We start from the raw sequence: 144179 nt of genomic DNA, 5'->3' as shown, positions 1-144179 counted from the left end.
TTGTGGCAGTTATAGGGCCGAAATCGTTTTTTATGACTTTTACTATGTTGTCCCGTTTCCGCTGCAAGATAGGACTAGGTCTTCTTCTAAGGCTATAGACCCAAGCCATTGTCAATGGTAAAGGTCTATTCCTTGGATTTTTCTTGTTTAGAGACTCTGATTTTTATTAGACCTAGAGACCTGTCAAGGATCCCATCCCGATCTTGGTATTGGCGGGTTGGGGACCTTACAAGTGGTATCAGAGCCTGGGTTAGTTTGAAAAAATTTCGTACTGTCTGAAAATGTAAAAAGAAATATATATATATATATATATAAATTTTAAAAAAAAATTGGTTAGCTAACCAAAGGCTTATGCGTTGATAATTCAGGAAGATCCTGTGATTGAATATCGCAAATTCCAAGTCTTTGAGCTTATTTATGAGAGTGCTTGTCGTTCTCCAAACTATTTTTTCCGACGGAGCGTGATGGAGCTACTGATGAAGGCTCACACTCCTCATTCGACTCGGATAGATAAAGATTGGGAGCTTGAATGGAGCAATGAAGGTGGGACTTATTACATCAATACTTGGAAGCTGGGATGTCTTACCACGGATTTAAAGAAACTACGTTGGGCTGAGGAATTGAGAAGTTCAGTTGTACTACTTCTTGGGTACAAACTCGAGTATCATTGTTCCCACCTACCCAGGAGGCACGGGAAAACCCGTGAACGAATGGGTATGGGATAGAGTGGTGGAGATAATTCCATATCGAAGATTCAGAACTTTTTCTTAGAATACCCCTAAGAATTTGGACCTTATAATTTACTTTCCAATTTCCAATGAGTATAAGAACTATTATACCAATCAATTAGAAGATTGTAGAAATCTGACTACAAACACCCATCGTTTGTATCACCATATTCCAAATCAACCAGCTATGCGGATCCTTTAGAGGCCGCAAAAATTTACAACAAGTTAGGATGAGATACCTAAGGCTCTTTTGTAAGGCAATCCTTGTAAATATTCACCTTATAAATAAAGAACCAAGTCTTTTGAATTAAATATCTTGATCTTCTGTCTATTCTGAAGTTAAATCCTAGCCGTGTCATAAGTCTTTAAATTGTTAGTCCATCGATCTTATGAAACTATGTAGATACCTACTTCTGTTCTTTATACCGTGCTTGTTTCTTCTCAAACAAGCGCAACCCCCCAACTTCAAAGGTAAAGGGGTCAACGTGGAACGAGATGCAGAGGTATGGATCAAAGCCATGAGGCATACATCAATACAGGATGCCTTCTCAGGGCTAAGCCTCTTGCAGCTGAAGGAACCAACTCTACAAAGAACTATAATGGATTTATTAACTTTAGGGAAAGAGCCAGTAAAAATTCCAACCATGGATATCAACAATGTGGAGTAGCTGCAGCAGTGAACTGAGAACAGACCTTCCCACACGTTAGGTGCTATGGATGCAATCAAATGGGGCACTATAGAAATAATTGTCCAGAAAAACAAAACCCTCGAATTACTGCTAGAGCCATTCCTCAAAATCAAGGAGATAATCTAAGAGGAGGTAGAAATGGAGGACGAGGTAAAGGAAGAGTAAGAGGAGAGAGATTTTATGCAATCATAGGAGAACCAACCCTATGAATAAAAAATAAATAAAAGAGCCACTCGCTTGGCCATAGTTAGCAATCTTAAAGCTTATAAACTACTATAAATTAATAATGTAAAAAACTTGAGTTACTTATATATTATAATGGAATACATGATTTTCTTCTCTAAAATTACTTAATGAATATAAATTTAAGTTGGTATTTAATCAAGAAATTAAGGGTTGATATAGCAAATGAGACAGAAGTTCTTGATAGTATGAAAAGAAATTGAATCTTGAGATTGAGATAGTTATTAAGCAACCAACTCACATTCTTTGTGTGTAATGTCCCCAACCCCGACTACACCAAGATCGGGATGGGATCCTTGACAGGTCTCTAGGCCTTATAAAAATCGGAGTCTCTAAACAAGAAAAATCCAAGGAATAGGCCTTCACCATTGACAATGGCTTGGGTCTATAGCCTTAGAAGCAGACCTAGTCCTGTCTCGCAGCGGAAACGGGACAATGTATTCAAACGGCCTACAAAAAAACGGCCCCTATAACTTTATCATTTAGATTACGGTTTCCTTAGCCAACTGTTTTTTCCCCCTAACATATGTGAGGGCACAGCCGTTGGTGGATTCCTCTTCCAAGTGAGAAGTTTCTAAAACGTTTTAGTGCGCGGGAATGGATAGTTACCTAACTAATCAGGTCCACCCGTCCATGATTAACAACCTTAGTCAATCCCCACTTACCACCCCGCACTCACACAAGATTCATTTATCTTATTATACATTGTTTTAATATTTAAAATAATGGTCTCTTTTAACGTTCCATCACAGTAATTTCTTGAAGGCAGCATTGAAAGCATTATTTTAGAAAACAGACATCTTTAAACTTAAGACAGGGTACTGTCAATCAAAACATTGTCCATAATAACCATGACCAGTACTCTTCTTGTCTCAAGACCACCTAAGGGTGAAAAACGACACCCATTCCTTATTCAAATCCGGAGTGGATAAACCCCCACCCAAGGTTCCGTGTGCCCATACACCAAACCAGTTGTCCATACAACCGGGCGGCTCCCCTAGGATTAAAAAAACAGTATCCTAACTTATGTAGAAACGTCAAGATATGACACAAAGTAGAAACTCATCGTTCATGGGGGTAACCGACTTAACCGTGGCTAGAAAGCCAATCATTATCATCAATTTATATCAAGGAGTCGGAGGTGTCTTGAGACAAGCTGTCTTAAGGATGATCAAACATATCTTTCCTAATTCAACCAGTTTTAACCCAAACAATTCTTTCTTACATTATAAACAAATGCACGTTGGAAGTTACCTTCCGTTTTCACTCAGTTTATCCTTCTTACGTATGCAATTCTAACTTATAAAATAACTTAACTAATTAAAGACTTAATTGAACAATGGGACACCCACCTGGGATTGATTGACTATCTGCTGCTACGCTGGCGCCTGAAGACTCTCCTCCGTAGGCCTACTACTAGGCCCGGCTTCGTCGTCGTGCGACGCTCTAGTTCGTTTTGGAGCTACGTCCTCATCATCAGATGTAGGATTTGCTCGAGTCCTTTTTTTTTGTATCATAACTTATTATCCTTATAAAAGGATGTCTAATCATTAGGTAAATACTTCAAAATCTAAACTTAACCTTTGTATTCAACCGTAACCCGTCCAAGGTTAAATTTATAGTCTTAATTGGTAAATTCTTGACCTAGTAATTTCTTATTTGTCTATATAGGTATGATAACTTTTTCCACCGCTTCTCTAAGGGTTTTCTAAGCTCTCCTATCTTTCTTATAATTTTCTATATCTTTTTCCTAATTTTTCCATCGACTTTTAAGCTAATAATCTACTTATTTCAGACTTAATATTAATTGTATTTAATTTCTCTTAAAGATTTCATTTCCTCAACTTGATATCATAGGTTTACACTTACTATAATTTTCTTAAAAACTTTTGACCACAAAGTCTATTTATTTTAATTAATCATTTGCTAAAAATAGGACTTTTGGTCAATTATAATTTTCTAACTTCACCAATTAACTATGGTATAATTACCACAAGTAGATAAGGTAATTTTTGACCTCTGGTAATTATTATTTTATTTTCTAACTTAATTATATAATTTTCATCTTCAATTTTCAGCTAAAAATAGTATAATTTGACTTAGATAAATATCTATACTACTTTTCTTACCTTGACATAATTATCACGGCCTCTTTACCCTATAATATAGCTATGATAAATAGCGTGTAATCATATAGCATGATTTACTTATTTTCCTCCTTAACTTTTAGCTAAAAATAGTGTAATTTAACTTAGATAAATATCTATACTATGTTTCTAACCTTGGCATCATTATCAAGGCCTCTTTACCCGATAATATAGCTCTGATAAATAGCATGCAATCATATAGCACGATTTACTAATTTCCCTCTTTAATTTTTTGCTAAAAAAGGTGTAATTTGACCTAGATAAATATCTTTACTACTTTTTTAACCTTGGCATAATTATCACGGCCTCTTTACCCTATCATAGAGCTCTGATAAATAGCATGTAATCATATAGCATGATTTACTAATTTTCCTCTTTAGTTTTTAGCTAAAAATAGAGTAATTTGACTTAGATAAATCTCTATACTACTTTTCTAACCTTGACATAATTATCACGGCCTCTTTACCCTATAATATAGCTCTGATAAATCCGATGTAATCATATAGCATGATTTACTAATTTTACTCTTTAGTTTTTAGCTAAAAATAGGGTAATTTGACTTAGATAAATATCTGTACTACTTTTCTAACCTTTACATAATTATCACGGTCTCTTTACCGTATAATATAGCTCTGATAAATAGCATGTAATCATATAGCATGATTTATAAATTTCCCTCTTTAGTTTTTAGCTAAAAATAGAGTAATTTGACTTAGATAAATATCTACACTACTTTTCTAACCTTAGCATAATTATCACAGACGCTTTACCCTATAATACATCTCTAATAAATAGCATGTAATTATAATGTATGATTTACTAATTTCCCTCTTTAATTTACCCCTAAAATAAGCGTAATTTCACTAAGATAATTAGTTAAACTAATTATGTGAGCTTCTCCTAATTATCACGGATTCCTTAATACCTAATTCACCCTTGATAAATGTATCATAGCATTTGAATTCAATTTACTAATTTTCCCTATTTAAATTATTCAAACACTAAGTAATTCTGCTAACTTAATTATCTAGATTATCTTTCTGAGCTTCTCCTAATTATCACGGTTTCTTGAACAGCTAATTAACCACTAATAAATATATCTAAACATTTGAATTCCATTTACTAATTTCCCCTATTTAAATTACTCACAAAACAGAGTATTTCTACTAACTTAATTATCTAGATTAATTTTATGAGCTTCTCCTAATTTTCATGGATTATTGAACACTTATTTAACCCCTGATAAATATATCACAACATTTGAAATCCATTTACTAATTTCCCCTATTTAAATTACTCAAAAAACAGACTATTTCTGCTAACTTAATTAGCTACATTAATTTTATGAGCTTCTCCTAATTATCACGGGTTCTTGAACACCTAGTTAACCACTGATAAATATATCATAACATTTGAAATCCATTTACTATTTTCTCCTATTTAAATTACTCAAAAAACAGAGTATTTCTTCTAACTTAATTATCTAGATTAATTTTCTGAGCTTATCCTAATTATCACGGGTTCTTGAACACCTAAGTAACCACCGATAAATATATCACATCATTTGAAATTCAGTTACTAATTTTCCCTATTAACATTGCTCAAAAAACAGAGTAATTATGCCTAATTAATTAGGAAAACTTCTCAAAAAATTATAGGATAATTTTTCTAGATTAATAACTGTCTAATGCATCTTTGATAATTACTTCAACGTAATCTAATCTTAATTAATATATTTACCATTAATTCATGGTTAATCTAGCTAATTTCAGTCCTATTATAAAATGATAATTAATTAGCTTAGTATTACTAAGCTTAATTCTAATAATCAGCAAAGATTAGTTAATTAAAAGAGGTTTGAAGAGCATACTTAAGCCTAATCTTTGATTTATTAACAAATATCTTAATCTAACCTTGCTAATTAAGAAGGATTAGGCTAATTATCGTTAGGGTTAATCAATTAGAGATTGATTTCTACATAGTGTCCTCTCTAGATGAGAGAGGGAGTATCAAGGCTCCGAGTCTGTGTAAAATGTGAAGCTAGGGGTCCTATTTATAGTTTTCTGGCACTCTTAAGCTCTCACAGGCTTAAAAAAGCAGTTGCTTGCAGTTCAAGCAGCCCCTTACAAGTCAAAAAACGACCCCTACTACTAAATGAGTCCCTGTCAGGTCAGTGATGACCCTCCCATTACCTGCTAGCTTTTAAAATATCAATTATGCTATATTTTGACCTATTTTTGCTTAATTGGTAAATATCTTGTAAATATCTAAGAGGACTTTAATAAAGTCTATGCTTAAATGATTACTGCAACCCTTCAATTTTACCTATTTTACTCAATTCATAGCGTAAACTTCCAGGGGTCATAACTATGCCGGTTTTTATCGGAATTCAATTCTGAAAATTTCTAGCCCGGGGTTTGCTGTGCTTAAGATTCCAAAAAAACCAATATTTGCCATGGTCGGACAATTCTACATTGCTATTTCAATAATCATATCAGTTTGATTAAGCTTTATACAACCTTTAAGGTTTCAGAAACTGGAAACCTTACATTGTGCACACGATAACCTTCCTTGGAAAATGACCTAGATATAAAAGTATTAAGGTAACGAGACTAATAGGAAGACGAAAAGAACTCTTGGTATGATACTTTTTAAAACCCTTTACATATTGTTGGTCAACCAGGTTAGAGCACAGAGGGGGTACCTCTGGTGCAATGGTGGGAGCTTGTGCCGAACGCCGATTGCTCAGAATGGCAAGAACACGCCGAGCACGTTCAGATTGGCAAAGCTAAAATACATGATACTTGTCGAACGCTGATTGCTCTGAATGGTCAGTTAGACCGAGCGCGTTCATGTTGCCACTTGGGGGGGATGAATTTCTCTTCTCAAAGATTTTCCCAATTTCGGTTGAGATGAGGACATCTAAAATTCTTAAGTTGGGGTGATTGTAAGATTTCCAGTTTCTGAAACCTTAAAGGTTGTATAAAGCTTAATCAAACTGATATGATTATTGAAAAAGCAATGTAGAATTGTCCGACCATGGCAAATATATTTTTGGAATCTTAAGCACAGCAAACCCCGGGCTAGAAATTTTCAGAATTGAATTCCGATAAAAACTGGCATAGTTATGACCCCTGGAAGTTTACACTGTGAATTGAGTAAAATAGGTAAAATTGAAGGGTTGCAATAATCATTTAAGCATAGACTTTATTAAAGGTCTCCCAGATATTTACCAATTAAGCAAAAATAGGTCAAATTATAGCAAAATTGACATTTTAAAAGCTGGCAGGTAATGGGAGGGTCATCACTGACCTGCTAGGGACTCATTTAGCAGCAGGGGGTGTTTTTTGACCTTTAGGGGACTGCTTGAACTGCAAGCAACTTTCTTTTTCAGCCGGTGAGAGCTTATGAGTGCCAGAAAACTATAAATAGGACCCTTAGCTTCACATTTTACACAAACTGGGAGCCTTGATACTCTCTCTCTCATCTAGAGAGAACACTACGCAGAAATCATTAGAGATTAATCTCTAATTGATTAACCTAAACGGATAAAAAGTTATGATACCAAAAAGGACCTGAGCAAATTCTACATCTGATGATGAGGACGTAGCTCCAAAACGAACTAAAGCATCGCACGACGACGAAGTCGGGCCTAGTAGTAGGCCTACGAAGGAGAGTCTTCAGGCGCCAGCGCATCAGCAGATGGCCAATCAATCCCAGGTGGGTGTCCCATTATTCAATTAAGTCTTTAATTAGTTTAAGTTCTTTTATAAGTTAGCATTGCATACGTAAGAAGGATAAACTGGCTGAAAACGGAAGGTAACTTCCAACGTGCATTTGTTTATAATGTAGGAAAGAATTGTTTGGGTTAAAACTGGTTGAAATAGGAAAGAAATGTTTGACCATCCTTAAGACAGCTTGTCTCAAGACACCTCCGACTCCTTAATATAAATTGATGATAATGATTGGCTTTCTAGCCATGGATAAGTCGGTTACCCCCATGCACGTTGAGGTTCTACTCCGTGCCATGTCTTGATGTTTCTACATAAATTAGGATACCGTTTTTTATCATAGGGGAGCCGCTCGGTTGTATGGGCAATTGGTTTGGTGTATGGGCACCTGGAACCTTGGGTGGGGGTTTATCCACTCCGGATTTGAATAAGGAATGGGTGCCGTTTTTCACCCTTAGGTCGTCTTGAGACAAGAAGAGTATTGGTCATGGTTATTATGGATCCATCATTTGCAATGGAACCACCCTCTTTCTTCTTAGTCTCTTTGGCCTTCAACTTAGAACACTGCTTGATCAAGTGATCATTAGCTTTACAATATTGGCGACGCATCTTCTTTTTGTCCTTATCACCAAAATTTCCAGACGAATTGTTGCCAGCAGAAGCATTAGAAACACGTGATTTTTCACTCGTAGAAGAACCATTAGAAGTGGTTGCATTGTTGTTATCACCCTTTCTTTGAGCAGCAATAAAATCTTGTTCAACTGCACGCTGTTTAGTCCTATTTTTTTTTGGAAAGTGACTCTTGCAACAGCAATGTGCACAATGCATCAAACTTGACAACTTCAGGATTTCCTTGGATCATAAGTCTCTAAGTACTAGCAAAAGTCTAGTAAGAGTCTTGCAAGGCATCAAGAACAGTCTACACAAGGGAACTATCTGAAATGACTTCACCTGCAGAAATAAGTTGCTCTTTGATATCCTTGACACCAGCAAGGAAAGTGTCCATGTCATCTTCCTCATGCATAATGTTCGATTCTAGCTTTTTACGCAGTAGTGCAATTTTAGCCTCATTGCGACTTGCATAAAGACCAGCCAGAATATCCCAAGCCTGTTTTGCAGATTTCACTGAACGAATGTGAGGAGTAATAGTGAGCTTTACAGAAAATGCCAAATCAATGCATGAGCATGTGCATCTTTTACATCCCAACAAGCTTGTTCTGTCGTAGGCAAAACAACTCTAACAACAACAATTCTTGCAGCAAGACCTGCAACATCCTCAACATCGCTTGTGTATCCTCAAAACCAAGACGTACATCAATTCCCCAGACAATATATTCCTGACACCCTTTAACACAACAACATGTTGCATCATGTAAGCCCACATAGGGTAATTGTCCCCTTCCAATCTGTCCTCATCAGCAAACATCTTGAACAAATTTGTGTTGTTGTTGGCCATGACAAATGCCTGCATCTGATGTGAAAACTGCTCAAAAAGAGGAGAAACAAAGCGGGAAGAACACATGCTATATGGAACAAACCGTAGAAGATTGCAAGGGACCCGTTATACAGAAAACAACACTTACCAAATTTCTGCGCAAAATGACGAAATAGGCTATGTAGTACAATGCATGTGTAGTGCAAACGGAGGTCGAAATGATCCCAAATCAGAAATCTAGGTAGACTGAACTTTCGAGTGCTCCCAAAATTTTTGTCGATCTACAATCGCTCTCCAAATCTCACAGAAAATGGAGAAAGTGAGCAGGCATGTGGTGGAGTTGTTGGCAACTAAGTGCGGAAGGATGTAACCTACTCTTGTACCAATAGTTGGAATTAGGGTTGCAGGAAAACATACACAACTTGAAGAAGACGAAGGAAGCTCAAGGCACACAATAGAGAGTGTATTACTTAGTGTGTAATGGAAAAGATAGATAACCTTAGAATGATGGGCGTATATTCAATGCACGGGAGAAAAAACCTCCTAAAGAGGGGAAAAATGTCTCGACGGTCCTAAGTGTGTTCACACACATCACTACCACATGTATATGGTAACTCCACAAATCTCTACCTCATCCACAAGATGCAATATAAGATGGAGTTGGCTCACTAATATGGACTTGGGAAAGCTCTCTTCAATGAGAACAATTGCTTCTTTCGCTAGCAATCTTGCACCTGGTATGGATACGACTTCAATCTCCTTAGAGATCACCCACCTGAAAATCTCTCCCATCTTATATATAGCATCACCTACTTTCTTGCTTCCGCATCCATTGATGCTCAATGGTAAGATGAACTGCATAGTTTTTTCAAAAGTAATAACATTAGAGTACAACAAGTAAGAAGAAATGTAAACGTTGGATAATCACCCAGAGCATCTTGTGCCAATCATGGGATTTTAATCCATGTAATAGGGGTCCATCACCTTTCTTTGTCTTTGAGAATGCTCCCTTTAAAGACTGCCTATGATCTGTAGGTGTTCTGATGGAAACAATACCTTCTTTCACTTTGCTTTGGTCAGTGTTTGATAGGATCCATGGTGCCTTTGGAATACAATACTTCCCATTTGAAGGTGCCGCGGGAAGCGTGTGCGAGTGCAAGTGCAAGAGCAGAGAGAGAGAGAGAGCCTTCTTTGGGTGGAGCGCACAACAATGTTATCCTGTTGCCGCTCCTTATTCTGTTGTATTAAAGAATAAGTGTATATTGGTTAAATTAGTAGATGGGTTAGTAGTAAGAGAGATGTCCGGCTAGTTGGCCTGAATCCCAACAAACTCCCACTTGAAGGCCAACGCAGCCCACGTGACCTGGTATGTACAATCGTGAAGCAATATAGTGGCTTCAACCTATACCCATCAACTCTGCAATGTCTAAACCGCTCCAAAGCTAAGCCTTTCGTCAAAGCATCTGCTGCTGGGTTGTTGTCAGTGTGTACCTTGACCAAATCAATGAGCTTTTTGGCCAAGAAATCTCTCACGAGATGATACCTGACTTCAATGTGTTTTGATTTGGAGTGAAACACGGGATTCCTTGCCAATGCAAGAGCACTCTGACTATCACAATATATCACTGAACTCTCATCAATGCCAAGTTTTGTGACCAAGCGAGATAACCATACAGCCTCTTTACTTGCATCCGACAATGCAACGTACTCTGCTTCCATAGTGGAAGACGACGTACAATCTTGAAGACATGACCTCCAAGATATTGTTGCTACAGCAAATATGAAGACATAGCCAAATGTCGACACAACCCGCATAGTCTGCATCCGCATAACCCACGATGGATGCATCATTGTTTCCAAAGCGTAAACACCTGCCGATCGTACCTTTGAGGTACCTAAGAATGTGCTTCACTGCTTCCCAATACTTGCTGTCAGGATTTGCCATATATCGGCTCACTACTCCCACTACAAAAGCAATGTCTGATCTTGTGGCCACCATAGAATACATGAGACTGCCCACTACCGAAGAATATGGTACCTTAGCCATTTCAGCTCGCTCAGCATCATATTTGGGTTTCAAGAATGCCTGCATTGGGGTACTCAATGCTTTCCCCCCCTGCATATTGAAATGCTGCAAAACTTTCTCAATGTATATTTCTTGAGATAACTAAAGAATACGACGTTTGCAATCTCTTTTGATTCGCATGCCAAGAAAGTGTGTAGCATCCCCCAAATCTGACATTGCAAAATTATTGCTAAGTGTTTTCTTCAAGTTGGTAATTTCCGGAATGGATTTCCCAGCTATAAGCATGTCATCAACATACAAAACTAGAATGATCATCCAGCCATCATCTAGCTTTCTTGATCATCCAGCCATCATCTAGCTTTCTTGTGTACAACCAGTGATACTCTTCGCTCCTTTTATATCCTTGACACCTCATACATGCATCAAATTTATGATACAACTGCCTTGAACCCTGCTTTAAGCCATAAAGTGCCTTTTTGAGCTTACATACTAGCTTCCCACGAGATGCATTCTCCTAAACAAACCCTTCAGGCTGCTGCATGTAAACATCCTCATCGAGATCACCGTGAAGAAATGTTGTCTTCACATCCATTTAGACAAGTTCCATGTCCTCAATCGCTACAAGACCAAGTACAGTTCTATGTGTTGTCATCTTGACCACAAGCGAGAAGATTTCATCAAAATCGACTCCTTTTCGTTGTTTGAACCCTTTGGCTACAAGTCTAGCCTTGTACTTTGGATTTGGATCACCTAAGGTAAATTTCTTCTTGTAAACCCATTTGCAAGGTAAAGCTTTCGCATCATTTGGCAGTTCTACCAAGTCCCAAGTATCATTAGCCAGAAATAAGTTATACACAGATTGCATAGTTGCTCCCACTTCACCACATCATCCGCCATCATGGCTTCTTGGTGGCAGCTTGGCTCACCGCAATCGGTCAACATGATGTAATCAAGACCTGGCTCGAAACGCGTAGGTGGACGAGAGACTCTAGTAGACCGTCTCACTCCTTGATTATTGTTGCTATCCGCTCCCTCTGGAGCATTGCTAGTGGAAGGTACATCACTAGCCCGCTGAGTTGATTTCACTGTCTCTGAGGCAACATCCTCAAAAGTGACTCTCCGAATTTCTATTTCCTTGATAGGTTGTTTATGCATCTTCAACTTATTGAAGATCACATCTGAACTACGGATGACTCGACGAGATTCCGAGTGCTAGAGACAATATCCTATCTATCCATCTGCACCATATCCAATGAAAATACATTGTGTGACTTTGGCTCTAACTTCTGTCGAAGTTGTTTAGGCAAATGAGCATAAGCTTCACAACCAAAAACACGTAGATGCTCATAGTGGGACCTACGTTTAGACCATAACTCTTCTCGAATCTCATAATTCAATGGCGTACTAGGCAAACGATTTATAATGTGCACTACAGCCAAGACGGCTTCTGCCCAAAATCCTTGTATGAGATTTGCCCTAGAAAGCATGGTTGTGACTCTTTCCTAACTCGTACGATTCATGCTTTCAGGAACTCCATTTTGAGCTGGTGTGTATGGTGCAGTAAACTCCCTTCTAATCCCCCTTTTAGCACAGAAGTTGTCAAACTCCTTGGAGACATACTCTCCACCGTTGTCAGTCCGCAACCTCTTGAGTTTCTTGCCAGACTGATTCTCAACGAGTGCTAAAAATTTCTGGAGCACAGAAAGAACTTAATCCTTATGTTTCAAAGGATATGCCCACAGCTTTTGAGTAGAGTCATCTATGAATGTCACAAAATAGCTGGCCCCCTTAGAGATTTGGTTGGCATAGGACCACAAACATCACTATGCACTAAATCCCAGAGGTTCAGCTTGCTTTTGACCCAATGGTAAGTGCACGGACCTAGTCTGTTTGCCATAGATACAATGCTTACAAACAAGAAAGTCAATATAAGACAAGACAGGTAAGTAGCCAAAACGAGTCAGAGTTCTCATTCCTTTTTGGCTAATATGACCTAGCCGGCAATGCCACAACTCAGTAGACGGAAGCTCGGCTATAGATATGTAATCATGATCAATATCTGACACATGCATGGAATACAAGGTACCATGCTTCTGACCTCTGAGTACAACAAGATTACCTTTGCCTACTATACATAAACCATTGTCAAATGTGGTGTTGTAGCCCAAATCATCAAGCTGACCAACAAAAATCAAGCTTTTAGTCAACTTGGGCACATGTCTGACATTACATAAAGTAAAATGCGTGCAATTCCTTAGATGCAATTTGACGTTTTCGACACCCTCAATGTCTAGTTCATAAGCATTAGCAACTCTCACTTTGCCACAAAAGTGAGAATAAGTAGAGAACCACTCGCTATGTGGTGTCACATGGAAACTCGCACCAGGATCTACTATTCAATTCTGTGCATACTGCGAATCTTCTGTAACAAGATCCTAGACAGGTAGGTCTGCTGTGAAGACCAATACGTCAGAGGTAAGTGGCATAACAACTGCTGGAAGAGTCTCTACAATAGGAGCATTTGAAGACTCTAGCATATTGATCTCCTCTAACTTTGCTTTGCCCTTGTTTGAATCATCAGACTTAGAAGTTTGACCGGATTGTTTATCCTTCTTGCTTTGCTGCTATTTTCTGCAATCCTTCTTCACATGCCCTTTTTTATGGTAGTGATAGCACTCGACATTACGCATAGAACCCCGAGACTTACTGCGTGAGCCCCCACATTCCTTGCTTTTGGCACGACTTTGAGTGCGACCCCTCTGTCTATCACTAGCAACATATGCATCACCATCCTTCTTGCCTTCGAGAGATTTCCTGCAATATCCTCGGTAAACAGACTCCCAAGGACGTCATTGTACACTAGACTCGTACCAGGTGTTGAGTTGCTAATCGCAGTACAGAACGTATCCCAAGACGAGGGTAAACTGCATAGCAAGAAGCTACATTTGATTTCCTCATCGAAGACCAAACCCTGAGTGGTCAACTGAGTGAAAATGATATTGAACTCATTAACGTGAGTAGAAATAGTGCCCTCTTCCTTCATACGAAGGTCAAACAGCTTCTTCATCAAGAAAAACTTATTAGTGGCACTTTTGTTCTCATAACTAGAACATAACTTATCCCATACATATCTAGCAGTCCTTTCTCCAACTATAGTAAAGTACACAGATTCGGCCAAATGCAAACGGAGGGTAGATTTGGCCTTAGTATCAAGTTTCTCCCACTCAACGTCTGTATACTCGCCCTCTGGGCGCTCCATGATAGAATCCAGCTCGCCTTTTTGTATAAGACCATATTGAATTTTCTCTTTCGATATAGCAAAATTCGTCCCCCCAAATTTTCAGATATTGTAAATATCCTTTTCACCACTAGATGACATAGCTGCAAGCTAAAGATAATATGGCGATAAACTGGTAATTCTAAGAAAAATTCGGCAAAGTTTCCCCAAAAAAATTGACAGAACCTCAATCCAAAACTGTCACAAGAGATCACTAACGCATCAAAAGTAATGCTCTCAAAGCATAAGACAGACGGATCAACCACTAACTGTGCATAAAAAGTCAAAAATCTGACCCAAGACTGTCAACACGGCGTCAAATGCACCTAGCCCTCTCTATACATTTCCTATGGCGAGGCCACGAAAAAGGGGTACTCCAGCAACCTGTATCACCGAAAGGTTCTCAACATTCAAGAATCTAGGTTATGCAGACAAGAAATGAGCCCAGTCTCAAAAAAGGCCTCCGAACTGAGCCTCAAAAACGATCGGGACTGCCAGAAACAACCAAATCGGCTCCACAAAAGGTACATATGGCAGTTTTCGCAACTCAATATACATCCAATGTCAACAATACTGCAAGGTGCAGTATACGCGCTCAAAAAGGCGCCAAACAAAATATGCAAGCAATAAACAAATCCCTGCAGGGAGTAAAACTGCTCTCAAAAGAGCTCAACGACTATTAAAAGTTCAAAAAAAATGCATATGTGCATCAAATACTCCCACTGAAATCTGTGTTGATGCTAAACACTGCAACCTGTAAGAAACCTGGATGTCATGTATGTATGCAAGAACCTGTGAGGAGATGGCTGCCTGAAAAACCCGAGACAATGTTGATGCCAAAAAGTGCTCCTAATCAGCCCATAAACACCATCTCAATAGCACATAATAGCCATAAAACGGCTATATACCATCCCAAAATAGTCTCTGAACAGCCTGCACCTATGTTATGTACCTGTACTTGTAGCTATAGCAAAAGTGGAGTTGAAAAATACAACTCCTAAAGCGTAGCTCTCGAATGAAGCTTTCGCCTGCACGAAAACCTTCGAAAGGGGGATAAAACCACAAGACACCTACTGGAAAAGCTCTCGGAACACTGAGTTACACGATGCCGAAATCGGAAAACTGTTTGCACTTTTGAAAGTGCACGTGCGTGGACGCGAAAACGGCAAGCACAAACCCTGCTCTGATACCAGTTGAAGGTGCCACGGAAAGCATGTGTGAGTGGAAGTGTGAGAGCAGAGAGAGAGAGACCTACTTTGGGTGGAGCGCACAACAACATTATCCTATTGCCGCTCCTTATTTTGTTGTATTAAAGAATAAGTGTATATTGGTTAAATTAGTAGATGGATTAGTAGTAAGTGGGATGTCTGGCCAATTGGCATGAATCCCAATACCATTCTCTTCCATCACCGACATTGTTGATGATGCCAATCTGCGTTGAAGTTTCATGTCCTCCCTAAACATTGTCACTCTTGCCTATGATGTGGTCCAGATCATCTAGCCTACATTTTTGAATATGTGCATTGGGTCTAGCAAATGTTGTACCTTCAAATCGGTCCAGTAAGACAACTTAAATAACACAGAACATTGTCGCATACCCTTGGGTGGCTGTTGGGAGGGGGGTCCATTGAGCAATGCCTATCCCATGCTCTTTTCCAATCTCTCATTGTCCATCTATATGGGACCTTTCCATTCAAAGGTTCTTTGTATTTTTCATGTGTTGGTGGTAGGAAATGATGACTATTAAGATAAATGACCTTTTTTAAGTGTGATGGACGCTCTGTGACGAGAGAGGGGCCACAAATAGGGCACATTGCATGTTCGGATGTAGACAAAACTGTTGGTAGTACATTATATTCATAAATAATAGTAACCCTTAGTTAACAATAACGTACTATTGAGGGCTACATGTATGGTTACCTGAGACCTCTCCAAGACCCAGAAAGTCATGCATAGTCCACATAAGTATGCGTCGAGTATGGGTTTGACACTCCGTTGGTGGTAGAGACACATTGTGGATAGGGATACGGGTCCATAGCTCCTTTAACTCATCAATAAGAGGGGCTAGATACACATCCAAGTTCTTGAATTTGTACTTTCTAGGGATCAATAAAGATAGCATGATGCAGCCTTTCTTGGTGCTCTTCCAAGGGGGGATATTGTAATTGATCAGGACAACTGGCCATGTGCTCCATGACGTACTGTTGGTTCCAAAAGGGTTGACACCATCACTTGCAAGGCCCAAACGAAGATATCGTGGGTCTCCTTTGAACGCGGGCCGTTTTTCCTCAATGTGTTTCCATGCTTGTGAATCTATTGGGACACGCATCATACCATCCATAAAGTGACTACCGACATGCCATGTAAAGAGTTTATTGAATGTCGTGGTCTTGAACATGTATTGGATACGAGGGATGAGGAAAAAATGTCGTAAAACTTTTCTTGGTACCAAGTGATTCTTCTTTCTTTCCTCTGGATCAATGGGAAGGTCTTTGTATCTCTCTTCACCACACTTTGCACATTTCCCCAACCGATCATACTTGTTGCGAAAGAGAATGCAATCATTAATGCACGCACGTATCTTTTTGTAGTCCATACCTAGCACGTTAACAAATTTATGAGTAGTGCATCTATCTTGTGGCATCCTATGACCCTTTGGAAGTAGCTTTGATAATACGCTGAAAAAATCAAACTTTATTTAACCATTAGTTGCAAAGTTTATTTATCCATTAGCTTTGAAAACAAGCTACAAAAATCTAAGTTTACTTAACCTTGAAAGACAATCAATGTTTGCATTGCTCATTGCATACATGACCTGTAGATTCAAAATGTCTAGCGAAGCACAAAGAATAGAGAACGAAGCTCGGGGATATATAGGTGTCTTGCTTGCAGCCAAAAGAGTATCCTCCTCCTTTTGTGCAGTCTCTTCGCATCCACAACCGTAGTCGTCACACGGACCCTCCTCGCGAGCGAGAAGCTCAGCAACCAAATTATCCATAATTGTATCCTCCTCCATCTGGTGCGGTAGATTTGTCATCTCCTCCTCCCCATAACCACCTGCACTGGATCTCGAACTCTTGTCCATTTTTGGTGACAGGACAAACATGTTTTCTTTCAATTGTCTCTCCGACTTTCTTGTCAAAAGCCTCCTCCCATGACACTCCAATGAGGAGTGGTATCCATGTTTGAAAGTTTGCGAAGATCGGTTATTCATGTTTGTGGATCATCCCACATTCCATAGTCCTTGACATGCTTCAAGAAGACTCATCGGAGCCTATAAAATGGCCGTTTTGCAACTATATTCCTGTCAATGTAGGAGCAAAGTCGACTACCACAAGAGAGAATCATCATCTCAATCCAATGAGTGCAAATGCATCAAAAGGAGTACGATAATCAAGCCAAACTATGGCAAGAAATCTAGGGAAAATTGGACAGAGTCTTTCATGCAAAATGAGCAAAATCTCAATGAAAACTCTCAAACCATAAATCGCATCCAAGATTCCAAAGTGGGAGATGATCTTGACCACTATAAACTAACCAAAATATGTCAACAAAAGATATGGCAAAGTGGGATCACTATAGTCTCCAAAAGAGGACTCATAACCATAAACTATAACACTACTCGATGCCAAAACGGCTCCACAATGTGAATGCAATGGCAATCCTCATTCAAAGTACATAAACAGAGTGACTGCGCATATACAAGCACCAAAAAGTTGCAACACCAAAAAATTGATCAATGTGAAAACAATGCTCTCAATAGACCTCACCAACACTCAAAAGTGCTCTCCAAAATGCATGTACAATGGGCATCAACCATGTGCCATAACCATATGAAAATCCGTCCACAAAGCTCATAAATTGAAGCACAAAATCGCTACCAAAGTGTCCTATGAAAACCTATAAAAGAAGCTCCACGTATGAGCACAAAAAATTGCATCTCAAGAGACTGTTTGGACGGTGTGTAAACGCCTTTGTGATTCTTTACCCAAATCTACCAAAAAACCTCAAACCTCAAGCTCTGCACAAGCTAAATTTGCATCTTCAACCTCAAAATTTATGCACCTAACTTCGAGCACCTACTTTGTTTCCAAAAGTGCATCAAACACGCATATTGCGCGACTATAGAAAACTTGAATTTTTTTTCATATAATCAGTCTGAGATGAATAAAGACTGAATATCAGCAAATCGATAAGGAATTTGCAAAATATTTCTTTTGCAAAGTTGTAGACCACATCAAAATGGAGGGATGAAGAGGTAGAATTTTCAAATATGAAATCTACAAGGAAAAAAACAAATTCGAAAATAGTGTAGTTGTGCACACAATTTTAGGGTAGCACATTCACCTACACACTATCTTCCACACTCTCTTCTCAGCTTCCACAAGAGCATACATCACTCTCAACTAAGCTCACAAGCTCCATTGCATTCTCACAAAGCTTCCAAGATTTCTTGCTCTCTCCACCATCGAGAGCGACCAAGATACGCCTCAAAGCTCTTGACCTCGCCATGCTCCCCACCATCACCAAGCCATAGCTCTGGTACCAATTGTGAGTGCGCAAATGCGATGCGCAGAGAGAGAGAGAGAGAGAGAGAGAGAGAGAGAGAGAGAGAGAGAGAGAGAGAGAGAGAGAGCATAGGATGTGGGTTGAGCAATTCACCACAATATGTGTGAGAGAGAGCCCCTTATTCTTCTATCTAGTAAAGAGTAAGTTGTGTACAAGTGATGGGCATCGGACGCCTTTGGCTCGTCCGACCAAGATAAGTAGTACACCACCTTTACCCCAACACCAAACTTGACTTGATAGTGGCAAATAAACACAAGGATTGTGCTTAAGAAATCTAAATTCTAAACTATTTAAGTTGAAAGCCATAATAAGCATAGTAAACTCTACATGGATAATCCAACACTGAGCATGCCTAATAGCAGCATTGCCTCTAAATTATGAGCAACAATGCTAGCAATAAGTGTGGCATATACACTTCCTAAATATATAGCTTCAAATATTAAGACAAGTTTCAAATATATGAAAGGAAGTTTCTATATTCCTAACCACGCCTTTGAAGTCTGAGACTAAGTTTGAAGATAGCATAATGGGGAATCTAAAGTGTACCCGGTATAAAATTTTAGAGAGAGTGTGAGATGAAGCTCAAACACAATTTTGAGAGACACAATTTACATAAAAAATTATCGAAGTTAACATAAATGATGTAAAGATAAAGGATTACCACTATAGAGTAGGGTTTGTGTCATAGAGTAGGATTTTTGTCAGAGAATTTAATACTACTTTAGATTTGGCGAATTTTACAACAACCTTTCGTTCAACCATCGATCACGTTCCACTGCATTGTCTAGTCGATCTTTGTCCCACGTTGATGCTTGCATTTTTGAAATGCGAGAGGGGGGAGGGAAGGGGAACAAGAGCTTAAAGTAAAAAATGATAATGATTAAAATCACCTATGAGATTCTTCTTAAAAGAAGTGGAGGGAGCAGGTCAAAAAAAGAAAGGGGAAGTGATCTAAAAAAATGCGCCCAGGATATTCAGGCGGCAATCAACGTGGCAAGCAGCCCGGCTATTTATATTTAAAAATATTATAAATATAGCATCAAACAAGACGAGGCTATTTTTACCCTAACCCTCTGCACATCTTCTTTGCTTCATCTGTGCTTTTTTCTTCTTCTCCATCTCCATAAAACATTAGTACTCTCTCTCTCTCTCTCTCTCTCTCTCTCTCTCTCTCTCTCTCTCTCTCTCTCTCTCTCTCTCTCTCTCACACACACACACACACACACACGGAGGAGGAGGAGGCCATTTTGATAGTCAAACGTTGGTGGCAAGCATATTTTGGTGGCAAGAGTGTGGCAAAGGAGCGTTGGCGGCAAGTAGACACAAAAAATCAAACATGTGCGACACATTTCTTATGAAAGTGCACTTATATTCTTTTTAATTTTGAGTTTTGTTTTAAAATTAGTGTTATTTGCTCTTATTGTTGAGGTAAAGGATCATGTGAGCCCATGGGTTTTCTCCCATGCTCATGATTTTTGGATTCTATTTCGCCCCCGCAAATTAGAGCGGTTTTGCATGCAATGGACTGTTCAAAATGAGCCATTAGGAAATTTCGGAGGTCATTTGGAGGGCCATATGAAGAGAGAGAAAAATAGAGTGCGTCCAATGAGCATGAGGGCTACGCTACGTAGAAGAGTACGCGGAAAGACTCAAAAAATAAAAAAATAGCCTAAAAACTTGGATTGTGGCATCGTAATTTCCTTGCTTTTACCGAGCAGTTAGGTGCTTGCTAGTGGTCCCACTGCTAATATTCTCTTATGGTCATTAACGTACTGGAGGGTGACCATTAAGCCCACACAAGATATTGGAATTTTAAAACACTTTCCCTCCATTAGAATGCTTTCAAAGTGAATCTCCCTCCACTAAAGCTTTTCTCTGAGAGCTATGGCTTCCACGTCTTCTCGCCCAAGAAGCTCTAGCTGTTTACTGTCTCTCACACCAACAACCAACAGCTGCACTTTGCCTAGAAGGCCAAGTAGTAGCATATCCTCAATTACAATATCAACTTCAATAAGTGCAGAGAACCAATGGGTTGGACAAAGGATAAACAAAGGTTCATGGGTCCTCATGCAACCAAGAAGACCCAAGAAGTCTAGTGGTATCAATGTTTACCGCTCAGCATGGAAGGCCAGAGTGTTGGATTTCAAAGTTGAAATCGGCAAAAGATCTGTAAAGGAAGTTCTTGTTCAGCATGTGTTTACCCATCCAGACGTGATAGCAAATGGTGGAAATATATCAGATATACATCAACCACGTTGCAATTGTAAGTACTCTTGACATCTGAACTTCGTTTGATTTGTCATTTCACTTATTGATACTCTCATTATAACTTTTCTTATATATTTTGCAACGTTTATCCCTCTTCTTATGAGCAATGTCTCCATTCTTCACAGTTCCATTAGATTTGTCATTTTTACTTATTGATACTCTTAGTTTAACTCTTCTTATATATATTGCAGATGTTTATCCCTCTTCTTATGAGCAATGGGAGCCTGTGGAGTGCATAATAGGCCTCTTCCTTGTTGTTCATGCCCACATTGGTTCTCTACAGTATTCAGGGAGGAGCAGCAAAAGCCTGGCTGATGAAGAAATATTTTTTTATGACCACTTCTACCAACTCAGCTCAGGGAATAAGAATGGCATGTTGGTGAAACTGCCTCTACCAACCGATTGGAACACTGTGGACTGGCCTGTTCCCGAAGAAACAATGGTGGAGGCAATGCGAAGTAAGCTCTACAAGGATATACACAGGTCTCTACGTAGCTCTATTCCCACAAAACTGGTTAGAACTGCAAAATTTTGTCCTGCTGCACTCTTCATAGAGTTGTTTCATAGCTACAATATCCGTGTTACGAAAACTATGTTCATGTGCAAGTCATTTCAGCAGTCATCCTGTGACAAACTTCTTGACAGAGGATGGTATGTAAAGGAAGAGATTGGCTTACGGTGCGAGGTCGCGCTTGATACTCTAGTTTTCAAGTACATGATTGCAAGCCAATCACTGTTACTCTCCTTTTGGTATATGCGATCACAAATGCTCAATGGTAAGTACATTCCTATGGACCAGGTTTCTGCAGGTCTGGAAGATAATCCTGCTGTGGATGTGAAAGTGATTGATAAAGAGCATGGCCTAATGTTGGTGGTTACAATAAGGGAGCTATGCAGTCTTCTGCAGTTGCGGCATGACATAATTGAAGAGTCAATGAACAGGGACCTATCAGATTTTTTCTTTTTCCTAGCTGGCCGTAAGGTGATGCGGCGAAGGGAAAAAGATATTTTGTGCAAAGAGTTGGATGGTCGGGTTGAAATAGTGTCAATGTAACAAAGATTCTTGTGAACCCAAGTGTATACGAATGACTTTCAATACATGAAGTTTTTTGAGCTCATTTGTCAATTGTGCCCTTTGAATATAAGTGTGCTTGAAATACATTTCTTTAATGTTGGAGCTATATATGGCTCGCTCTACTGAACTTGGTCTCACCTATATATTTGTATCTTGTCCTCAATATGAATCAGTCTTTGGGAGCGTATATGGTGTGTCTCTTGTCTCGTCTCTCTCTCTTTCTCTCTACATCTCAACATGGTATCAGAGCGGTAACGATCACGCGCAGATTCAATTCATGGTGACAACAGTATGTGTATGCGATTCGCATGTAAGATTCAAAATTGTTACAAATTTTATTTTTGAGCGTTGATTCTTGTTAACTGTGGTTGTTTTGTGTTAAGAAGAATATGATTAGTGTTTTATGTGGCGTTTATTTATAATCAATCTAATCGTTGATTACGTTTTCTTGTTAATGACACCCTGAACTTCATCTCAATTTTTCTTGCTGTTCTGCTCAAAATTTGGAGAAACAGGAAAAGCGCAATGGAGTGTAGCGCAATGGCACTTTTCATCCAAAACTTGTTCGTCTCCTCGAGCTCTTCGATTTGAGTTCTAGGTTTGCGTCAATCGGAGTTCGCAGCAGAAAGTTATGCTATTTTTACTGCAATAGAGCTTGACGCAGCTTTCTTCGTCCTACTTCTTCGTGAAGCGTCCGCGATCGTTTTTCTTATTTTGGCGTTAACTTTTTCGAGAAGATTTAGCTTTTTGCTATTCGTATTGTGGCCGTCATCTTGCGTCTCACGCCACTCTATTTTGAGGACTCGTTTATTATTAACGTCTCCTTTACCCTGTCTTTTTTGGGTGACGTCTCTCACATCTTTGGACGTTCCTTGAGCATCCTTCTTACGTTTATCGTTGACAAAACGCAGTACTCATATCTCTCTCATTCTCAATTGCGGCCTTCACCATATATGGTGTGCAGATTCTGCGATCTTATCTTATACGTCTTCTCGCAACAAGATATGGCTATGAATATTCTCGTCAACGGCTTTCCTTCTGGCCAACGTTCTGTTCCTCCTTTCCAAGGTCAAGGATTTCCACGCTGGAAAGCAAAGATGTTGTTAATTCTTGAAGGCGATGAACTCTCCGATGTTGTTCTTGGAAATCGTGTTTGTCCGCCTCAGCCTGTTGATACGGATAATGATAACGTGCTTATCACTGAAGGACCTATATTTGAAGATTGGAATGTTGCCTATACGGATTGGCAATGACGTGATAAAGCAGCTCGTCGGTATATTCTTTCTGCTCTTACTGATTCCCTTTTGCTTGATATGTATGAACTGCCTACTTCCCATGACATATGGAAGTACCTTACTGCAAACTTTCAGAAGAAATCTGTTACAGAAATACTTTATTTGAGAGGGTTGCTTAACAAGTTACAATATGAAGTTGGTACTGCCATGACGGGACATATTGAGTTTTTCAAATCTATTATTAATCAATTTGCTGCTGCCGGTGATCCTGTTCCACAAAAGCAACTGATTACACTTCTCCTTGATACAGTGAAGGACTCTTCTTATGATAACATTGTTACTATTCTCTCTAATAAAGATGGTCTTGATTTCGACCAAGCTTGCATGTCTTTAATTGAATACTCTCAACGTCAAGAACGTCGGAATGCTGGTCACGATACAGCTATGATTTCACAAGAGGAGACTGAGTCACAACAGATGGAACGTGCTTTTTATGCTCGAAGGCGTCCATTTCAACGAGGAAACCGCAGAGGTGGCCGTCGCGGTAATATTTTCTCTCGTCTCAAATTTCCTAATAAGCAATGTTCTTACTACAACAGAAATGGCCATACTGACGATGATTGTTGGGCACGTCAATATGATGAAGAACACAATATTACCACAAAACAACCACGTTTATCTAGAGACTCTTCTTCTTCTTCTTGTGAATATTGTGGACGATCTGATCATCCCACTCATATGTGCTATAAGCGTCGATTCAACACAGATCGGAATAGAGCATATGCTACTGAACATCGAAACAACATTGTACCAGAAACAAGCTGCGTCCTATGTTCAGTTGCTCCAGACAGAATACTTCATGTACGTGATGGATCACTTTTTATTGTCGATTCTGGTGCTACAGGAAATATGACATATCAGTCTAAGTGGCTCCATAACTATCATCCACTGCCAGTTCAACGTGTTGTTTATCTTGCTGATGATACTACTTGTCAAGTAAAGGGTATTGGAGACTTATATCTTGGTACCTTATCTTCTTCCACTCGAATTTTGCGAGGAGTATTACATGTACCAGATCTTCAACGTAATCTTCTTTCAGTTGCTAGACTTGTTGATCTTGGTCTGTTTGTTGGATTTGATTATACCAAATGCCGAATTGAGAAAGATGGACAGACTATAGCCACTGCTCCTCGAAACGGTAATTTATTTGAACTCTCTCTCAACGATGCTGTAGCAAATATTGTCACTGCTCCAGGTGATCATGATTGCAAAGTATGGCATCACCGTTTTGTTCATGCTGATTTCTCAAAACTCCTTGATCTTCAACGTCGTGATCTTGTTCATGGCATGGATCTTAAAGCCCATCCCCATATGGGAATTTGTGAATTTTGTGCTCTTGGGAAACACAATCGTAAACCCTTTCCTCTTTCAAATACAACTCATTCTCATGACATCTTGGATCTTGTTCATACTGATATATGTGGACCTCTACCTTCTTCGAGATCACAATATCGCTACTTCATTACTTTCATTGATGATTTCTCAAGGTATACGACTATATTTCTACTTAGACAAAAATCTGAAGCCTTATCTGTTTTCAAACAATTCCACAAGGCTGGGGAACTTCAAACTGGTCGTCACCTTAAGAAGCTTCGTAGTGACAATGGAGGCGAATATGTTTCTCGAGAGTTTGTGAGTTACTGTGCTGACACAGGAATTCATCATGAACACACTATTCCATATTCGCCTCAACAGAATGGTGTTGCTGAACGAAAGAATCGCACTATTCTCAATGCTGTAAGATGTATGTTGATTCATTCTGGCTTATCTCGTGTTTTCTGGGCTGAAGCTACTTTGACAGCAACATTTATTCAGAATCATCTTCCTACTACTGCACCCTCTGGTAAGATACCCATCACAGCATGGACAGGTGACATTCCTTCTGTATCTCATTTTCGAACCTTTGGATGTATTGCTTATATTCATGTTCCCAAAGAAACACGAACAAAGCTTGATGCTCCTGGTCTTAAAGTTATTTTTATTGGATATTCTGACACTTCCAAAGGCTACAAATTCTATGACCCTTCCTCCAAGAAAGCAATTGTGAATCGTGATGCTACTTTTAACGAACAGCTTATGGGAGGCTCATGGTCCATGGATGATTCTGATGATACTAAATCATTGCTTCAGGCTTTTCCATTTCTTTCAGAAGATGAAACTCTTCCTATAGAGCAACTTTCCTCCTCACAACCATCCATTCCAAATGTTGCCAATGATGATATTGATATTTTTGTTGATCTGCCTATTGATTTTGAACATGGCTCATGTCATGTTTATGATGACGATATTCCTGATAATGCTTTTTCTACTTCTGAAGATCCCGTTACTTATGATGAAGCTATCTCTTCACCACAAAAGGATCAATGGCAAGAGGCTATGGAAGCAGAGTACGATTCTCTTATCTCTAAAGGTACATGGATACTAACTGAATTACCTCCTGGTCGTACAGCTATTAAATGTAAGTGGGTGTATAAAACAAAAGTAAAAGCAGATGGATCTTTTGACAAGTTCAAGGCGCGTTTAGTTGCAAAAGGTTACTCCCAAGTAGCTGGTGTTGATTATCAAGAGACTTTTTCACCAGTTGTTCGCATTACAAGTGTTCGAGTTTTATTGGCATTTGCTGTTCAATTTGATTTAGAAGCTCATCAAATGGATGTGCGAACTGCTTTTCTTAATGGTGACTTGGAAGAGGAAATTTATATGGAACAACCAGAAGGGTTTGTTATTCCAGGTAAAGAAGACCTTGTTGCTCAACTCCATAAGGCACTATATGGTCTCAAACAAGCTTCGCGAGCCTGGTATACAAAATTTGATCTTTTTCTCACCTCTAAAGGATTCATCTCTTGCTCGTCAGACCCCAACTTATACATAAAACGCCAAGGTAGCAGTTTTGTGATTCTTGCTCTTTATGTGGATGATACCATCCTTGTTTCCAATGATTTGGGATTTCTTCAGCAAGTGAAAAATTTATTGTCTTCTGCATTCGATATGGTGGATCTTGGAGAGATTCACTCTTGTCTTGGCATTCAAATCCAACGGAACCGTACAAAAGGTATTTTATTCCTTCGACAGTCAAAGTTTATTGCAGATACTATTCAAAAATTCGGTATGGAATCTACACATTCAGCCAACACACCTTGTCTTGCGAGCTCTACGAAGAATACTTCTGACAATGGCGGTCAACTTGTCACAAATCAACCTTATGCTAACTTGATTGGATGTCTTCAGTTTGTTGGCATAAACACTCATCCTGATATTTTGTTTGCTGCTAACTATCTTGGACAACATCTTGCATGTCCTTCTCTTAAGCATTGGTCTGCTGCAAAGCGTGTATTGAAATACTTGAAAGGCACTACAGATTTTGGTTTAGTCTATCGACGACAACTCACATCGGATTCTATGCAATCTCTTTCTCTTTTGGGTTACACAGATGCAGACTGGGCAAGCTCACATTTATCTATGCGATCTACTAGTGGAAATTGCTTCTTTATAAATGGTTGTCTTGTTTCTTGGACCAGCAAGAAACAACGTTGTGTTGCAGTTTCTACGACTGAGTCAGAATATGTTGCGGCATCACTTGCAGCTCGTGAGTTGATTTGGCTTCGACAAATGCTGGTTGATATTGGTCACTCTCCTCTTTCTAGCACACCCTTGCGGTGTGACAACCAAAGTGCTATTAGTCTTGCAAAAGACTATGTTCAACATAATAAGTCAAAGCACATTGCTGTCCGTTATCATTATGTCAGGTATGAAGTACGCAAGGGAACCATTATGGTTGAACACTGTCCAAGTGACCAGATGATTGCAGACATTTTGACCAAAGGCCTCAATGAGTCACGTTTCATCCTCTTGCGCTCGGAGCTTGGAGTTGCTTCGGCCTCACTCTTTCTAGATTAGCTTCTTTTCTATTGTAATAGCTTTGTACATATGACATTGTAATCTTTTAGGTACCATGCACTATGCACACTCCACATTTGCACCTTGTGATATCTAAGTCACTTGAATATTTGTACATAGATGCCCAATTCACTTTCACATCATCACCATTGGTTCATATTTCACATTGTATAGGGGCTTGGGTTTTTCCCTTGAACTCCCCAACGGTTTTTTCATCCAAAGCTAGAGACCTTTGTTTGAGTGGGGGTGTTGGAGCTATATATGGCTCACTCTACTGAACTTGGTCTCACCTATATATTTGTATCTTGTCCTCAATATGAATCAGTCTTTGGGAGCGTATATGGTGTGTCTCTTGTCTCGTCTCTCTCTCTTTCTCTCTACATCTCAACATTTAACATGTCAAATCTCTCTCTCTCTCTCTCTCTCTCTCTCTCTCTCTCTCTCTCTCAATGTTAGACAAGACAAAGACATGATAGAAGAGTCATCTTAATTCATTAGAAAGTACAAACTCGTCTGTGAACAATGGACTGAGATACAATTTCTGTAAGTATGGAATCAGAATGTCTTCAAGGTAAAAATCAAAGGAATGCCCCTCGAAAGAAGGTGGTGAGATAGTTGTTCCCAGTGGCTTTAGTTCTCCATTTTCAGGAGTATCATCAATCAGTAGTGTATTAGTTGCACCAAAGGGTACACCGATTTGGCTAAATGGTTTGTACAAAAGAGGTAAATGTGGTTTTTTAGGGTGGTAGTGGCCCTCGACGGTAACACATTTTCTTTGATCATACAAAAAGGCAAAATCTGACGTGTGAGCGCCGCATACACCGCAAACTATTGTAACTAGTGGAGACAAGTTTTGCCTTTGCATTGAAGACCATATGGCAACTCTGAAGCGCGGAAGAAGAAACTAAATAAATTCCTTGGTTCCTGGACAAACCACGACTCGACAAGTTCCCATCCGAAACGTTTGCAAATCCTCAAAGGGTTCTGTGTCACCGAGAGGCACGCGCATCAATAGCAATCCATTGAGGTCCAAGATAATCAACCTCTGTAAAAGTTGACAAGTACATATAAGTAGTTAGAAGCTGAACATATTTTTCCATAGTTGAATAGACATTACCGAAACAACCGTATCTACAGGTAGCAAGGGTCTATACTGGGTCTCTGTAGTGTTGTTGTCGTTGTTGCTCTCCTCTACTTTAGCTTCATCATTCACATCTTCATAGTCATCATTCACATCTTCATCAAGGGTCTCTCCCATGGCTCTTTCTGCCTCATTCAAGGTTTCTTCCAAGGTCTTTTCTTCTGCCTTGGTTGACCGGCTTGCATCATCCATCCTTGCCTCATCCATATCAGTTTGCTCATCCCTAGGCCTGCTTTCCTCATCCATATCCTTTTGCTCATCCATTGGCCTGCTTTCCTCATCTTGGGTTTCATCCATAGGCTCTTTTGGCTCCTCCACTGGCTGACTTGGCTCTTTCATTGTCTCCTCCATAAGCCCCTCTGGTTGTACACTAGCACCTTCCATATGCTCATTTGACCTTTCCTCATCCTCGGCTCTTTCATCTTCAGTTGATATGACCCCCTCGGCCCGTTGTGATTCCACTGTATCGGATGCAGGGGTTTGTCGTGGTGGCACGTCATGTATTGTCATATCAATTGTGCGGTCGTCCAAGCCACTATCTTCAGGTTCTCTGGGGCTCGACATAGTAAGCAGGTGTTGTATTAAACTTACCCGGTATCTTTGCAAATAATCATATGTGTAGTTTTTTAAAGCACTCTGCAAAATTGAAAGAAAACATGGTGAGAATTCTTATATAAACTAAACCAAAACTGACTGAATGCATTGCCAAATGGTTACCTTAGTCATGAAAGGTTTTAATGCAAAGTAGTTTTGCAGGACATATTCTACATGGAGAAGACATCTCCAGCCGCAAGAATTTCCATCGGTTTGATTTGGGACAGGTACATCTTTGATTGGGGCCTTGTATAGTTCATACCTTCCACATAGTTTGCCATAGGCAAGCAACAACCTCTTTATACAATTGCACAAAGCAGTATCAAGATGTTATCTTGAGGCTTCAAATTTACATGGATATCTATAAGAAACACTTTCTGATACATAACACTTACAGCCTAATTTCAGGGTGGGTTCCTTTTATTGAATTGAACACCCACACTGCTGGTTGATCAACATCAAGGCATATGAGACTCCAGTGATGGTTGTTCTCATATGGAAAGATGATGACAGTTACTTTCAGCATAGCACAGTGGAGAAACCAACTCTCAAAGGTCCAAGATGGACTGTTCTTCTGTCTAATAATCACTGACATTTTCTGGATCAAGAAGAAACACCTCCGTGTGGGTGTGCGGTGGGAGTTGACTTTTGATCAAGGTGCAGAGAGTATACCTGAGTTAGTAAATCTATTATCTGACTTTTCAAAGTTAGAAGATAGTAACACTTACTTAAGACAAGCATAGATAATTGTGTCTGAGATCTGAGCATCTGGATTTAGCAATAAATTAATGTCCACTTTTTCCAGAGCTAGCTTTCTGGCTCCATCTACAAATGGTATCTCTGCAAGCAAACCATCCTTCATTGAAAGTAGAGTTTCTTGATTACTTGCCTCTATGGACAGGGTCACATTGCATTCTGTTTGCCTCTGGGACTCCATTGCTACTTTTGCTTTCTCCTTAAGCTCTGCTTCCCTCATGTCCTCTGTTTGGCAAGCAACAGTCTCTGCCCTTCCCCTTGTATTCACATCATGTGTGACATCTACAACTGTGAGTTGTGGCAATAGCTCAGGAGGGTATAACAAAATTTCCCTCATCTTCTTATCCCTGCACACATTGGGGACCAGTAGTTTGTCATACCTCCACCTCATTCTTTTTAGTGTCTCACTATCTTTGTCCATTAAAGTAACCCTGTGAGCATGGGCTGCTACAATGGTGATGTCACTAAAGTACTCGAGTAGGAAGTCCTCTGCTGCTTCTTGTAGAGCCATCAAAGCCACCACCTTCCACCTTTTAGTGCCCCAGGTAGCTTCTTCACATATGGACCTCACCATCCTCTGAAAGGGTAGCTTTGGTATGCACAAATCTACACATTTCTGTGCCTTTCTGATTTCTCTAAAAAGTCCCATGCAGCTTTATAACTTCTTCACCCTTGGACCTTTCAAAATTTTATTTGGTTTTCCAGGTCTCTTCTTTGGGGTTGCAGATCTGCTACTTGCCTTAGCTGCTAATCCTGTTCCCTTGCCTGCCTTCCTTGCAGTTGCTTTTGTTCTAGCCATTTCACTGTATAAAAATAGAGGAGTCTCTCTCTCTCTCTCTCTCTCTCTCTCTCTCTCTCTCTCTCTCTCTCCTTTCTATAGCTTAGCATATTTAAAGAGAGAGAGTGAGAGACTCCCATTACTAACGGTGCGCGTGGAGCATGTTTTGACCCCAAAAAACACCTCCGCGCGCCGTTAGTATAAGGGTACAGAAAGACTCTCTCTCTCTCCTTCCCCTCTCTCTATAACACACACACACATACACAGACAAACACACACACTCGTGGATACACTCCATCTCTCTCACTGGTGGATGCACAGTACTAAAGGCGCGCAAAGAGACATGCAAACCGGATGTGCCTCTCTACGCGCGCCTTTAGTATAGAGAGAGAGAGAGAGAGAGAGAGAGAGGCTCTCTGTGTGTGTGTGTTGTATTTGTGTGTGTGTGTGTGTTGTATTTGTGTGTGTGTGTGTGTGTGTGTGCATGTGTGTGTGTCTGTCTGTGTGTGTGTATGTTATATTTGTGTCTCTGTGTGTTTGTGTGTATGTTATATTTGTATGTCTCTGTGTGTGTGTGTGTGTGTGTCTGTCTGTCTGTATGTGTATGTGTGTGTGTATGTTATATTTGTGTGTGTGTGTGTGTGTTTGTGTGTGTGTGTGTGTTGTATTTGTGTGTGTTTGTGAGTGTATGTGTGTTGTTTGTTAAGACAAAGCTAGATATGGAATATACTCTGACAGAAACAGAGAGAGAGAGAGAGAGAGATAGAGGGAAAGGTAGAGGGACATTTCAGAAGCAGAGGGAGAGAGAGAAAGAGAGAGGGAGAGGGCCAAACCTTCTAAGAACGCAGACCTGCGTTATGTCGAAGATGCATCGGCTTTCTGTCGAAGACGCAGACGACGGCTCTCTCTCTCTCTCTCTCTCTCTCTTTCTCTCACTCTCTTTAACGTGGTGTGGTTTTTCTCTCTCATGACATTTATATCTGACGTACAAAAGTATACGGGCTCAATAATGACCGCACGTGCGACATGCAATTATATTCTATTTTATAGTAACACGTGGGGCGCCGCCGTGTGTATCCGTTATAAGTGTGATTTTGAGAGAGAGAAAGAGAGAGAACCATAGAAAGAGAGAGAGAGAGAGAGAGAGAGAGAGAGACTCATTACTTCTAGAGAGTGATAGAGAGAGAGAGAGAGACAGAGAGCCTCATTACTGCCAGAGAGTGATAGAGAGAGAGAGATAGAGAGAGAGAACCATAGAAAGAGAGAGGGAGAGAGAGAGAGAGAGAGACAGATTGAGAGAGAGATAGAGAGGGGGACTCATCACTGTCAGAGAGAGAGAGAGAGAGAGACAGACAAAAAGCAATGGAGGAGACACCTCCCATGGAGTTTCTGCAAACTCCACCAACAAAAGGTGATCTCTCACTCTGTCTCTCTGTATTTCCAACAGTTGGTAGCAAATTGTGTGTGTGTGTAAACAAAGAAAAACCCATACTGTTGTTCAACACACACACACCTCAACACATACTTACATAGACAGACACACACACATACTCTCTCTCTCTCTCTCTCTCTCTCTCTCTCTCTCTCTCTCTCTCTCTCTCTCTCTCTCTCTCCCCGTGTACTAACGACGCGCAGAGCCAACCAAACACTGGGTGCAGCTCTCTCCGCACGCCTATAGTAAATTTATGACTCTCTCTCTCTCTCTCTCTCTCTCTCTCTCTCTCTCTCTCTCTCTTGTACTTAAGGCGCGCGTAGAGAGTTGTAAAAAGTATGTTTTTGTCTATGCACGCCTTTACTACAAAGAGACACATACACACACACACACACACACACACACACACACACACACACACACACACACACACACAGAGTCTATGTGTATTTTTTAATGTTCTTTGGAGAGAGAGAGAGAGAGAGAGAGAGAGAGAGAGAGAGAGAGAGTCTATGTGTATTTTTTAATGTTCTTTGGAGAGAGAGAGAGAGAGTCTATGTGTGTCTTTGTTTGTGCTTTGGAGAGAGACACACAGAGAGAGAGAGAGAGAGAGAGAGAGAGAGAGAGTGAGACTTGTCATGTTTCCTGATGAATAGGATTAAGGTCCAGTAGGCAGAAGAGGCTGAAACCAGACCCAGAGCTTGTGCCAGGATTTCAGCCTTTGCAGGCTCAGTTGCTGAATGTTTCTGCCAAAAGAATTGTTGACTTTTGTGAGGACATATCTGAAGAAGAGTCAATTAGTGAAGATCAATCAGAGAGGTCACCAGGCCAAGAGGATCCCTCACCCTCTACAGTACTTGTCAAGAAAAATACAAGAAAGAGGAATATAGACTCCTCAAATGATGCAGATGTGCCAGAAAGCAGTCCCTGTGCAACTAAAGGTAAAGCCAAAGAGGATGTGTCTTCTCTGGAAGACCCAGCTGCAACTGATGAGAGGTTGTTCGATTTTGCAACATCTTGTGGTGCTAGGGACAAATTTGATCTAGTTCATTCTATGTTTAACCCAAAGTTTGACATTGAAGACCTATTAGCTCAGCACAGTGAATTCTTGCAGTCCTACAGAGATAAATTTGAAGTGATGGTGCAAGGAGGGAGGGTTGTTCTGCCCACTATGACTGTTGTTCATTTAAATCACTGTGGTGGAAAGGGACAGGGACTGAAGAAGTATAGGGAATTACCACCTGCTTGTCGACATTCAGCCTGCCCTTTGCACCAAAAAGAGTGCAAACTTATTCAAGAATCCTTTGGCTTTATGCTTTACCCGAACAGCCTGTTTGGATTCCTCATGCAGAATCCTGATGAAGTGTTAGAGGAGTAGGATGCAGCACCAGATAAAGAATGCGAAGAAACAACACATATACAAGAAGTCGATGAGGTTGAAGATACAGTTGACCTTGAGGTTGAGGCAATTGAAGTACAAAGAAGTAAGATGCTCTCTGTGAAAACCACAGAAATCAAACTACCTTTGGATGTCAGTAACTTCACTGAGAAGCATGCTTAGATAATGTTGCCTGTTGTGCCTGACCTCAGGATTGGAGACAGGACCTATATCTTTTTACATGATGTGCAAAGCATCTTTTATTTAAGGGAGGACTTCTCCCTGGCTATCATTTCCAGAGTCCAAGAGGAGAGGAGTGGATTTGTTTCAGAGGATAGTAGTGATGATGAGGCAATGGAAACATCCAACAATCCAATGGAATGCCTCCGAAGATGCTTTGAGAAAGCTCAAAAATACAAGGAGACACTACCTGATGAAGCCACCTTCCCAGCAATAAGACAAAGCCTAAGACCATCAGCAAGTAACAAAGAAGTGGAGGATTGGTTTAACCATTCAGATCAGGGGTCAACTACATCTGTAGACCTGTGGCAGGAAAACCTCTTTCTGTAGGATGAGAGCTTCATGGTAACTCTCTCTCTCTCTCTCTCTCTCTCTCTCTCTCTCTCTCTCTCTCTCTCTCTCTCTCTCTCTCTCTTACTTTGACATGATATGTGCAGTCTTGGATTGCTGACAAGGATGACTTCCTTCGGCGGCAGACTCGAGAGTATCGTGGAAGGGATGCGGCCCTAGCACAGTATCTTTCAAAGCTTTGCGAGTCGCCGATAGTAGTTTTTCACAATTCCATGTCACAAGAGGGTTCAATAGCAACTTACACATTCAAGACACTATCACGCTTCTTGGGTGGACCCGTGCTGTCCAAAAGTGCAGATAAAGTCATTCTTGTGGACAAAGTGTTTGCTAGAGTTTGTTTTGGTTACTGCCCGGGCTATACAGGTGGTCGGGCAGCGTATTACTACACTTACACAGCAATGGCACTAGCTCTTGGTAGACAAAACCCAGATGAACTTTTAGAGTATGGCAAACATCTCATGATTCGTTACAAGGGTGATGTGCCAAAAAACAAAATTGAACCTTCAAAATCTTGATACACTTCAAGTAGCAATTGTATAAGATCATGTATTACATAAATTTTGTACAATGTCATCCACTCAGAGTATCTTTCTCCACTTGTGGTTCACATACACCATTGTCTCTCTCCACCTTCGTTGACTTTCACGAGCACCGGAGTTGTTGTATGCCATTGTTCTTTTAACTTTTTGTTGTTGTAAATGTCTGATGGCTTGTGTTATTGCTAAAGAGGCCAAGACTTCTTTTGCCTGCATTCGATGAATGATTCTACGATAGAACCATTCAAATAGTTCTCTCAAATTGTTAGCCTTGATTCGAGAGCCACCATGTCGTGTGTGCCTGAAATAAGCATTTCTCGCCATGTAATGAGACTTTTCCATCCCTTGGGTATTCCATATTGCCGGGTTCCCATACTTTTGTATAAAATATGGTAAATGATTGAAGATGATGTGCTGGATATGAAAACAGATTAGTTAGAATGTTTTACACTCACATAGTTGCACATAAAATAGAATCAAATACACGATAATACCATGTAGTGAGTAATTTGGGTGCCTGTCCATGCTGTCTTGAATGATTTTTTGAGAAGGTTGAGATTCTCCTTGAACTTGTTCATATCACCTTGTGACCAGTCATCTTTGTCGCACATCAAAAATAGGATGTCTATTGATCGCCAAACCTCAGCCTTCGCGTTACGAGTAGTTGATTCTTGGTCTTTGACTGCAATATGTAACTTTTTCCAGCTCTGATACTCTACCTTGCTAACATAAGATGTGTTATATATTTTTCCATGTTTTGTTAGCTTCGGATCTCTTGTACCTTGGGGTTTAGATAAAAACCTCCATGCCTTCACCCCACCGATGGATGGTTTGCATGGGACATCCTTCTCAACAGTTGATCTCTTTTCATCCCGTTGGATTTTCACATTGCCACCATGAAACCCCATATCCGACAGTACCAATTCTAAGCACTGCAGGGCTACTTGTTGCTCTGCTGAGTTCTTAATCTTCCAAGAAAACCCGATATATAAGTAGACCAATTTTTCTCCACAATTCTAAAAAGGGCATGCATTGTACAGATGTGGACATTCACAAGTGGTATTTTCAAAACCGATCGAAAAGCAAGGTCTTCAATGTGACGTGTTGGAGCTTTTCTCCACCACTTTGGGTCCATGACCTTTGCAGGCTCCATGCAGAACAAACACGGCGACTTTGCCATTGCACCCATTCCACAATTATACATGCATTTTAATGTTTTGAGGTCACCTGCAAGATGCCACTAAACTTGAAAGTCTCCCCTTCCATCTAAACGTAGTACCTCTCCCTGGTTAGTCTGTCTATCAATCACCTCCGGAATATTAGTTCGATGGAACACCCAATATAGAATCTCATGATCTTCTTTCTTTACCTGCAACACAAAATAAATGAGACTTAAGTAGATGTGAACATTTGAGCTTACCTGAGAATCTCGCTTACCTCAAACGCACCAAGCCACCATATGTTAGATTCTAAAGTACAAAGGATCATCACTGGGACACTTTGAGAGGGCTCTATTCATTGAAGTAATCGTAACACGCTCTAGCTTTTTCTCTTTAACAAGCTCACACTCATCCAGTTTTAACACAAAATGTAATACCCCTCGTGACTCTTCAAATGTGATGTTGTAAAACTCCACCATTCTCTTCTGTAACATCTGCAGGTCCATAAAAATATTATTGAACTCATCATATGCCATGTTTGCTCCATGGCCATTGTAAGTTGCTTTAATATGAAAGAGATGTCTAAGATAGTCTCCCTGTGCCTCGTTAAGCTGAAGCCTCTCTTTCCAAACACTTAAGGCTGATGGTAAAAGTTTGGATTTTATACCCTTCTTAACAAAGACGGATGAGACAGATTGTTGTATAGCCGAATATCCTCTTTTGCTTACACCAAGTGAATCAAGTGTGCCTTGTATCTCTTTTGCAGGCACTGAGTTCTCTGAAATAAAGCGGTCGACTACATTTTGTTGTAGGACCTTAAACTTCTTGTCATGTATTATATCTGCTACCAGGCTTCTACTTATGAGTGGCTTCAATCTCTTTCCTATATTGGCTTTGGTGTCAATGTTTTCCTTGTCAGGATAGATTGAATCTCTACATGAAGACAATGCATAAGTAAATAACATAAAATTTGCTTCACTAACACTATTTAGGCACATGAAAACAATGCATAACAAGAAAAAACAAAAAGATTACTTAACTAAGACAATGTAGCCAACCAAGAAGCATCACCTTAAGTCTCGGATTCTTTTTTTGAGACCTCCGGATGCAACCTGCAATGTTTCAAGATTGCGCAATTTCTTCTTTCGGATACGACCACCCAAGATGGTGTCCTTCATTTGACAAATTCATACCTTTCCTTTCAGTTCTTGTACCTCTGTTTTGTGTTGCAAAATGGTAACCTGATCTGTAGAATGTAAATGTAAAAGGCAAACAATCTCACATTGTTGAGCTTGGAGAATGCCCTTATAAGTTTCATCTTCTCTTGTAAGAGATTTACAATAACCCAGAAGGCCCTTTTCTCCATCACCAGCAAAGGTCAATAAGCTTGTAGGATTGACAAACGGTGGAGACGCATTAGTCATTGGATTCTTAGGGTAGAGAGACCCTCTCGTCCAGATATCTATGTTTAGCTCCCTGAGCTCTGAGCGTGTCTATGGAAGCGGGAGGTATATGTGTTTTTTTTACTACGCTTAATCAATGGTTGGTACTCATTGTCCAAATCAATGTGAAGGTGATATTTGGCTCGTTTCTGGGTAACATTTGTGCCATTTGAGGAGTGCGCCATTAGCCAAATGTGCAGGTTTAATGGAAAGTGAATAGCGGCTACGCCTTCGTCCCTCCATGTTAGCCTCATTCCCTCCATGTGGACGAGGTTCATTCAATGCAGCTGAAAAGAAGATTATCCCTCAATCATTACGGACGAATGTTTAGAAGAGTAAAGAATCTACTTAAAGTACACTTTTTAAACTTTTACCATGAAAGACCCACCTCTATTATTCGCCATATTTTCTAGAGAGAGAGTGCGAAAAATACATTTTCTTAGAAGGCCCTCCAAATGACCTCCGAAATTTCCTAGTGGTTCCATCATCGACAAAATGCATGCCAAAACGCTTAGTGTTGTTGGGATTCAAGCCAACTGGCCGAACATCCCACTCACTACTAACCCATCTACTACCTTAACCATGTATACACTTATTCTTTAATACAATAGAATAAGGAGCAGCAACACGATAACGTTGCTGTGAGCTCCACCCAAAGTAGGTCTCTTTCTCTCTCTCTCTGCTCTTGTACTTGCACTCGCATATGCTTCCCGTGGCACCTTCAATTGGTATCAGAGCAGGGTTTGTGCTTGCCATTTTCACGTCCGCGCGCGTGCACACTTTCAAAAGTGCAAACAGGTTTCCGATTTCGACATTGGTAAATTCAGCATTCCGAGAGCATTTCCATCAGGTGTCCTCAATTTTTACCCCCCTTTCGAAGCTCTTCGTGTAGTCGAAAACTTCATCCGAACTACACTTCAGGAGTTGTATTTTTCAACTCCACATTTGCTACAGCTACAGGTACAGGTACAGGACACAGGTGCAGGTTATTCAGAGACTATTTTGGGATGGTATATAGCCGCTTTATGGCTATTATGTGCTATTGAGATAGTGTTTATGGGCTAATTAGGAGCACTTTTCGGCATCGACATTGTCTCGGATTTTTCAGGCATCCATCTCCTCACAAGTACTTGCATACATACAAGCTATCCAGGTTTCTTACAGGTTTCAATGTTTAGCATCAGCACAGATTTCAGTGGGAGTATTTGATGCGGATATGCATTGTATTGGCACTTTTGATAGTGCTTGAGCTCTTTTGAGAGTGTCCTTACTCCCCAGAGGGATTTGTTTAGTGCTTGCACATTTTGTTTGGCGCCTGTTTGAGCGCATATACTGCACCTTGAAGTATTGTTGACGGTGGATGTACGTTGAGTTGCGAAAACTGCCATAAGTACCTTTTGTGGAGCCGATTTGGCTTGTTTTTGGCAATCCCGACCGTTTCTGAGACTCGATTCGGAGGCCCTTTCTCAGACTAGGCTGGTTTCTTGTCTGCATAACCTTTTGTGAGGGTCGATAGCATGAGGTTTTCTTGAGCTGAGGGATTCTCGAATGTTGAGATCCTTTCGGTGATACGGGTTGTTGGAGTACCCCTTTTTCGCGGCCTTGCCATATGACATGTATAGAGAGGGGTAGGTGCATTTGACGCCGTGTTGGCAGTCTTGGGTTAGCTTTTGACTTTTTATGCACAGTTAGTGGTTGATGCGCCTGTGTTATGCTCTGAGAGCATTACTTTTTATGCGTTACTAATCTCTTGTGATAGTTTTGGATTGAGATTCTGTCAGTTTTTCTGGGAAAACTTTGCCAAATTTTTTCCAGAATTACCAGTGTTTATCGCCATATTATCTTTAGCTTGCATCCATGTCATCTAGCGGTGAAAAGGATATTTACAATATCCGAAAATTTGATGGGATAAATTTTGCTATCTGGAAAGAGCAAATTCAAGATGTTCTTATACAAAAAGGCCAGCTAGATCCTATCATGGAGCGCCCAGAGGGCGAGTATATAGATGTTGAGTGGGAGAAACTTGATGCTAAGGCCAAATCTACCCTCTGTTTGCATTTGGCCGAATCTATGTACTTTACTATAGTTGGAGAAAGAACTGCTAGAGATGTATGGGATAAGTTGTGTTCCAATTATGAGAACAAAAGTGCCACTAATAAGGTTTTCTTGATAAAGAAGTTGTTGAACCTTCGTATGAAGGAAGAGGGCACTACTTCTACTCACATTAATGAGTTTATTATCATTTCACTCAGTTGACCACTCAGGGTTTGGTCTTCGATGAGGAAATCAAATGTATCTTCTTGCTATGCAGTTTACCCTCATCTTGGGATACGTTCTGTACTGTGATTAGTAACTCGGCACCTGATATCGGTCTAGTGTACAATGACGTCCTTGGGAGTCTGTTTACCGAGGAGGTTCGCAGGAAATCTCTCAAAGACAAGAAGGATGGTGATGCGTATGTTGCTAGTGATAGACAGAGGGGTCGCACTTAGAGTCGTGCCAAAAGCAAGGAACGTGGAGCCTCACGCAGTAAGTCTCAGGGTTCTATGCGTAATGTTGAGTGCTATCACTGCCATAAAAAAGGGCATGTGAAGAAGGATTGCAAGAAATGGCAACAAAGCAAGAAGGATAAACAATCCGGTGAAACTTCTGAGTCTGATGATTTAAACAAGGGCAAAGCAAAGTTAGAGGACATCAATGTGCTAGAGTCCTCAAATGCCCCTATTGTAGAGACTCTTCCAGAGGTTGTTATGCCACTTACCTATGATGTATTGGTCTTCACAGCAGATCTACCTGTCGAGGCTCTTGTTACAGAAGATGCGCAGTATGCACAAAATTGGATAATAGATTCTGGTGCGAGTTTCCATGTGACACCACATAGAGAGTGGTTCTCTACTTATTCTCACTCTTGTGTCAAAGTGAAACTTCGTGTTGCTTATGAACTAGACATTGAGGGTGTCAGAAACGTCAAATCGCATTTAAGGATGGCACGCACTTTACTTTATGTAATGTCAGACATGTGCCCAAGTTAACTAAAAGCTTGATTTCTATTGGTCAGGTTGATGATTTGGGCTACAACACCACATTTGGCAATGGTTCGTGGATAGTACGCAAAGGTACTCTTGTTGTACTCAGAGGTCAAAAGCATGGTACCTTCTATTCCATGCATGTGTCAGATGTTGGTCATGATTACATATCCATAGCCGAGCTGCCGTTTACTAAGTTGTGGCATTGCTAGCTAGGTCATATTAGCCAAAAAGGAATGAGAACTCTGACTCGTTTTGGCTACTTACCTGTCTTTTCTTATGTTGACTTTCCTGTTTGTGAGCATTGTATCTATGAAAAACAGACTAGGTCCGTGCACTTACCATTGGGTCAAAAGCGAGCTAAACCTCTAGATTTAGTGCATAGTGATGTTTGTGGTTCTATGTCAACCAAATCTCTAGGGGGGGGCAGCTATTTTGTGATATTCATAGATGACTCTACTCGAAAGGTGTGGGCATATCCTTTGAAACATAAGGATCAAGTTCTTGCTGTGTTCCAGAAACTTTTAGCACTCGTTAAGAATCAGTCTGGCAAAAAACTCAAGAGGTTGCGGACTGACAACAGTGGAGAGTATGTCTCCAAGGAGTTTAACAATTTCTATGCTAAAAGGGGGATTAAAAGGCAGTTTACTGCACCATACACACCAGCTCAAAATGGAGTTGTTGAACGCATGAATCGTACGATTCAAGAAAGAGTCACAACCATGCTTTCTAGGGAAAATCTCATACAAGGCTTATGGGCAAAAGCCGTCTTGACCGCAGTGCACATTATAAATCGTTCGCCTAGTACGCCACTGAATTCTGAGATTCTAGAAGAGTTATGGTCTAAACGTAGGCCCCACTATAAACATCTACGTGTTTTTGGTTGTGAAGCTTATACTCACGTGCCTAAACAACTTTGACAGAAGTTAGAGCCAAAGTCACATAAATATATTTTCATTGGATATGGTGTAGATGGAGAGATAGGATGTCGTCTCTAGCACCCGGAATCTCGTCGAGTCATCCGTAGTTCAGATGTGATCTTCAAGGAGTTGAAGATGCATAAACAACCTATCAAGGAAATAGAAATTCGGAGAGTCACTTTTGAGGATGTTGCCTCAGAGACAGTGAAATCAACTCAGCGGGCTAGTGATGTACCTTCCACTAGCAATGCTTCAGAGGGAGCAGATAGCAATAATCAAGGAGTGAGACGGTCTACTACAGTCTCTCGTCCACCTGCGTGTTTCGAGCCAGGTCTTGATTACATCATGTTGACCGATTGCGGTGAGCCAAGCTGCTACCAAGAAGCCATGATGGCGGATGATGTGGTGAAGTGGGAGCAGGCTATGCAATCTGAGTATAACTTATTTTTGGCTAATGACACTTGGGACTTGGTAGAACTGCCAAATGATGCGAAAGCTTTACCTTGCAAATGGGTTTACAAGAAGAAATTTACCTCAGGTGATCCAAATCCAAAGTACAAGGCTAGACTTGTAGCCAAAGGGTTCAAACAACAAAAGGAAGTCGATTTTAATGAAATCTTCTCGCTTGTGGTCAAGATGACAACACTTAGAACCGTACTTGGTCTTGTAGAGATTGAGGACATGGAACTTGTCCAAATGGATGTGAAGACAACATTTCTTCACGGTGATCTCGATAAGGATGTTTACATGCAACAGCCTAAAGGGTTTGTTCAGGAGAATGCATCTCGTGAGGAGCTAGTATGTGAGCTCAAAAAGGCACTTTATGGCTTAAAGCAGGGTTCAAGGCAGTGGTATCATAAATTTGATGCATGTATGAAGTGTCAAAGATATAAAAGGAGCGAAGAGTATCACTGCTTGTACACAAGAAAGCTAAATAATGGCTCGATGATCATTCTAGTTTTGTATGTTGATGACATACTTATAGCTGGGAAATCCATTGCAAAAATTACCAACTTGAAGAAAACACTTAACAATAATTTTGCAATGAAAGATTTGGGGGATGCTACACACTTTCTTGGCATGGGAATCAAAAGAGATTGCAAACGTCGTATTCTTGAGTTATCTCAAGAAACATACATTGAGAAATTTTTGCAACGTTTCAATTAGCAGGGGGGGAAAGCATTGAGTACCCCAATGCAGGCATTCTTGAACCTCAACAAGGAAGATGCAACCAAATCTAATGCTGAGCGAGCTGAAATGGCTAAGGTACCATATTCTTTGGTAGTGGATAGTCTCATGTATGCTATAGTGGCCACAAGACCAGACATTGCTTTTGCAGTGGGAGTAGTGAGCCGATATATGGCAAAGTTTGACAGCAAGCATTGGGAAGCAGTGAAGCACATTCTTAGGTACCTCAAAGGTACGGTCGGCAGGTGTTTACGCTTTGGGAACAATGATGCATCCATCGTGGGTTATGCGGATGGCATACTATGCGGGTTGTGTCGACAATAGAAGATCGACATCTGGCTATGTCTTTATATTTGCTGGAGCAGCAATATCTTGGAGGTCATGTCTTCAAGATTGTATGTTGTCTTCCACTACGGAAGCAGAGTACGCTGCATTGTCGGATGCAAGTAAAGAGACTGCATGGTTATCTCGCTTGGTCACAAAACTTGGCATTGATGAGAGTTCAGTGATATATTGTGATAGTCAGAGTGCTCTTGCATTGGCAAGGAATCCCTTGTTTCACTCCAAATCAAAACACATTGAAGTTAGGTATCATCTCGTGAGAGATTTCTTGGCCAAAAAGCTCATTGATTTGGTCAAGGTACACACTGACGACAACCCAGCAGATGCTTTGATAAAAGGCTTAGCTTTAGAGCTGTTTAGACATTGCAGTGAGTTGATGGGTATAGGTTGAAGCCACTAGATTGCTTCACGGTTGTACATACCAGGTCACTTGGGCTGCGTTGGCCTTCAAGTGGGAGTTTGTTGGGATTCAAGCCAATTGGCCAGACATCCCTCTTACTACTAACCCATCTACTAATTTAACCAATATACACTTATTCTTTAATACAACAGAACAAGGAGCGGCAAACAGGATAACGTTGTTGTGTGCTCCACCCAAAGTAGATCTCTCTCTCTCTCTCTATGCTCTCGCACTTGCACTCACACACGCTTCTCGCGGCACCTTCTAATGGGAAGTATTGTCTTTCAAAGGCACCATGGATCCTATCAAACACTGACCAAAGCAAAGTGAAGGAAGTTATTGTTTCCATCAGAACACCTACAGATCACATGCGGTCTTTAAAGGGAGCATTCTCAAAGACAAAGAAAGGTGATGGACCCCTATTACATGGGTTGAAATCCCACGATTGGCACAAGATGCTCCGGGTGATTATCCAGCCTTTACATTTCATCTTACTTGTTGTACTCTAATGTTATTACTTTTGAAAAAAACTATGCAGTTCATCTTACCATTGAGCATCAATGGATGCGGAAGCAAGAAAGTACGTGATGCTATATATAAGATGGGAGAGCTTTTCATGTGGGTGATCTCTAAGGAGATTGAAGTCGTATTTATAACAAGTGCAAGATTGCTAGCCAAAGAAGCAATTGTTCTCATTGAAGAGAGCTTTCCCAAGTCCATATTAGTGAGCCAACTCCATCTTATATTGCATCTTGTGGATGAGGTAGAGATTTGTGGACTAGCTACAAAGGCTCTGATTCCTTTATTCTTTGAAGGCATTGCGTAGCATCTTCTTTTGCTTCGGCTTGTGCTTCTAGCACTTTACCATCACTTGCAGCTGGCTAGCTACATATCAATAATTAGTTTACAGTCGGGTCGCACCTTGGGGGCGTGGAGGTAGTATATTCGCTATATATGGTAAGTCCAAAATTGCAGGCATGGAAATCAAATGTGGATACTAGCCTTGCTAACACTTTGAAAATGGGGGGAATAAGCTATTATCTATTTATTCTATTATGGGACGCCATATTCACTTTGAAAATGGGGGGAATAAGCTATTATCTATTTATTCTATTATGGGACGCCATATTCAGGCATTGCACATGGCTGCAAATGGGTATAAGCTAGAGCCTAGAGGTGGTGAGTACGACCCTAGAGCGTCGACGTCAACCGTCACGAGGAAGCCATTCGAGACTTACAACTTAAAGGAGATGTCTTACAAGTAAGAACATTAGAGATTTGGCCATGGACATTGGAAACGGCAATGTTCAAAAAAAGAAGATCATGATTGCATTTGATTTCATAATTCATTACATAAGTAGAGAGTCGAGGCTCGAGAGATACAAGTGACAAAAACTAGTACAAAAAAGCACAACTCATAGTCTCATGGCCCATGGGTGCAAACTTTAAAGCATAAAGAGAGAGTTCTAAGTGCTCATATAGCTCTTATCACCGGAGTTGTGGTCCGAGCTTGAGCTTGAGCTTGAGCTAGAGGTAGCTGCATCATCCTCATCACTACTTGCATCAAATGCACTAGATGCAAGACCATAATCTCCCTCACTAAGGATGTTGCCCTCATCATCAAACTCTGGCTCTCTAGGATCCGTAGGCCTAGAAATGGACACATTCTCCAAAGTGGTGTCCGCCATAGTAGATCCGCTACCCGAGCCTCGCCGCACATAGGTCCTGGGTGTCTGTGGCGACGCTCTTCCACTCCCACGAGCAACCGGAGTGGAAGCTGTAGTTGCCAAAGCTCACACAACCACCTTCTTGTGGGACTGTGTGCGAGAGACACGGCGATCAATCTCCTCCAACTCCAAGTAGAGGTTTCGAAATATTTGCTCCTCCTTTGGATCGTGATCTTTGTTGAGACTCTTAAGAGTCTCAATGGAGAGCTTGCATTCATCTACATTCACCTATTTGTCATTTACAACATACAGGAAGATTAATGGAGTTAGCAATTTGGCATGCCAAAAATATGAGCGCATGATACATCATACATCATACATGTGAAAGCATAAATAAAGAGTATGATGTAGCCAACTCAATTACATGCCTAGCCATTGGCATCTCATGCATGGACCGCAACATGCGTAAAGTGGAGCGACAATAGATAAGCTTCTCCAATTGCTTCATAGAAAGCTTGTTGCAGATCTTGGTGTGTATAAGAGAATACGCCGACCAATTCCGCTCACATGCACCCGATGAGCAATCCTAGAGCACATAGATGATAGAAGAGAGGCATGAGATTTGAATTGTGGGAATTGAGAGGTAATTTATGTCACATGAATGTCAAATGATGACATGATTGAGATTATAAATTTATAATTTATGGTATGGTATTATGTATAATATAGATAATATACCTGTCCAAGAACCCTCAATGCCACCCTTTGAAGGTGAGGCAATTGATAGCCAAAACATTCCCACCAAAAAAGAGGCTTCACTAACGAATCCCTGTTCCAACACACCGAGGAAGCGAATGCCGTGCCTCTTTGGTCTCCATAGTTGATGAGCTCTTGAAGAAACTCTCCATGGTGTTCTTCATTGAGTATCTTTGGAAGGTGCTTGTCCCGCTCCTCTTGAAGTGCTTGATCCCCAAAGATAGATGGCTTTTTGAAAGTTAGATGCAAGAGGGCGGCAAAGCCATGGATTGATCGCCTCATCAATCCCACCGATTTTTGACAAAGAAGAGAATGTCATCTCTCTTTGGAGAGTCCTCCAACACATCACTACAAAGAGAGAGAGAAAGACAGTCAAGCATGGAAGGGTGGGTAGAACCGTAGATGGAAAAAAACAACTTACAATGTACATAAATCATAAGGTGAAATGTTTACCGTGAACCATCAGGTGCTCCATCAAGAATGGTGGATCTCTCAATCTCCTTGTAAGCCTCCTCCATGAAGTGGTAAAGGAGACCTATGGTAGACCCTTCCATGTCAGTCATCCGAAGCACCTTATACAATGGCAATACCACCATGGCAAGACCCTTGACCTCTTGCCAAAACTCCTCCTTCAAGCAAAGCTATTGGATGGCCTTTGCATGTTGTTGGGATGATTAGGTCTCTTCTTCAATCCATGCTTTGAACTCGTCCGAGACCATTGTATTTTGCAAGTTGGTTTGCACATCATAGAGGCGTTGAAGGTGGAGCCACATAGCAGCAAAGCGTGTTGCGGAAGGCTTCTTCAACTTCAAGCCCGAGTAAGTGCGATATATCGCAAGTACTCTCACCTTTTTGTTGATGAAGTTGACGATGGAGAAGGCTTGGGATAGAATGTCCTTCACCCAAGGTAGGTCGCCAATGTCCTCCAAGAGGAGGTCAATGCAATGATGCACATGGAGTCCATACTATGTGTGGATACTCCGCCTCTAGCTTTTTCGCCATGGAAGCACACTTGGAGGCATTGTCGGTGATTACTTGAATGACGTTGCTTTGACCGATCTACATATGGAGAAGAAGGGAAAGTGAGAAGAGCCAAGGCAAAAGACAAAATTGAACATAATAGATAGTAGATACTTGAGAGTGGAATAAAAATTTTTACCTCTTTTATGGCTTGACGGATGTGGCGGTAAATGAAAGCACCCGTGACCTTTTTCCCCCTTGCTCCCCCATCAACCGCTAGCAAGAAGTAGGTGCCAAGAGGGCATGAGACAAGGATATTAATGATTCCCCTCTTCTTGCCGTCACTCCATCCATCGGTGAGAATAGAGCAACCATACTTTTCCCATCCGGCACGCACGGGGTCAAGAGACTTGTCGATTCATGCCCTCTCTTCATCAAGCTTCTTGGTGCGCATGCCATGGTATGACACTCCCGTCCACCCCTCACATGGACCAACCGTAGCAATAGCCTTCACCATGCGTTTCCAACGATCCGTGCGAAGAATATGAAAAGAGAGATTGCACTCAATGATGGTGCGTGCAATCTCTATCTCCGCTTGTCGTTGCCTCTCTTTGAGGAAAGACAATGGACTCGAAGTTCCACCCACTGTTTGTGCAAGAGTAGCTTGCTTTGGAGGCCGCCCACCATGACTTCTTTTGCTCTTCTTTGAGACGCTACCACCGTCGGTGGAGGCCATGGTAGCGGCGCCGGATGCAACGGACATTGATAAAGAAGCATCCTCTCCCGAATCGGAGACATCATGGTCGGACGGAACCACCTCCTCCGATGCCTTTGCAACCCCCTTGCGCGTCGTCAATGGGAGATACTTTGCTTTGCACTCTTGGAGAATGTCGTCGGGGATATTCGGACAAGGGCCCGCTTGCCCTCCCATCTTGGTCAAGTGGATGATAAGGCGGGTGGCGCTTGAGGTCATGATCTTGGGGCAATATTTGCAATACCATTTGCAAACACTTTGCTTACTCTTCACCCTTTCAAAGTAGCGGCAATGCTTGTTGAAGGCTTCATGAAGAGCGGGCGGCATTATGGAGAGCTTGAGGGATGGGGAGTGATGAGAGAACTTTAGAGTAATGGAGAGCTTGAAGGAGATGGATGGAGATGAAGGGAGCTTAAGGAATAATGGAGATCTTGAAGGAGATGAAGGGAGCTTGGAGGAACAATGGAGAGCTTCAAGGAGATGAAGGGAGCTTGAAGGAATAATAGAGAGCTTGAAGGAGATGAAGGGAGCTTGAAGCCTTGATCGAGTGGCAAGTGCCAAAGCTTGAAGCCTTGGCCCTTGATGAATGGAGAGAGCTTGAGGGAGCTTGGGTAGGGAAGGAGATGAATGAGAGAGCTTGAGGGAGATATGGAGAAGAAGAGAGGGTGGGCAACCTTATATAGGTTTTGAGGAGAGAGGGAGAAGAGGGTTAAAGAGAGAGCATGATTCAAAATTCAAATTTCATGTGCCATGGCCATGGCCCATGTGGCTTTGAGTGTGTGTGTGTGTGTGTGTTTGGATGTTGGGGGGGGGGGGGGGGGGGGGGGGGGGGGAGAGAGAGAGAGAGAGGCTTGATGGCACATTGGCATCATGCATAAGGGCTTATGATGCCCCAAGGCTCCCAACGTTCAGAAACTGCCACCGTTAGGCGCTACAAAATCCGCCAGCTCAAAACGGTCAAAAAGTTCGGAAACGGTCAGATTTTTTTGACCGGACGGAACCCGCACGGAACGGACGGGATGGAAGGGATGGGACGGAACGGACTAAACATTCCGTTCGACGTACGTGGACAACCTTGCAAAGGTGGTTAAAAATCAAGTGCAAGAGGCCATCCTCTACAAGATTGAAGACCGTGTGGCATCCACGCGACGCAAACAACAACGACAAGAGGACATCGCCCTCAATGTCCAATTGTTGGTTGCCACCCATACTGAAGGGGTGGAGGGATGGGTGTTTCGACCAAAGTGGTGTCATCTAGCCAGGGAGGGAGACATAGGCACCAAATATCCTGAGTAAGAAGCAAGCTTGTGGGAGGTCACCAAGTTGCTCGTTGTCCGTGACCTTTTTTCGCATTGCCCTCCTTCCCTATGATGAGCCATCATTGTTTTTTTGGCTGCCTCACCTTAGCAACCATAATCTTCACCAGTTCACACCACCCTAGCCGAGCCTCCCGTGCCTTTCTCCAAGACCTCGCTCCACTTTGTAGGATAGGCTACGGGCAACAAAGGGAACATTGGGGACAAACAAGATGGCAGCAGTCCAACAATGCATGCAGCCCAACATTGGGCGCCAGCTTGCAGCCGAGGGAGGTGAGCAACCTAAAGCGAGAAAGCGAGAGAAATGCCACTGGCCCACTACAACGTAGGGTTTTTGCCACTCTCAACAAGCGCGAAGAGAGACGGTCGATTGAGATGGTGGAAGCTTAAGTACAACGATACAAAACCCCTGCATGTGCAGCCATGTACTCCCCAATAGGGCCTGAGAGCGGGAAGTAGGGAGTTCAACAGCCAACTCTGTGTGTGTGTGTGTGTGTGTGTGTGTGTGTGTGTGTGTGTGTGTGTGAGAGAGAGAGAGAGAGAGAGAGAGAGAGAGAGAGAGAGAGAGATGCCTTAACGATACTTGGAGAGAGCGTACGTTAAGGCCATATTGCACTTGGCAAACACAACATCTACATTATAAACTAATTACTTACAGGTAGATTTAAACGTGATAGACTTGATGGTTTTTACCTGCGGCAGATCCTCGAATTTGTCCCCATCTTTCTATGTATCCACCCCTCCCTTTTCCCACTTTCATTGCGTCTAGATTTCTCATCTTCCTTTTGGTGCTCACCATGCAAATTGATAATGGTAGACATCATCCTATGCATGTCGACTACCTTAGTTCATTCCCAACTTCCACCTCAACTTCACCACCACCATGAAAGCATCGTAAAGAAGGCAGCCCTATATTGGCTATCAATTGCTGTTAATGATGCCAATAGAGTTCTCTTACTGCACCTTAACAACATTGTGGAGTAGACGCCGTGGCCACAGGTGGTGGGTGAGACGGCTAAAACAAAAATATGGATCTCAAAGACATGGCTCTCGACACAGCTTCAATTGAAACCGAATGATATCCAGCAGCGAGAGTAAACTTATAGTTCGTGCAAGACCAAGCATGTGTACCCTTCTAAGATTTCTTAGTAGGTGGGGCAATCACAAAGTAAACATTGCATAAATATGTAGGAGCTACATATTGGCAATGGCAAACTATGATTTCCACGATGGAAAGAAGTGGTTCATGCTGAAAGTGATGCATCTCTCTTGCTCTCACATGTTTGTTAGAGCTTTGAGAAGAGGGAAACATTTAATCTCACGGCCTTGCACAACAAAGGCAAGAAATGGCCTTGAAATTGCATGCAAGTGCGTCACAAGGGCTATTTACAACAATATGTGAAAAATAGACCTAAATGCTTTGCTTATTTTTGGTAATATAATATTCTAAAGGATGTAGTTGTTTCTTGATTTTCACATTGTCCTATGAGAATTACACGAGAGAAACATATTGAGAAAAATGGCTTAAAGGGTATGATTCACTCCTTAACACACAATTTTGAGGGTTTAGTGGTAGTCATTGTTTTTTGTTTCATTAGGGGAACATCTATCCACATGTATACTTACAGAACTTTGATCCACTTATCTTTATTACATTCTACGATGACCGGAGCTATAACATATTGCATGAGCCTTTTTGATACATATGGATGGTTTGTTGGACACCATTATTTACATAGCTTTGATCCACGGATCTTTATTACATGCTATGATGGTTGAGCTATAACACATTGCATAAGCCTTTCTAATAGATATGGATGATTTTTGACATCATCTTTGAAGCTTGGCTGTTTGGATGGTTGCATCCTGAGCCGTTATAGTGTGAGCATTACAAAGTTGAGGGTACCATTAAGGTCTGTATATTTTGCACCCCCTTTGATACCTTCTATATGTGCAAACAAAAGCAGATGTTTTGAGTAACTCAAATACCATTCCGTTGCTAGTAGCCCAAGCAAAAGGAATGCAATATAGCTGGAGATCCCTTGATGACACAAAAGTAGAGAGGGTAGCTCATGAAAGATGAAGAAAGGGACAACAAGAGTAGTACCTGAGCACCAACAACTCCTGCCAATTCAAGCCCGATGCATAGCTTCAACACGTCAAACTACAATCACACTCCTTACATTGTTGTGGTAATTGCCAAATGTCATTTTGCAACATTTGCAAGCATTTATGCCACCTCCATTGCTACTATTGCGCTACCTTGAGTTTAAACCTTGCTATGCTCTTATAAGCCTCGCAAGTTTGGAGGGCTACAACATTCAGATAGGTGCCCTTCCATACCATCAATGGTAGTGGTTTGACCACTAGCGGTGTCACATAATATAGAAGAGACACATAGAAAGTTGTTGACCTGCTTGCCACATATGGGACAGCCAGCCCTAGTATCAACAACAATGATATTGTGAGTGACAATAATCTGCCTGCAACTCTCTCTCGGTTCATGGTAACAACAATTCCTTATTATGTGAGCATATCAAGGGCTTCCTTTATGCTAGAGCACTGCTAAATAAGTAAATCAATAGCTTTACAACTCCTTCTTCTCTAAGTGAGAGGGTAAGATTTACCAGCACTATACTTGGAGATTTCAAACCACACTGACATGGCGTCAAAACAAAGAAACTGGCCCATCTGAGGTACTAGAACATTTAGATTATGCTTAACTTTTTCACTAATGTATGAAGTAGTGATTAAATAAGCATGCATGGTTTATTCATGTTAACTATTAGTACAAAGGTACCATGTTACGTGCATGGTTTAGCTAGATTGACATAATGATCAAGGAAATGTGATGAGACTAACCTGTTTTCAGGAGTACTAATATACTCATCCTTTATAGATCCCCTCCTCCCCCCCCCCCCCCCCCCCCCCCCCCTTTTTTTTCTTACAGCATTTTCCTCTCTTAGTTTAAGCTAGGGTGACATGGATAACAACTAGAGTCACCCCAGTTACATGTCATGTTGTTTGAAAACTAATCCATTGATTATTTTCTTATTGTGGATGCAGGTAAGGGTGCTCTTTGTCTGGCTTTGCTAATGGAAGGATATGCTCTCACTTTCTCCTTTTCTCTAAGCAGAACCCCACAGTAATAACTACAATCTGACCTGCAAATTTTGATTGATGTATCTTTTAAAATGAATGACTAAATAGACATTTCTACTTAAAATAATTGTTGTGGTCCAAGGTCTTGAACTTCTGATGGGAACTCATGTGCTACTTTAGCCTTTATATATATAAGTATTTTTTTGGTTGTGGCTATATGGCACGATGACGTCTCTTTTATTCCCTGTAAAACTTCCCCTGTGCGCCATTCGGACAAACTGCATTGATGCAACTATACCTCTCTCTCTCTCTCTCTCTCTCTCTCTCTCTCTCTCTCTCTCTCTCTCTCTCTCTCTATATATATATATATATATATATACACACACACACACACACATATTCACAATGAAGATTTTCATAACATCTACCCTCTCTCTCTCTCTCTCTCTCTCTCTCTCTCTCTCTCTCTCTCTCTCTCTCTCCCCAACATAATTTTCATAAACTTTTAGGTTGTAGCGTATGGCGTGCTGGCGTGTTTCTTAGTATCCCTAAGACTCCCCTGCGTGCCATTAGAACAATTGACTTTGATGCAAATATTCTCTCTCTCTCTCTCTCTCTCTCTCTCTCTCTCTCTCTCTCTAGCTCTCTAGTAGGATCCTAGAGATACTAATATCTGGCCTGCACAATAGACAGATATATCTTTTAGTGTGAATGACTAAATAGACATGTCTACTTGAAATGGATGTTGCGATCTATGGTTCTTGAATTTTTTATGAAGTCTCATGTGCTATTTTAACCTATGTATATAAGAAACTCTCTCTCTCTCTCTCTCTCTCTCTCAGAATTATGTGTGAATAGCTGTGTGATTTTCAGTAAGCTTGCCCAACCTCTGCATCCCCCCCTCGCAGTTCGCCCTCTTGCCTACGTTGAGCTCCAACTCACTCCAATGCACCTCTTGCATTCGCCCACACTCCAGCTTAGCTCCGCCACGCTCCGGAGACATCCCCCCACACCTTGAGTCTTGCCTCTGGCTTATGCGCTACCCATTCTAGAGCAATCTGCTCCCGACCCTCCACACACTTCCTGCCCTCCCTTTTCTTATGCCCTACAGTCCTCTCATCCACATTGTGCGGCTCTGCCCCCCTCTTACACTACAGATCCCTCCACATCCCATGCATACTCGATGTAAACATATCCTCCTTGCACCTGACAAGAGAGAGAGAGAGAGAGAGAGAGAGAGAGAGAGAGATTTTACTTGAAAAGGCAATACTCAGTTGTGACTCGTCTTGACTACCAAGTGTGAGCCGCAAGAGATAGAGAAGTGTTTTTCCATTAAGACCTATAGAGGATCTCAATGGATTCCCATAGATAAACACTCTGTCTCACTCTCTCTCTTTGCTTGGAAAATGGAAAGATGAGTAGGTGATGAGTAGTAGCCCCACTCGTAGCAAGCAACTACAACCATGGTTGCATCACCTTGCCACTTGGATGAGGTCATGTCATGTGAGCCCTTTGGTGCCATTGCACAAGCCCACACGCGTTGTATGCACATGCCTTGCGTAGTATTATAGACAATCACGCCATACAAGGGTCTCTTCCCACGATTTCAGGCCTTGCTTGCCTAATGAGGTAGCCCTGGACTGCCTTCTATCCATGCCACTCCAAAGCCATTTTAACCTTAAGCACGTTTGCAGGCAATGGAAAACTCAAGAGCCCCACCTTCTATAGGACAAGGCAATCTCTCAACCCCTCTAGACCCCTCTCACCCTCCCCTCACCCAATCGACCAAGACCCTTCTCGCCTGGACTTGTCCCGCTAGCCCAACCTCACCCCCTCGCCCTATTTGGTCCTTTCGCCCACCTTCGACCTCCCTTGCCCACTCCCGCATCCCCTCAACTTGGCTCGCCAGCCCTCGCCCTCCTTGCCTCACCTTGGCTTGCCAGCTCTCGTCTCTCTCACCCAGACTCGCCTTGACTCATATAACTGCCAGCGTGGAAACTTTGAACGTCCCAATCCACAATGTCATACTACTAATAATTCATTAAAATACTCACTTGGCAGCATGTGCAGGCTCAAGAAAGCACCGAGACACCATCTCCACGCAGACAAAGGGCAGCTGGCAATTGGGCTCATCATCCCCTCCACACGCTCCCTCACACATGCTGCTGCTGATGTTTGTCAGCGCTCCTGCCTGAGGCAAGGGTGCCCCCGCCCCTCTCCCATGCTCCCTCTCACGCGCTCCCGCTGCCGATTGTCAGGGCAGACTTCTGTGTTACAAAGGTGACACAGTCTCTGGACCTGCACACAGTATCTACATGTGGAGTAACCATACTCGGGAATGTATGCAAACTGTGGTTATGCAGTCTGCAATGCATATTTGATGATGCAGCTTCTCCGGAATTGTTAAATGTATGTTCACAGCAGTTTAAGTGGTTAAGCCGTCAAGTTATGTGTCAGCACAGCATGTTTTGGTGAAGCTACGATGCATGCAATACTATAGGCTTAGCTGACATCTGTACGCTTATTGTGAAGAAGCAGTCCATCTACTGTAAGGTATGGTCATGACACGCAATCCTAAGCAAGTAGTGTTGTCAGCACACTTCGAGGACACACAGGAATCTTCTCAAACCCCATCTCAAGATAGTCCTCCATCTGAGTATGCGACATGTTCTGCAGAGGATTCCGACGATGCCGATTATTTGGCAGAGGAAGAATCAGAAAACTTGGTGCTGATCGTACAGGTTTTACTTCTACTACTACAACCTTGCAGTGCCTCATTCTAAAGACGCACTCAACAGATGCCTGTTTGAGTGATTTTTCATCTGCACCTACCAAAGCCATCTCTGCAGGACATTTACTCTCTTCCACAACTGTTACACTCAGGGGTGCAAGAACTCACACAGGCGGATCTAACTAAAGAAGTTTCTTGTTTGAAGATGTGTGCATTGATGCTGATGTTCCCTTAGTCAATAACTGGGCTTTCACTATGGATGCTTTGGGTACAGCCTTAGGAATCCAGAGCTTCCCAAAGCTTTGGCAGACACAAAAACCTATTCCAATTTGTCGCAAAATGCCCCGGCTAGTGCTTGCCAGAAGTTATTGAAGCACTCACATGCATCTTACAGTTGCAACCAACATATTTATCTATTGATGCAGTATTATTTCCTTCTGAGGGCCTCCACCCAGGTCATCATACCTACATCGTCTGCATTTTCTGATGCATTCTTTTGCCTGTGTCACAGCCTTCCCTACCCTTTTCACCAACTAGTCTGTAAGTCTCTACACAAAAAGGTGAAAAGATTTTGGTCATAAAGGAAAGCTAAGGCAGAGACATTCAATTGCTTTGCAACGGTGGTTAGAAACTACGTCTTTGAGATGCTCCAATCACAAGATGATGCTACTGTGCAGGGCCAATCAAAGCAGAAGGTTGGTCCCACGCTTGATGAAGGTAAAGGGAAGAATAAGCGAGCCAGGGTCCTCAAAGACTCCGCAGCACACCTACCTGCCTTACCTTTATGAGAGCCATGCACCTGTCACTTCCCACCCATCACTATCCACAGCCTGAAACCGGCCCATAGGGCGGTAGATTTTAGCTTTCACCTGAATCTTTACTTGATAAACTTTACTTGACACAGAGAAACTTCACGAATAAACCTGTGACTGGAATTAACACTTCAAACAAAGCATGGCTTGGCATCTAGAGTGCTTCCAGGCAGGCAGCGACACCCTGCAGGCCCCAAAGACTGGAGCGCGAGTTGGAGAAACCAATTCTGATGCAAGAACGACTTCCTATCAGGCTGCGTTTTGATATATCAAGGGAGAATTTTTGTGAGTATGACCATGCATATCTTGGGCATTGAGAGAAATTCTAAGCATTCAAATAGATGAACAAAGTATGGAAAATATCCCCTTGAGATGGGAGCTATGCTTGAATTAGCCATACTAAGTGGCATGCTATTGTAATGTGGATTTACATTTTACCAACATTGACATGGTGCAAACACAATGAATCACTTTCTCGCCATTGAATTACGTTGAAACTAAATGATACAAACGTTCTTTTTTTTAAAACAGTGCATGTGAATTGTGAAAAGCCAAACATACTAGACAGGCTTAGTACACTGAATATATAATAAAAGTCTGGAGACATTAAACAAAATTGAAGAGAGTACCTTTGTGGTAAGAGGCCAAATAAGAAATATCACTGCTCGTCCACATAATTTGCTCATCAACATCTTCTAAAACATGCAGACTCCCATCTTTTTCATATTGTAGAGCCTAGAAAAACTTGCTATCAGTTAAAAAACTACTTGCACTCTCTAAACAAGAGAATGTTAAATAAACACAGTCAACATACAACAGCAATGACTTCTCAAACTTAAACATATTCATACCCAACAGTCTTCTATGTAGAAATACATACCAACATTGAAAAACAAGCCTAGACAGACTACAGCTTTAGCATCACATTCGCTATGAACAGTATACACAAAACAAACCACCAGTAACAAGCACAATCTTTTACAAAAATGAATGGCTTTGAATTGATTGCATAGGAGCACAAAAATGAATGTGCCGTCATAAATGCATGGCACTCCACATACAGACAGGCCTGGGTACTGAAAATGCAAGAACACAAAAGAAATGTACTTCTTACTTGAAGAGGATGCTGCAACACAAGATGTGACAAACTGGAAAGGCTTTGTGAAAATTTTGGTTGGGTCAATTTGTTGCAGTTCAGATTTGGTAGCTTGTTTGCATAGGAGCTGCTCACTGTGTTACTCAGTAATGTATTTTCTATGGGTGCTTGTTGAAAAAATAATCCAGCAGGAATAGGCCATAGGGATGCCACTGCATGAGGCAATGGGATAATTGTCATTTCACCTGCATAAAATCCAGTGTTAGAAGAATCTCTAAATTTGCTCTTATGATTGAAATAATGACCACATTCCACCCACCAAAACAATATATATGCCATAACTTGGACCAGTAAACAGAACCCAAACCAACTCATCACTTTACCATTTCAAGACATTTGTTCCTGAATGCTTAAGCCCCAATTATTTGAAACCAGATATAACTTCATCTACTCAAAGCTGATTTGAAACAAGTGAAAATCATGAACAAGTTAGTGAATGATAAGCTACCTGCTGGTGTAAATATCGCCAAAGAGTCTGAATAAAGGATACACAAATGGGGCTCCACGATTGAAGGAAACCGGCACCATACAGCCTGCAAAGTTTGTTGTAGGATTTTTAACATAGAAAACGAGATTAAGTGTATGCTCAATGCATAAGCTACATCATGTGCAAAAGGAAAAGAGTGGCCCAAAACTTTGAAAATGCTAGTGCAGCCGACTACTTGTCCAACCTTGATCAATTTCAAGAGACGGGTGTCGGTAAAACAAAAATTATACATGCAAAGCAATATGTGTATACTTAACCTCCCCTCGAAGGACGTAATGATAGTCTGGCCCTGCATACTCAATTGTAATTGATTGCAGTATTTGAAAAATGGAACTGTATTCAGACAAATATGTAAGGTGCAACAGAATGAATGTTGTTTTTTTCTCAAGATTAGTGATCTTTATTGCTCAAGGTTCCTTTTAGTTCTTAGGGAAAGAGAGAGCTTTTCCGTCTGTAGAGTGTTGTGGTCACGAACAAAGTGAGTGGATATTGTGCGTGCAAGTGAATGAGACTGAGAGAAGGAGAGAGAAGAGATACGACACCGAGAGGTTGTATAACCCTCCTCCGAAGGCCCCACTCTCGTCGGCGAGAGTGGTCTACTTTGATTGCACAAAGGTGTACAATGCGAATGCAATGGACTGATGCAATGGGACTATGCCGATGACGACGACGGTGATGACGACGACGACTTTGTGGCTGAAACTGTGATCTTCTATGGGCTGAATTCGGTGGTTGTTTCGAGGCTGAAAATGACTGTTTTTCTTGCTATTTTAATGGCTGAAAATGACTGTTTTGATCGGGGTTCCTGCTGAAGGTGAAAACGCTAAACTGAAAGGCTTCTTTGGCTGCGTTTTTAGAGAGGTTTGCACCTGCTGAAAACGCTGTATAGGCTGAGGTATAACTGCTGAAAAACGCTGGGCAGCAAGCACTAAAAAACGCTGGTCTGATGAGGAATCCTAGCGTTAGTAAAATGCTGCAGGCTGTGACAAAAACGCCATGGCATGCTGATGCTGCAATCTCAAAACGCTGGCCTTTTAGGGCTGCTGGAAGGGAGACAAGCGCCAGAGAGAGGTGTTGTCGGCGATGGCTGAATCTGTGAAGAAAACGCCAGAGATGGGAGATGGATGGCGAGGGATCTTGATGCTGAGGGGGGTACTGCTAAGAAGTTGCCTGTTGAGCGGGAAGCTCCTGCTGCCTCTTCTGCCAGAAAGTGCTAACTTGGGTTTGCTTATATATTAACTTAGTAAAATTTCCCTACCTACTTTTGTTGGAAAGTCACTTAAAAATAATAAATGAAAATAACCAATAAATAGGAAAATAGGCTAAATGCACTGGAAAATTCCCCTAACTGATGCTTACGGATTCTGATGGGAATTCCGATGATCATGTTGTGTGCAACCGGAGGATATGCATCTATGCTAAGTGACTGGGCATGCACGGTCTACGAATAGACTCACAAAAGTGCCAAATCACTGCTAATCTAGACTTGACTGAACTGATTGAACCCTGTTGTGGTGTAGCTTGTCCACGGACACATAGGGTTGGGATGTGTCCCGTGACAAAATAAGACCACATTCTTGACACCCAAACACAATGGAGCTAGCTAGCTCCCTTTCTTCTACAACCAAAACATACACACACCAAGTATACACACCAAAATGGTGGATCTCAAACTCCTATGTAAAAATACATATATTTCATGGGAAAATCCCTTAGAGATATATAAAGGTAATGATACAATCAATGGTGATAGCTAGGAAAACTCTGGCTGTGTGACACTTGATAAAGCTGCCCAGTGAACTTATGCACCGAAGCAATGTTAAGAGCTCATGACCACCATTCCACACACTTGCAAAATTGGGATATCATCATATTCACAAAGTCTTGACAAGATTCATAAACACCGAGGAGTTTCCAACATTTTCTACATCCACTTTATAAGAACTGTGTTGGGTATACATTTTCCTATGGCTTAGCATCTTTCTGAACCTAACCTTGGAGCTATCTTATATATATATATACCTAGATGAATCCAGGATAAGCCCAGATTCACCCTTGAAGGAAAGTGCAAGGTATAGACCCATGGTAGTCACCCACAAGACGATATAACCATCAGCTCCATCATGCATAGTATTGACTAAATACCACGACATGCCCACTAACGTCGTCAGTGCCCAATAGTGGGTGTAGAACTAGGTACTAACATATGCTCCCCAACACAGCACACACCACACGCACACACACATGAGCATACATCAACACAAAGTTCAGCGTACTGAGTTTCTGTCACGACTCCGGAGATCAAGGGCAGACTCAGCCATAATGAAGCCTAGCACTAAAAGAAGCATGAAATCGAAAAAAATAGCACAAATGAGGTAGTTGATAGAGCATACGCACCACAAAAGATAGAAAGAATTAGCACAATATCAACTGGTCGTAACTCGGACGAAAACTTCACAATGTGAAGTCTGCATGTCCGCTATACGACTAAAAAATATACCTAGATGAATCCAGGATAAGCCCAGATTCACCCTTGAAGGAAAGTGCAAGGTATAGACCCATGGTAGTCACCCACAAGACGATATAACCATCAGCTCCATCATGCATAGTATTGACTAAATACCACGACATCCCCACTATCTTGTCTATTGGTATGTACTCCACCATGTGCAGTTGGAGCCTATGTGGCACCTAGTCGTATGATATCCATGTGTTGTCTATGTGGCTTGTTTAGTTGTACAAACTTGTAAAAGTGTCCCTTCTTTTGTGGGTCAAGCAATGCAAGTGGGAGGCCTTGTGTCATGCATTATGTCTGATGTAACCCCTAGACGCCAGATCTCTCCTATATAAGAAGCATTCTTGTACACTCAATAATCTAATGCATTTAACAAGTCGTATCGGAGCTAGAGAAGCATTCTTGTACACTCAATAATCTAACGCATTTAACAAGTCGTATCGGAGCTAGAAGAAGATGAATACCTCTCAGTCCGAAAGCCTCTGATCGCTCGCTGTTCGCTGCCCGCCATCACCATCGCTCAGCCCCCCCCCCCCCCCCCCCCCCCCCCCCCCTCTCTTCGCGCAACCTCTCCCTGCCCTCGCCCGCTGCCTGCTGCACGCTGCAACTGAGCGCTGCTGGCTGCCCGCTGCCCCTCGTGCGCGCCTCATCCTCCCCTTCCCCCACCCTTTCCCCTCTATGCGTGCCCCTTCCCCCGCTCCATTCGCCCCACCCTATCCCCCCTCCCTCCGAGTAACGCCCTCGGCTCGCACGCAGGCTGTTATCTTCAGCTTCCTGGTGAGCGCCTCGTCGCCAACGCCCTCCTCAATTCAGCAGCGGACACAGAATGGCGGCTTCTGCTCCACTTCAAAGGGACTCCACAAAAGTCCCCCTCGCCCGACACCACGGAGCCGAGACTTCGACTTGCTCTTTCGCCAGAAGAGCAAGTGAGCTTGATGGCCGAAGTGGAGCGCTTGCAAGCCACTTTGGTTATCTATAAGATCATGGACACTCGGCCCAATCGGGGCGAGGTTCTGGATTTACTACAGACCCGTCTTCTCTTTGATGTGCACAAGATCACCGATGTCCAGATCCTCGGGAGAGGGTACTACAAGGTAGAGTTCGAGTCTGTAGATATGACGGCCAAGGTGATTTAGATGAGCCCACTCGGCATCCGAGCAGCTCGAGCTTACTTCTGTTGATGGCATCATGGTTTTGACCCTACTACAGATGTGCTTGAGGAGGAGGCAGACTTGCAGATTTCGGTCTCTTTTCCAGGCCTAAGGCGAGAGTACCTCCCTCTTCTCCCAAGGATTGGTTCCATGTTTGGGACAGTTCTGGAGTCTCCGCGCACTGTAGCTTCAGTTGTGGCCAAGGCCGCAGGTTTACCTACTGTGCAGGTTCTTGTTCAAGACACGCACTCCCTCCCCAAGGTGGTACTGCTGCCTCGGGCGAGTGGGGGATGGATCAGACAGAGTGTGGAGTTGTAACAAACTGCTGACGTGTCAAAGCCTAAAGAATGGAGGCAACTTACAGATGATGTGGTTGCCCGAGAGCAAAAACCCTAACCCTAATTTCTGCCAAAAACCCTAACTGTTGAAACCCTAATTCTGGAAACTCTAACCCTAATTCTAGAAACCCTAAGAAGAACAAGCAACAGAAGAAGAAGTCCTACCAACTTATGGGGACCCTGTCCGATGGGCCCCAAGTGACATAAAGGCATTAAAAATAAAGCAGAACACACTCAAAAGACTTTGCACATCAAAATATGATGATGTGGCACCTGTACGGACGTCCCGGAATTCGAGGCGGATTTTTAGGGAAATCCCGAAATTTTAGGAAAGTGATTTTTTGGGGTCGCGCAAATTGCAAAGCAGGTGCTCCTCGGCTGTTGTACTTTGTGAATCGACAGGAATATAAAGAAATACCGAAAGGGGCGCCAAGGTTTGGGGCCAATACTCTCTGGGGTGGAATTCCGCCACTCCGTGTCGCGTGTCGTCTCTCTCTTTCAGTTCAGTTGTTATTGAAGTGCTAAAAGTTTGTTCAGTCTGTTCTTTTCTATTGGCACGTGGTGCCCGCTTTGTGACAGTGGTATCAGAGCATCACGCGTGTGCTTTTCTGAAAGCATACCGGTCCTACAAAAGAGCAGACAGAGCTATTGGAATTGAATTATATTTGAGGTATCAACCACTACCACCCTTACTTCATCGCACATCGGGCACGCTCTCATCTTCACCGCTCATGTCTTACACGGCATAAGCCAATTAAGATCCCTTGCAAGAGAAGGCTCCAGATTTGTTTCAAGTCACTATTTTTCTCAGAAGCAGTGCCATGCAGATGTTGATGTCTACAGCTACCAAGCAGCATACTCCAAGTACTTGGCAAGCTTTCAATAAAATTTTTGCCCGAAGTTATATGGTTTCTGACATCTTCCTTCGGAGTGCAACTTCTGGCAGAGTGGGGTATCCTGAAATGCTTGCCATGGAAACCCTAGCAGATTATAACTTGAAGTTTCTCGACATCTCCCAATAGATGTCTCTTCACGAGCAGATGACCTTGGAGGTTTAGTGTGATTACTATCTCTTGGGACTACTATAACCGGCCCGTACAACGTAGAGGGCGGTACTATTTCAATTACCTGTTAACTTTACACAAAGCATTGAGAAGGGAAGAGAACACAGTTGCGTCTAGCGACTAGAATGTCATTGCGCACACGAGACCGACACCCTGTAGGCCCCAAAGATTGGCGCCCCTTTCGGTATTTCTTTATTCAAATTAAGGTAGACGATCCGACCACTTAGCACAAGCTTTCACAAAGCTGTCCAAACCTGGCGAGGGCTGAAAACGCAGGTTTTCGACCGGATTTCGACAACATAACGGCGCAAAAACCCCTGTAGGTCAAAAACACCTGTCTAGGACGGATTCCCTCGATATCTGGAAGCTTTCTGGTGAGCTGTCACAGAAATTCAGCGGGCTGTAATTCTCTGTTTTTCACTGCCGGGAGCCCAAAAGCCTGTACACGCATCCCAAGGCTCTCACGAGGCTCCCCCGATGTTCCCTTGCAGTTTAGGTGCGAAACCCTAAACCTGCAAAAAAACACAGCAGGCTGTAATTCCCTGTTTCGGATCGTTTTTAGCGGAGCGAACACGCCTACGCGTGTCCCAAGGGCTCCCGCACGCAATGGGACAGTTCCCCTATGAATTGGACGAGTTTTCACGCGAGAAAACTCTCCAAACTCGCAATCTTTCGTATTGGAACTGTGCGTACCTGTGGGGGATTAGCAATTAGCTAATCCAGTTCCTGTTCAGAAGGCTCTTGCCTTGGAAAACGAGCATAAACCCCCAGAACTGTACATAGGTCAAATGAGAAGCCCACTAGTGGGGCATAACATACTGTACGTAGGGGAGAAAGAGAGCAGTATGTAGCGTGCGGGCCATCACTCCCGTCACCATACTGTGCATAGACGGCAAGGTAAGCATTCCATAGCTTCTGTACCTACTACAATCGACCTGAGGCTGAAAATGGCGCCCCCTTTGTTGATATGCAGCTCGTTTTTGCCTCCCAGAGTGGCAGAATCGCTCACAGGCTGACACGTCGCCCAGTTTTCGAGTTTGGGCTTTCCCTGCTAAAAATATCTCAACTGGTGCGTCAGTTGACTTGGCAACAGAGCAATAAAATGTTCCCCTTGTCATTCCAGAGCTAATGACGCGAACACATTTTCCGGTCAAAAATAGCAGTTCCCTAAAGTTTAGGAGATGCTTCCATGGCGTCCCTATCGGTCTCCTGACCATCATTGAAGACTACCATTTGACCAACATCTACAATGTGGGTTAATTTACTGGCCCCTTTCAACTTATAAAGTTGCAGTGACTTGATGAGTGGCCCAAATTCTAGTTTGGCGCACACGAGCTTCCATACTCATCAAAATTCAGTGCTAATTGTCCCGGGCAGTCCCTGTCTGACCGACCTAGATCCCCGATGTGAGAAACCCATTTGGCTGCAGCTGTTTCACACTGGCCATGCAATGTCCACTTACACCTTTTCAAGGGTTCCGGGACAAACAAGTAAAAAAATAAAATAAATATATCTAATACTTATTTACGGAAGGCAACAGGAAAAATACACCTCCTGGTGACACACCCCACCCTTGAAATACTGCAAACGACCTCACTTGCATGCCAATAATACATGCGGATATCTCCTGATATCACATATATTCTATGATGGGAATCCAAGATATACATGCTTCCGGAAATGTAGCGTTGGACGATTAAACAATCCCACCAACCTGGCTACGAAACATATATCAAGCATAGAAGTCTTCTAGTGTACTCTTGAGCACAAACTTCTCTAGCTAAATTCTGTATGGAAAGAGTAGATACAATTGCTTAACTACTCTCTTGAGCATCATGAACCATGCTCTTGCCTTGCTCCAAAAAGGTTGCATCAAGTCACTGTGGGTTCCATTTGAAAGGCTTCAAGATACAATTGCAATAGCTGAGGTGAATCAAGCAATTCAGACTATTCCATCCATTTGGCATCTAATGATGGATAGTTCTTGAACTTCACCAAATAGCGTCTTGCAACTTTTCCTCTAACCTTTCTTTCTTTATGTGCCAATATCTGTTCAGGAACAAGGATTTCATCCAATTCTTCCACTTCGGGTTGTTCCTCATCAAGCATATTCTCTGGCACATCACCAACAAAGGGCCTTAGAAGGCTGACATGAAAAGCATTATGTATTTTCCAGCCTTCTGGTAGCTTTAACCTGTAAGCTACATCGTTGATCTTTTCTGAAATCTGAAAAGGACCATAATATCGCATACTGAGCTTAGGAAACAAGCGTTCCTTGCCTTTCCTTTTCCTTAACCTGGCCTTTTCAAAGCGCAAAAGTACCCAATCACCAAGTGAAAATACAAATTCACGACGGTGACGATCAGTAGCTTTCTTTTGCTTAGCCTGAGTCTTCTCAAGAGCAATCTTTATCTTCCTGTATGTTTCATCCATATCTTGCACATACTTGTCTGCCTCAAATATCTTGTCCTTAGTCTGCAAAATGGGTGGGACTTTCTTTCCTCCTTCCACTATCTCAAATGGTGCCTTACTTGTTGATGTATGCACAGTGTTATTGTAAGCATATTCAACCAATGGAAGATGGGGTTCCCAAGTTGCCTTGTGCTTTGAGACATAACATTTGAGTAGGTCCAAGACAGTAGAATTTGCCTCTTCTGACTGTCCATCAGTTTGCGGATGAAACGAAGAAGAGAACTTGAGCGTAGTGCCCATGTTCTCAAACAATGCCTTCCAGAAAAGACTCGTCATACGTGGATCCCTGTCACTGACAATTGACTGAGGCATCCCATGATATTTAAAGATATTGCTCATGAATATCTTGACCATGTGTCCTGGCTTTATCTTCTTCCTAACTGGAATGAAATGGGCCTGCTTACTGAACCTACAAATGATAGTCCAAATCCCATCATTTCCTGTTTGCGTCCTTGGAAGATCAAAGATAAAGTCCATTGCTATACTTTCCCATGGCCTATCAAGGATCAGCAATGGCTGCAACAATCCCGGTTGCTTTTGTCTGTCAAATTTGACTTTTTGGCATACTAAGCATGATCTTACAAATGTGTCAACATCTTGACGCAAAGCTGGCCAATAGAAGAATGCCTCAACCCCTTTCACTGTCGCATCAATTCCACGATGCCCAGCATAAGGTGGAGCATGACTTCCCATCAAAATCTTTGGCCGTAACTGTTTAGTAACGCATAACTTTCCATGCATCATGAGAAAGTCATTCTTAAGCATATAGTGCTCATGATGTTGCCCATCAACAAGCTGGTCATAGATCCTTGCAAAATCTGAATCTTCAGCATATTGTGTCTTCATTTCGTCTAGTTCACAATGATACGGAATTGACACTGCTGAAATTTGGGGCTTTCGTGACAACGCATCAGCCACCACGTTCTTTTTCCCTTGCACATGCACAATCTGAAAATGGAACAATGACAAGATGTTTGCCCATCGCATGTGCTTCTCAGACAACTTCGTCTGTGTAAGAAAATATCGCAAGGTTTGATGATCCGTTTGGACAACAAAATCAGCCCCTAGCAAATAGTGTTTCCAACTAGTGAGAGCATGAATTACTGCCAGCAATTCTTTCTCATAGACTTGCAAGTTCCTTTCAGTCTTCAAAAGAATTCTGCTCTCATATGCGACTACTCGGCCATTATGCATTAGAACTGCACCAAGACTATGGCCACACGCATCACATTGAACCACAAAAGGTTTAGAAAGATTTGGCAAAATAATTACCGGATCTGAAGTCAGCTTCTCTTTCAAGTGTTTGAACGCTAAAATTTCCTTGGCTGTCCACTTGAAAGTAACTCCTTTTCCTTGCAGTGCATGGAGTGGAGAAGCAATCTCAGCAAAATTTCAGATGAACCTCCTGTAATAGGAACATAAGTCTAGAAAGCTTCGAATGTCATGTACGGACTTCAAGTCTGGCCATGACCTAATTGCTTCCACTTTAGCGGGATCCATGCATACCCCATCCTTTGAAACAATGTGCCCAAGGAAGTGTATCTCTTGCAAAAAGAACTCACTTTTCTTCGCATTGATGAGTAGCCTATTCTTGCGTAGCTCATTGAAAACTGCGGTCAAGTGATCCCTATGCTCCTCTTAAGACTTTGAGTAGACAATCATGTCATCAAAGAAGGTACCCACGAAGTTTCTATGTGGTCTAAAAATTCTGTCCATCATTCTATTAAATGTGGCAGGAGCATTTGTGAGACCAAATGACATGACAAGAAACTCATAGAGACCAAATGTTGTCCTGAACGTAGTCTTATGGACATCTTCTGGTCTAATGCGTATCTGATGATACCCGCTCTTTAGGTCTATTCTTGTAAACAATGACGCTCCCTCAAGCCGATCAAGAATGTCATCTATCCTCGGTATTGAGAACCTGTTCTTGATAGTATTCTTATTCAAGGCGCGATAGTCAATGCACATGCGCCATGAACCATCCTTCTTCTGCACTAAGAGTACAGGCGAACAAAAAGGGGATGAATTGGGCTGAATCAGCCCCTTCTCTAAAAGCTCGTTGACCTGACCCATAATCTCTTTCTGCTGGGCTGGACTAACCTTGTATGGTGGTCTATTCGGTGGACTAGAACCTCGCACAAGATCTATAGTATGATCCTCAGGTCTCTCAGGAGGTAACTCCCCTGGCAAAGAGTCCGAAAAACAATCACTGAAACCACTCAAAAAAGTTGACCTGTCTTTATCTAAGGTAGACAAATTAGATACAACTTGAGGTACTTGTTTTGCAAAGATCAAGTACGCAGAAAGATGATTCTTTATTACAGATGAAATAGCATAAGCAGAAACAACTGGAACAGACTCGCCTTTCAGCTTTACATCAAGGGCATGAGTCTTTCCTCTATGTACAAGGGTAATCTTTTTGTTGTAAGTATCCACCATAGCATGCAACCTGTAACACCATGGGATACCCAATAACACATCACAGCCCTCAAGCGGCATAATATGAAATTCTTCCGCATCCACATAGCTCTGAATGTGCAGACGAAGCTTTCCCAGAATGGGAGTAACAGGCTCTGAATGTCCTGGGCATGCCAAACCTGCTTCGCCTGTCATACCCATCTCCTCTGCACGAATGCCCAACTTTGATGCCAATTCTAGTGATATGAAATTTGCACGGGCTCCTGGATCAAAGAAAACCAGCACTGTCTGGTCTCTAACTTTGCCCCAAGCTCTGCACAGCTCCGTGGCATCTGTGTTTGGCTGATCTCCAACCAAATTTGGAACAAGTCCTGCACTCGGCTTTGGCTTCTTCCCTTTATGGTCTGACTTGTCATCCTTATCCTGTGACTTCTTCTGTGGGCACTCATTTGCAAAGTGTCCTTCCTGTTCACAAATGTAGCATTTCTTGGCCTCCCTAAGAGCTTTCCTTTCTTGAAAAGTTTTGCCAGAAAAATGCCTTTTTTGTCCTTGTCCTCGTTCCGAAGAAGATTTAGACTGCTTCTTGGACGTATCAGCTTCTTCAGTGGAAGGCTTCTTTGCAGGAGATTCAGAAGGCTTTGCTGCAACATTGCCCTTGGCTGAAAACTGTTTGCCCTGGGCCCCTTTCTTGTGGCTATTAAATCCATCGGAATCTCCCTTCGACAAATTGTTGGCCACTCTTGCATTCTCTATCACTTGAAACATATTCATGACAGTAGTCTTTGTGCAGTAGTCCCTGATTTTCTTGGGCAATCCGCAACAGTACTTCTCAATTTGTTCTAACAAAGGCACAAACCTGTAAGAGGTGACTGACAACACTGCGGTCCAAAACTGTTTATTGTACTCTTCCAAATTCGCACACTGTTTAGCATTCAACTCGTGCCATTCTGTCATCACATCCACTTCAAAAGTGTTTGTCAACCATGCAGGCGCAAAAAGTTGTTTGAATTGGACCCACGTTGTTGGGGCTTGACCCTGGTTCAACAATGCGGTCCACCATTGGAGCGCATTCCCTTTCAAGAAAGTGGCAGCCTTGCGTATCTTTGAAGATTCCGTGAAGTTTCCTCCAGCATAAGCTGCATCGAACTGTTGTATGAAGCTCAAAGCCTTTAATTGGTCCTCAGTTCCTCTGAAACTTTCAAACTTCACTCCCTGCCCACCTTCCTTGTAATCTTTAGGCTGACTCAAAGGAGCCACATTATCATAAACAGGTGCCTGTAGCAGTGGTGCTCCATGAGTGTTCATTCCAGCACTTGCATCAACTTTCAGTTCCTCTGAAAGTTTCAAACTTCACTCCCTGCCCACCTTCCTTGTAATCTTTAGGCTGACTCAAAGGAGCCACATTATCATAAACACGTGCCTGTAGCAGTGGTGCTCCATGAGTGTTCATTCCAGCACTTGCATCAACTGTTTTCCCTGTCATATCTGCATTTTGTACGTATGGCTGCGAAAAACCAGCCATACCAAATTGTGTTCCAAGCACTCGAAACTGGCCATAGGCACCCTGAAAACCTGGTTGGACACCCATATTCGCGTACATAGGGTTACCCATGCCTGTTTGCATTGTCCCGAACACATTCCCTGGCATATAACCTGTGGAAGGTCCAGCCATAGCTTGAAACACTGAACCACCTCCAAAATAACCAGGATAAGTATTAGGTAATGGAAGGGTCCGAAGCATAGCCTGTTCATTGCTCCCTTGACCATTCACAAACGGTTCCTGTCCAGCTAAAGCAAGTTGCTTTGGATCATTGGTCACCGCTAGTTGCTCAACCACATGGGCTTTCCCTCGAGCATCATGAGTCCTCTGCGCATTGGAAATCTCCTTTTCCTGCAACGGCTCAGTCATATCCTGTGTAGGAGGCTGAAACCCTATGTTGGAGCCTGTAAGAATTCCTGCATCCTTGGGTTGATAGCCAACTTCTGAAACATGTCCATGCAACAACGCAATGGAGTTCTAAACAACCTGTCCTCTTCTTGAAGAGTTGAAGGAATTTTCTCTGTGCCATGTGAGGAAGATCCCTCTTCACGTACTTGGTCTCTCTTCTCTGCCATATCGACAAGCTCTGTGTTGCTTTCACCCACAACAATCCACCCTGCACTTTTTGAAGAAAAAGTGACTATCCCGTCGATGGAACCATATAACCGGCCCGTACAACGTAGAGGGCGGTACTATTTCAATTACCTGTTAACTTTACACAGAGCACTAAGAAGGGAAGAGAACACAGTTGCATCCAGCGACTAGAATGTCACTGCGCACACGAGACCGACACCCTGCAGGCCCCAAAGACTGGCACCCCTTTCGGTATTTCTTTATTCAAATTAAGGTAGACGATCCGACCACTTAGCACAAGCTTTCACAAAGCTGTCCAAACCTGGCGAGGGCTGAAAACGCAGGTTTTCGACCGGATTTCGACAACATAACGGCGCAAAAACCCCTGTAGGTCAAAAACACCTGTCTAGGACGGATTCCCTCGATATCTGGAAGCTTTCTGGTGAGCTGTCACAGAAATTCAGAGGGCTGTAATTCTCTGTTTTTCACTGCCGGGAGCCCAAAAGCCTGTACACGCATCCCAAGGCTCTCACGAGGCTCCCCCGATGTTCCCTTGCAGTTTAGGTGCGAAACCCTAAACCTGCAAAAAAACACAGCAGGCTGTAATTCCCTGTTTCGGATCGTTTTTAGCGGAGCGAACACACCTACGCGTGTCCCAAGGGCTCCCGCACGCAATGGGACAGTTCCCCTATGAATTGGACGAGTTTTCACGCGAGAAAACTCTCCAAACTCGCAATCTTTCGTATTGGAACTGTGCGTACCTGTGGGGGATTAGCAATTAGCTAATCCAGTTCCTGTTCAGAAGGCTCTTGCCTTGGAAAACGAGCATAAACCCCCAGAACTGTACATAGGTCAAATGAGAAGCCCACTAGTGGGGCATAACATACTGTACGTAGGGGAGAAAGAGAGCAGTATGTAGCGTGCGGGCCATCACTCCCGTCACCATACTGTGCATAGACGGCAAGGTAAGCATTCCATAGCTTCTGTACCTACTACAATCGACCTGAGGCTGAAAATGGCGCCCCCTTTGTTGATATGCAGCTCGTTTTTGCCTCCCAGAGTGGCAGAATCGCTCACAGGCTGACACGTCGCCCAGTTTTCGAGTTTGGGCTTTCCCTGCTAAAAATATCTCAACTGGTGCGTCAGTTGACTTGGCAACAGAGCAATAAAATGTTCCCCTTGTCATTCCAGAGCTAATGACGCGAACACATTTTCCGGTCAAAAATAGCAGTTCCCTAAAGTTTAGGAGATGCTTCCATGGCGTCCCTATCGGTCTCCTGACCATCATTGAAGACTACCATTTGACCAACATCTACAATGTGGGTTAATTTACTGGCCCCTTTCAACTTATAAAGTTGCAGTGACTTGACGAGTGGCCCAAATTCCAGTTTGGCGCACACGAGCTTCCATACTCATCAGAATTCAGTGCTAACTGGCCCGGGCAGTCCCTGTCTGACCGACCTAGATCCCTGATGTGAGAAACCCATTTGGCTGCAGCCGTTTCACACTAGCCATGCAATGTCCACTTGCACCTTTTCAAGGGTTCCGGGACAAACAAGTAAAAAAATAAAATAAATATATCTAATACTTATTTACGGAAGGCAACAGGAAAAATACAGCTCCTGGTAACAACTACCATCACCGCCAAAGAAACGCTATCTGTCCAAGAGCTGATGGACCATGCCATGCTGGGCTACGACCTCGTGGAAGGAACCTAATCCTAATTTTTGGTGCAGGTGTCAAGATGGAAAGTCAGTCGAATTTTCGAGCTCGAGTAATGTCGAGATTGCTTTTTAAGTTTGAGTTTTGTTTGATCTTGTTTGGTGATCCTGTTTGGAATTTGTTTGAAATGGATGGTATCTATTTTGAACCTGTTTTGGTGCCGATTTGAATGGTTTGACTCTGGTTTGATACTGGTTTCAATGATTGGTGATTTTACTCCCGGGTGGAGAAGTGGGAAATGATGTTTGAGAATGCATGTTCATACTATAACAGACTTGGACACTCCAACTCAAGAATCAACCGCGACAGCACCAAATAACCACTTCAAAACAATTCACATATCACAATAGATTTGCACTGGCTCGGCGGAGTTCCGTGCCTAGAGATATTGGCCCCAAAGACTGGCGCCCCTTTCGGTATTTCTTTTTATATTAATCAATCATCAAAGTACAAGAGAGCGGTTAGGGTTTCACTCTCAGACTCTGCATCCAGATGCCCTGAGAAGTGAGGCCCTCACCACTAATTTAAAGGTTACAAGGGATGCCCAAAAGCAGAGCCCCAAAAGCTTTTAAAATCAAAAGCATCAGTTCTCTCTCTCTCTAAAGCAAAATTCGCGTCGCTCATCATTTTCCAAAAATAAAAAAATAAAAATAAAAATAAAATAATCCGCCTCCGCGATTTCCGGAATTTAGGGTTTCTGGCAAAAACTAGGGTTTGAAGGAATTTTAGGGTTTCTGTTGTCCGCCACGTCATCACTTTGTGACATACCCCCCTCTTGAAAGCATTGTAATCGACCGCGATTACGCCTGCAAAACCGACAAAAGCCATAAACCGTCTTAGCAGACACTGACTGTTAGTACCTACGTACTAGGAACACACATCTAGCACATGTACAAAATCGACAGTCACATCACACGACATCACCAGACATCACAGGACATCACATGACATTCAACATTCATTCGGATCTTAGCCATGATTTATCGGCAATGTAGCTAGCAATCACATCTAGGTCCAATCGGGACCTCAACGATGTCCGATTGACTAACCCCTATTGCAACCATGTCTATACGAGATCAATCAGACCAAAATGCTGCAGTCATTTCGTCTATCAGTTCCTGCACTCACAAGAAGTCAAGAACAAATCAGTATCATAATCAGGAATTCCATTTCATAAAGTCATCCAGCAGAATACTGTCAGCTCTCAGTATCCCTGAAGCTCAAAGAGACATCAGTGACTTTAGTATCAAAATCGAGGCATCTGTTGACAAAGGAGCGGAGTAACTCCCCTCTTGTGCATCCCACTGCACCAGATCTTTGGCCAAGCTGAGTTTCTGGGTTCCGTTTGGAGTAGACTATGCTAAACCAAAACATCGAGGTAAAGTTTCACAATCCGAGGAGTATCTGCTAGGTCCTCCTCCTCCATCCACTTCGCATCAAATGCAGGAAAGTTCTTGAACTAAACCAAGAACCGCCTTCGGACTTTACCTTTCTTCGTATCATTATGTGCCAAAATCTGTTCAGGAACAAGGATCTCCTCATTTTCTTCCACTGCGGGTTGCTCATCAGGCTCCCCATCATCAGGCACATCACCCTTAACAGTTTCAAGAGACTCACATGCAATGCATTGTGAATCCTCCAAGTATCTGGCAGTTTCAATCGGAAGGAGACATCATTTATCTTTTCAGTAATCTGGAAAGGTCCGTAGTATCACATACTCAGCTTTGGAAAAAGCCTCTCCTTTCCCTGTTTCTTTCTTAGGCGTGCCTTCTCAAAAGTAAGAGCACCCAATCATCCTCCTTCAGTTTCCAGTCGCGACGATGGCGATCCGCTGCCTTTTTCTGTCGTTCTTGAGACTCCTGCAAAGTCTCGCGAACCTTGGCAAGAGCCGTATCCAAATCTCGCGAATATTCATCCGCTTCAAATTTCTAATCTTTCGTGCTCAGGAAGGATGGAACCTTCGCAGCAGTTTCAACAATCTCTCATGGCGTCTTCCCCGTCCGAAGAGTGTATCGTGTTATTGTAGGCAAATTCCACCAAAGGTAAGTTCTTTTCCCATTGAGTCTTCTGATGCGAGATACAAGACTTCAATAAATCTAAAATCACTGAATTGGCAATCTCAGATTGCCCGTCAGTCTGCAAGTGGAACGATGACGAGAACTGCAACCGCGTGCCAATGTTCTCCCAAATTGCCTTCCAAAACAAACTCATAAATCTGGGGTCTCTGTCGAAGACAATCGTCTCAGGCGTGCCATGTAATCGGAAAATCATCGTGATCATTCTGTATTCTCGGGAGATCAAAAAAAATGAAATCCATTTCAATATTTTCCCAGGGGCGGGTGGGTATGGGTAAAGGCTGTAACAATCCCTGTGCCTTATGCCTGTCAAACTTGACCTTCTGGCATACCAAGCAACTGCGCACAAACTCTTCCACATCCTTCTTCAATCTCCGCCAAAAGAAATCTCTCTCTACCCCTTTCATGGTGGTAGCAATGCCGCGGTGACCCGTAAAAGGTGGACAGTGGCAATCACTCATAACCTTTTCCCTCAACGGCTGTGTAACTCACAACATAGTCTTTTTCATCAAGTAGCCTTCCCGAAGGGAGTATCCCACTACTGTCTCCCCATCTCGTATCCGTGTGAAAATATCTGCAAAATCTGTATCTGTGGCACACTGATCGACCATATCCTCGAAGCTCCTATGATGTATCGCGGAAATAGCCAGAACCAACGGTTTCCGAGACAAAGCATCTGCCACCATATTCTTCTGTCCCTGCACATGGACAATCTGGAAGTGGAACTGTGACAAGATGTTCGCCCACCGCATCTGCTTTTCCGAAAGCTGCTTCTATGACAAGAAGTAGCGCCAACTCTGATGGTCTGTAAAGACAATAAAATCCGCTCCGAGTAGGTAATGCCGCCACTGAGTAAGAGCGTGGATAACCGCCAAAAGCTCTTTCCCATAGATCTGTGCTGTCATCTCCGACCTAGAGAACAAATGGCTCTCGTAAGCTATGACATGGCCTTCTTGCATCAAGACCGCACCCAGACTACGACCACAAGCATCACAAAATACTTCAAATGACTTCTGCAAGTCCGACAAAGTCAAATCTGGTCCTGTAGTGAATTTCTCTTTCAATGTCCGAAAGGCAGTCACCTCTGTGGGTCCCCACGAAAAAGGTACTCCTTTCTGTGTCAAGGTATGCAAAGGGAAAGCAACCTCTGCAAACTTTCGTATGAACCGCCTGTAGTACGAACACAGTCCCAAGAAGCTTCTAACTTCATGGACATTTCTCAAATCGGGCCAATCACGGATAGTCTCTATCTTGGCCGGGTTCATTTGCACTCCTACTGTTGACACAATGTGTCCCAAAAAGTGTATCTCTGGTAGGAAAAATTCACTTTTCTTAGCATTAATCACTAATGTGTGATCTCGTAATGCCTGAAAGACTTGAAGCAAATGATCTCTATGTTCTGCCTCATTCTTCGAGAAAACAATGATGTCGTCAAAGAAAGTGCCAACAAATAGCCTGTACTCTCGAAAAATCCTATCCATCATCCGGTTAAATGTCACAGGAGCATTGGTTAAGCCAAAAGGCATCACCAAAAACTCAAATAACCCAAAAGTCGTCCGAAAAGCTGTCTTGTAGTCATCTCCTGGCGCTATCCTGATCTGTTGATATCCGCTCTTCAAGTCAATCCTGCTAGAGCACGAGGATCCCTGTTACCTGTCGAGTATATCATCGATCCTAGGAATCGGAAATCTGTTCTTGATGGTGATTTCGTTGAGAGTGCTATAATCGATGCACATTCTCCAAGATCCGTCTTTCTTCAAAACCAACAACACTGGAGAGCAATACGGTGAAGTACTAGGCTGGACAAGACCCTTTTCCAAGAGGTCTTTCACTGAGTTCATAATCTTTTCATTCTGTACTCGGCTCACACGATAAGGTGGCCGATTCGGTGGCGTGCTTCCAGATTTCAGATCAATGGTATGATCTTCAAGCCCTCTCAAAAGCAATCGGCATGAGCGTGGAGAAAAAAAAAATCTTGGCATTTTTTTCTTCAGGTCAAAACATTTTCAACTTTTATCCATCGTTCAGTTCTCCCAAAAGAATGAGTAAGAAAACTAAAGTTCTTCAAGTACAATCTCTAAGCCCTTCATTTATCAAAGTCGCTTTCTCGGCCCGGTAGTCAACCACAGCGTAGTTCTTGTGGTACCAAGGGATCCCGAGTAGAACGTCACTCGCGTGCCCTGAACACCCCTGTCATTGCAAACGAAGTTTGCCAATGCTCAGTGTAATGGCAACATCCCATCCGGGTGCCAGTCGAACTACCTCCGCCTGTGGCGTCAGTCTGTCGAGCGTAGTTCCAAATCGAGCCGCCAATTCCAAGTGAAAAGAAGTTGGCCTTGGCTCCTTCAAAAGAGCTTCTTGATCCTTCACTTTGCCCCAAAAGCGGCAAAGTTTGTACTTTCATTCATTAGACTCGGTGCAGGTCCCACGCCATGTGGTACCAGTTCTGCTTTTCTATCTACCTTTTCTGCCACATTCCTCAGCTGCTCTCGAACTCTCAGACCTGTCGTCGTCTTTATCATTCTGTTCTTTCTGTGCCTTATCAGGGCACTTCGCGGAGATATGTCCATGTTCCCCGCATCCAAAGCACTTCCCCTCTCTGATGAAGCGAGCTCTCTCCTCATGAGTAAGCTTGGGTCATGCATCCTTTTTTTTTCTCTGGGTTGCTCTTTTTCATTCTACTTTCATTCCCAGAAGTCTGTTCGGCTCGTTGTGTCATGGCCTCATCTGTGGGGTAGGTCAGACTGCCAGAGTGAATTGCAAAGCCCCGCTTCGCATGACTCATCAACTCCTGAATAGAAGCTGACTTCTGTTCCAAGCAGTGGTCTCGGATCTCTGTAGGTAGACCCAAGGTAAACCGCTCAATCTGTTCTCTGAACGAGATCTTCTTGAATGAAGAGGCGGGTAGAAAAGAGCTCCAGAATCTTTCACAATAAGAATTCACTGTATCGCTCTTGGTCATCCGGAGATGGTTCCAAGCAGCTCGTATATCTCGCTCAAACTCTTGAGTCAACCAAGAAGAAATAAAAAGTCTCTTGAATTTCAGCCATGTAACTGGCACAGTCTTGCTTAATAGAAGCGTGGACCACCAAGTACGAGCATTCCCCTTAAAGTAAGAGGCAGCTCTCCGAATCTTGGAGTGCTCTGAATAGCGTCCTCCCGCGAAAGCGATGTCAAACTGTTGTATAAAAGACAAAGCCTTCGAAGCATCTGAGTATCCTGAAAAAGTACCAAACTTGATCGAGTGGCCACCTTCCTTAAACTCTCGGACTTTCTTGCTTTTTCCAAAGCGTTGCTTCTTGCTTCGCTTTTTACCTTTTCTGTCTTCTTCGCTCGAATCCGAGGAGCTAGAAGAACTGTCAGAAGAAGAAGAAGAAGAACTGGGTAGGTCTTCAAACTTGACGCCCTTCTTCAATTTCTTTGCCTTGTCAAATGTCGACGGACGACCCAAATATCCCGGGAAGTCAGTGCCTTTCTTCTGCTTTTTGCCGTGCTTTTTGTCCTTCTTTTGCACGTCGAAAAGCTGAGCAATCCGTGCATCAACCACGTTCTCTAGTTCCTTCTCCGTATATTTCTTGGAGGCAGAAGGTTTCTTGAGAGCGGGTTTCGGGAGTGGTGTTGTGGTTCTCTGCCACTCCATCTGTACCTCTTCCAAAAGAGGTCTGGTTCATATATTTTGCCATCTTCGGATCCTTGGCAAAATTGAGCATCATCTTTGTTGCATCGCCGATCAACTGGCGACGCTCTATCTCTCGCCGCTCCGCCTAAGTAGGCCAAGGCGGGCCATACTCTCTGCCTGAATCTTCGTTGTGATCCCAGCCCGCATCTCCAGATGCAGAGGGAGTCGACTGATCATTGCCTGAAGCCATAGGTGCCGCGGAAAAAAATTCGGGGATCGGATTTCCCGTAGAAGAGAAATCGGCCGTGCTCTGATACCACTGTAACAGACTTGGACACTCCAAGTCAAGAATCAACCGCGACAGCACCAAATAACCACTTCAAAACAATTCACATATCACAATAGATTTGCACTGGCTCGGCGAAGTTCCGTGCCTAGAGATATTGGCCCCAAAGACTGGCGCCCCTTTCGGTATTTCTTTTTATATTAATCAATCATCAAAGTACAAGAGAGCGGTTAGGGTTTCACTCTCAGACTCTGCATCCAGATGCCCTGAGAAGTGAGGCCCTCACCACTAATTTAAAGGTTACAAGGGATGCCCAAAAGCAAAGCCCCAAAAGCTTTTAAAATCAAAAGCATCAGTTCTCTCTCTCTCTAAAGCAAAATTCGCGTCGCTCATCATTTTCCAAAAAAAATAAATAAATAAATATTCCGCCTCCGCGATTTCCGGAATTTAGGGTTTTTGGCAAAAATTAGGGTTTGCAAGAATTTTAGGGTTTCTGGCAAAAATTAGGGTTTCTGTTGTCCGCCACGTCATCACTTTGTGACACATACTCATGGCCCGGACCCTTGTGGTTATTTGCGGAGGTAGTATTGAATGATTGAAAAGTGTTGTTTTTACTCATGGCCCGGACCCTTGTGGTTATTTACGGGGGGAGTATTGTTGTTGTTACTCATGGCCCGCACCTGGATGGTTATGCGGGAGGAGTATTAAGAAGTCTGAGCAATGGTTACTCTCAGCACCTCCAAACGACGTAGGCTACGGTCCGGGGGGCGTTTGGTTGTAAAAGGCCTCTATATCTCATGGCCCGGACCTTTTTAGGTTATTTGCGGGAGGAGTGATGAGGGAGTCGTTGAACAACTCATGGCCCGGACCTGGATGGTTATTTGCAGGGGGAGTGTTCATCGGCGGCTTTATGTTTCTATGTCTTGTAACATACATATGTGAGCATTTATGTTGCATTGTGATGTGCCAACTACTGAATATTCCTAATTGGATGAGATTGCCTGGGTATGTAATTTTAGTGCATCAAGACACCCGTGGAAGATCAGTACGGTCTAGGTGTGATGGTTAATTTTACTACGCCGGAATATCAAGAGTTCCGATCTAGACGAAAGGAGAAGCTAACTCCTTGATCAAAACAGCCGATAGGAGCAGCTAACTCCTTGATCAAAAGAGCAGAAAGGAGAAGCTAACTCCTTAATAAAAAGAGCAAACTGATTGTCCCTCTGAATATCCCTCGGAATGACCTCGGAAATTTTTGAGCTAACTTGAGTTGTTTTGCAGATATGCTGTAATTGCGGACAATTACTCTCTTTCAAGAAGGGGAGATGTAACAAACTGCTGACGTGTCAAAGCCTAAAGAATGGAGGCAACTTACAGATGATGTGGCTGCCCGAGAGCAAAAACCCTAACTGTTGAAACCCTAATTCTGGAAACCCTAACCCTAAACCTGCAAACCCTAATTCTGGAAACCCTAACCCTAAAACCTGCAAACCCTAATTCTAGAAACCCTAAGAAGAACAAGCAACAGAAGAAGAAGTCCTACCAACTTATGGGGACCCCGTCCGATGGGCCCCCAAGTGACATAAAGGCATTAAAAATAAAGCAGAACCACACTCAAAAGACTTTGCACATCAAAATATGATGATGTGGCACCTGTACGGACGTCCCGGAATTCGAGGCGGATTTTTAGGGAAATCCCGAAATTTTAGGAAAGTGATTTTTGGGGGTCAGCTTTTCATATTTGATGCTTTTAGGCTTTGGGCCTTTAAATATGAGCCTTGGGAGCCCTCTCTGGCACTTTTTAGCGCGCAGATTGCAGAGCAGGTGCTCCTCGGCTGTTGTACTTTGTGAATCGGTAGTAATATAAAGAAATATTGAAAGGGGCGCCAAGGTTTGGGGCCAATACTCTCTGGGGTGGAATTCCGCCACTCCGTGTCGCGTGTCATCTCTCTCTCTTTCAGTTCAATTGTTATATTGAAGTGCTAAAAGTTTGTTCAGTCTCTTCTTTTCTATTGGCACGTGGTGCCCGCCTTGTGACAAGAGTATTCGGGTCTCCCGAACCAGTGCTTCATTTGCAGGCAGATGGGCCATTTGGCAAAGGCCTGTCCTCATAGGAGACCTCGACCCACAGCGCATGCACAGCCTCCCAAGGCTGAGCATGCCAAGCAGCCAGATACACAGGACGAACAGGCTGGTACCTCGACAGAGACCAATGATCAGACAGCTGACGGTTGGCAGCAAGTGCCTCGCCACCGTCAACAGGGGCGGGCCCGCCCCACTGCTCCCCCTGGTGGTTGACCTTCTGGAGCTCAGCAGCACTGGGTTCCAACTGGGAACCGTTTTGACCCCTTTCATCAGGACCCGCCTGAGGAGGCCCCGTCAACGTCAGTTCCTCCACCACCGCCTCCTCTTGCCTCAGACGCTGCCGCTTCGCCTCCCTCGCCTCCTCCCCCTCCCCCTCCCCCTCCTCCACTCCTCCTCAGACGTAGGGTATTGGGCATGCTTCTACCACGAGGCGTTCTCTTGGCAGTGCTTTCGCTACGACCGCATGGCTCGAGACGGACAACCCCACTTGAGGCCGCCTTTTTTGGTGCAGACTTCTGCCTTTGCAGCAGTCCCTCGAGGTTTGACTAGCTTTGACATTCGCAGACGCTGGGACTTTTTCGACTACAGCTTCACTCGGTTTCTGGGTGACTCTTCTCTTGACCTAGAGAAGGCTAGCTTTTGAGTCCACGTCCTCTTTCTTGCAGCTACAGGCATTGAGGCTCTAGACACAGCGGTGGATTTCTCGTTTCCGCTGTGTGGTAGGGATCTCACAGAGTGGACCCAGCACACAGTCCTTGATTGGCTCCAAACTCAAGCTACTAGTTCTCACACCACACAGGGGACTTAGGGATGACGGATCTGGTGCAGACACTTTGGCCTCTGGCCAAGTTCAACGTGACGCCTCCGGTTGCAGCGGGTTGCAGGCACATTGTGGTGCACTTGTTTGTTGACACTCAATGCCCTCCTTGTTATGTATTTGTGCATGAGAATTCTTGGACAGAGAATGTAGCCCTTCGGGCTGCACGCTCGGCTTGGGCTTGGGCGGGACAGTCACTTCTTTCGCACTTGTCTGTCGTTCGGATGCGGATTACTCCCCATCCAAACCGGCCTCAAAGATAGCGAGGTTGGCTGCTGTGGCAACATCTGTTTTCTCTCACTGACTCCATGAGGATCATCTCATGAAATGTGTAGGGATTAGGAGGGCCCCAGTTTCAGCGTCAGAGGGATCGACTGCGTCAAGAGCTTCAGAGATGCCTTGTGGGTGGTGAGATTGACATCGTTATGCTTCAAGAGCATCATCTTTGTGAGAGCCGCATTCGACGATGTGGTCAGATTTTGCGTGGTCGCTATGAGACGTTTTGGTCAGCTGCATTTGGACCTGGACGCATCCAAGATGGGGTATGTATGACTATTCCGGACTCTTTGCAGCAGGCCATTGTGGGCAGAGGGATTATTGTGCCAAGCAGGGCCCAGTGGATTACTATGCAGGTTCAGGGTTGCCTCATGGGCTTCCTGAACATCTACGCACCCAATGTGGCAAGCACACGTGCAGAGTTTTGGGCTCACATCGTAGAGTCTCTGTCGCAGGCAGAGCAATGGTGCATTGGGGGTAACTTCAACATGTTGGAGGATCCCTCTGACAGGATTGGAGGTAGCCATACTAATGTGCATGGAGTTGAGTTGGCAACTTGGGAGAGGTTATGTATGACTGCGGGTTTCAGATGTGTGCCAGCATTCTAGCTTTGTGAGACCACCTGACAGCCTGGCCTTCTCTCGTTCGGACCGTAGAGTGGGAGGAGTGAATCTATCTCGGACAGATTGCTTCTACACTAGTGACCACTTCTGTGACTTAGGTGGGTAGACAGAGGAGGGGGAGCACGATGCTTCGCATCCTAGAGAGCATCTTGCTGGACTGCGCTCAGAGAGCGAGTGGTGACTCTTTGGACAGAGGGCTTAGACTTGCAGGACTCTCCTGCTGACAAAGTGGCCTCTTGACTTGCTTAGTCAGCTATTTCTCCAAGAGTCTACAGCCCGCCTGGCAGCAGCGCGAGAGGAGGAGCAGCGTCTCCAACAAGGTGATGCTTCCCTTCAAAGGATGTAGGAGCAGCATCCAGACAGTCCTTGGTTGGAGGAGCAGTTACAGCAGACTCGCCAGGAGCTTGCCATCAGAGAGGAGAGGCGCCAAGAGTTTGCTTTCCATCCTCAGGCATCACAATGGACCCAGGTGGGTGACAGAGTGACAGGGGCTTTCTTTGAGACAGTGGAGCCCCGACAGGCGCATGCCAAGGTCAGCCAGTTAAGGAGGCCTGACGGGTCAATTGCTTCAAAGCCAGAGGGCATGCGTGTTGTTGCCACAAACTTTTACCGTGACCTACTGTCAACAGAGCCTCAGTCAGAGCGTCAGGATGCATGTAGAGAGCAAGTGTGGGCACAGATGCCTTGTCTTGTGACTGAGGAGATGCACCAGAGTCTTGAGCAGCCTTTACAGTTAAGAAGAGCTCCACACGGCCCTCAGAGCACTTCCCCGTGGTAGTTGCCCAGGTGAGGATAGTCTGACTCCCAGCTTTTTCTTAGAGTACTGGGACGTGCTTGGCTCAGATCTCTGCAATGCTTTTCAGTACATCCTACACACAGGAGAGATGCCTGACAACATGAGTGAGGGCCTGATTTATCTCATTCCCAAGGAGGGTGGCTCCTTGGATGAGATTCGACAATGGCGACCCATCACCATCCTCAACTCAACCTACAAAATTCTTGCCAAGGCTTTGAGTTTGAGGATTCAGCCACTTCTAGAGAGCATCATACATGGGACGCAAACAGGTTCTGTCAAGGAGCGTAGTATCCTTGACAACATCTTTACTTTCTAGGAGGCGTCTGCCCTCGCGCGCCTCCGTGGTGAGGATCTGGTGATACTTCTTCTCGATTTTGAGGAGGCTTATGATAGAGTTGACTGGGACTTTTTGGAGGACACTCTACACAGGATGGGCTTCTCAGATGCCTGGATCAGAGGTGTGTCATCTCTCTACAGACAGGCACACTTTTGTCAGGCGCTGGAGGTGATCGTTTCATGCTCTCACAATCGGTCAGACAGGGTTGCCCTCTTGCCCCCTTCCTCTTTCTGTTCTATGTTGAGGCGATGAGCAAGTTGTTGGTTTCACAGCAGGTTGGTCTTCGTGGCTTCAGCGCTCCCTATTTGGGGAGATGAGCTATTGGATGTTGAGTTTGCTGACGACTCAGCCTTGTACTTGGAGGGCCAGGAGGCCAACCTTCACAGGTATGAGCGGGCTCTTGAGACCTTTTGTTGTGCATCAGGCGCATTGATCAACTGGAGAAACACAGTGTCTTTCTCGGTTGGTAGTGCTCCTACGCCCGATTGGCTACCAAGTGAGGGTTTCAGATGGATTCCCCCAAGGACTACAGTTCGGTACTTGGGCTATCAGGTTGATTTGGACTTGTCTCCAGAGCAGCAGATTGCTCCCCTCCTCCTTTTCATCAGGAGGAAGTTGTTACATTGAAGCTCCGCACGACTTTCTTTGGCAGGCAAAGTTGTAGTGGCCAACCAGGTGTTGTTGGCTACTATGTGGTACATCACTTCTTGTTGGATCTTTTTGTGTTAGGTGCAATGGAATGATTGTTTGCGCTTTGCTCAAGATGAGTGCTCCGAACTGTGCTCAAGGTTCCTTTTGTTCTTATGGTAGGTAGAGCCTTCCGTTCTTAATGAGAGAATGCTATGATCACAAACAAAGTGAATGGACACTGTGCGTGCAAGTGTATGAGACTGAGAGATAGAGAGAGAAGAGAGATACGACACCAGAGACGACGTAAAACCCTCCTCCGAAGGCCCCACTCTCGTCGGAGAGAGTGGTCTACTTATGATTGCACAAAGTGGTACAATGCGGATGCAATGGACTGATGCAACTTGGGACTATGCCGATGACGACGGTGATGACGATGACGACTTTAGGGCTGAAATCTGTGGTCTTCTAACTACTGAATTTCGGGGCTGTTTCGGTGGCTGAAAATGACTGTTTTGGCTGCGTTTTTATGGCTGAAAATGGCTATCTTTTGCAACCAACTAGGGCTGAATCTGCTGCTGTGTTTGACTGCTGAAAACGCTGCCTCTTTTGCTGTCGAATGGCTGAAAATACAAAACGTTGGGCTACCTTCCTAGCATTAGTAAAAACGCTATGCAAATCTAATGTACTGGCAATGAGGGAAATCTGCAAACGCTAGGGAATTGGAAATTATGGCGATCATGGGAATGCTAAAAACACCAAGTGAGGGAAATGCCCGACGATGAAGGAAAACCAAAAACGCTACGGGTACTGATGGGGTTCTTGCTGAGAAGGTGCCTGTTGAGCGGGAAGCTCCTGCTGCCTCTTCTGCCATTTAGTGCTAACTTGGGTTTGCTTATATACAAACTTAGCAAAATTGCCCTACCTACTTTTGTTGGGAAGTCACTTAAAAGTAATAAGTGAAAAATACCAAAAATAGGAAAAATAGGCTAAATGCACTGGAAAATTTCCCTGATGGAATCTGATGGATTCTGAAGGGAAAACTGATGATCATGCTGTGTGCAACCAGAGGATATGCATCTACACTAAGTGACTGGGCATGCACGGTCTACGAATAGACTCACAAAAAGTGCCAGATCACTTCTAATCTAGACTGACTGAACCCTGATCATGCTGTAGCTTGTCCACGGACACATAGGGTTGGATGTGTCACGTGACATTTCGAGTTCTTGCATCAGCCAAGTAGAGAGGCTGATCAAGAACTTCCTTTGGTAAGGACGTGACACCAGATAGCCCAGGCCAAAGTGGCTTGGCAGGTCATCACTCTTCCTTGTTCTCAGGGAGGGTTGGGATCATAGACCCATCAAAGCTTAGTAGAGCCCTTCTTGGGAAGTTTGTTGTCAGAGGATTACTTCCGGGGGAGGAACCCTGGAAGGAGTTTCTGCTTCAGTGGCTTAGTGCTAGAGTGCCTCAGGCTGCAGGCCCTTGGCGACCTTCGACCAGATGGATTTTCACAGAGATGCACAGAGTTTGCCTGAGCAGGAGACTGGAGGACCGTTTTGCTGTGAGTCTGCTTCATTCCTAGGAGTAGTTGTGGAGAGGTCTAGAGCAGCATCAGCCTACTTGCACGGAGGAGCGCCTAAGACAACCCCTGGCTTGGAACCCCATGGTTAGCACTCAGAGAGGCCACTTGGTTAATAGTAGGCCTCATGTTTCTGGGGGTTCCCATGGTAGAGGGTCCAATACGCACTTTAGGTGACTTGCTACAGTTTTTAGGCTTATCAGAGGAGCTCCAGAGCATCCAGCTTCAGGGCATGAGAGGGGTGTAGAGTTCAGGACATTACAGAGGCAGTACCAGCTGAGTGGCTCACGCCTCTCGAGTCAACAACACCCAGATGGATGGGAGCCTTCACACAACCGGAGGTTCTCATCGCAGTTCCGGCTTGCTCGGAGACTGTTCCCTCCCTGTTTTTTGAGCTACAGGGTGCGGGTCGTTTAAACCGTGTTTCAGTAGAGGCCCCACAGGTGGTAGAGTGCTATTTCAGATGATTCGTGTTGTGGGCATCTGTGGGAGGACGTGTCATAGATCCTGAACTAGCAACTCTTACGACTGGCCACTGGAGGCTGTGGGCTTGGGAGTGTTGTCCACTGGCACGAGTGCAGTGGGATCCTGGGGAGTGGTTTTGGAGGGACCCTTTCTCCTCAGCCGACCACCCAAGTGTCCCTTTCTTTCAGTACACTGTTCGTCTGGGACGTCGCATACTGGCAGCACGGAGAGAGGCTCGTCCTATTGCAGCACCTCATTGGCTGGAGGAGGGTCTCACAGCTGAGTTCTTGTCAGCATTTTGGGCGAGGTTGTGGGACTCCAGACAGCCGCGGCGAGTCACGCTGTTCCACTGGCTGGTTGCACATCAGGCTACAGCAGTTGGGATTTGGCTTGTACATAGTGGTCTCTCCGCAGCATGCGCAACTTGTGACAATCCTGTGGAGAGTCAGTGCCATTGTCTATGGGATTGTCCTTTGGCAGAGCAGGTTTGGCTTCGTGTCCTTCGGCTGATGCCAGCTCTTTCCATGGCATGGCAGTACACTTGGGCGGCTGCTGCTTGGTCCACTCTCACGGGCCCGGCACTTCAGTTTGAGCTGTCCTCCACCAGCAGGATGATAGTGATGCACAGGGGTCGACCTACACCCCAGCCTACTACAGAGCTTACTCCACAAGAGTGGTGCAGTGAGAGAGAGGAGTGTTAGGAGCTCATATGTGGCCTGACACTTTGGTTCATTTGGCGGACCCGCTGCTTTCGCATCTTTGAGGCTCGCCTTGTACCACCAGCAGAGATTGTTCGAGATCTTTGGCTAGAGTTGGTCCATACTCGCACAAGACAGTTTGAGAGACTCCAGGGCAGCTCCGTCCACATACGGGAGCGTAGAGAGGCTTTCCTTCGACTCTCGCGCCCTGGGCCTTTCTTCACCATGGTCCAGGGAGCGATGAGATGGCATTACCGTCCACCTGTGTGGCTTTTCCCTCCTCCCATCTCTTGATGTAGCATCCTTGTACATATGTTGTTTCTTCATTGGGAGAGTCTCCCCCTTATGCTTGTTGTAGCCCTCTCTAGGAGAGGTGGTTGTAGCCCTATGGGCAGTTTCATTAACTAATAGAAGGATCTTTTTCTCAAAAAAAAAAAAACCTCTCAGTCCATTAATCTCTAGGTTATTAGCACTCTCTTACTAATCACTAAAGAAAAAATTAAGCTTGGACTTGATTTTGGCAATACTAATGAGCCACTACACTTCTTGATTGGTTAGCTAATGATTAGTGGAAACTAGGATTGCATTAAGCATTTAAAGCTTCACATAGTGCCTCCCCTAATCCACTAGTAGCCCATTCCAATAAGACCTCAACCCCAATCACTCTGTTCACTTGATGGGATTGTTATTATGGATTATCTTTGATACTGATCTTAATTGTAGATAGTTTTAATCGTGGCAATTGATTTTTAAACTAATCAATCAAACCCATTTGAGTGTGTTTTTCTTTCAATTTTGCACAAGTGCACTTGTCTTAATGCTCAAGCCTAGAGCTAATTTTGTGTGCTTAAAAGCCTCTAATTTCAGCTCTCAATAGACTCTTTAATCTCTGAATTTGGAGTGGATTAGCACATCTAATCTCTTGATTAATGTCACAAAAGTTATGACATGGCATTTCTTATCGCAATTCATGACATGACTGCTGTATGGACCCGTCAGATACAAAAAGCTGGCACCCAAAAGCACCCTCCATATTAGCGGCCAAACTGCCACATCAACACTCGTGAATCGCAGTGCGTTTTGCGGGTCTATACAGCGGCGGCCACGTCATCACTTCGATCAATTATTCCTCTATCTCCACTAAAGTTGTCGCACCATCACTTCTATGACACACCCCCGCTCCCCTCTCAAAGGAAGAGTAATCCAATTCTTTAGCAGACACTGCCTTCCTGCATACATGCCAATGACCATTATCACTAGGCAACACATTCTCTAGCATGCATTACACTGTACAGTACCACAATCATATGTCTATCCGGTCATCTCATCCTCATCAGAATTCTTGATATTTTAACTAACAATATTAGCCATCACACCCAGATCACGATAATCTCTTAAAAATGTCCAGATGCACTAAGACCACATATACCCAACCTACCTCATCCAAATTGGAACTATTCATGCACCAAAATCATATGCTTCACAAAATGCTATGCAAATGACATAGATGCACATATGCAGTCATAAAACATAAAGACATAAACTTAGCCTATCTGGACAGCACTCAGACCGCAATTTCCTTAACAAAGTTAAATTCCAAAAACAACAAAACAATCCCCAGACCGCAGTCTGCGCCGTTCAGTGGGTCCCATCTACAACCAAACGATGCCCAGGACACATGTTGTCCTGTCTAGAGGTTGAAGGTTCCAAGTACAACTAGATGATCCCTAGACTACAATCCACGCCATTCAGAGGCTTCCATTTACAACTAAATGATCCACAGACCATAGTCTGCACCGCTTAGAAGTTCAACAACCAGCATTGCAGCCACAATCAAACAAGCTAGATCAGCACCAAAACAAGTTTAAAGAAGATATAACCTATTTCAAACAATTGCCAAAAAGTATTCTCAAACACGCTTCAAAAAGTGTCTAAATACAAAAGCAAAAGCAAAATCATTCGGAATTAGTTTTTGCAAGTTGAACTCGAAAGACGATTACCTTGTCCTCTTGGATCAAAGTAAGTATTTTGTTGCGGATATGAATGGTAGCATCGTTTTGATGATGCCAAGGCATTCCCAAAAGCGCGTCAAAGTGTCTTAACTTCATGTATGGAAGTCGGCCTCGAATGGTGATAGGAAGAGCATCAATAAGAGGAACAATTGAACCGGTATCTCCTCTAGTTGGCTCTGCCTCAATGGCTCCACAAACTGGTCGTACTCAAAATCCATGTTTTTTGAAATTATCGATGGATGAAATTTTTAGTGGCTCCAAGATCAAAGAAGATACTTTGTGGCCATGAATCTTTCCATAAGCTCAACATAATTCTTTAGAAGCATCGTGTCAGTGCACATGGCTCTGTGTGCCACGTGGACATGCTTCATCAACCTCCAGAGCCAATTTTGAACCTATCCCTAGATAGGAGTGTCTAGGATTAGTACTGGCAATTTTGTGAGCTTGTAAGGACCTGCATGTCCGAACGAGTCCATTAGATTACGTTTTCCAATTTTGGAACCCTCTTGCATAAATGGTTTGTGCACGCATTTGACACATGTTATTACACTACGGTGGACATTTGGCATGACATGCATGTAGTTTCAGGTAAGAGGAATCCAGCGAGCTATTCCCCACATCGATCGGATTCCCAGGTGGCAGAAGATGACAGTTTCATCCTGAAACTTAACCCTGGTCAAGTTTATCAATAAGTCATTTTATTGATTTATTTTATAAACTTGGACACAAGTTTTACCCTACTTAAGCCTTAAAAAGTTCTAAAGTCCTGTTTCTTCAACATAAAGGGAGCAGCCAGGCAAGCGTTTTGCATCAAATGCAACTAGCACCAAATCAGACCTAGCGTTTTCAGCAAACATGCTCGTAGCGGATCAGCCAACCGTCATCACTTGGAGAGAGATCGGCCCAACGTTTTCAGATTTTTTCCCTTTCCCTCGCCGGAATCGGCCCGGATCTGACAACGCTAGCCTCTCCGTTGCAACCCAATAATTCGGCAGCCCATTGAGCCTCATCTCGGCCATTCCCTCACCGCATCAAGTGCTCCCATTGCTGCCCATCATCGGTATTATGAAGATCTGCGCTTTCAGCCCTGCTTTACGCGACAAATTGGCTGCAATTTTTCAGCCAGATCTACGTGTTTGCAGCCAGCTTTCAACCCTTGCTTCCTCTCACATCGGGAGAGCAAATCAGCCCTAGATCTACCAACCCCTCATCGAGACAAATCCAAAGGTGCATCAAATCAATCCCCCCGGAGGTGCTTCATCTTGAAGAGCTACCGCGGCGACAATCCCCATTTGAGTCAATAGAGTCTACACTTGAGCTATTGCATGTGTGTACATTCCATTTACGCAATCAAAAGCAAATACCACATCGGCAACGGTGTGGGGGGCCCTTGAGAGGGTTGGTTGGGACCCCATCAGGTGTCATTCTCCTTTTTTCTCTCTTCCCCTCTGCATATCTCTACCTGTCATGGGACGGGCACCACATGCCAACAGAAAAGAACAGACTGAACAACTGAAAAAAAGAGAGTGCACGACACACGAGACATAGGGTGGCGGAGTTCCACCCCAAGAGAGCACTGGCCCCAAACCTTGGCGCCCCTTTCGATATTTCTCTATATTGCTTGAACTTAGTATATCACCGATACTCCATCCTCTGCACCTCTACATGGAAGCGTGTCAGAGAATGAGCCCTTGGCCCTGAAAAGCAATTACATGAAAAGGTTCAAGTTCCAAAAGCATCTGGCTCAAAAGCACGCTAGCGCAATTTGCAAAATTTTGTGCAGCTTTTCCACGTCAGCACTTGCCAGCTCAATTTGCGGAAGTTCGTACAGCTTGCCACATCAACACTTGCCAGCGCAATTTGCGGAAGTCCGTACAACCGCCACGTCATCAGCAATTTCGCCAGAGATTTCTGTGTGTGTGTGCTGGTCCTCCTTTATTTAATCTTTCTAGGTCACTTGGGCCCCATCGGACTGTGTCTCATAAGTTGGTGGAAACTCCTCTTTAAAAATAGACCACTCGGCAAGACTTTGTAAGTTGGGAAAACTTCTTGTGCTACTTCGAGGGTTTAGGCTCCTCGGTCGGGATCTACATGTTGGCTCCATTCTTCAGTGGCTTGACACGTCAGCAGTTTGTGACATCCCCCCTTCTTGAAAGAAAATAATTGTCCACGATTACAGCATATCTGCAAAACAACTCAAGTTAGCTAAAAAAATTCCAAGGGACAATCAATTTTTCTCATTCCAAATTGTGTGTGCGTGCGTGCGCACGCACTGGTCTTGCTTTATTTAATCTCTCTAGGTCACTTGGGCCCTATCGGACGGGGTCCCATAAGGTGGTGGGAACTCCTCTTTAAAAATAGGCCACTCGACAAGACTTTGCAAGTTGGTAAAACTTCTTGTGCTGCTTCTAGGGTTTAGGCTCCTCGGCCAGGATCTGCATGTTGGCTTCGTTCTTCAGTGGGTTGACACACCAGCACTTTGTGACACTACCTCCCTCTCTTGTTCCCTTTCTTCAGGGAAATAAAAGGAGCCATCTCTCATGCTGGTCAAGGATTTTCTTTAGTAGTTGGTTCGTCTTCAATTGTAAATTCAAGGCTTCCCTTCAGTAGTTTGTAACCAACAACAACATGGTCCATAAACTCTTGTATGGTAGAGACTTGCTTGGACAAACAATCTTGAAGTGGAGACGTTAATCCAATAGTACAGCATTCATACTATTCCTCCGAGGTTAAACATTTTGAAGAAAGAGACCAAAATATAGATTTCCAAAAATTTCTGATTGTAATCTTCCATGATTTCAACGGCAAGCATTTTTAAGTTACCCCATTCTGCCAAAAGTTGTACTTCAAATAAGGAGATCAAGTAAGTTACCCCATTCTGCCAAAAGTTGTACTTCAAATAAGGAGATCAAGTAGGTTCGAGCAAAAATATTCTTGAAAGTTTTCCAAGTCTTTAGAGCGTGAGGCTTGGTGGATAAAGAACTCCACCGTTGCAGTGAATGTGAGTGCACCTATGCGGAAGCATGAGAGAGAGAGAGAGAGAGAGAGAGAGAGAGAGAGAGAGAGAGAGAGAGACACGAACACAAACGCAAGGTATGGTGGCAGAGGGGGCGATCAGCCCCCCATGACTACCATGAGCAGAAGACCGAATACATAATAATCAGATGATCAAAGTCCCTAGCCCCATAAATAGGTGCCCAAGGGGAGGTAGGGCAAAGCCTGGAAAAATCCCCCACGACCCTAAGGGTGCCCAGACAAGGTGGGCGGCCGGCCCAAAAGTGCAAAGAAAATGCATATGCAAAGGGTGGCCAACCAGGAGGCACACTAGCCGTACAAGTATGCCCTAGACCTGTGAAGCAGCAGAGTGGTGTAAGTCTAACACCCCCTCTCAGCACCTGATGTTGAACGAACCGCATGAAGCCGAAGATGTGAGGCAAGTGGTGAAGATGTCTGTTGCGATGTCAATACTCCGGCAAACTCCGCGAGTGTAGCAGCAGTCTAGGTATGTCACGATCGCCGAGAAATCTCCATGGTAAACTGCCGTCACGAGCAGTGTAGCAAACTGCTGTACTCCGCCGATATAGGGTGAAGATATTGCGTGAAGGTCCCCAACTGAGTGTGAAAACAACTCCTTGTTGTAAAAGAAGTGCCAATAGACTTGCAAGTGTCCTACCCGATAGGATCTGTGGTGTCTATAGTCAAACCGTCAGGAGAAAATGGAGAAGCCCAGGAACCGTCATGAGAATGATTGGAAGCATGTCAATGCATGAACTTGTAACCAAGTGTGGCCAGGTGGCTAAGCTGTGAAAAACTCCAGGAAGGCCAGATGTAGCAATCTACGCCGTAAACGTCCTCCGAAACAAGGAAAACCATACTAAACAGTTTGAACAATAGAAGCTACCGTAAGCTACACCGGTCATCGATAGACCGCACTGACCACCATCAGATCGTGTCCTGTCAGTAGGTAGGGTAATCCAAGATGAGGGGAAAGCCAGACTCAACAGTCTGCGCTGTGAAGGATCTCTAAGAAGAGGTGTGGTCAGACCAAGCCGTCTGCATCGTAATCATCCTGTATGAAGAAGGGAAGCCAAACTCAGAAGTCTGCGTTGTGAAGATCCTCTGAGAAGAGGAAAGGACAAACCAAGTTGTCTACATCATCTTGCCTGTATCTCCTGCCTCCAATCCTCTGGTGTCAACCAAAACAGAATCTGCGCCAATAACGCCACCAAACCGCAACTCGGTGTGGCTCTCAATGTGAATGAGCTGGGAGTGGCCTACTGCTCAGGTTGGGGGATAAGTCTGTTGGAAGGTTACCGAGGGTGAGTGTAAGCAACTCTGAAGGTAGCAATCCAATGGATCGGGAGTGTAGAAGAGCAACTGCACTACCATCGAAGCCAAGCTCTGGGTGACTCCGGATGTAGTCGTGGGATGCCTGATCTCCTGCATCTCACAGGTAAACTTTCCAAGAGAGTCTAAAGCACTGAAGTCTCACTCCAGTCTGTAGATCCAAGCAATGAACCTGTTCAGGAAGAGATCCAAGATCCTCTCCCTAAGTCCATGTAGATGCTCCTGTCTAAGCAAGTTATTTGACGTATCGAGGTCAAGTGGTAAGTGTCTGTCCACCCAAGATGGTGGTGTCTTCTCTAGCAATGTCGGAATCCCATATGCCATGAGCATGGCCATATCTTGTGTGAACTCCTCTGATGAGTGCATAGGTGTGTCCAAAACAAACCACAAGTCACCAACCCCTCTAGAGTGCGCAACTGCCGAATGATGGCTGGAATGAATGGATCTCCCAAGGATCGTATGCACGTAGATGATCAAGCCAATATCGAAGATACCGTGTACTGCAGCAGTCACCGAGAGACCGCATGGACCACCCCTGGCAAGAGGTAACTTCATCCTCTGTGAAAAACACAAGCCAAGAGGCTGCTGTCCACCCAAAAACGCAACTGCCAGGTGATGAAAACGCTGCTGTCCAGCAATTTTCAGCGTGCTCGTACGCTCCCGACAGGGTCCAAAGCGTTGCAGAGTGTGTAGGAAGGATGGTGAATCTCTGGCACAACCCCAGGTGGGCTGAAAACTGAGAAAACAGCAGGTATTTATGGCCGAAATCTGTCGCAGATGAAGAGGAATCTCGTCGGCAAGGCACCAGATGCAAGACCAGTTTTGAAAGGCAAGATCCAAATAGGTGTGAAGCGCTCCCCCTCTGATGCCCCAGCCTGAAAATGCAAGGGCAGCTGATGCTTTCCAAAAACGCAAAGCTGATGGCTGCTGGCTGAAAACGCAGATGGCTCCCAGTCTGAAAACGCAACCCTGCCCAAAACGCAGGTATCTTCTTCTGCTGCTGGTACAAAAAACGCTGCTGTCCTGCACTTGCTGAAAACACAGGTGGAAGAGGAGGGGGTTCTTGCGATGAGGTCGTCTATAGAGGTCAGCGCTGGCAGCCAAAAGCAAAAACTCAAGTAGATCTGTCCTAAAAACGCAGGTGGAGGGGGTTCCTCCGCGACAAAAAACTCCATATTCCATCGCGTGCCTAGCTTTTGCAAAACACTGGCAGATCTGCAAGAAAAAACGCTGGCTGATCTGATCTTCTTGGTAGGAGTACTTGATGCGGATGATGTGCCTCGGACTCAACTGGCGAACGATACCATGTGAGAGTGCGTGTGTGCGGAAGAGAGAGAGAGAGAGAGAGAGAGAGAGAGAGAGAGATGAAATGAAATGTTATATTAACGTCTTCACAAGGCCAAAGTGACCTATGAGACCAAAAAGTTACAATGTGGTGGATCTGATACAAAGTCAAAGTAACAAGATGACAAAATGACAAAATAAAATACTATGGAATCCTAAACTGCTATGTGTGGACTAAGCAGCTAAACAACTAGCTGGGATAGCTAGATCACATGAGATCCAGCATCGGTCGCTGGCGGATCTCATCAATCTCCTCCATGGTCAGTAGTCTGACCGGGAGTCGTGCATGTCGAGCCAAAGTGACCCGAATCCTCTGATGCAGCCTCCGTCGATGCTGTGTAGTCCTCCGCGGTCGTGGGCGTCTGGATCTCCCCAGCTCAGTCGCTCGGTCGATCAATATGCCTCTGGTGTAAACCGACGAGCTCTGCTGTGGTAGTAACTCCTCCGGGTGTCCAATGGCAGCTCTAAAGAAGTTTGTGATCTGTCTCTGAGATTGGCTAGCCTCTCCTCTCATCAGGCTCTCTCTGTGTCTGCGCAGCTCGAGCAAGAACAAACCCAGGCATCTCTGATCCTCGTACCGCATGACTCTAGAGAATGGTCCAAAGCCCTCTCTGAACAAGCAATGGACGTATCTCGTAGTAGACAGGGCAGTGGCATGTGTAGTGCAACTCTCTCTCAGGCTCGATGTCACACAGGGCGCATGTCCTGACCTCTGCTGGTACTCTGGCTCGGCTGAGTCCATGAGAGAGAATCTATGTCCGGATCTGTAGTGGCCGGCACACTAGAAACCAATACAAACAAGGATACGCTAGCGAGGGTATCTCCTCCTCAGCTCGTCTAGCCCAACACGGCTTACAATACAAAAAGGAAGGGGTCGGAGCACGGTGATCCGCCCTTCTGCTGGCATACAAAAATGAGGGCTCGAGACCCACTCGAGAGACCTGTGAACCTTCAAAAATACGAGAAGCTTTGGCCCGTGGCTGAGACCAGGCCGCAATAGAATATACACACCCCGATGAGGGTGTATACATCAAATCAGCCCCTCTGCGGGCATTAGCCACTGTAACAAATAGTATGAAGGGCCTTGCGCCCACTGTCTTGTACTGAGCCTTTCGAACCTTCCAGACAGAGAAAATCGGCAGCCCTGTAAGGTGCAGCAGAATGAATGTTGTATTTTCTCAAGATTGGTGATCTTTATTTGCTCAAGGTTCCTTTTAGTTCTTAGGCAAGGAGAGAGCCTTCCGTCTTATGGAGAGTGCTATGATCACGAACAAAGTGAGTGGACATTGTGCGTGCAAGTGAATGAGACTGAGAGAAGGAGAGAAAAGAAATACGACACCCGAGAGGTTGTAAAACCCTCCTCCGAAGGCCCCACTCTCGTTGACGAGAGTGGTCTAACTTTGATTGCACAAAGGTGTACAATGATGATGCATGGACTGATGCAAATGGGGGCTATGTCGATGACGACGATGATGACTTCAGGGCTGAATTGGGTCCTCTTCTATCTGCTGTCCACAAGGGGGAAAATGTTGAGGATCTAGTGATCTTGGGGGTGCTTCACATGGCTGAAAATCCCTGGTTTTGGCAAGGGGACTAGGGCTGATAGAAAACGCTGATCAAGCAATGCTTTGGCTGCGTTTTCTTGTTGCTATCGTAGGCTGAAAACGCTGATGACTTTGCAGGCAAAGCTGCGTTTTGTTAGGCTGATCACCTGCTGTAAAAATGCTGTCAAGGGCTGCGTTTTTCACTGCTGAATTTTTGATGGTAAAACGCTGATTCGTACTGGGTGTTTGCGATCCAAAAACGCTCGGCTTTTGGCTGCCTGAAGTGGGGAAAAACGCCAAGGAAAAGAACTTGATGGCGATGGCTGAAGCTTGGGAAATGCCAAGGGAGAGGTAGGCTTGATGGCGATCCAAATGCTGATGGCTGAAGGTGGAGTGGCCTCACCAAGGTGGCTTGGGGAGGGTCTTGCTGAAAGAGGGAGGGAACACCTATTGCTTGGTAGCCTACTGTGCTCCTTGCTCATCTGCCCTATTGTGCTAACTTGGGTTTTCTTATATATTAACTTACCCAATTTGCCCTACTGAGTTCCCAACAAAAGTCACTTAATAAATAAGTGAAAAATGTTAAAAATAGGGAAAAATAGGATAAAGTCACTTGAAAAATCCCCAAACTGACTCTGATGGAAATGCTTATGCTTATGCAGTGTGCAACCAGAGGATATGCATCTATGCTAAGTGACTGGGCATGCACAGTCTACGAATAGACTCACAAAAGTGCCAGATCACTGCTAATCTAAACTGACTTGACTGACGGGAACCCTGTTATGGTGTAGCTTGTCCACGGACACATAGGGTTGGGATGTGTCACGTGACATCCCCTCCTTTTTAAAGTGAGGTACTGGTACCAAACTGTATGGCGTCAAGGGAGATCGCCAACAGCATCCGGAATCCTGGAAGGGACTCTTCGCCGGCCCACTCTGATGTGTGGGTCGTGCGGTACTTGAACTTCATAAAGGTCTGCAAAGCTTGCTTCTTTGGGCCGCGCCGAAAGCGACACAAAGTCTTCTGTGGCTCCTTCGATGCTTCAACTTCGTATAGAGTCCTGCTTCTTCCGTCTTCAAGAATCTCCATGGCTGAAAATTCATGAAACCATCTCCAACACAAAACCATGAACATACCCATCCATGTAAAGTGAAGGAAAAAAATCTTGTCTTCTCTAAAGACTCTGTATGCAATGTAGATGAACAAATAGACGGAGTGACAACCCGTTCATCAAACACATGCAAACAATGAGATCCAATCTTTTCTCTTTGATCGAAATCAATCAACTGTGGAAAATCACAATGGAAATGCGCATGCTTGGTGCTCATACTTTCATGTGCTCTTTCGAAAACTGTGTCATGCCAAGGAAGAGACATGGAATGTGACTTCCTGACATACAAACTTTTCAGCTTTTCATGAACAATCCGCATATATTCGTGCTCATCCATGAGAGAAACATTCTCAACATACAATATGTCATGCCTAGGAAAAGGGATCACATAACAATGTTGACTAAAATACAGGAAACCGTCACGAATGAAACACTCGAACAATGCGTGCGTATCAATCATGCGAACACATAATACTTCCGGTGAGGGTTCTTTGGACCTAGCCGCGAGAGCCAAGGTCGCTTCTTCTTAAGGGGGTCTTTGGACCTAGGCTCGAGAGCCAAGATTGCTTCTTCGTGATTGATCGACTCTGCAACAGGGTTAGCTTTGCTAGAAAAAGCATCCACTAACACCTCATCCTGGTGAACAATCGCATCTTCTTCATGCAACTTATCATGCTTGTGAGAAATCACATCTTGATCATGCAAATCATCATGCTTGTCTTTATCATCTAAACCATCATGTAAATCATTATCATTCAAATCATCATGCTTCTCATAATCATGCAAGTTCTGTGTGTCATGCTGTGGAGAAAAAGAGACTGAGAGAGTCTCCTTCTCCTGAATCCTTTCCATCTTGTCCTGCATATTAGCAATGAGAGATGGAGAAGGAGCAATGTCCTCTCCATGAAAGACAGTAGGAGAATCACTTTTGGCATTGAGAGTTAAAGTGTTAGCCTCAAAATCAATGAGAGCGTTAGTCTCACGAAACCATCGAATGCCCAAAATCATATCACATCCTAAGAGAGGAGAAACAACAAATCTTCTAGTGAAGGCAGTCTGTTGAATTGCAAATAACACATCAAGGCACTCCTCTGTGATGAGAGCGTGCATACCGGGACGAAAGCCAGAGACCTCGATAGGAGATCTCGGATTAACTTCGAGGCGGGCTCTCTCAACAAGAGAGGAACTGATCACATCATCCATACCATCTAGGTCAAACAATATGACAAAACGGTGCCCCGACATACGACCATAACATTTAATGAGGGATTCATCAATGGGAGGGTCCTGAGAAACTTGGGGCACACTTGTGTTATCATTCATTGCATTGACAGAGGAAGTGGGTGCTGTGGGTTCTTTAGATTCATTCGATTCAAGCTTGGGACATGTTCTTTTTATGTGACCCTTAATGTGACAATGAAAACAACGACCTTCCTTAGAATAAGTGCTTTGTTCTTCCGACGTGATGTATCCTCCTACAATTCCTTGTGCTACCTTTTCATCTGGAGTAAGCTTAGGTTTAGCAATTGTGTTAGCCTTACCCTTAGACTCATTGGAAGAATTCTTTGATGAGAGACTGTTGGAAGATTGGTTAGAAGAGTTATCATTCTTACCATTCTTACCGTTCTTACTATTCTAAGGGTTCTGAGAAGTCTACGAGGTACTTGTGGAAGTCTTGTTCTCCTTGGGCTTTCCCTTGTTGTGCTTCATCTCCTGTGCGAGAGCAATCGCTACCGCCTTGTTGTGATCGATTGGATCGAGTACCTCGACATCGTACTTGATATGCTCGTCCAATCCAAAGAGAAAAGCCTCTTTGCGCTCATCATCCGATTTTCGTAATTGAGTGCCTAGCTGCAAAACACGATTAGAAAAAGACATGACTGGCATACCATTTTGCTTGAGAGAGCGCCAATCGTCTTTCAATCGTGCGAGGTATTGAGGTGGCATAAACCGCGCCTTGAGCTTGTCTTGGAAATCAGCCCAATCGAAGGAAAGGGGCGTGGAATCGTCGGCTGCCTCTAGGTGCGCGGCTAGCTGTGCCTCTTGCCATGCATTGTACCAATTGATGGCATCACCGGTAAGGTACATAGCTTCCGTCAAAACTTTGCTATTTCCTGTCTTCTTAGTTGTCGCAAAATAAACATTAAATTGATGCAACCAAGAATGAATAACCGTAGCATCCATCTTACCGTCATACTTACAGAAAGTCAACTTCTCTGTGACTGGATGGTTGGAATCCGCATCGTGGCTTGCGCCACTTGATGAACTCCCACGATCTTTGGGTGGTTCGGTCTTTGAGGCTGGCACGTGGGAAATAAATTCTTGAGTGCGTAGCTCCCTTTGAGCTTCACGCTAGGCGTCCCTTTTCGCTTTCCGTTCATCCGCTCGCGTTCGAAAGCAAGGCGATTGGCTTCTTGTTGTACCAACGCAACTCGATTCGCTTCTAAAGTAAGGCGAGTCGCTTCTTGTTGTTGTTGTAGTGCGTTTCTTTCATTTCGTTCCATCGTAATGCTGGTCGTTTCTTGTTGTGCCAACATCATGTCCATCATTGACTTGACCATCATCTCCATAGGAGTTAGAACAACTCGTGGTGTAGATGGCGAAGGGGGAGGGTTGGAAAAATCTCCTGGTGGGGAGAATCCTTCGTCGCCTCTCTCATGCTCATCACCTGTATACGAAGTATCCATTCCGCTTCGGGTGACGACTATGCACTAGAATCTTTGGTTCTTAAGTTCACGAAGAACTTGGTTGTTGAGGGTCTTGGTTCTTGGGTTCTTGGGTTCTTGAGGATCTTGAGGTTCTTGAGGTGGTCTTTCGCTTGCAAATCGCGTTGGAGAAGGATCTTCTTTTCACGCGAGTTCTACTCCTTTCTGCGGGCGTACCCCTTGGCGGCCTTGCGCTCACACCAAGGTTGCTTTTTCCCACCTCATGTCGATTGGCCGGCCGCTAAGTGCACGGTCCGCTCTCAATGAGTGAAAAGAGACACAAGGGGAGGCTGGACAAGCCCTTCTTTCTTGGGATTCCTGTCACTCTTCAACAAAATACGATTAGGAATCGACACGCCAAAGCGAAGTTGGGTTCGTGCGACCTCAACAAGCAAAAAAAAAATATTGTGGTTCTTGTGGTTCTTTCCTTGAGTCATATAGAACACTTCCAAAGCTCTGATACCAATGTAAGGTGTAGCGGAATGAATGTTGTATTTTTTGAAGATTAGTGATCTTTATTTGCTCAAGGTTCCTCTTAGTTCTTAGGGAAGGAGAGAGCCTTCCGTCTTATGGAGAGTGCTATGATCACGAACAAAGTGAGTGGACATTGTGCGTGCAAGTGAATGAGACTGAGAGAAGGAGAGAAAAGAGATACGACACCCGAGAGGTTGTAAAACCCTCCTCCGAAGGCCCCACTCTCGTCGACGAGAGTGGTCTAACTTTGATTGCACAAAGGTGTACAATGATGATGCATGGACTGATGCAAATGGGGGCTATGTCGATGACGACGATGATGACTTCAGGGCTGAATTGGGTCCTCTTCTATCTGTTGTCCACAAGGGGGAAAATGTTGAGGATCTGGTGATCTTGGGGGTGCTTCACATGGCTGAAAATCCTTGGTTTTGGCAAGGGGACTAGGGCTGATAGAAAACGCTGATCAAGCAATGCTTTGGCTGTGTTTTCTTGTTGCTATCGTAGGCTGAAAACGCTGATGACTTTGAAGGCAAAGCTGCGTTTCGTTAGGCTGATCACCTGCTGTAAAAATGCTGTCAAGGGCTGCGTTTTTCACTGCTGAATTTCTGATGGTAAAACGCTGATTCCTACTGGGTGTTTGCGATCCAAAAACGCTCCGCTTTTGGCTGCCTGAAGTGGGGAAAAACGCCAAGGAAAAGAACTTGATGGCAATGGCTGAAGCTTGGGAAACGCCAAGGGAGAGGCAGGCTTGATGGCGATCCAAATGCTGATGGCTGAAGGTGGAGTGGCCTCACCAAGGTGGCTTGGGGAGGGTCTTGCTAAGAGAGGGAGGGAACACTTGTTGCTTGGTAGCCTGCTGTGCTCCTTTCTCATCTGCCCTATTGTGCTAACTTGGGTTTTCTTATATATTAACTTACCCAATTTGCCCTACTAAGTTCCCAACAAAAGTCGCTTAATAAATAAGTGAAAAATGTTAAAAATAGGGAAAAATAGGATAAAGTCACTTGAAAAATCCCCAAACTGACTCTGATGGAAATGCTTATGCTTATGCAGTGTGCAACCAGAGGATATGCATCTATGCTAAGTGACTGGGCATGCACGATCTACGAATAGACTCACAAAAGTGCCAGATCACTGCTAATCTAAACTGACTTGACTGATGGGAACCCTGTTATGGTGTAGCTTGTCCACGGACACTTAGGGTTGGGATGTGTCACGTGACAAGCCCCCTTTGTAAGGATGCTCTCGGCTAGGCAATCAACCCCGCACGGTGAACAGCATATATCGCTGCCGAAGGTAAAGGAGGCAGCCCGAGCTGGAGTTGCTCCATGCTCTGCCTCCGAGATGGCAAAAAAAAGCACACGATCAGCTCGCGGCTCCAATAAGCCCCTGTAAGGAGGTGGCACAATATGCACGCGGCCCCCTTTGTGGGTGAGGCTCGCTGCCCTGCAATACTCTGTCAAACAAAGAGAGAGAGAGAGAGAGAGAGAGAGAGAGAGTGTGTGTTAGGTGCAGCGGAATGAATGTTTGCGCTTTGCTCAAGATGAGTGCTCCGAACTCTGCTCAAGGTTCCTTTTGTTCTTAAGGAAGGTAGAGCCTTCCGTTCTTAATGAGAGAATGCTACGATCACAACCAAAAGTGAATGGACACTGTGCGTGCAAGTGTATGAGATTGAGAGATAGAGAGAAGAGAGATACGACACCAAAGACGGTGTAAAACCCTCCTCCGAGAGCCCCACTCTCGTCGGCGAGAGTGGTCTACTTATGATTGCACAATCTGGTACAACTGAATGCAAGTGATTGATGCAAGTATAGGCTATGTCGACGATGACGACGGGGATGACGAAGTCGACCTAAGGGCTGAAATCTGCAATCTTTCTACTGCTGTCCAAAAACGCTTTGGGTGAAATCTGCGACTAATCCAAAAACGCTGATTTGGGGGCTGTTTTCGGTGGTCCCTTGACACTGAAAATCTGTAGTTTAATGGCTGAAAACTGAGGTCTTTCTGGGGTTGAATCTGCTACTTCTTCAAGGGCTGAATCTGCTACCTTTAGGGACTGAATCTGCTACTGTTCTAGGGTTGTACTTGCAGGTTTTCCATGCTGAAAAACGTTGCTGATGCAGGTCAAAAACGCTAGCTTGCTGGTTTCCCAAAAATGCTAGCTTGCTGGCTGAATCTTCTGGCGATCCCTGCTGATGCAAAATGCTAGGCAAGGGGTTACTGATGCGGTGATGCTGATGCAAAACGCTGGTGTTTGTTCTTGCTGGCGATGGTGTAGATCTTGAAACGCTAGAGAATGTCTGATGCAGAAAACGCTAGCATGGGGGTTCTTACTTGGAGGGAGTACCGCCAAGGGTCTTGTTGAGAAGTTGCTTGCTAAGCTTGGCTCTTGTTGCCTCTTCTGCCATTTTGTGCTAGCTTTGGTTTGCTTATATATTTTCTTAGCAAAATTGCCCTACCTACTATTGTTGGAAAGTCACTTAAAGTAATAAGTGAAAAATGCCAAAAATAGGAAAAATAGGCTAAATGCACTGAAAATTTCCCCTGATGGAATCTGATGGATTCTGGTGGGAATATTGATGATCATGCTGTGTGCAACCAGAGGATATGCATCTACACTAGGTGACTCTGCATGCACGGTCTACGAATACTCACAAAAGTGCCATATCACTTCTAAATCTAGACTGACTGGACTGACTCCTGATCATGCTGTAGCTTGTCCACGGATACATAAGGTTGGATGTGTCACGTGACATCCCCTCCTTTTCAAAGTGAGGTACTGGTACCGAACTGTATGGCGTCGAGGGAGATCGCCAATAGCATCCGGAATCCTGGAAGGGACTCTTCGCCGGCCCACTCTGATGTGTGGGTCGTGCGGTACTTGAATTTCATAAAGGTCTGCAATGCTTGCTTCTTTGGGCCGCGCCGAAAGCGACACAAAGTCTTTTGTGGCTCCTTCAATGCTTCAACTTCGTCAAGAGTCATGCTTCCTTCTTCTTCAAGAATCTCCATGGCTGAAAATTCCTGAAACCATCTCCAACACAAAACCATGAACATACCTATTCCATGTAAAGTGAGTGGAAAAAATCCTATCTTCCTCGAAGACTGTGCATGCAATGTAGATAAACCAATAGACGGAGTGCCAACCGTTCACCACATACACGCAAACAATGAGATTGAATCTCTCTCTTTTGATCTAAAGCAATCAATTGTGGCAATTCACAACGGAAATGCCCATACTTGGTGCTCATACTTTCATGTGCTCTGTCTACAACTGTGTCGTGCCAAGGAAGAGACATGAAATGTGACTTCCTTGAATGCATACTTTTCAGCTTTTCATGAAAAATCTGCATACATCCGTGCTCATTCATGAGTGAAACGTGCTCAACGTACAATATGTCATGCCTAGGAAAATGAATCACATAAAGACGCTGACTAAAATACAGGAAACGATCACGAATGAAACGCTCGTACAATGCGTGCGTATCAATCATGCGAACACATAATACTTCTTGTGAGGGTTCTTTGGACCTAGGCTCGAGAGCCAAGATCTGTTCTTCTTGAATGATCGAATCGTCCTGTGGGGGTTCTTTGGACCTCGATTCGAAAGCCAAGATCGGTTCTTCGTGATTGATCGAAGCTACAACGAGGTTAGCTTCGCTAGAAAAAGCATCCACTAACACATCATCCTTGTGAACAATCACATCATCTTCATGCAACTCATCATACTTGTGAGAAATCACATCTTGATCATGCAAGTCATCATGCTTGTCATTGTCATCCAAATCATCATGCATATCAATATCATTCAAATCATCATGCTTATCATCATCATTCAAATCATCATCATGCTTATCATCACGCAAATCCTGAGTATCATGCTTGGGAGAAGAAGAGACTGAGAGAGTCTCCGTTCCCCAAATCTCTTGCATCTGTGTCTGAACTTGAGAAAAGAGTCGCCAGAACTCTTTGTTTTGTCGGTCTCTCTGTTCTTGTCTTGCTATGGCTTCCTTTCTTGCTGCTTCTCTTTCTGCTCTTCTTTTTGCGTGTATGCGTTCCATTTTCTGCATATCTTGCTTCGCGTTCTAACCTCCTTTCCATAAACATCTGGTCCAAAGCCTCCACAGGAGTGAGTGCAATCATTGGCGTAGATGGGGAAGGGGGAGGGTCGAAAAAACCTCCTGGTGGGGAAAATTCTTCTTCGCCTCTCTCATGCTCATCACCTCCAAGCGAAGTATCCATTCCGCTTCAAGCGATGACCATTCTGTAATCGTGGGTTCTTGTGGGTTCTTGTGGGTTCTTAAGTTCACGAGGAACTTGGGTTCTTGAGGTTCTTGGGTTCTTGGGTTCCTGAGGGTCGTGAGGTTCTTGAGGTTCTTGAGGTTTTTTTTCGCTTGCAAACCGTGTTTGAGAAGGATCTTCTCTTCACCCGAGTTCTACTCCTTTTCGCGGGCGCACCCCTTGGCGGCCTTGAGCTCACACCAAGGTTGCTTTTTCCCACCTCACATCGATTGGCCGGCCGCTAAGTGCACGGTCCGCTCTCGATGAGTGAAAAGAGACACAATGGGAGGATGAACAAACCCTTCTTTCTTGGGATTCTTGTCACTCTTCAAAAAACACGATTAGGAATCGACACGCCCAAGCGAACTTGGGTTCGTGCGACCTCAACAAGCGCCAAAAAAAAAAAAAAAAAAAATCTTGTGATTCTTATGGTTCTTTCCTTGAGTGATACAGAACACTGCCAAAGCTCTGATACCAATGTTAGGTGCAGCGGAATGAATGTTTGCACTTTGCTCAAGATGAGTGCTCCAACTGTGCTCAAGGTTCCTTTTGTTCTTATGGAAGGTAGAGCCTTCCGTTCTTAATGAGAGAATGCTATGATCACAACCAAAAGTGAATGGACACTGTGCGTGCAAGTGTATGAGACTGAGAGATAGAGAGAAGAGAGATACGACACCAGAGACGTTGTAAAACCCTCCTCCGAAGGCCCCACTCTCGTCGACAAGAGTGGTCTACTTATGATTGCACAATCTGGTACAACTGAATGCAAGTGATTGATGCAAGTCTAGGCTATGTCGACGATGACGACGGGGATGACGAAGTCGATTTAAGGGCTGAAATCTGCAATCTTTCTACTGCTGTCCAAAAACGCTATGGGCTGAAATCTGCGACTAATCCAAAAACGCTGATTTGGGGGCTGTTTTCAGTGGTCCCTTGACGCTGAAAATCTGCAGTTTAATGGCTGAAAACTGAGGTCTTTCTGGGGTTGAATCTGCTACTTCTTCATGGGCTGAATCTGTTACTGTTCTAGGGTTGTACTTGCAGGTTTTCCATGCTGAAAAACGCTGTTGATGCAGGTCAAAAACGCTAGCTTGCTGGTTTCCCAAAAACGCTAGCTTGCTGGCTGAATCTTCTGGCGATCCCTGCTGATGCAAAACGCTAGGCAAGGGGTTACTGATGCGGTGATGCTGATGCAAAACGCTGGTGTCTGTTCTTGCTGGTGATGGTGTAGATCTTGAAATGCTAGAGAATGTCTGATGCAAAAAATGCTAGCATGGGGGTTCTTACTTGGAGGGAGTACCGCCAAGGGTTTTGTTGAGAAGTTGCCTGCTGAGCTAGGCTCCTGTTGCCTCTTTTGCCATTTTGTGCTAGCTTTGGTTGGCTTATATATTTTCTTAGCAAAATTGCCCTACCTACTTTTGTTGGAAAGTCACTTAAATTAATACGTGAAAAAATGCCAAAAAAAAGGAAAAATAGGCTAAATGCAATGGAAAATTCCCCTGATGGAATTTGATGAATTCTGGTGGGAATACTAACGATCATGCTGTGTGCAACCAGAGGATATGCATCTACACTAAGTGATTGGGCATGCATGGTCTACGAATAGACTCACAAAAGTGCCAGATCACTTCTAAATCTAGACTGACTAGATTGACTGAACCCTGATCATGTTGTAGCTTGTCCACAGACACATAGGGTTAAATGTGTCACGTGACACACACACAGAGAGAGAGAGAGAGAGAGAGAGAGAGAGAGAGAGAGAGAGAGAGAGAGACGAACACAAACGCAAGGTATGGTGGTAGAGGAGGCAATCAGCCCCCCATGACTACCATGAGCAGAAGACCCAATACATAATAACCAGATGATGGAAGTGGGTACCCCCCCCCCCCGGCCCCATAAATAGGTGCCCAAGGAGAGGTAGGGCAAAACCTGGAAAAATTCCCCACAACCCAACAAGAGATAAATGAAATATGAGGACGCCCGGACAAGGTGGGCAGTCGGCCCAGAAATGGGCGGCCGGACAGTGCAGAAAAAATGCATATTGTCACAATTGTGACTATGTTAACAACGATAAATCTACTCCTAGTTGCAGATACCCAAAGTGCCATGCCAAGGAGGACCCCTGCGCTTGGATGGTCACACCCCTTCGCCCAAAAGACGTGTCTCTTCGCCAAAAGCCACATTCCTTCGACGACTGGTCACACCCCTTCGCTCTACGGGTGCGACTCTTCGCCCAATGGTTGCAGCTCTTCGCCGAAAGGATGTGTCTTTACGTCTAAAGTCATGTCTCTTCACCAAGAGACGTGTCTTTTCATTTGTGTCTATTCGTCTCCTATATAAGGAGCCCTTGTATCACACATTCAATCAATCAAACACAGAGTTTTCTAAGTCTTGTCTCGAGTACAGTTCAGTTTCTTAAGTCTTAATCATGAGTTTAAGTACTTAATAAAGGATTAGTACCTAGAATCCTCACAGTGGTATCAAAGCAATTTTTTTCCGGGACTCGAAGGTTGTGAGCCTCTCACCCTCGCCGCTACACTCTAGCCCTTCCCGGAGTTGCATGGAAGCAAAAGAAAGATGGTACACATGTGCATACAAGCATGAGGTAACTTAAATTTATTTTGTTCCAATTATATACATAAAGGACAGAGATGCAGATGTGGATGTGCGGGAGTGCCACGTACCCGGCCTCTTCATCGGGTGGTGTCCCTTCGGGATTGCGCTCGCACCTCTTCATGTGAAAGGACGGTACCTCTTCACCTTGCTGGCACCCTTTCGCATACGGGTATGTCGCTTTGCCTGTGTGTCCATTCACTCGGCAAGGGGCTGAATTCCCTTGATTGGCTGCTTCAAATCCACAGGGCACCTCTTTGCGAGAGGGCACCAAGGAACCCACCCCTTCCCAAAGGATCGCACCCCTTCCTTTTCCCAGCGCTGGCTGTTCATGCAATTGCCTTGCGTTACAATATTTCGCTGGCTGAATTCTGCAAGCGCTGGGCTGCTCATAAGAATTGAAACGCTGGCTGAAAGGTCATGCTGGAATTGCAACACTTCGCTCGACGGAATTTGCACCTCTTTGCTGGCTACAAATCTGAAGCGCTGGCAGAGCAACGCCCGGAGTATTACTTGACGCTATCATTTACTTTAATTTGATGAGTCCCTTGGCTGGCCAACTTACCCCATTTAAAGCCAATGTGAACTTACCTCAAATTTAAAACCCCATGTGAAAACCCCCAATTTTTTAAAAAGCCAATGCCAACACACCTTATCAATTTAAAAAAAAACCCCCACATTTATTAAACCCAAAGTGGCCGGCCAAACTTGGCTGGCCTACCCCAAAATTTATACACAAGAATTACAACCCATGTGCAACCGTTAAAAGAGCCTTACAATAAAACAAATAAGACCCATCGTCCGAGCAAAGCCTTCCTTTTCATCAACGGTTCATGCTCGAGTATGGACTCTCACCTCTCATTGTGGAAGCAGCGGGTAGCCGCCTTGGAACAAGATATCTCCTCACTTACAGTGAAATTGGAGGCTATCCGGCGACAATTGCAACAACCTTTTGGTATCAAACAGTTTTCGACGGTTTCTCAGCAATCTATGTCTCACCCTCAGCATGTTTCTTCAGAGACAACCCAACACAAACTCACTTTGCTTCAGCAACAACATGCTCAGAAGCAACATTCTTTGCAGCATGACTATTATAACAAGCCTCAACCTCAAAATGATCATCGGCAAAAGCAGCAACATGAAGCTTTCAAAAAATCTCCCCTTGAAGAGCATTCAACCTCTTCGAAGTGGGCTCACATAGTGGCATATTTCCGACCCTAGTCAAGTACTCGGTCGTGAACGCCGCAACGCTGGACAAGTTCCCCCTTGCGAGCCATGCCATGCTTCTCCTACTCTGGAAGCCTTAATACCCGCTGATAAAGCTGAAGATTCAAGAGATTTTGGTTCATGTGTGGCATCCCAAACGCACACAACTTCTTTGGTTGTGGTCGAGGCAAAAACAAAAGCCTCGTCACCACCCTTGCAGAATGAAGTCTTTGTTTCTGATGAGATAACTGATGCTGTGGTGAATGATAATTCTTCAAACTTGAAGATACCAATTCTTACCTTCAATGATACAAAGGATAAAACGGATACAAAATCTTGCAGCACGACTTCAGTCGCTGCAATTGAATATTTGGACACAACTTGTTTCACAGATAAACCTTTACAGATGGATATACCTCCAAACACTAATCTGTCTCAGTCTACGACATCCCTTCAAAAGGATTTTACGGTTCCAGACAAACCAATGGAATACCTTACAGATTTCCAACCATTGGTCTTTACTCAAAAGAAAACTCAAGTCAGTTTACCAATAATTTCACTCGAAGCAGATACATACTCAATCTTTTATTGGACAAAGCTCGAAGTTACAAATGACTTTGACAAAGGCAATAATCAAGTTGCAAATGTGATACTCATACTTTTGACAAAGATGAGACAAGTTGCAGATATGATCATTTCACAGTTTGGCAAAATAGTCATGGTCAATAACAGTGCCATGACGTGGGACTTAACAGAAAGAGCTTTGGATGCAGAAGCACTACAAAAATACATTTCCTTCTTCCCGGAATTTCTTCAACTACCCTGGGTTTTATTTAAAGAGGGAGGGAATGTCACGATTGTGACTATGTTAACAACAATACCTCTACTCCTAGTTGCAGATACGCGAAGTGCCATGCCAAGGAGGACCCCTGCGCTTGGATGGTCACACCCCTTCGCCCAAAAGACATCTCTTCGCCAAAAGCCACATTCCTTCGACGACTGGTCACACCCCTTCACTCTACGGGTGCGACTCTTCGCCCAATGGTCGCAGCTCTTCGTCGAAAGGATGTGTCTTTACGTCTAAAGTCATGTCTCTTCACCAAGAGACATGTCTTTTCATTTGTGTCTATTCGTCTCCTATATATGGAGCCCTTGTATCACACATTCAATCAATCAAACACAGAGTCTTCTAAGTCTTGTCTCGAGTACAGTTCAGTTTCTTAAGTCTTAATCATGAGTTTAAGTACTTAATAAAGGATTAGTACCTAGAATCCTCACACATATGCAAAGGGTGGCCAACCTAGAGGCACACTAGCGGTACAAGCATGCCCTAGACCTGTGAAGCAGCAGAGTGGTGTAAGTCTAACAATGAATAGATATTGTAGAACTGCTAAAGAATCTGCGTGTCACGTGACACATCCAACCCTGTGTGTCCATGGACAAGCTACAACACGAGAAGGGTTCACTTAGTCCAATCAATCTAGGTTAGCAAGTGTTCTGGCACTTTTGTGAGTCTGTTCGCAGACCGTGCATGCCCAGACGCTTAGTGTAGATGCATATCCTCTGGTTGCACATAGCATGATCATAAGCACTCTCATCAAAATCCATCAGAATCCTTCAGGGGAATTTTCCAGTGCATTTAGCCTATTTTCCCTATTTTTGACATTTTTCACTTATTATTTTTAAGTGACTTTTGTTGGAAAGTAGTTAGGGCAATTTTGCTAAGTTTGTATATAAGCAAACCTGAGCTAGCACTTTCTGGCAGAAGAGGCAGCAAGAGCACCTTGCTCAACGAGCAACTTCTCAGCAAGACCAACCCCCGCGACAACTCCGGCGTTTTCTCTCAACAGAAGGCCTAGCGTTTTTGCACCAGATCAGCCAGCATTTTTGCACTTGCAGATTCCCGGCGACAGCAGACAACAGATCAGCCTTAGCGTTAGCACATTTCCCCGCAAGTTTTCAGCCTTTAGCACTCGTAGAAGAAGTCCCGAACCTCGCAGATCTCACCTTCCCGCAGCAATTCCTCGCCACACGGTGCGATCCATCGAAGTTTGCAGTTTCAGCCCGGAAAACGCAGATTTCAGCATCTCTGTTTTCAGCACGTCGTCGTCGCATCGTCGCCATCGACATCGTCTCCGACATAGAGTCAGAATTCAGCAGATAAAGATTTGCAGATTTCAGCCCTTAGAGTTTTCAGATTTCAGCCCGTCTCGTCGTCGACATCGTCGGCAAGTCCAAGCATTGTAGAGATTTGTGCAATCATAAGTAGACCGCTCTCGCCATAGAGAGTGGGGCCTTCGGAGGAGGGTTTTACAACGTCTCTGGTGTCGTATTCTCTTCTCTCTCTATCTCTCAGTCTCATACACTTTCACGCACAGTGTCCATTCACTTTGTTGGTGTCCATTGCACTCTCTCATTAAAGGAACAAAAGGCTCTCCCTTCCATAAGTAAAAGGAACCTTGAGCACAGTTCGGAGCACTCATCTTGAGCAAAGTTCAAACATTCATTCCGATGCACCTTACACTGCAATGCTTTCTTCTGAACTTCCACTCCCAAAAAAGTGAAAAATTCTACCATAGATCCACACTCCTTGGAAGTCTGTAGGCTGAGACATTGCAGGTACCCGAGGTGGATAATAGGGATATGCATACCGATTCCAATTGTGGTGGAGGTGGTGGGGCAAAGGTGGCGAGAAAGGTGGTGCAAAATCAAGTGTGGCAACCATCTAACAGAAAACTCCCCCAAATGGAATAAAAGCTTATGTAGGTTGTCGAGAAGAAGCTCTTGCACTATCTGGTACCAGAGGATAGAAACCCTGAGGCATCAATGGTGGTAGCATGTAACTCAATAACTATTGGAAGTTCTGCCAAATAACCAAATTTTGTCAAGGATGTTTCAAGAGGATGTTGCGAAGTTCATCAATGAGAAACTGCAAGTACTCGTTAGAATCCAAAAACGTCATCTTGTCTATTTCACTAGGACCGGTTTGCATGTCAACGCAACAATCACCTGAATCTCTGCTACCACTGTAACCGAAGGGCGCTACGTGCCAAAATAGACATGGAGTGGCCAAGTTCAACTCCAAGATGCTCTAGCCCCAAAACCCTAGCACCCCTTTCGGTATTTCTTTTAAATTGATCTTCAAAACTTACAACCGGGAGGAGCACTCACACCAATCTACAGCTGCAAAAATGTAAAAAGCCTCTCCCAAGGCTCATATTTAGAGGCCATTAGCGTGAAAAGCATCAAATATAAAAAGCTTGCGCTCAAAAGCAACCACCATAATAGCGGCCAAATTGCCGCGTCGACACCCATAAATCACAACGCGTTTGCGCGCTCGTACAATGGCCACGTCATCACTTGCGACATCATCGCTTGCCATCACTTATTCCTCTCGTCATCACTTTTATGACAGGTCTCCTCCATTCCCTCCACCTGATATGTTATTGTTAAAGTTTTGACATCTCAAGTGAACTGCCCAATGTGATCCCATTATTTAGTTTGGCTATTAAGTATTTATTTTACTATTTTGTCAAAGTCTTGGGTAGGGCAATTTAATAGGATTGCTATACAAGCAACCCCTTGCCTCCATTGTATACACATTCAGTTATTCATTGCCAAGGTTGATTGGTTCAAGAGATTCTCTCTCTCTCTCTCTCTCTCTCTCTCTCTCTCTCTCTCTCTCTCTCTCTCTCTCTCTCTCTCTCTCTCTCTCCTTCCTTGGTCTCTACGCTTCCGCATCGTCGACTTTGACATGGTATCAGAGCTTGTTGTAGCTCGGTGAACAAAGGCCCTGGCATGGAGGAGCGGTCTTGAAGAGGAGAAGAAGAACACTCATCTCGTCGCCAGCACCCAACTCTCCAAGCTGCAATTCGCATTCTAAAACGTTGAGGCTTGGTACCCTTGACTTTCCCCCTCCAACCTCACTGCTAGCGTTCCCTCCCACTCCTCTCTCGCTATCCATCTCTCTCTAAGGAGCTACTGCTAGCGTTTTAAAACGCTAGCATTTGCAGTTTTTTGGTCGGCGCCGAAGACCCCTTTTCTGCTTGCGTTTTAAAACGTTGTCCCCAGCATCCCCTATCGGAAGCCCTTGAGTTTGCGTTTTGAGGCGCCCTAGTCAACGGCGCCCTGCCTCCTCCTGTTCGTGTTTTGAGACGTCCCAGGTGACGCCACCCCTTGCAGCCCTTTGCCGATTGCACAGCGCCCAAACCCCCTGCGCACGGGTGCGTTTTGAGACGCCGACAGCAGCAATTACTCCCCTACCCGCCGGTTCTGAAGGCACTGTGGCCAATGTTTTGAAACGCTAGGCCAGTGGCATAGCTTGGCGACAGTTTGGGAAACAGAGAAGGAGTTTTGAGACCTAGTCTTGGACGGCCTTGGGGATTGGGCCATTGGAGCATTTCTGTGAAGATTTGGAGATCTTTTTGGGCAGAGTCGAGAAGAATCGGCTTGGAGAGAGCAAGAAATTGGAGCTCGAGAGAGGGTATGGAGTGGCTTTGGAGTACCAGAGAAATGGCTTGGGGATTTTGTGCAGCTTGGATGGAACTCTTAGCCCTTGTTATGCATAGTTTATTGTGGAGCTTTGGATTTGTTCAAGGCCTACCACAGGGCAAACATGTGAAGCGGCTATCAGTGACAGAGTTTCGAATTTCAGAGGGATAGCAGATTGTGCGGAGTCCATTGCATGTGGAGTTCCCTTTGCGGTGGAATTGAATCGGCTTGGATCTTTTACGGCTTGGTTTGTACGGCCATTTTTTGGAGTGCGAGAAGGTACCCGATTACCAGATCTTGCAACTTCACTATGTCCCTACCTACTCGAGACCCGATGACAAAACCAACCAAAAGCTATGGATAACGGATCGTCAACCACCCATTTAGCGGCCTATGCACTGGCACAGTTCTCAAGGAACCCGACAAATTATTTGGCTCGAGTTTGTGAAGTCAAAAGCAAATGGAGAAGTTCGCTAGAGGACAGCGGCAAAGGTCGGTTGGACGAGGATGGTAGTACCAGTACTCAGTTAGCTGCCTCGGTACCCACGATGTACGATCACAGTTATCATGAATGAGACTCAATGCTTTGTTTGGCTCGAGAGTTTGAAGCCAAAGGCAAAAGCATGAACTCACAGGAAGACAAGGGTAAAGGCAAGCTGGACAGAGATTACGGTAATAAAGAGGAGATCGACATGGCACACGTGGCGGTGGCCACAGTTGCCTCGACGTCAGATTTCTAGTCAAATGACACGTGTCACCACTAGCTTCAACTAGAGAGAGGCTTATGAGTGGCAAAGAGGGGCAAGCGTTGCTCCCTAAAATTAATTTGGACCTTTGTGTTGAAGTTCAAGTTATTGGTGTTTGGACTCGTAGGTCGGAGTTCAATGCTCATCCATCTGGCAGGGAACCAATCAGACATCTGAAACACTATAGATGGATGCGCCAATTCATTGTTGTTGGTCAGATTATGGACAGGATATGTTCCAACAGTTCACTATCTTGGAGTTTTATATTTCGGACGTGATGTATTCATAGTTCACGAATGGGGATTCTTGGACGTAGTATGGTCTATAGTTCAAAGTTTCTACAAAGGCAACCGATGCTCAAGATTGCATTACTTTCAGGTACAAGGTTGAGGAGAGCAACACCAAGGTGTATCCAGTATCCCGGCCGGTGCTGGGGTGTCCATGGTAGCTTCTTCGTCGGCTTGGTCTCACTATTGATGTCCACTATGAGCTACAGAGAAGGTGTTAAAGTTTTGGCATCTCAAGTGAACTGCCCAATGTGATCCCATTATTTAGTTTGGCTTTTAGGTATTTAATTTACTTATTTGTCAAAGTCTTGGGTAGGGCAATTTATTGGGATTGCTATATAAGCAACCCTTTGCCTCCATTGTGGACCCTTTGCCATCAATGGAAGCAGATTACCAACTTCCCAACGATAATAATCACAACACAATGAGAATATGTAGGATATTAGAAAACAGATTATGCTCTTAAAACTTGCTACACGTGTGTTTTCCAAAATATCATCCCCATGTAAACAAAAGTCGATCATTCAAAAACTCCGGGGAGAGAAGCATAACCTGTAAGACGGCAGATAGCCCAGAAAATCTCTTCCTGACCTGTTGACCAGCGCTCCATACCACGCTGGAAAAAAATAGAGAAATCTCTCTCTCTCTCTCTCTCTCTCTCTCTCTCTCTCTCATGCACGCACCCATTGGCGTGAATGAAAAGCTCCTCATCGTGGTTATGTATCCTGGGAAGAGGAAGAAGGGAGGGTTTGGGCGTGCTGTTGGTCGAAAAGCGCATAGGAGAACTTGGAAGTGGGCCGCAGACGCTCTGCTGAGAGCCCAAAAGGCTGAAATGCACCCAACACTCGCAGGGGCCTGGGCTCCCCCGCCATTTCCTTTGTGCTGCTGCTCACTCCCGCCTTGACTCTCTAGCTTAATTCACCAATGCAAATAATCAAATTTGGAAGTAAATAACCTTTTACGTGTCAATTTAAATGGGGAGAATAATTTGTATGTTGCCCAAAATAATACCTTTGTATCAATTTTGCATAGTTTTCTCAAGTTTATACATAGCTAACTGTATCCGATGATAAAAATTAAACGTTAAGTAAAATCAGAAAAAAGTTCACATAAAAGCTCACAAACAAACATTAAAAGGTATTCCTAATGGCTTCAAAAAAAATAAAAGGTACTCTTAATTCAAAGATTCCCCTCAAAAACAAAAAAAATGATGCGTTAATCCATAGCACGTGATGACAAGCAATAATGAAGAATACCAATTTGCAACAATATTACCTAAGAAGGACGAATACAACATTGAGAGAGAGAAAAAGAAGAGAATTGACATAACCAATCCACCACACTTGGGTGTGTGTGTGTGTGTGTGTGAGAGAGAGAGAGAGAGAGAGGAAAACGCTAAAGAAAAAATGAAAGAGAAGAGAAACACCTATTTATATGGACACAAAAGGTCTTTTGACTTTATGTTTTGAAAAAAAAAAGTGAGATTGGGGAGACCTAATGGCATGTGTCCTTTGAATAACTAGTGTATAAATCCGTCTTTTAAACGGGATGGAAGAAGAAACTTCATTAGAAGATAGTGTATGCAATGCTTGTTAAGTAAATAGTTTGTTGGGTTTTCAAAAGTAGCAAAATTTGACATACGTAGAGCAATACAAAACAAACAAATTTTCAACATCCCTCAAGTGCAAGTGTGAACATGAATTGCTTGTTTTATTCAAGTTCTGCATAATATCATGCCTTTTACTTGTAAGTATAGGTGATTGTCAATTGCTTGTTTATATTCAAGTTCTACATAATGCCACGCCTTCTATCGAACCAAGTCTTTTTCCATTCAAACTTTTGTAATGACAAAACACAGACGTAGAAAGAGAAGTTGTGCCAAAATTACAACTGACAAATAAAACTTTACATGATTATATATGTTTCTACTTCATAACTTAATACACATATTAAACTAATTATGAGAGGAAATTTAAATTCAATCCAAAAATTTAACTCCAAAGGCCAAGATTAAATCAGCTTATTGTGCAATTTTCCCCCTCGTTGGAGCTTGGTGCTCCTCGTATGGAAAAACACTTTCACTACACACCAAAAATTTCAAATCTATCAAAAGGGCATAATTTGTATACGATTGAAATTGTTTTCACTACTTCAAATTTATAGATAATGCTACCTCCTCCCAAGCCGCTCTACATTCATGGCTTATGAAAGACTTGTAGAGGCGCATCAACTCAAACTTCACACTTTATCTTTAAGAAGAAGTCTTTATTTTAATTGTGTGACTATTCAGTATTTGCCTAATAGTCAATACAAATGAATTGATACCAATCGTGCAACACTCCTCAAAAGACATAGATTTTCATCTTCTTCAACTTTTGATGTCCGAGCTTGTACAATAGCAACAGATGAGCGAGGATCCTCTCTCTCTCTCTCTCTCTCTCTCTCTCTCTCTCTCTCTCTCTCTCTCTCTCTCTCTCTCTCTCTCTCTCTCTCTCTGACTTGTATATGTTATATTAATATATGACACAATGGTCCACAGACCATATGCAACATGAGAGAGAGAAGCACCCATGATCGCCAATCAACTTTGAAATTAAAGAACTATTGCAACCATCACAGCCTATCAATATGCAAATCTTCTCATGTGCAAGTGCCCGCAAGTCAGCCCACACAACCAACTTATAATTATCAATCATAGTCGTTGTTTACCAGTGCGCGTGCATGTGTGTGTGTGTATGTGTGAATGAATCCTAGTCATTGTTTACCAGTGCGCATATGTGTGTGTGTGCGCTCAATTATCAAATGTAGTCATTGTTTACCCGTGCACGTACACGTGTGTGCGTGTGTGAGAGAGAGCGAGAGATTTACCAAAAAAATGTGTGTGTGTGTGTGTGTGTGTGTGTGTGTGTGTGTGTGTGTGTGTGTGTGTGAGAGAGAGAGAGAGAGAGAGAGAGAGAGAGAACCTTGAGGTTACACAAATGCACAGAAAGTCCATTGATCTCTAGTTCAACTACATAATTGCTGCAGAGCAGGCAGAGTAGGGGGAAAGGGACGAAAGCACACCAGAAGCATGAAGCAAGAGGAAAAGTGAGACACCACCGCACACATATAGTGCCTCCATTCAATAGTTCAACACCATGAATGAAGTGGCCAGTACTGTAGAGAGAGAGAGAGAGAGAGAGAGAGAGAGGGGGGGGGGGGGGGGGGGGGGGGGGGGGGGGGGGCAGAGCATGGGCATGAAGGAGGGGCAATGCACACACACATTAGGCTGAGAGAGAGAGAGAGCCTTACTTAATGAGGCCGTCTCCTCAATTCCTCACACATGCCCTGCACAACATTCTGTTCTCTGTGAAATTGATCTCCTCACGTCATCGCGGTGGTTTCATTGTAAATTATTTATTTAATTATAATAGCTAAAATTTTAGTTTTGATGAATGCTTGGTTCTATTTCTAGCACCCACATGGCACTTTCCTCTCACCCATCTCTCCATTATTAATAGTGAATCATGAATTATTTCGTCCTAGAAGCCCACAATATCACTATTTGTGTCAGAGTGTTTAACGAGAGAACCAATTTCCTTTTGAATGTTTGCAAACTAATTCCATAAGAGATGTTTGTGTTGTAGTTTATGGCAAATTTATTAAATAAAAGATGGATATTTTGGAAAAAAAATGGAGGGAGATCTTAGGTGTTTTAACAATTTTTAGAGCCATTTTGGTAATTTTTTTCTTTAAGCTTTATGGATAGGATTGTCCTAAACCTATGTGTTATAGAGCACTACAAACAAAACCTAAATCCTGCCATTGGTTGCTTAGAACCAACCAAAAAGCAAAATCTTTACATATGCCTACAGAGTGGTGGATGATGAGGAAGAAAATTGAATGTTGGGGAAGTGGGAGACACTACGAGGCATTTCAAAAGCTACCAACGAGTAACGCTTGATGCTTTTTGGCTAAATGTCAATGTCAATATTACCATCAAGTTATACTAACTATGACATTGATAGTTATACCGATGCAAACCTAAGGCAAAAAAAAATTGAACCCAATTGCCATCCATTTTGAATTCATAGTGGAGAGAGAGAGAGAGAGAGAGACTACAAATGTGCATGTAACCCTAGCCCTAGTCCCCTCCTTTCTCTACACTCTCTTGTTGTTACTCTTCATATCCCCATCACACAAACACGTACATGCACACCCATACATAGTAATAGATTTGCACATACATTCACACACAAAGAAACATGCATAAAGAAAAAATTTAAAACGAAATTTGTCTTTTTTGCTACTTGTGCATCAATATTTGATAATTTGTGTGCTAATTATGATTTTTTAAAATTTTGTACGTTATTTGATAACTTTTGTTGTTTAATTACTTTTGGTTTACTATACTTTGAGCTAAGTTTTTGTTGATTGCGCTTTGTTAAGTAAAACTTCTTGGTTAGTTTATTTAAGTGGTTCTTCAAACTAGTAAAGGAAATGCTTATAGCCATTGTGATATGAACTTAAAGTGCATTGTTTAGTGTAGCATTTTTAAGGTTTATCTTTGTGTTTACGATTAGTTTAATCTGGGATTATTTATAGTTACTTAATCTAAAATTAGTTAAACATTTATTTAGGGCTTAGAACGACTTAGATTATAATTTGTTTAAGATTAGTTTAATATTGGATTCTTTAAAGTTAATCTAAGATTAGTTTACCATTTGTTTAAGGTTTAGAATGACTTAGATTAGGATTTGTTTAAGATTAGTCATCGTTTATAATTATTTAGATTTGGTTTAGAGTTATTTAAGGCTTAGGGTTTATGATTAGTTTAAGGTTAAAGAGCTCAAGTTTAAGATCGCTTTAGAGCTAAGTGTAATCTAGTTTAGAGTTAGTTTTTGATTTACGATTTATGGAATTAGTTTATGGTTTATGGGATTTATGGTTTAAAATTAGTTATGACTTTAGGGTGCCCGAGTTTAAGGTTAGTTTATAATTAAGTGTGATTTAGAGCTAGTTCAAGATTTTAGGTTGGTTTAGAGATTAGAGTTTAAGATTAATTTTGTGTTTAACGTTAAGGATTACTTTAGGGTTTAAGGTTCTCAAGTTTTAAATCAGTTTACTTGTCGCAAAGTCAATGAGCTAACAACACCTAATCCCAAACATTAAAATATAATCTTCATGTGGCTATAATGCACTGCAACTAGGATTTGTTTAAGAACTAGTGTAGTGTGGGTACATTTAGGGTTGCTTTAGGGTTTGCTCAATTATCAGCAGCGTCTGTAGAAGCTTCTAGGTTTAGGGTACAAGTGACTTGGTTTAGGACTTGTTTAAGGTCAATTTATGGTTTAGGATGCTACAAATTAAATTTAGGGTTTAAGATTAGTTTGAAGTTTAGAGTGCCCAAGCTTCTAGATTTGTCCCAGAGGGTACACAATTGTAAATCTATTGCTTTTTATAGAGGAAAGACCTTAGTGCATGTGTAATAGTCCTTGTTGTAGTTGTATTGGACCTTCATAAGAGGCAAATAACCTTAAGATGTATACATAGGCATTATGAGTAGCGACAATGAAGTGGGCCCGTCCAATTAAGATGCCTGTCTCTCAATCGGGGTGGCATGTCCTTGCTATTAATGCGAATGGGTTGCATGTAGGACTTGATGTGTTTCAATTCAATACGTTTGAGACTATGGCAAATATGATCCATCTATTATTGATCGAGTGGTTAGTGACCACAATTTGTCAGTGTGTTTGGGCCAAAGTAGTATGGTCTGCCTTATGGATGTATTGTTCAATTTGTGTATTGAATACGTCTTCTTGTCATTTGTTAGGTCTCTAATGGTGGATGTTGGTCCACACTTCTACAACATCAAAGGAATTAGTAGGAGATTTGCTCAAACAGAGAATAGGGTGCCTATGCTTAAATTGAAGAAGGTGATCACCCTCCCCTTGGACGAGGAGATGTTTGAGCTAGAGATTGATGAGATGATTTCTACAAAAGGCTTGCTTACAATGACATGAAATGTGAGGTTGACCACCCATTGTATGAGGGAGCAAGGGTGTCCAAATTAAAGACACTCCTAGTCCTTCTAAACATGCAAGCAAAGTTTGGGTAGACTGACACTAGTCTCACAAAACTTTTTAGGTGAATCTCTAAGACTTGTTCACTCTATGTCTCTTCAGTGAAAGAGAATTCTATTTGTGTAGCCGAGTTGCCGTCTAAAAAGTTGTGGCATAGCCAGCTGGGACATATGAGGCAAAAAACAATGAAGGTACTACATCATTCTGGCTATATCCCCTTGTTAGATTACTCTGATTTTTCTTTACGTGAGCATTGCATTTATAGCAAACAGACTAGGTTGACCTCAATGCTTTAGACATGAAACACGGGGTTCTTTGCTAATGCAATCACACTCTAGTTATCACAATGTAGCATTGAAGTCTGGTGTATACCAAGGTCTCCCACTAGATGAGATAACCACAAGTTTCCTTGCTGGCACTAGAAACTGCAACATACTCGGCCTCAGTGGTGGAAGACAAAGTGCAATTTTGGAGACAATCTCTAAGAGATTGTCGCTCCAAAAAACAAGAAAAGGTAGCCAATTGTGGATCTTCTAGTGTCCACACAACCCGCATAATCAAAATCAGTGTATCCAAGTATGGATGCATCACTGTTCTTAAAACGTAAGTACTTGCTGGTTGAACTCTTGATGCATCATTGTTCTTAAAACGTAAGTACTTGCTGGTTGAACTCTTAATGTATCTCAAGATATGAATCCCTGCTTCCCAATGCTTTCTACCTGGGTTTGGCATATACCAGCTGATCACTCCCACTGCAAATGCAATGTCTAGTTGCATGATGACCATGGCAAACATGAGACTACCAACTGCCAAAGAATATATGGCACCTTTTCCATCTCTACCTTTTCAACATCCAATTATGGGCAATCATTCTTGCTAAGTTTTACATATGCAGTACTCAATGCTTTCCCCTTTGCATGTTAAAATGTTGCAAGACTTTGTAAATATACTCTTCTTGTGATAGTTCAAGTATTCTATGCTTACGATCTCTTGATACACGTACCAAGAAAGTGATGTGCATTGCCCAAACCCTTCATGGAAAGGCGTTTTTAAGAAGTGCAATGTCATCTTTTTACTTCTCGGCTATGGGCATATCGTCCACGTACATGATTAGCATGATGAGGGAACCATCATTCCAACCTCCTTGTGTAAGGGCAATGATCCTCTTGGATCCGTACATAACCTTGGGATTGAATGTACTTATCAAACTTGATGTGACACTCACTGCCTTGAGCCTTACTTTAGTCCTTACAAAGATTTCTTGAGTCTACACACCAATTCACCCTTGTTGGCTTCTTACGCTGTATCTCAAAATGTTCTAGCTGCATCATGCAGACATCTTGTGAAGAAACGCCATCTTCACATCCATTTGGACCAATTCCACGTCCTATATAGCTACTAAACCAAGCACAACATGCATTGTAGTAATCTTGACCACTAGAGAAAAGATATCACTCCTGAGATAAATTGGCCAAAGACAACATACAAGTGATTCATTTCTAGATAGTCCTATTCATCCTTTTTGCCACATCGTTTTGAGTGGGTGTGTAAGGTGTGGTGAACTGTGTTGTAATGCCTCATTTATTGCAGAAGTCCTTGAAATCAGAGGAGATATAGTTGCCTCCATTGTTAATTCGCAAAGCTTTAAGATTTTTACCTTACTGGTTTTCTACCATTGCTAAGAACTTTTGAAAGACACCAAAGACTTCGATCTTTTGCTTTAAGAGATAAGCCCACACCTTCCTAGTAGAGTCATTATCAATGTTAGGAAGTATAGTGCCCCCCCCTAGAGACTGGACAAGCATAGGTCCACATAAGCCGCTATGAATAAGATCTAGAGGGCTTCCTAACACATCAAGGTCATCATGTGATATGGTATATTTTGGCTAGCAAATGCATTGAGTTAGCTAAAGTCCACACAGATGAGAACCGGATGGATGCTCTGACAGAGTGCTTATCTTCATAGCGGTTTGCACATTGCATCGAGATGATGGGCGTAGGGTGAATCTATGGTCATGCTTCACACTTGTATAGTTTTACATACTAACCCTTACACTTATAGCCACTTGGGCCACGTTGGCCTTCAAGTGGGAGATTGTTAAGGTTCAGGACAACTGGCCATCCACCCATCTCAACCTCACTTACCCTTCATTTCTCTTATACAAAAGTAATAAAGAGACACACACAAGAGGCTCCTCCTTGATGTTGTGTGTTTCCCAAAAAATAGCTTCTCCGTTGCTTCTTTCCTCTTCTTGCACGCGTGTGCACGAAGGAACCCGATCCCAATCTTGTTGACTCCCCCCCCCCCTCCCCTTGACCGTGTGTGCAATCAATCTAGCAAGGAATGGAATCTTGAGCTCAAATCCAAGGACCTTTGCAAGCAAGGAAAGCATCTACAAAGAAATTGAGCTTGAGAAGTGTTGTGCGCGTGTAGCGCATGTACGGAGTGTGTGCAAGAGAGGGGAAGAAGAGAAATGGGGAAGGGGATGAAGCACAGTACACAGTAGGTTTGGGGTTAGTGGAGAGGAAAGTGAGAGAGTGGTCAACCCTCTCCCTTTCTCTCCCTATATTCATTTAGGTGAAATCAAGTGTACAAGGGTGGTTTCCCACAGCCACCTGGCCTACACCCCAACAACCTCCCACTTGAAGGTCATGGTGGCCAATAGCGGCATTAGTATAGTTAGTCTATACAAAATTGATGAAGCATTGCCGAGGCTTCATCCTACACCCATAAGTTCTATACAATGTGTAAATCGCTCCGAGGCTAGGCTCTTTGTGAGAGCATCTGCGGGGTTGTCGTCAGTGTGAACCTTGACAAGCTCGATACGCTTGCCAGCCAATGCATCTCGTATGACATGGTATCTGACCTCTATGTGTTTCGACTTTGAGTGAAACACTGGATTCTTTGCCAAAGAAATGGCACTCTGACTATCACAATGTAGTATGAAACCTCGTGAATGCCCAAATCTCCCACTAGACGAGCCAACCATATGGCTTCCTTCCTAGCGTCAGACGCAGCAACATATTCTGCCTCAGTGGTAGATGAAGACATGCAATCTTGGAGACACGATCTCCAAGAGATAGCTGCTCCAGCAAACATGAACACATAGCCAGATGTGGATCTTCTACGATCCACGCAACCCGCATAATCCGCATCCGTGTAACCTACAATAGATGCATCACTGTTTCCGAAGCGTAAACACTTGCTAGCTGTACCTTTCAAATATCTAAGGATTTTCTTCACTGCTTCCCAATGCTTCTTGCCAGGGTTTGCCATGTACCTACTAACCACTCCCACTGCATGTGTAATTTCTGGTCTTGTGGCTACCATAGCGTACATCAAACTGCCAACTGCTGAAGAATATGGTACTTTGGTCATTTCCTCTTTCTCAGCCACTGTCTTGGGAGAGTCTTCCTTGCTAAGTTTGGAGTATGCTTGCATTGGGGTACTCAATGACTTCCCCCCCTGCATACTAAAACGTTGCAAGACTTTGTGAATGTACTTTTCTTGAGATAATTCAAGAATTTCACGTTGCCTATTTCTCTTGATGTGCATACCAAGAAAGTGATTGGCATCTCCCAAATCCTTCATGGAAAACTGAGTGCTTAGCATCTTTTTCAACTGATTGATTTCATCAATTGATTTGCTTGCGATAAGCATATCATCTACATACAAGATTAAGATGATTAAAGAACCATCATTCAATCTTTTTGTGTATAAGCAGTGATCCTCTCGACTTCTTATGTAACCCTGAGACTGCATGAATTTGTCGAATTTTTGATACCATTGCCTTGAACCTTGCTTGAGGCCATAGAGTGCCTTTTTAAGTTTACAAACGAATTCTATCCTCGTTGTTTTTTGGGTTTCACATCCAAAGCTCTCTGGTTGTTTCATGAAGACATCTTCATCTAGATCCCCATGAAGAAATGCTGTGTTCACATCCATTTGGACAAGTTCCATGTCCTGGATAGCAACCAAGCCAAGCACGGTGCGAAGTGTAGTCATCTTGACTACTGGAGAGAAAATCTCATCGAAATCCACACCTTTTTGTTGCTTGAAACCCTTGGCAACTAAACGAGCCTTGTATCTAGGCTCGGGATCTTCCGCTGTATACTTCTTCTTGTATACCCACTTGCAAGGTAAAGCAATTTTGCCTTTTGGTAATTCAACCAAATCCCATGTCTCATTAGCCACAATCGAATTGTATTCTGATTGCATAGCCTGCTCCCACTTAACACTATCCTCCATTTGTATAGCTTCTTTGTAGCAGGTTGGCTCTCCACTGTCAGTGACCAAAATATGGTGTATACCCGGCTCAAACCACTCGAGCACACGTGATACTCTCTCAGAGCGTCTCAGTGCCTGACTGCTGGACTCCGCTCTCTCCGGAGCAATAGTAGTATCTTGCACTTGAGGAGTAGGTGCAACACTACTGAACTGAGCTGGTTCGGAGGCTACATCCTCAAAACGAACACGTTTGTACTCAACATCTTTGATGGCTTCTTGTGCATTTTTGATTCATTGAAAATCACATGTGAGTTACGAATGACTTTGTTTGATTCTGGGTGCCAGAGACGATATCCCATCTCTCCGTTTGCACCATAGCCAAATAAAGATGCATTTGTGTGATCTGGGATCTAACTTCCGACGAAGTTCTTTGGGCACATGTGCATATGCCTCGCATCCAAATACACGTAGATGCTCATAGCTTGGCCGTTTGCCAGTCCATAATTCCTCTGGAATTTTGAAATTGAAAGGAGAACTAGGTGACCTGTTGATGATGTGCACTGCTGTCAGAACAGCCTCCCCCCAAAACTCTGGAGTAAGCTTCGCCATAGACATCATAGAGACAACTCGCTCTTGAATTGTACGATTCATTCTTTCAGCTATCCCATTTTGTGCAGGTGTGTATGGAGCAGTAAACTGCCTCCGAATGCCTCTTCTATTGCAAAAATCCTTGAACTCTGTGGAGACGTATTCTCCACCATTGTCCGTGCGAAAAGCTTTGAGCTTTGTTCCTGATTGGTTCTCAACCATGGCGAGGAATTTTTGGAATCTTGCAAAAACTTCCTCCTTACGCTTAAGGAGATACACCCACACCTTTCTGGTAGAATCATCTATGAATGTGAGAAAGTAGTTCGCCCCCCCTAGAGTTTTATGTGGCATTGGACCACACAAATCACTGTGCACCAAATCTAGAGGTTCGCCTAGTTTCTTATTCAATGGCGAAGATGTCAATCTAGTCTGTTTGCCATATAGACAATGCTCACACAATGGAAAGTCCGTGTAATCTAACACAGGTAAGTAGCCAAAACTCTGAAGTGTTTTCATTCCCTTTTGGCTAATATGCCCTAGCCGGCTATGCCACAACTCAGGAGACGGCAGCTCGGCAACATAGATAGAGTGTTCGTCGACACTCGAAACAAACAAAGAGTACAGGGATCTGTTTTTATCGCCTTTCATCATGATAAGGTTGTTCTTGCGGATCATCCAAGAAAGATTATCAAAAAATGTAGTGTAGCCAAGATCATCCAATTGCCCTATAGAAAGTAAGCTTTTCGTAAGCTTGGGCACATGTCTGACATTCTGCAGCACAAAAGTAGTGCCATTATGCATCTGAAGTTTCACATCACCAATGCCAATAATGTCAAGCTCATAGGAATCACCAAGCTTGACTATTCCATGCATTGATGCATAAGAGGAAAACCACTCTCTATGCAGTGTGACATGAAAACTTGCACCAGAATCAAGGATCCAATTCGGTGCATAACCCTCATCCTGTGCAACTAAAGCATCTGGAGTGAGATCTGAAGTGAAAATGAGAACATCTGAGGCATCTGCTGTCACCTCGGCATGAATCTCTGTGGGAATAATGAGCATCACTGGAGGAGGAGCATCCTCTACTGCAGTGATAGGTATGGGAGACTCAACAATATTGAGCTCCTCAATCTTTACTGTACTTTTGCCTTTGCCAGAATTATCCTTTTGCATGTTTTTCTGATCTCTTAGGAAACTACGACAATCCTTTTTGTAATGACCCTTCTTGTGGCAATAGTAACACTCGACATTTCTGGCATTGCGGTCTCTACTTTGGTTCCTGTGTCTGCTAGGACTACGAGGATTTCACTCTCTACTTTTGATTTTGTATTTGTTCCTGTCACGGCCTCTTGCCTTTGTTGAACTGCCAGCCATATATGCATTTCCATGACTAGCATTATCGAGAGATTTACGACGAATCTCTTCAGTGAGCAACGCATCTGTGACAGCATTGAACTCTAACTTGCCATTCGGAGCTGAATTGCTAATGGCTGTGCAAAAGATATCCCATGAACTGGGTAGAGAGAATAACAAGAAGATAGTTTTGAGTTCATCGTCAAACTCCTTAAAGCCCTGAGATGTCAGCTGACTGAACAAGAAGTTGAACTCATTTAAATGACTGGAAACTGTGCTACCTTCTTTCATGTTGAGCTTCATAAGCTTTTTCATGAGAAAAACTTTGTTGGATGCACTTTTGCTCTCCCATGCTGAACATAAGCTATCCCAAAGTTCCTTGGTTGTTTTCTTCCCTATGATAGTGAAGAAGACTGACTCGACTAGATGTAGACGTATCGTAGCCATGGCTTTTGCATCCAAAAGCTCCCATTGAGCTTGTGTATAATCATCATCCTCTGCGCGCTCTTTCAACGGTTCTGAGAGGCCTTTGTTTATCAAAACATCTTTCATGCGCTCTTTCCACATGGTGAAGTTGCTGCCATCGAACTTCCGAATGAAATACTCCTCCTTTTCTGAAGAAGAAGCCATCGCTGATAAGAGGGTTTGAGAGTTGCCAAACTATGGCAAGAAGCTATAGAAATTTGGGCAGAGTAACCTTTGTAGCGGGAGTAAAATCTCAACCGAAATAGACTCAAAAGTGCCAACTATGGAAGGCACGACTCGCGGGAAGTAAATTCGGCAGAGACTCCTTTGTATGAGGAGTCAAAAACTCAACTCAAAATGATATAAATGTGCCAACTGCACTAATTGGGCATCTGCTGCACAAAATAACCGCTATGTGAGTGCCAACTCGGCGTCAAAAGCATAAATAACCGTCCAGATACATATCCTATGGCAAGGGTACCGTAAAAGGGGAACTCTAGCTACCTGTATCACCGAAGGTGTCTCAACATTCGAGCACACCCCAGCTCAAAGAAAACCTCATGCTATCAACCCTCCAAAGGCTAATGCAAACACAAATGGACTAGCCACAGTCTCAGAAAGGGCTCTTCCGGTTTGAGTCTCAGAAACGGTCGGGAAAAACTGCCAAAATAGCCAAAAATGGCTCCACACGTAGTACAGTGGGCAGTGTCCGCAACTCAACGTACATGAGTAAAACCGCGCTCAAATAGGCGCCAAGAACTGTTGCATGCAGTGAAAGTGATCCCTGCGGGGATATTTGCTCTCAAAAGAGCTCAGTGGCACTAGGTGTGCTCACAACAAAATGCATCTGTCTGCAGAGAATCTGCTGTCGAAATGACTGCCAAATCGCCTGTGAAAGCGCTTTGTCTGGTAACCTCGAGAATCTGTGAGTGAAAGGGCTAAAAAACCCCCCTGTAGCCTATAACCTGTGTGTCGGTGTCGCTATGTGCCGATTTCTGCCGTCGGGTAGAAATATGCTAGTCGAATAGCCGCCAAAGGTGTCGTATCCGTAAACTGTGTCGTACAAGGCGATCGGTGAGCTCGGTGCCGATGCCGGGTGTCACTCCTCTATGATAGAGGTACCTCACCCGCGCATGTCGGAAGCACGGTCGTCGATCGTGGGAACGCGCTCGTGTGGGGAAGCGCCCAGTGTCTGGGTCGGTTGTCGGAAATCCGTCGCAATGAGGAGTGTCGAGCCGGTGCGCATGAGCGGTGTCGATGTCGATGTCGCCTTCCGCCGCCGGGCGGAAGTGGCTAGCCGAGTAGCCGTAAAACGCTAATGCTCGAAGCCGATATGTCAAGATCGCTCCAAGCTCGTCGGACTCGGTGTGCGGACGTCGAAGTTGGGTGACGATGTCGAAATCGGAGAATCGTTGAGTCGACGATGAGACTCTGGTATCTCTCTCACTCGGTCACTCGCTCTGTGTGTTGCTTGTGCTCGCTCACAAGCACGATGTCAAGCTCGCTTTTTTTTTTGTTCAAGTTGTCTCTCTCTCTCTCTCTCTGTTTTGATTCTTTCGAGCCTCGTAGCTCTGCTGAATCCTAAGTCCAAGCCGGGTCAAGGCTGTAGTCGGGAAATGATTGGGGTGTCGAGGGCCTTGGGTGGGAATAGCCCCTTGCACACAAACAATGTGTGTGAGTTGTGAATAAAAAAAAATTGAATTCAAATTCACTGTCTCACTATCGAGCTTTGCCAAAACCGATTCCTCAGTCAAATCTGACGAGCTACAGGGGGTTATGGTTGTGTGTGTGTGTGTGTGTGTGTGTGTGTGTGTGTGTTTGTACCACCACCATCACAAGCTCTCCGAGCTCGGCTCATCGCCCGGTACTACCCGAATTCTCCCCTGTGCTCGCTGCACTCTACCACACTGCCTAAATGCATTGAGTGTGTGTGTTTAGCTCGGCTTCAATTGCTTATTATTGCTTGTGTCAGCGCTGACGAGACACACAGTGTGTGTGTGTGTGTGTGTGTGTGTGTGTGTGTGTGTGTGTGTGTGTGTGTGTGTGTGTTGACAAACCATCAACGCCGGCCTGCCTGTTGCATGGCTCACGGCATTGAGGAAATTGGGCATATGGTACTCGACTGCACCTCCACCTCGCCCTCGTATGCTGGACCTGCTGCAGATCTCATGATCTTGCTCGACTGCCTTCGATGCCAAAATGCCCCAATGTCTGCACGATTATACTCGGTTGCATTCAAGTGCTCACCATCTCAAGCCTTTGCTCTTTGCATTGCAGCTCGGTACCGTTTTTTTTTTTTTTTTGGTTGCTTCTCGCTTGCAAAAGGTTGCCTTGTCAATTTCTTCTGCTGTTGCACCCAATTCCCCTTCAATTGCTAAGCTCGATTCTGCTTGTATTGCTTCAAGGAGTCTCCTTTGTTCATACCTCGGGAGCTTTCAAGCTTTGCATTGCTTGCAATTTCCAAGCGAGCAAGCCTCTGAATGGCTGCCCTTGCCAGATTATGCAGTGCTGACAAGCTTCAAATGTGCCCTTTGAGCCCTTAATGCCTTTGCACACAAAAAACTTTGAATACAGAAAACTTTGAATATCCTTACTCGGCTTGCTTAGTGTCGGCTCTACTTGTTCAACACAGAGACCCTTTTCAAGCTCTATCTGCAAATCCACATTTTGTTTCAAAATTCCGCCTCCGCCTTGGAGGGGCAGCACGCGTCAAGAATCTGAGAAACAGTCTGATCTCCTTCGAGTGCTCTGATCCGTGTCGGATCCGCTGCCACCGCCAAGCTCAAGCACAAGCTCCGAGCTCCGCCATAGCCGGCGAGCTTTGTCGCTTCCGAGTCAATCGTCGGAGAGCGGTCGCGCGTGCGGTTCGTCGCCGCAGCTCTGATACCAATTGTTGTGCGCGTGTAGCGCGTGTGGAGTGTGTACAAGAGAGGGGAAGAAGAGAAATGGGGAAGGGGATGAAGCACAGTACACAGCAGGTTTGGGGTTAGTGGAGAGGAAAGTGAGAGAGTGGTCAACTCTCTCCCTATATTCATTTAGGTGAAATCAAGTGTACAAGGGTGGTTTCCCACGGCCACCTGGCCTACACCCCAAAAAGAAGGGCAATAGAAGGTAGCGGGAGTATTACTGAGCTTTGGAGCTTGGATTGATGGTGAGGATCTGCAATCGAATTGAGTCACGACAACCTTGAAGAAATCAAGTAAGCTTTAGTCTTCTAGTTATTGAGTATGCATAGGATTTTGTGAGGGTAATTACATGAGGTTTTTTGAATCCGAGCACTGGGGCCGGGTTACCCAGTGTAAGCTGGATTACATCGTTGAAGATCCCTTTTTTGTGGCCTCACCATAGGTTATGTATAGACAGGTATAATGCATTTGACACTGAGTTTGTGGTCATTCGTGCTCTATCAATGATTTATGCTACCATTTTATGTTAATACATACTTTGAGAGCATTTGATCTTGTCTATGTGTTGTTTTACATTTGTTTTGGGTCGAGATATTGCTCCTCAAATAGAGGAGACTGATGGGAATGGAATAGTTCTAACTAAGGTGTGGGTGATAGACAAACATTGTGTACAGAAGTGGGTGTGTGTAGGCTAGATTGTTACTCAAGCAAATTAGGTTCCAAGATAGATTAACTTGGACTAAAACACGATCTTCAGTAGTTTCCTAACCCATCAGAAGCTCACCATTAACAAGAGACATGTATTGCAAACTTGGAATGGATTTGTTTATTTATGAAAGGAGCTGTAATTAGCTCTACAATCCTGCACCATTACATGTGGGATAATTCCACCTCTTCTCTCATTCACTCACACTCTAGTGACTCTAGGACAATGGTCATATCTTACAATCCTCTCCTTGAGGTTTGGACTAGGCCAATACATTGAAGATTGTTTATCCACTAAGGATGACACATGGTATCCACAACAGGATGTCAATACAGATCCACAAAGGACGACAAATGGTATCCACACACGATGTCAATACATATCCACAAAGGATGACATAAATAAAAGTCCTCCCCTTGAAGTAGAGAGGTTACAATCTTCAGAGTATGTCGTCATAGTAGACAAGGTTGTTCTCACCTTTGTCTTCGTCTTCCACCACATGAGTTGATCCTCTTACAGGTTTCTTGCCTTTGTAACTTCTTATGTTGTTGCTATCACTGTTGTTGCCTCCACTTGAGTAGCATCAAGAAGGAGGATGCCTCTTCTTACCACGTTTGTTGCAAGATACCCTCTCTCTCTCTCTCTCTCTCTCTCTCTCTCTCTCTCTCTCTCTCTCTCTCTCTCTCTCTCTCTCTCTCTCTCTCTCTCTCTCTCTCTCTCTCGCACAACAAGGCTATCGCTTTATCTCTCTGCTTCAAATAATCTAGGGAAGGACTGACGGTAGATGGTGTGGGCAACATCAAGTGGCGGGCAAGAGGCATAGCCAGTATGTTATCTCAAGAGATGGGCAATAGAAAATTTGAATTGGCCGCATACCATCGCACGCCAGTGTGCGCTCTTGGAATCTCTTTAGGAGGTAGCACGACAAGTCAGAGTTGTCACGCCCATTATGTCGTTAGCAGATGTGCAATAGAAACAAGATAGAAATTTTGCATTGGCTTATCATCGCGCGCCGATGTGCACTCCTGGAATGTGTGCAACAAGTATCGCTCCTGGAATCTTTGCAGTAAGTAAAGTAGCCCCAAAGTAGCGAGTCAGAATGGTCAACACGTTGTGAAGTCCTGCAGAGAGGGAGGCCACCGTCAAGCTATGCACACGGCCGCGAGGCTATGCTACAAGTGAGGGACATCAAGCTCTCCAATAAGTGAGGCAATTTAGGCTCCTCCTCTAAGCCGTGAGTTCTCCTCTTGGATTCTTCTTCTTGTTGTTCTTGCTCTAGGACGATCGCAAGGCCCTACCTCTTCTCTTTTTTCTTCCAATTCCCACAATGACACACTCTAAAGTCTTCATGTCCCCTTATCTCCTCATGCCTCTGCACAACAACACCTTGCATGCCTTGAGATCCCAATCCTACTGCTCCTAATCCATGTGCTTGTAATTTGTTGGTAGAGGGAGGGAGGGAGGGAGGGAGACCACACGACAAAAAAGAGTTCTGATGCATCTCCATATGGAGCCACAATACTTGAAAGAGAGAAGCAGGAAACACAGTGAACACTCGCAAAATCAGCAAAAGCCGTGAGCTTGTAAAGTTGTTTGTCAAACATGTACAAAAGATTGGCAGACTTTCAATCCTTTTGAAATTTTCTCTTTAAATCTTAAGAGTTAAATAGAATGTCTCTTTATTCCTATGGAAAAGAACATTCTTCACAATCGTAATCCGCCTTCCCTTTTTCTCATCTTTTAATTTTCATTTAAACATCCCACACTGAGTCCCAGTAGGATCATTCTTGATACTTATTAAAACAAATAGGCCATAATGTTCACTACATACATACTTGCTCCAATGGACATAAGCTCACAGGGGAGCTATTTCAAAAGCATCTTAGATTGATTCGAACTCACACACAAGATTGCATGAGTGATTATTGTAAGCAAACCCTAGAGTGCTTATTGGCTCTTAGCTTCCAAATTTACATATGAGAAAAGAAAACGCTTCACAAGAACTATGAAAACGGTGTGGGAGGGGAGACACCACTATTGTGGGCACTACCATGCATGGTGAAGGCCAACATGGAGGAGCTTATTGGTCTCACTAAATGTTGGAGCAACTCCATGGCCTTGCTAAATGCTCACAATTAACAACCACTAGAAAATCTTGAAATCGATTAATGTTGGTCGTACATGTAGGCGTAGCCAGAGTACTGCACCACGTGTTTGGGGCTTTGCTCTAGGATAAATTACCTCCCTACATAAGGTGTCTACATCTGCTCCCTAAACGCAGTGCCCACCAGGCCCTTGCATCGGTATAGGGGTCTATGGGGAGGTTCTATTTTGTCTATGTGCAATACACCATGCCAGGTATTTCCATTTCAGGTATTTCCAAGAACATGTTTTGCAACGAAATATGCTTACTTACCATATAGTGCTAGACTTCACGACAAATATAGTGCCTAGCTTATAAGTACCCGACATGTACAAAAGAAGGGGCTTATTAGTTATCTCTACCCCCATGCATCATTGCATGTGTTAACTCATAGTGGAATGACAAGCATCAATGCGACAATAGCTCCATGTTTTAGAAATAGGGCAAAATAGCTCCATGTTCTAAAAATAGGGCAAAATAGTAGTAGAACAATGCCCATCCTTTGTCTAATTCTCTTTTATTTCATTCTTGTTGTCCAAGAGTTTGCTGCAATTTATTCCTTTCCTTGTGAGAGAGTATTGGACATAGACAACCATAGTGGATACATATATGTATTGTGCTTCCTTGCATTATCTTAGTGCTTGGGAGATAAATGTTTGCCCCAGGTGGTGGATAGACATATCAAAAGGTCTTGTTCATGCTTGTTAAGTATAGCTACCTCTTCCATAGGTTTCATTGACATGTCGAAATGTCATGTTCCTGCCTAATGAGCTGCAACTACCTCTTCCATAAGTTTCATTGACATGTTACCTCTTGCATAGGTTTCATTGACATTCTATGCCCCTAGTGGATAGACATGTCAAAAGGTCATGTTCATGCTTGAGTGTTGCAGGTACCTCTTCCATAGGTTTCATTCACATGCTATGCTCTCTATTCCATAATTTGATTCTAAGTTAATTCATTACAATAGTAACTCCTCACATAGTAATTAATAGGAAGAGATTTTCTTTCGTCCAACTTGTGGAGACTCTCATGCATTTTGTAATCTCTGGGCACGGTTCTTGGAAGAGCCAAAAGCCTTACAACTTTGGAGCATGATTGGGAATGTTGGACCACCAACATCATCTCATGTTGTAGGAGAAGACATATACAACTTAGATGAGAGAATATCATTGTTCATATCCAATGGTGGCTTAGCAGGACAGAGGTCTGCCTATCAACAAAGAGCGGCTCCAAGAGTGCCTTGACAACCGTTAGGATTGTGCTACAAGTGTGGCGGTGACTACCTTATGAAAGACTGTCCTCATACGGATATCATTAGAGTGAATGTATATTGTCCAGATTGTGGCATCACCCATTTGCTTAGTGATTGCCCAAAAAACCCAAATAAACGATGAAAACAACATTGAACTTGTTAGAGGCAATCCCGTCAAGTAGTGGTTTTGAAAATGAAATAGTGATACCTATATAGGTTGTCACAAGAGCGTAATCTCAAAAAGCAATGGAAGGCCCAATAATTGAGGAACCTAGAACAGATGCACCTAGTCTTGAGCAAAAAAGCTGATGTAACACTTGGAAGGCTAGGAAAGCAGACATGAAAGCTAGGAAGGAACAAGAACAAACTTCCTTAGCAGACGAGCTAAAATAAACCAAGGAAAAACTAAGGAAACTAGATGGGGTAGCTAACAAGGGAAAGGAGACCCCTAAGGTAGAGCCTGAGAAGAATGAGGAACCAAATAGTACAAGTTTGGGAGGATCTGTACTAGTTGAAAAGTGAATGAACCTCTAGATGCACTTTTGAAAGCTTATGAGGCACGGCTTAAGAATAACCATACCCAGGAACAAAGATTGATGACATACACATACGCTGCGTTGGAAAAGCAAAGACTAGAGATGTGTTCAAAGATGATCCAAACAACCCAAGATTTGTTAGAGCCACCATCAAGAAAACCAGAGGGTTAATTAGAGGTTCCAGCTCCAACACGAGCTCGAAAGGATAGCTAAGGTTCTCAAAGTTGAGTTAGAACTCGTGGAGTTAATTGAAAAGCCAAGAGTAATGATGAATACACAGATCGGGCATTTGATGGTTTCCATCCTATCATAGCTGACATAAACAGATAAGACAATGCCTTAGATAAACTTTGGAAACATATACAAGAATAAAATGAAGCAAATGAGCTAAGTCAGAGAGTGAACCAGATGGGTATTGAGAGGGCTGCATTTCTTCCTCCTATTGAGGAATTTGAGGCAGGGTATCAAGAAGATCTGGATACCCGCTCATATTGGGGGGATAAAGGATCTGTAAGATCTTCGGATAGCCAATCTCAATCCTTAAGAACCTTACTCTCTTATATGGGAGAGTATGAATCAAAGTCTGATGTGAAGGCAATACCATCACAAAGACTCTCCTAAAAAAAGGTGTTGGACTCTAAAGGATTGATAGACATATTGTCTGCACATATGACTTGCACCATTACACTAGTTGAGCTTCTTTGAATACGAACAAACATGTGGGTGACAATCAAAAAATGCTTAGAAAAGTTTGATGTAAAGGATCCGACTTCACATATACAAGAAGGGATCAAAGAGCTAGAAAATCCTCAAGTAAACATGAGACTAGTACCCTTAAACAAGGTAGGGCAGTATTGTGAAGGTGAGGATGGAAATACTACGCTTTTGATTGAGTTTCAAGGCATTACAACCGTGGAAATTCTTGATAGTGGAGTGGGTGTGGCCATTGTAACCAAAGAGATATGGAAGAAATGGGGAAAACTTGCCTTGAGAGCCACAAGGATGAAATTGCAATTAGCAGATGGTTATATGGAGAAACCCCTAGGGCTTCTAGAGAAGGTAATTGTTATTTCTTGCAGCATTGAGTATGAGCATACCTCTTCTATAGTATATTTTGGGAAGAATAACAACTACGACATAATACTTGGATGACCATTTATGCGACAATTGAAGATGGTTCAAGAGTGGGGTTATGATCATTTATACCTCAAGCACGTGGAAACCACAATGCGCATAAACCTTAAAGACCATAGTTACAAAGATGTGAACCGAACCTCGATTGAGGACTTTGATTCAGCTACATTAGTAGGATCTGAGCTTCCAGCTTGGCTAGGTAAGCCAAAGGAGATATGGATGTGTGGAGCATCTCACTGCAAAAGTCTAACACAAGAAGAGTGTATTCTGGAAAGGGCAATTGATGTTAAGGAATACATTCTTGAACCCTTCCATGAAGAAACTCTACAGCCTTTAGAATGGACACATATTCTATGAACCCTAGATGTGTGCGCTATTTTGGATGGTCCCACGACAAAGTTTTGCGACAAAGATGGTTATGATGTGGTTCCATACTATATGGTTAGCGTGGTAAATGGGGAAAATGAGGAGCCGGTCTCTGAACAACCGAAAAAAGACAAATCGGTGGAAGTAGACGCAAAGGAGTAGTTATACGACTCTCCAGAGGACGCAGATAATGAATACTCTTACAACCCAAGTGAACAAGAGGAAACAATAGTGGATGTCAAGTTCTATGACTTTCCAAATCAAAAATCTAGACGTCAACAATGTTATAAGAGCAAGAGAGCTGAACACAAGGTTAGAGAGAATCTGATGCCTAGAATAAGAGGCAAAGCACAATTTTTGACGTTTACAAAAGCTGAAGATTGTGTTAAAGACAAATTTTCAGGGAGATTCTCTAGATCTAGAGCTCCAAAGACACGAGACATAAGAAACCTGAGAAAATAGACTCAAAAGTCTAAAACTGAAACAAAACCTGAGAACACAAAAGAACCAGGACTAGACGGGTTTGAAGAATCTAAATGGACCAAGCTTGAGAAAAAGAAGAAATACAAAGAGCTCAAGAAAACTGCGAGGAAAGTGTAGACAACAAAAATAGAAAGTGGAGAACATGACGACAAAATGAGTGTGCCTTCCCACTACAAAAAAATCATGATTTAAGACATAAAGGTAGTGATGACACAGCCCATTCGAGAGCGAAAGGACAAGGAGTCATATGACAAGCCAGAGGACACAAAGAAAATAGACTTAGCAAAACCAAGAGAAGAGACTAGGCTGGTTTATATAGCAAGTGATCTGAGTTTGGAAGAAAAAGAGAAACTCGTAAGACTTCTCAAGCAGTACAAGGATGTGTTGTCTTGATCATAAAGACCCAAAAGGAGTATATCTCACAATATGATAGTACACGATCCCATTAAAACCCGATGCAAAGCGTGACCAATAGAGATCGTACAAGAGATTGATAAACTGAAGGGAGATGAGTTCATGTATGAGATAGAACACACTGACTGGGTGTCTCCAATTGTGGTAATGTCCAAGAAGAATGGTAAACTTTGAGTGTGTGTCAATCTAAAGAAGGTTAATGCCACCACAATAAGGGATAGTTATGCCTTACCTATCACTGACCATATTCTTGAACAAGTGGCAGGCAAGTGGGCATGTTCCTTCTTAGATGGATTCTTTGGCTACAACCAGCTTGCAATCTCTCCTGAAGATCAATATAAGACGACATTTGCCACATAATGGGGTATATATATGCGTATAGAGTCATGCCATTTTGATTGACTAATGACACTATCTCTTGAGAGATGAACATATGGAACACCTCAAAAAAGTAGTCGAGAAGTGAAGGACGTGTAGGATCTGCCTTAACCCAAAAAAGTGTGTATTCATGGTTAGACAAGGTAAAATCTTGGGACATATTGTCTCAGAAAATGGCATATCTATGAAGATAAAAGTGATTGTAGAGATGCCCAGACCAAACAACACAAAGCAAGTCCAATTTTATGGGAACTGTGGTTATTACATGAGGTTTATACACATGTATCCAGTCATTGCTCAACCCCTGCATAGACTTATAGTAGTCTTTGAAGGACGGAGGAGTGTACTCATTTCAAAAGTTTAAGAAAACACTTATATCTGCTCCAATATTAAAAGCACCAGATTGGGAAAATATCTTTCATGTTCAGATTGATGCTTCACTATTCTCTATAGGATGCATCTTAGCTGATCCAAGAGAAGGAAACATGGACTTTCCAGTCTGTTATGCCAGTAGACAAATTAATAGTGCTGAAAAGAACTACACTACCACTGAGAGAGAAGGGCTAGGGATGACATATTCTGTTAAGAAATTTCGGCATGATCTCCTTGCAAACGAGTTTATGTTTTTCAATGATAATCAAGCCCTATTATACTTTGTAAACAATTCATACAATGCTACACGCATTGTACAATGGTTTATCATTTTGCTGGAGTTTGATTTTATAGTAGTGGCTAAAAAGGGAAAGTCACATCTTCGAGCAGATCATCTTTCCAGATTTCCAAACGGAGAAGCTCCAAAAGGTGTAGATGATGACATCCCTGATGAATATCTTTTCAATGTTGAAATAATACCCAAGTGGTCTCAAGAAATAGTGAGTTTACTGTCCTATGGAGGGGAGTTTGATAAGACTGGGAAAAATTTAGACGACAGATGGTTCGGCAATCCAAGAATCTTAAATTAATTGGTGGACATTTGTATCATTTAAACTCAGACAACATTTTACAATTATGCATAAGTCCATAAGAGTACGGTTGCTATCTTTTAGAAGCACATGTTCAGGACTTAGCATTTCATTGCTCGCAAAAGTAAACATATCAGTGCTTGAAACAATTAGGAGTTTATTGGCCAAATATGTGCACTGATGTTCATGAGTATGTTACTAACTGTGCTACATGCAAATCTACACCACCAGTAGAACATGCAACACTATTTCAGGTGACAACTGCACCAAAATAGAGTCAATATATAATTGACTACCTAACAATAATAATGTTTCTTGAAAATATTTATAGAGCACATCAAAGAGCTATATAAGTAGAGGCTAGAGACTTCACTTTGATTGAAAATCATCTCTATAAGAGAGGAAAGGATAATCAACTCAGGATATGTGCAACAAAGAGCATGTATTTGCCAAACTTAAAGCAGGCACATGGACGAATAAGCGGAGGCCATTTCTCAGGGGATAAGATAACAAAAATTTTCTTAACCATGGGAATATGGTGGCCTATATTACATATGGATGTTGTAGAATATGTTAAAAGATGTGATGCTTGTCATTGTACCAAAGTGCCAATAAAGGGAGATGAGATGCCCTAAAGGCCTATGATGGGAGCCAGAGCTTTCGCTAAGTTGGGTATAGACTTTGTAGGACCAATTTCACCTCTTGCTTATGGGAATCACGCCCAATGTATTGAGGCGGTCCGGGGCGGGCAACAAGAAGAGTGGCCTCTAGACACCCTTCAAGGCTCCCGTGCTGCTCAATGGGGTTGGGGCACAACACAACACAAACCAAAACAACAAACCCACAGCCAAATCCCAACTACACAAGGGGCACCACCTATTTTAAGAGCGAACTAGGACGCAAAAGAGAAGAATCGTTAGAGCAACCCACAAACAAGCAAGGAATTTACACTAACCCTAACACCAATGGAACACTCTCACACACTAAAACACGAGAGAGAGAGAGAGAGAGAGAGAGAGAGAGAGAGAGAGAGAGAGAGAGAGAGAGGGAGAGAGATAGTGCTCGGGCTGCTTTGAAACGTATCGGCAATGATCAAGCAAACACAACTATATATCTAAGAAAGAGAGAGAAAGGGGGAGGGGGTGCTTGTTGCATTAATACCTTCTTACAAATCTGTCATGACAAATCAAAGTGAGATTAGTATTTGTTCAACATAGCTTGCGTAAATTTCACCACAACACATCACAAGAAAAGCCACCCCAATCACTGTCTTAAGGCCAGGGGAGTCCTCTCCACCCTGTCGCCCTCTTACAGTATGTGGGATTTATGGCTAGATTGATGACAACACCAGAGACAAGCTATCAAGAACTTAACAAAAAACACCAAGACACTTACGCATCATTGTTGTCCATTACTTCACGTTGGAAGGGAGACAAAGTATCCAAGCTTAGTCCAAATCCACCCTCCTTGATTCAGCGAATGTTGGGCTTACACTAGTAGGAGAAATGATAGATTTCCTACTCTCAATTGAATGATCACTCTCTCTCTTACAATGGCATAGAGTTCCCTTGCTAATCCCCTATTACAACACATGCACATGCATAAGACAATGAGCTTCCACTCAAGAGCTCCTTCTAGAGAGGTTGAGCTTGGCTTCTCAAGCTATAGCATAGTGCTCTTGCTTATGGCTCCCCCCTTTTTGTGCTAGCTACACCCTCCTTTTATAGCAATTTTGAAGGCTAGGGTTACTCCTCTAACCATGGTTGGGTTAGATTTTCAGCAATTTATCTAATTTCTTTTGCTTGGAATTATCAAGAAGTTGGTGGGGAAAGAGAGAGGAGAGAAATGGAGGTGATAGGACTTTTCATAGTGGGTTAGTGTTAGTAGAGTTAGTATTAATTTACAAATGGAATTGGATATTTACAATGGGAGTATCCATGTAGGATACAAATAAGGAAGAAAAACTCTTAAGAGGTAAGAAAAGGTGGATTTCTTACAAGGTTGATGCTCCAAGTGTCTTGAGTAGGGCCAATTTTGACGCTTGTTGACGGTCCACTAGCTTTGATGGTACATTTTTTGTCCACTCTTGACCTTCCTTGAGAGACAAGGTAATTGAAGCTGAGTAATCAACCACCATGATGCTGTCTTTTAAGAGAAGAGGCTGAATTTTGTGGTTTTTTTTATAGATATGGGTAATTTGGAGGAGGAAAAATGAGACTAGGTGGTCAATTTTGGAATGGAATTGTGTGTGGGAGGTATGAGTTCACCATGGTTTCTCTTATTCTTCAAGGTTGAGGAGAAGGTGAGTAGGGTGTAGAGAGGAGTGGTGAGAGAGGTGGGGATGATGAGTGGAGAAGTGTGTGTGAAAGAGGAAAATGATAAAGTGGAAAAGAGAGTGTGGCTGCATAACATGGGAAAACTGGGGTCCACTAATAAAATCATTGCTCACAGCTCGTAGCTCAAAAAAATATGAAAAAATTTGAGGCAAAAGTTCAGCCCACGAGCTACAACTTTTGTTTGTATCACCTTTTCAAATTCGGAGAGCAAGTGAACTTTAAAAATTCAACAAAACCGACCGTTTTTTTTCACTGCACAAGGTCCTTGTGGGGTCCTTCTTTGGATGATTCTTTTGAATACCGCCAAGAGTGAGCCCTCCATAGTGCATGTATGCATGCCACCTACCCTTGACCTTATTTGGTAGGTCTATAATTGAAGATATTGTTGAGATTATGATATAAGTGAATAGTACAACTAAAAAAATCAAATATTGAGGGGTCTAAAAAATATGTACATGTCAAATATAAATAATATAAGTGGAAAAAATATAAAGGGGTCAAAAGAAATCTCTCTCATTATGAGGCTACCATAAAAAGATAAATATTTTTGGTGTTCTAATTTAAACAAAAAACAAAAAACAAAATAGATGTAGGAAGGGAAAAATCACAATAGTGAAAAAATATACACATAAATAAAACTAGTTTTTTTGGATTTTTGTTGGGGTGGAGTTACACCAAATATAAGAGAAGCTTACACGAAAATATTTCTACATGGAATAAAGAGTATGAAAAATGGTAAGAAAAATTGTGGTAATGGTGAGGCAATGTACAGAGCATAAATAACACACACCTAGGTAGAAATATTTAAATAAATACCAAAATAATTATGAAAAAATTCTTTTAATTAGGCCCTATATACAAAGAAATATTTACATATGCATGGGCCATAATATACTTAGATTTTTTATTATTTTTTATTTTTTTGGCTCAACTAGCCCAATGACTAGCTAATTGAGGGTTTTTTAAGAAGATATGGGAAAAGTCCCGTGACTCACGCACGCCTATGTACAGTGAAATGGTAGGGATAGCCACAGTGTTTGGGTGATTTTGGTAGGGTGAGGTAACTCACTGTGGCAATTACAAAGAGCCGAAAAAACGGCTATCATTAGCCCTCCCCCTGGATGATGGTATATTCATGTACCATCATAGAGCATCTTTTCCAGAGAGAGTGCTTCAGAGTCCTTGACGAGATTTTCATTGTTTGGCCCCTCAGAATTTTGGCTGGAGTTACACTCATGCTTCATGTAACTATACTTACATGAGACAGCGGCCTTTGGACAGATCTTTGGTAGATCCTTTGGTAGAAGGCGACTCAAATAGGGCTTCAAGCGATACCCGTTTACCTTCCTAGAGTGCTCTTTACCATTCAAGTCCATAAGCTGATAGTAACTAGAATTGAAAGCCTTCTTGACTATGTATGGCCCTTGCCATCTAGTTTCAAACTTGGCATCAAAACGATTGTCAAGTCGATTGTCATACCTTAGCACAAGCTCTCCTTCCTTGATGCCTTTGTCCTTCAGTTTCTTGTCGTGCGTTTCTTTTGTCTGTGTGGCTTTCCTCTTATAGCACTCGTATGCTGCTTCTCTTTTCCACTCCAGCTCAGCTAACGTAAGAAGTCGATCCATCCATACCTCTTGATCATCTTGTGCTCCTTTGCCATGAAGTCGCATTGTTGGAATGTTGAGCTCGATAGGCTGCAAAGCCTCTTGACCATAGACCAAGTGAAATGGTGTGAACTCCGTGGCTTCCCTATATGTGGTTCGATATGCCCACAAGGCACCATCCAAGAAGTCATCCCACAACTTTGTCTTGTTTTTCACCATCTTTCTAATGATGCCTGCAATGACACCATTAGCTTTTTCTACCAAACCATTTGATTGGGGATAGTAGGGTGTACTGTGACGATGTAGAATGTGAAGTTCTTCACAGACTTCTGTGAGCAATCCCTTTCTAAACCCTGGACCATTATCAGAAACAATCTCCAAAGGTGTGCCAAATCTACAACAAATGTGAGTGTAGACGAATTTGCTCACTGTCCTCTCATTTACCTTTGCCACACTTTGTGCTTCCACCCACCTAGTCATATAGTCTACAGCCACTAGAATGTAGAGTTTACCATTTTTTGTCCTAGGCAGAGGACCCATAGCATCAATGCCCCACTTTTCAAAGGGTCCATTTGCAAGCACTATTTGCCTCGGGGCATGCACCAACCTTCTATTTTCATTTATCTGACAATTGTGACAGCTTTTACACCAATGTTGAACATCCACATGCAGGCTTGGCCAAACATACCCCGCAAGCAAAATCTTCTTCACAGTTGATTCTTGGGAAAAATGACCACCAAATGCCTCTTCATGCAAACCTTTTAGAATGGCTGGAATTTCCTCGATAGTTGGTACTCTTCTGCACACTTGATCCTTCCCTCTTTGATAGAGGGAGCCTTCTAGGAAGAGATAGAAACTTGCCTTCTTCATGAGTCTCCTCTTCTGAGCCTTCGTGAAGTCTTGTGGAAACTCACCCTCCAAAATGTAGCCAATAATGGGAGCCAATGACTCCAATCCCTGGTATCTCGGTTGCTTGACAGCTGCTGCCACCATGATGACCTGCACTTCTCTCTCAACACATGTAACTGCTTGATGTGCAAGTAAATCGGCATCTTCATTCTGTTTCCTAGGAATATGATATAGTTGCACTTCTTCAAATTGATTAAACAATCTATGAATGGCATGAATTTTTGTCCGTAAGCTTTCATTCTTGCATGCCCAAATGCCTAAAATCTGTTTAACAATGAGAAGTGCATCTCCCTTTACCATGAGGCGTTGTATACCATGGCCAATGCATATTTTTAAACCATGAAGTAGTGTGTCATATTCTGTTTGATTGTTGCTAGCTGAACTTGGTAGATTGAACTTCTCTTTCATGACCACCTCTCCACTTGGGTTGAGCAACACTAGCCCTCCCCCTGCTTTTCCTGTGGCTCGACGAAAAGCTCCATCAAAGAACAAGGTAAAAGCATTAGGAATACTTTTTGGTGGTGGCAATGGTAGGGTCTTTACTTCAGGCACCTTAATCTCCTTTTCATGCACCCTATAAGTGAGAATCCCTGCCAATTGTGCACGCACACTATCTTCTACCTTGAAAGAGTATTGAAACTCTTGCAACTCCATAATCCACTTTGAGATCCTAGTACTAAGATTCATTTGAGATGACACCCAAGGGAACAAATTCTCTGCAGTGAGAATTACAAAAGGTTTTGGTAGCAAGTAGGATCTAAACTTTCTCACCGCAAACATGAGAGAAAGCATCATGAGTTCTGCTTCTGTGTAGTCTCTCTCCAAAGCATTCATGACCCTACTAGCAAAGTAGATGGGTCGCATCCTTGTACTGTGGGGATCTTGTTGTAGCAACACGGCACCAATTGTTTCCCTTCCAACACTAGAGCTAACAAAGAATGTGTACTCCCAACAAGGAGGCATGAGTGTTGGTAGCTCTGACAAAATGACTTTAATGTTACAAAAATACTCTTCAAGCTCATCAGACCATGCAAATTCTACTTGTTGTGTCAACTTTTGCAAAGGATGAAGCAACTCCGAAGCTAAGTGAATAAAGCGTGACATATACTTCACTTTTTGAATGAATGATATGACCTCTTTGAGATTCTTGGGTGAGGGGAGCTCAATAAGAGCCTTTGCCTTTGAAGGATCCACCTCAATGCCTTTATAGGAAACCTTGTGACCAAGCAAGATCACTTCATCCTCAGCTATGTGACACTTGTCGGGGTTGAGTTGACCTCCCATGTCATAGAGCTTCTTTAAACCTTCTTCTACCCTTTGTAGATGCAATGATTTTGAGCTATAAATGCAAAAATCATCAATAAAAACCCTAATGGACTTTCCAAAGAATGCTTGAAACACCATGTTCATGAAGCGTTGGAAAGTTGCAGCAGCATTTGTCAGGCCAAATGGCATGACTCTAAAAGCATAACAACCCCAAGGAGTGATAAAGGTTGTTTTCAATTGATCCTCCAATGCAATACCTATTTGAAAGTAACCCGAGTAGCCATCACACACAGTGTACTTCTCATGACCAGCTACTTCATTTAGTATCTCATCTTGAAATGGGAGGGGAAAGTGATCTCTTTTTGTTGCCTCATTAAGTGGACGATAATCCACACACACCCTCCACTTGCCGTTTTTCTTAGGAGTGACAACAACGGGAGAGACCCACTCTGAATTCTCCACTGGATAAATGAAACCTGCTGCTAGAAGCTTTCTTACCTCCTTGAGTAGAGCCTGCTCCTTAATGACTCCTAGCCTTCGTAGCTTTTGAGCCTTAGGTGTGGCCTCTGGCTTCAACTCGATCTTGTGTTGAACAACATCTACTCCACGCACATCGGTGTAGTCTTTAGCAAAAAGCTTCGGAAATTTCCTTAGCACACATTTGAACTCCTCTCTTTCATCCTTTGTAAGTGTTGTAGACAACATACCTTCTAACATTCCTTCATCTTCCACCTTTTGGTTCTCTTGGGAACCTACCTCTTCCAAACCTCGAGAAGAGGTCTCCTGGTTGTTTGGCTTAAACCTTACCCCCATGACTTCAATGGAGGACTCCTCTTCAGTAATGCTGCCGCTACTTTCTTCTTCTGAAGTGTTTTCAGTCCAATCTTCTTCCATCTCACTTCGAGATGATTCTTCATGGAGCTCCTCTTGGCGTTGCTCCTTCATGTCAAAGACAACCTTCTTGTGATTGTCATTCCTGCAAATTAGCTTTCCACTCTCCCAATCCTGCAAAGCTCGCATTTTCATTAGCCATGGTCTTCCTAGGATAAATGGGTAACCATTTCCCTCGGTAGACATGACATAGAAATCCACTGCCTTCTTAATGCCAAAGGCCTCCACAAAAACATTTTTACAAATGCCTACGCACCTAGCCTTGCTATTGTTTGCCATCTTGACCTTAATTTCAGGTGTCTCATGGATGTGCATGCCTAGTTTTTGCATGAGTCCCTCTGTCATGATGCAAATTTGTGCACCCCCATCCACTAGACCTTTCCTAACCAATCTCCCTTTTATGTAACAATCTAGCACAGGTGTAATGTCCTCATTCATTTCATCTTGTGCAATTTTTACAACAGGCACACTCTCTTTTACCTTTCTCCTAGTGCTAATTGCCCTTGTTAAATCCCTCCTAACTTGTGGACATAATGCAAGAAATTGAGGCCATGAGATATCAGGACCCTTAACTCTCATGTCTTCCAATAGGTTGTATGGAGCCATTCCATGTCCAAGAGGGAAGTCTTGGAGGTTGATACGACGTTGAGTCCTCTTAGCCTCCTTGGTCTCCTTTGCCTTCTTTTCTCGTCCATGGTCACTTTGTGATGTAACTCCTTCTTTCTCCTTACCTTTCCCTCGGCCACGCTTAATGCCATTTGCTTCCATGTCAACCTCTCTTGAATTTGTCACCTCTACCACATGCACGTTTGGGTCTGGCAAAGGTGGAACTCCTTCCACTCCTTGTGGAGGTGGTCTTGCTCCATTTGTCCTTTGTATAAGCCGTGGTTGCTGACTAGTTTCTTCACCTGCATTCATCACTGGGTAATTCAAGTTAGGTCTCCCTGGCTCCCCACGGGGCCAAGGACAATTATACATCCCATGTCCAGACTCACCGCAACTTAAAAACGTTAAAATGTTAAACAACATTTCAAGAAACTTAAAAACCGAGGGGTGGGACCCATTTTGAGCAAAGATCTATCACCAAGTGGAGCTTTCAAGCTTGCTATATTAGTTGGTGAAGAAATGCCCAATTGGATTAGT

At 43.3% G+C, this 144179-nt stretch overlaps 1 protein-coding gene across 1 annotated transcript; it reads right to left on the bottom strand.

The window, feature by feature from the left end:
- Positions 1-44347: 44347 nt before the first annotated feature.
- Positions 44348-112945, bottom strand: LOC147463541 (uncharacterized). Its single transcript, XM_086489562.1, has 15 exons — positions 112732-112945; positions 112601-112664; positions 56767-56851; positions 56277-56503; positions 55792-55897; positions 50780-50958; positions 50625-50681; positions 49360-49445; positions 46647-46704; positions 46523-46546; positions 45941-46116; positions 45470-45764; positions 45156-45317; positions 44870-45019; positions 44348-44797 (listed from the first exon to the last, which is right to left on the bottom strand). The coding sequence occupies exons 1-15, from the start codon at positions 112824-112826 to the stop codon at positions 44531-44533; spliced, it is 2031 nt and encodes a 676-aa protein (XP_086345688.1). The 5' UTR covers positions 112827-112945; the 3' UTR covers positions 44348-44530.
- Between the last annotated feature and the right edge of the window lie 31234 nt (positions 112946-144179).

This window comes from Adiantum capillus-veneris, chromosome 2 (assembly GCF_014529385.1).
Source record: "Adiantum capillus-veneris isolate H3 chromosome 2, ASM1452938v2, whole genome shotgun sequence".
In the NCBI taxonomy this organism is placed as follows: domain Eukaryota; kingdom Viridiplantae; phylum Streptophyta; class Polypodiopsida; order Polypodiales; family Pteridaceae; genus Adiantum; species Adiantum capillus-veneris.
This window is presented reverse-complemented; position numbering and strand designations above follow the sequence as displayed.

Excerpts from the sequence above, each read along its gene's own strand:
- LOC147463541 (XM_086489562.1), bottom strand. The coding sequence starts at position 112,826 with ATGCGCTTTTCGACCAACAGCACGCCCAAACCCTCCCTTCTTCCTCTT. Across the intron at positions 56,852-112,600 it reads GGCTATCTGCCGTCTTACAG|GCTGTATGGTGCCGGTTTCC; the intron begins GTTATGCTTCTC and ends CAAACTTTGCAG. Across the intron at positions 45,765-45,940 it reads GGAGCACCTGATGGTTCACG|GCGATCAATCCATGGCTTTG; the intron begins GTAAACATTTCA and ends GGGATTGATGAG.